The sequence below is a fragment of the Drosophila ficusphila genome, unplaced genomic scaffold, assembly GCF_018152265.1.
Source record: "Drosophila ficusphila isolate 14025-0441.05 unplaced genomic scaffold, ASM1815226v1 contig_607, whole genome shotgun sequence".
Lineage (NCBI taxonomy): Eukaryota > Metazoa > Arthropoda > Insecta > Diptera > Drosophilidae > Drosophila > Drosophila ficusphila.
In genome coordinates, this window is record NW_025064537.1 from 516359 (window position 1) to 656334 (window position 139976).

At 39.8% G+C, this 139976-nt stretch overlaps 18 protein-coding genes and 1 pseudogene across 43 annotated transcripts; 12 read left to right on the plus strand and 7 right to left on the minus strand.

Moving 5' to 3' along the window:
• Positions 1-10713: 10713 nt before the first annotated feature.
• On the minus strand, positions 10714-28649 carry LOC108092260 (multidrug resistance-associated protein 1). 19 transcript variants are annotated; one of them, XM_017191776.2, is made up of 13 exons: positions 27844-28649; positions 24749-24873; positions 23161-24675; positions 22872-23009; positions 22300-22446; positions 21351-21435; positions 20472-21291; positions 19944-20314; positions 15448-15671; positions 12907-13124; positions 12337-12843; positions 11659-12040; positions 10714-11597 (listed from the first exon to the last, which is right to left on the minus strand). In XM_017191776.2, exons 2-13 carry the CDS (start codon positions 24800-24802, stop codon positions 11406-11408), a joined length of 4653 nt encoding a protein of 1550 aa, XP_017047265.1. In that variant the 5' UTR covers positions 24803-24873; positions 27844-28649; the 3' UTR covers positions 10714-11405. The 19 variants fall into 19 exon arrangements, with proteins under 19 accessions (XP_017047265.1, XP_017047264.1, XP_017047267.1 ...); XM_017191775.2 differs by lacking the exon at positions 27844-28649 and having other exon boundaries at positions 24749-25011; XM_017191778.2 differs by lacking the exons at positions 15448-15671; positions 27844-28649 and adding an exon at positions 13467-13687 and having other exon boundaries at positions 24749-25010.
• LOC108092263 (PIH1 domain-containing protein 1) lies at positions 25286-34145 on the plus strand. 2 transcript variants are annotated; one of them, XM_017191795.2, is made up of 5 exons: positions 25286-25492; positions 25569-25677; positions 29118-31502; positions 31817-32667; positions 32860-33022. In XM_017191795.2, the coding sequence occupies exons 1-5, from the start codon at positions 25424-25426 to the stop codon at positions 32917-32919; spliced, it is 3474 nt and encodes a 1157-aa protein (XP_017047284.2). In that variant the 5' UTR covers positions 25286-25423; the 3' UTR covers positions 32920-33022. The 2 variants fall into 2 exon arrangements, with proteins under 2 accessions (XP_017047284.2, XP_017047285.1); XM_017191796.2 differs by lacking the exons at positions 29118-31502; positions 31817-32667; positions 32860-33022 and adding exons at positions 33109-33749; positions 33809-33952; positions 34016-34145 and having other exon boundaries at positions 25295-25492.
• A 504-nt stretch (positions 34146-34649) lies between these two features.
• Positions 34650-37618, plus strand: LOC108092265 (uncharacterized protein DDB_G0292186-like). The gene is given in 4 exon segments (XM_017191797.2): positions 34650-34862; positions 34864-36176; positions 36277-37235; positions 37453-37618. Coding segments are annotated over 4 exon segments (2397 nt in total). The 5' UTR covers positions 34650-34797; the 3' UTR covers positions 37513-37618.
• On the plus strand, positions 37585-38355 carry LOC108102186 (annotated as a pseudogene).
• Positions 38356-41063: 2708 nt separating this feature from the next.
• LOC122320511 lies at positions 41064-41893 on the plus strand. The gene is made up of 3 exons (XM_043208649.1): positions 41064-41142; positions 41343-41483; positions 41583-41893. Exons 1-3 carry the CDS (start codon positions 41064-41066, stop codon positions 41876-41878), a joined length of 516 nt encoding a protein of 171 aa, XP_043064584.1. The 3' UTR covers positions 41879-41893.
• A 979-nt stretch (positions 41894-42872) lies between these two features.
• Positions 42873-46244, plus strand: LOC108092266 (uncharacterized transmembrane protein DDB_G0289901). Its single transcript, XM_017191798.2, has 3 exons — positions 42873-44723; positions 44824-45674; positions 45740-46244. The coding sequence occupies exons 1-3, from the start codon at positions 43031-43033 to the stop codon at positions 45794-45796; spliced, it is 2601 nt and encodes an 866-aa protein (XP_017047287.1). The 5' UTR covers positions 42873-43030; the 3' UTR covers positions 45797-46244.
• A 373-nt stretch (positions 46245-46617) lies between these two features.
• On the minus strand, positions 46618-47585 carry LOC108092267 (phosphatidylethanolamine-binding protein homolog F40A3.3). Its single transcript, XM_017191800.2, has one exon. The coding sequence runs from the start codon at positions 47578-47580 to the stop codon at positions 46804-46806; it is 777 nt and encodes a 258-aa protein (XP_017047289.1). The 5' UTR covers positions 47581-47585; the 3' UTR covers positions 46618-46803.
• Positions 47586-47775: 190 nt separating this feature from the next.
• LOC108092268 lies at positions 47776-49151 on the plus strand. The gene has a single exon (XM_017191801.2). It carries the CDS (start codon positions 47843-47845, stop codon positions 48542-48544), a length of 702 nt encoding a protein of 233 aa, XP_017047290.2. The 5' UTR covers positions 47776-47842; the 3' UTR covers positions 48545-49151.
• Positions 49152-50117: 966 nt separating this feature from the next.
• On the minus strand, positions 50118-52378 carry LOC108092276 (magnesium transporter NIPA2). Its single transcript, XM_017191811.2, is given in 3 exon segments — positions 50118-51199; positions 51969-52218; positions 52221-52378. Coding segments are annotated over 3 exon segments (1185 nt in total). The 5' UTR covers positions 52275-52378; the 3' UTR covers positions 50118-50318.
• Positions 52379-52681: 303 nt separating this feature from the next.
• LOC108092277 (ATPase family protein 2 homolog) lies at positions 52682-55793 on the plus strand. Its single transcript, XM_017191812.1, has 3 exons — positions 52682-53144; positions 53213-53704; positions 53757-55793. Exons 1-3 carry the CDS (start codon positions 52739-52741, stop codon positions 55256-55258), a joined length of 2400 nt encoding a protein of 799 aa, XP_017047301.1. The 5' UTR covers positions 52682-52738; the 3' UTR covers positions 55259-55793.
• A 1938-nt stretch (positions 55794-57731) lies between these two features.
• LOC108092271 (thiamine transporter 1) lies at positions 57732-59835 on the plus strand. The gene is made up of 2 exons (XM_017191805.2): positions 57732-58607; positions 59010-59835. Exons 1-2 carry the CDS (start codon positions 57864-57866, stop codon positions 59559-59561), a joined length of 1296 nt encoding a protein of 431 aa, XP_017047294.1. The 5' UTR covers positions 57732-57863; the 3' UTR covers positions 59562-59835.
• Positions 59836-59921: 86 nt separating this feature from the next.
• Positions 59922-64102, minus strand: LOC108092270 (PRKCA-binding protein). Of its 2 annotated transcripts, none has more exons than XM_017191804.2 (3): positions 63954-64102; positions 62652-62763; positions 59922-61354 (listed from the first exon to the last, which is right to left on the minus strand). In XM_017191804.2, the coding sequence occupies exons 1-3, from the start codon at positions 63998-64000 to the stop codon at positions 60002-60004; spliced, it is 1512 nt and encodes a 503-aa protein (XP_017047293.1). In that variant the 5' UTR covers positions 64001-64102; the 3' UTR covers positions 59922-60001. The 2 variants fall into 2 exon arrangements, with proteins under 2 accessions (XP_017047293.1, XP_017047292.1); XM_017191803.2 differs by lacking the exon at positions 63954-64102 and adding an exon at positions 63605-63923.
• On the plus strand, positions 61551-62494 carry LOC108092272. The gene has a single exon (XM_017191806.1). It carries the CDS (start codon positions 61618-61620, stop codon positions 62395-62397), a length of 780 nt encoding a protein of 259 aa, XP_017047295.1. The 5' UTR covers positions 61551-61617; the 3' UTR covers positions 62398-62494.
• Positions 64103-64125: 23 nt separating the features above from the next.
• On the plus strand, positions 64126-65465 carry LOC108092273 (intraflagellar transport protein 43 homolog). Its single transcript, XM_017191807.1, has 5 exons — positions 64126-64243; positions 64302-64543; positions 64600-64623; positions 64903-65025; positions 65086-65465. Exons 1-5 carry the CDS (start codon positions 64154-64156, stop codon positions 65345-65347), a joined length of 741 nt encoding a protein of 246 aa, XP_017047296.1. The 5' UTR covers positions 64126-64153; the 3' UTR covers positions 65348-65465.
• LOC108092274 (PITH domain-containing protein CG6153) lies at positions 65450-66743 on the minus strand. 2 transcript variants are annotated; one of them, XM_017191808.2, is made up of 4 exons: positions 66633-66743; positions 65990-66271; positions 65692-65882; positions 65450-65635 (listed from the first exon to the last, which is right to left on the minus strand). In XM_017191808.2, exons 1-4 carry the CDS (start codon positions 66686-66688, stop codon positions 65511-65513), a joined length of 654 nt encoding a protein of 217 aa, XP_017047297.1. In that variant the 5' UTR covers positions 66689-66743; the 3' UTR covers positions 65450-65510. The 2 variants fall into 2 exon arrangements, with proteins under 2 accessions (XP_017047297.1, XP_017047298.1); XM_017191809.2 differs by lacking the exon at positions 66633-66743 and having other exon boundaries at positions 65990-66390.
• LOC108092269 (T-complex protein 1 subunit delta) lies at positions 66647-69341 on the plus strand. The gene is made up of 5 exons (XM_017191802.2): positions 66647-66856; positions 67447-68099; positions 68160-68299; positions 68362-69046; positions 69115-69341. The coding sequence occupies exons 1-5, from the start codon at positions 66751-66753 to the stop codon at positions 69130-69132; spliced, it is 1602 nt and encodes a 533-aa protein (XP_017047291.1). The 5' UTR covers positions 66647-66750; the 3' UTR covers positions 69133-69341.
• A 5613-nt stretch (positions 69342-74954) lies between these two features.
• LOC108094496 (POU domain protein 2) lies at positions 74955-107057 on the minus strand. 5 transcript variants are annotated; one of them, XM_043208694.1, is made up of 5 exons: positions 106823-107057; positions 103862-104545; positions 88959-89864; positions 80908-80964; positions 74955-76745 (listed from the first exon to the last, which is right to left on the minus strand). In XM_043208694.1, the coding sequence occupies exons 2-5, from the start codon at positions 104325-104327 to the stop codon at positions 75439-75441; spliced, it is 2736 nt and encodes a 911-aa protein (XP_043064629.1). In that variant the 5' UTR covers positions 104328-104545; positions 106823-107057; the 3' UTR covers positions 74955-75438. The 5 variants fall into 5 exon arrangements, with proteins under 5 accessions (XP_043064629.1, XP_043064630.1, XP_043064631.1 ...); XM_043208695.1 differs by lacking the exon at positions 80908-80964 and having other exon boundaries at positions 74956-76745; XM_043208696.1 differs by lacking the exons at positions 88959-89864; positions 103862-104545; positions 106823-107057 and adding an exon at positions 82897-83226 and having other exon boundaries at positions 74964-76745.
• On the plus strand, positions 93789-95818 carry LOC108095093 (neprilysin). Its single transcript, XM_017196032.2, has one exon. The coding sequence runs from the start codon at positions 93809-93811 to the stop codon at positions 95816-95818; it is 2010 nt and encodes a 669-aa protein (XP_017051521.1). The 5' UTR covers positions 93789-93808.
• A 6154-nt stretch (positions 107058-113211) lies between the features above and the next one.
• Positions 113212-113984, minus strand: LOC108094491 (membrane-associated progesterone receptor component 1-like). Its single transcript, XM_017195080.2, has one exon. The coding sequence runs from the start codon at positions 113862-113864 to the stop codon at positions 113274-113276; it is 591 nt and encodes a 196-aa protein (XP_017050569.1). The 5' UTR covers positions 113865-113984; the 3' UTR covers positions 113212-113273.
• Positions 113985-139976: the final 25992 nt, after the last annotated feature.

A 139976-nucleotide genomic window follows, 5' to 3' on the forward strand; every position in this document is an offset into this window, starting at 1 on the left:
AAGTTAAACACTGATTGATTTTAAAGATTTGTCATTCATTTCACATGCAATTAGAACTGCAATTCAACATTTACAGTCCATTTTTTGTACACTTTAAAATGGCTTTAATTTATCGCAAAAACGTGAGATAAATCGAACTCAACGTTTACTCATTAATCCATTTTAATTGGACCAATTAAACTGTATTTCCCTTTCAAAAATGACTCCGGATATTACATAAAATGATGTCACAACTCAGCCTCAAACGGCAACGATTTTCAAGCATTCTGATTTAATCTTGTTCACTTAACTCCGGACTCCCAGTTTAAGTTATTCCATGGCCGCCGGCACGCTCGATTTTAACATGGCATATGTTGATTTTAATGTGTATATTTATTAACACTCTGGCAGCTCAACAACTGATGGGAAAGCACACTTAATAACCATGGCTCGAAGCGTGTTTGAAGCCTGCTGGTCATTTCAAGTATTTGCACTAAAAACAGACATTTTTTCAATGACCTGTGTGCTTAACGAAAAAGCGTACTTTTCTTGAATTAATTTTTAATTGCAGCTCGCCTGCAGTCAGCAGTGAAAAACAAAATTTTTTTTGTGTGCGTTGCTTGTGGAAAAATGGAATGTTTTTAGCCACCTGAATTTTTGGTGAGCAACAGGTGGAAAATGACTTTCTAGTTTTCCATTTCATTTCCTCCTTTTCGCATACTTAAGAGCAAAAATCAAACTCAATGCGCTTGTCAAATAAATTTCACACATACACACAAAACACCACATTCGCTTAGTCACACACAAGCACTCGCACACACAGACACAAACACATACTCAGAAGCGGAAGCTAAATGCTATAAAAGCGCACTCCCACTTCCGTTTCCTCTCTCCCCCCGCATATTTCTCACTCCTCGCCACTGTTTGCGCTACGTTTTCAGTTGAAAGGCAAAATTAACAATATGCAAAATTCATGTTAAAATATCGGAAAAATATATATTTCTTTCCTGCGCGCAGGCAAGCAATCCCTTTTTCCTTTCGCCCCCCACTCCCCCTCCCTCGTTCCCCTTTTTTCTGCCGCCTTTGCGCTCTTTTCGTTTGGGTTGGCAGCAAAAATAAAACAGCAGAAAAAAACCAAACAAGCAGGAACCGGCAGTCCAGGATAATATGGCCAAATCGAATTGTTAATATCCTTCCGAGTTCGATTTTAAACATGTATTAATATTACATTAAAATACATACAAATTTTCCATAATTCGAAATAGATATCTAAATCATTTTTAAAATCTTCACAATTACAAAAAGTATTTGGTGTTCCATAGAACTAACAAACGAGAGTGATTTTTCTAGATTTTAGTCTAAAAATATTAGAAACACTTCACTTAAAATTTAGGAACATTATTTATTTAGCTTACTTAGTTTATAATTTTGAAATGGATTTGTTCTCTCAAATTGTGAAGATAAAAGATCCATTTTAAGTGGACTGTATATCTGATTTCTGATAATTCCTCAATAAATAAGTACCCTATTCTCATATAGAGTATTCCGCACAAAAAAGGCATTAAAGGGTTGTGGGTGTGTTTTTCTGGCGTTGGAATGGGTTCGTTCGAGCGGCTTTCATATGCTCCATGCCAAGCAATAAAAATGTAACTCCTCTTGTTGTTGCTCATGTAGATATTGCTACTGTTTTTGTTGTTGTTGTTGTTCTTGTTGTTGTTCTTGTTGTTGTTGCTACCAATGCGATGCCATTGAATGAATGAATGAATGAATGAAAGCGTCGACCCATCGACGACTCAACTTCCACGAGATGCGGAATCGAATCGAATCTCGAAATACTTTTGGCCCAGCAAAGTGAGCTCCAATATATATACAAGAATATATATATATAAATGTTAAGAGGACGATGTGTGTGATGAGAACTTGAGTGTGTGCATATAAGAATACAGTTATCTGTTCTATTTGAGCATTTATAAATATTTGCTTGCCTCAGTTCCCGACATGCACATTAAACCAAAGAAGGCAAACCGAACCAAACCAAACCAAAACGAACTGAAGCCAACCTCCTGCAGGATCTGAGACTCCTTTCTGTCTGAGTTATTGAATTGGGCTTTAGTCGAGAGCGGGTTGCCGACCTTTTGCCCCCGTAACCAATCCAATTCCCCCGGATCCCCACCCCCGATTCACCCCTTCAACCCAGGGGATCCCGCTGACACCCAAAAGAAACGGGGCGAAATCTCTCCGCAACCTTTCCCACTGCTCTTTTGTTCGGCTTCGGTCTTTATTTGAATTGTTTGGGCATAAGTATGTCAAATTTCAAACCATTTACTGGCTCCGGCCAGTGCATAAAACGGGGAAAATCGGGGAAAAACGGGAGAAAAAAAGCTGGAAAAACGTATTGTGAGCTGATGGTTTTAAAGCGTCTTTTGGGGTTTCATTGGGCCAAGGTCAGGGGTTCAGTGCTCAGCGCTTGCAAAATTTAATAAATATTATATTTATGAAGAGATTATGTTGCAGAGCGGGATATTGTTATAAAATGGTTGTAATTTAAATATTCAAAGGGTCAGTCATCACATTTCACATACGCTCTTGCAGACGTGGAGTGTAATTTAAATTACATATTTAATAATCGCATTAGGGTATTTTAATTGTGAGTCGTGAGGTTTTTGCTTTATTTCAAAGAGAAATCTCTCACATGACTTTTAGTTATTTAAGTAATTGCAGCTTAAATAAAAAGTTACCATTTTCAATACAATATATATTAATTATTGAAAAAACATGTGATACTACAATACCATAAGTTTCGTTTGAAAATCTAAACCATATACGTATATATTGAAATAAATTTCCAAATTTAAGGCGATCCCTCTTCGGGGAACAGTTTGTTATAGATTGCGAAAAACTTCCACTTTCTCTACGCTTATTGGAAAAAATCAAATTAACTTACTCTGCATACACACGAAAAGTTGTGGAAGTTGAGAAACTATCTCCGACAAGGACACACGCACACCCCACTACCCCCTCTGTGACCCCAGCCCCCACCTCCTCAAGGTCATCTGGCAGCAGAGCGTTACAGAAACGCAATGGAAAGAAATAAAAAAAAAAGATGGAACACAAAAAATACGTAAAATTTCATTTTCAAATTGCACCCCAGTGACACATTTAGCCGAACTCCTAACCTTTCGCTCGCCTGAAAAACCCAGACTCTGTGTACCCCCATCTTCGAATGAGACACTCTCCCAAGACAATCGAAAAACTTTCAGCCGAGTTTTCCGCTTCTCGTTCTCGTTTCTGGGAGTTTTTCATTGTTTTTCTTACGACTCATTTCACGTTTTAATTTCTAGGCGTTGCGACGACTTTCTGCGTCATTTGACACCGACGACAAAAATTTGTCGAGCAGTTGGACAGAGTGAAGTGGATAAGTGCATTGTGAGAAAAAAACTATAAATTATTAAACATGAATTTAAGCTTTAGTTTTGTACAGTATAATAAAATTTGTAACTTTAATTTCAATTATATAAGCATAAACTTGATGTTATAAAGATATTACTTATCCCTTTTCAAAATTTTTTCATTAAATAAAACTTATGTGCTTAATGATCATTTCAATGTTCTTTGGTAGTTGTTTTAATATTTTCTTTTTTAAAGAAATCACTATTTAATATATAATTTGTTTCTCTGTATCGGGGATTTTAAATATTTGTCTTTGCTGGTACTTGCACTAAAAACTCAAATTGCTTGGCTCACTAAGGGTTCAATTACGAGCAGCTCGTGGGGGATATTATTAGAGTGGGATAATGATTGAGATTGGGATGATGGGCCAGATGATGGCCCACATTGATAGCAGCTGCGATTGATGAGTCGCGGTTGGGGGTCTTTTTTGGCGGAAATGATCTAGGAGGTCTAGGTCCCGCAAGTCCGGCAATTGGTTTAAATTTTATTTATGAGCTGCCATCAAATCAGCATAAGTAGGTTAAACGCAAATGTCAATCGTAAATTCGCTGACTTCCAGCCACGCCCATCACTCCTCTTCTCCATCCCCAACCCATCGAATCCAGCTCGCCAGTAAAGCGGCCAAATAAATTAAATTGTCGCCCTGTCGCCGCAGCTGAGCTGAAATGCTAACCGAAGTACGTGCCACCATCGATGTGCAGCATCTCTTCTTTGGGAAGCGGAGCGGACAACTCCCCCACCATCCTGTCACTCGGAATGCGAAAAAAGTGTTCCGCAATATTTCATAAAGTGAAGACGAAACGACGGGGATCGGGCAGCCTTATAGAATTAGCTAATGCTGACATAGATACCCCGGAAAGGAACCTAATCCCGGGGCATCGTTTGTTTAGCCTAAATAAGGGAAAACCACGGCAATTGTATCTAGCAAGGGGGAGGGGATTGAAATTCATAAGAAGGTAAGGTAAGTGGGCTAGATAAGAGGATACCAACTCCAGATGGACTCACTAATTGGCATTTAGGCCCCGACCAAAGTAGAACTAATTTTATTATTTTTCAGCCATAATTGCCTTTGATGTAAATCTACAAAACAGGATTTAAATACGGAGAAAAAAGTGGGCACAATATAAGCAATAATTTTATTATTTATAAATTCACACTTAATACCAATTAAAAAACGAATTCGTATTCTGATCCATTTAAATTGGATTGCTCAATGCTAAAAAGCTAGATATATTTTTTATAGGAAGTTTTTGCTGCATTATTATCCACTGGATTTCAAATCGTAATAGAAATTAATATAATTATAAATTAAAAAATTTCATCTTATCACTTAACCAAACAGAATGCGTTTACTTCGGTTGTAAAGAATTTAATGAGCTTATGAGGTTTGTTAAACAACTCAGCTGGAAAGTATTTAAACCAGCAGGAATAACAATAAGATAAAGCCTTTTGGGCCATGAAAACCCATTCCTGCTGGCAAACTCCACTTGAGCACCGTTCTATAAAACAAAAGCGAAGGGATATCTGATGTGCTAAACATTTTGTTACAATGCTGTTCGCATTAAAGTGAAGCTCTTTAGTACTTGGTTGAAAAACAGGGGCGTAGTCAGAGCGTTGGGTGAAGTTTTGGTAGAGTTGGACAAAGGCGGGGAGAAATATCATTTAGATAATTCTTATTCAAAAGATTTAAGAAGTTGAAAGTGTTGAGCTTTAAATAGGATTTTAATTGCTTAGCGAAAATACACCTTTATTTATAATTTTGATTAATACGATTTTAATGACTGAATGCCAGGATTCTTATTTTTGGTAAACCCTTTGCGTTAAATTGATAATTAACCAAATTTATTTTATGCAATGTGTCAGATAACACTTGAATATTTTATCCCCCTTAACTACACCCTTGATGACCACCATAAACACACACACACGTTCGCTGTGGGACACGTGTTCATCTAAATCTTTCAGTTAAAACTCAAGCATTTCTCACTAATGATGAGGGTGCCCCATCATCATCATCCACACCACATTTGTGAGGCCCACGTTCCCGCTTTTCCACTGTCTCCACACTTGTCCTTAGCCTGGTTAAACCTGTTAACGTTAACTTTTGCTTCGTCCCCTTTGGGTCGCCGGTCTCCGGTCGCCGTTTGCCACACCTCCAGCAGTCCAACAATCCTCCATCTGGGGACAAATTGATGGAGCCTCCTTTGGGGCTCCTCGGCTCAGTCGTGCGCACTTGACCACACATTGGCGCATTGTCACGCGCCGGGCTTTCCACTCCCCCCCTCCTCCCCCTTCCCCCCGCTCGGCACCCCTCCTCCCCCGCCGCCCCTGTCACATGTGAGTGACCCACCAGCATATTCATCAATAGAGTAGCAAATGCTCCTATACCAATCCAACCTCCCGTTCGCTCCTTTTGGGTTAACAAAAAATCTGTTAAAATAAATCACAACAATTTGTACATTTTCGCCTCGTTGGAGACTCACCCATGTCAGGGACGGAGGGGGTGTAGGGTTTTTCCGGGGCTTTCGGGGGTTCCGCAGAGTTAGTTTCCCACAGCGGCAAAGATGATGGCGAAGGCGACACATGGCAGCCAGCAGGAATCCTTGAGTTCGAGAGGACAATGTCTTCGCCTGGCTTCATTTTTTGGGCGATTAAGCTGTCATTTGTCTGCGGGTAGGTGTTGCCAAGGGCGTCGTTAAAGGGGGTTCCAAACAGCGGAACTATTTGGGAATGAGATTGCAAAAATATTGTATTGGGATATTTAAAGTAGAAAAAACAACAAACTCCAAGTGAGAAACTACAAAAAGATTTTTTAATTTTTAAATTAAAATTGACAGTTGTTTCTATAGAAATTAATATTTTCACAGAGTCAAATTAAAAATGTAGTAGCATTACTATAACTAAATGTTTTACATTTATGAAAAGGGATCTTTTTCATTTGCATATATTAATTGTAAACATTTCAAAAAAAAATTTCATTTATTCAACCAATGATTTTATACTAAAATCTACCCCCTACGAATCCCTTTGAGCCCCTGCCTCTGCCCCACCCCCCATACGTGACCTCAGCTATCTGTCCTACGTCCTAGGCAACGTGGGCGTTGTCCTGCTCAACTTATGACAGCTTTGATTGCAGTCAATTTATTAGCAGCTTGCCGCCAAGGAAATCTGTTTGCCGAAGGTGAGGCAAGTGCTTGGTTTTGGGTTTTGGGTTGGGGGTAAGGTGCGATTATGTGTGTTGTACAAATGTCAGTCATAATTGCTTAATCCCGCTTTTTAATTAGCTGCCACCTGTGGCCGCCGCAACCAAAAATAAACAAAGCAAAACAAACCAACCGAAACCAAAACCGAATACGAAGCCCGGCGAGCCAAAAAAATGTCTCACGCAAAAAAAGCTGTGAATGTTTGCCAGGATATGCTTAAAACCCTATTACCATGGTAATCCTTTTGACAAATGAATTTTAGCATGGCCTCACACACTCGAATGCACAGAAAAAAATCTAAATTGGAGGAGATGTGCAGCATGTTTAGTTGTTGGTTAAGTAAATACGTAAGTCCGTTGTAATATAAATTTACTTTTGTTCATATAAATATAACTAACAACATTTTTAAAAGCGACCACAAATCTTAAAGAAATAATTTAAAGAAAGTAAACTAAACAAAAATGACAATTCTCATCAAGTTTTGACATACATTGAAGTTTGAGAATAACCAATGAACAATGGTAAAATTACCCAAGATTTCTTTAAGTGCACACACTCGCGAACTCACACCAACACAGACTCGCACCTAGACAGCTAGCTGTCACATGGATGGGATGAGAAATAGACAGACACCAAAAAGGAAGGAGGCGCGAAAAAGTATGCTATAAAATCCGTATGCTGAGTGTCACCTCTGCGGGAGTGTGCGTTCCATTTTCATATGCCTTGCATCATAGACAGGACATGAAAACCAAATGAGACCATTTGGGAGTTGGCGTCCAACAGTGATTCGGTTTTTGGATAATTTGCGGTTTTCCCTTGGCCATCCATCGCCCGCCAGTTCGAGTTTTTGGTAAACGTTTTAAATCTGCTGTGGTGAGTTATTTTGGAAAAAAAAAGGTTCGTAAATAAACGAGAAATTTACACCTTCTGATTGATAAATTCTTTAAAAAGGAATTATAGCAGTTGACTTAAAGTATTCCTATATGAATAAGGATTTACTCAGTAAAAAATACAGATATACAAATATTTAACTTTCATATACAGAAAATAATATAAAATAAAAACAGTCATAAAATAAACTTTAAACCAAATTCGTTTTCCACACGTACCATGCATTTATTTTTAATAATTTTAATCCCTTTTAATTGCATCTGTCTGAAACCGTTTTAAGCGAAACATATATTTTAATTAAAACTGCTTGAAAAAAAACTTAATAAAATAGGAATAAGCTTCCTTTAGTGAAGGGCACGCACTTTCACTCGCTTGACTTTCGCTCGCTTCCCAGAAAAATATCCCCCCTACTTACTCACACTTTCAATTACGAAAAATGAAATAAAAAAATATTTATATACGAGTTTATTTTGGTACAACATTTTGATGCAGCCAGCAACTTGAGAGCCATAGAAAATGAAGCGCCGCATGACATCCACCATGGAGCTTATGGCACATCCGAAATGGCTCCTTTGATGCGTGAGCAAAGCGATCTGCCGAAGGAGCTGCCCCCCAGGAGCAGGAACACGAGCAGAAGCAGAGTCCTCGAAACATATTTTTGTTTAGTTGCGTGGCACGCACAATCCCACAGCGGCCATAGAAGATTCTCCTGCCTATGTAACAGCTTTCTTCTCTTCCAAACAGAGGGACTAAAAACGGTGTATTGTAAATTGTATAACTTACAATATATGATAGATTTTTAAATATATTAATTTGTTTTATGTTAATAAGCTTTAATAAAAAACAATTAAAAAATTTGACACATAGTCTTGTAAATCTCATAAACTTTTAATAAAATCAATCAATGTAATTGTCGAGTTTTGAACATTTTCTATGATCAAATATAATAAAAATAATCGGAACAGAGACAAAAATTATGACGATATTATTTAACAGTAAAAAAATTTTTGCTTTGACCAAATTTAATAAAAATAATTACAACAGAGGCAAAGATAATGACAATATTATTTGATTGTAAAAAAAACAGTTATGATTAGCTCAACCAAAAACAAACCATCTAAATCCTACATTTCGAAAAATAATATATTATATGTATGTACTTTTAATTTTTTTTCTGAAAAATCGAAAAATTTGGAAAAATGTCTAGTAGGCTTAGGATTTATTATTTCTTCCACTGTCCTCGGAGCCTCGAGGACCTTCTATGCCTGCTGCTGCACGGCGGGTGGCCAATTCCTGGCAAGCAACTTGCCATACATCAAAAATCTTTCACTCACTTTCGGCTGACGCTGATGCGCGGGCAATAAAATATTCATTTGGCTCCTTTTCTGGGGGCGATGCAACTTTCAAAGGAGTTCGAGGAGGGGCGGAACCGGGCCACGCCTTCCCATTCATGTCCTGGGATCGGGGATTGACACTCCAGCCAGGAGCCGGGCACCCCTCATAAAAAATGTAATTTGCAAACAGAGCAAGAACAAAAAAATATATGCATTGATGTTTGGAGGGAAGCATGGCAAAAAAAAGGCTCGAAAATAAGAAAAACATTTGAAAATTTCAAATTGAATTTGCCGCACGCTTGAAGTTTTGGATTCCCCGGATTCCCAGCTCCCTGCTCCCGGTTCCCGATTCCCAGTTCCCAGCTCCCAATTTCCCAGCCTGCGACAGAATGTATGCAAAAGGCGTTGCCAAGATTACCGAGCGAAAGACCAGCCGGCAACACATAAAAGCCAACGAAGGGGCTGGCTAAAAGGGCCTTTGAAACATGGCCAAAAGTGTAAGTGACATGAAAGCGGGCACACAAAGCGCACACAAAACCTTTAATAACTTTACGCTTTTTGTTTTCAAGTGCACTCCGCAGCCACGCCCCCCCATCCGCCCACCCAAAAAAGAAAAAAACAATGGCCTTGCAACTTCCACTTTGAAGTTCGTTTTTCTCTGCTAAAAACAAAGTAAAACTTAGCCGATGGCTTTTCCCTTTTCCTTCTATTCTGTTGTTCGCTGTTTTTTAGAAAATTTGGTAACATCATCAGCCTATTCTCAAACCATTCAATTCGTAATTTATGACCTGTTTATTGTCAATAAATGCAGCCTCCAAGCAACCATTTTGTGTGCGCGCCTAAATAAAGACAAATGGAATGCTCATTTTCAGTGGGTGGCCACCAGCAAATATATAAAATAAATACATATATCTCAAGGTGGATGGGTAATAAGTGGCTGGAAATTGTCTCCAAACAGTTTCGACTGCTTTTCGGGGCTTATAAATATAATTTATGGCCCGTCCACTGCCACATTAGTCAGGCAAAATTTGAGAGTAAAGCTTAAAGTTGTCAAAAGCAAAACCGTAAAGTTGCAAGGATTTTTGAGATGAAGACACTATGGCCTGTATTTAATTTTTAATCATCTGCGTCGAAGGTTGAAATTCATGCAGTTTTCAATTTATAATATTTATGGAATGTGCAGTATAAAAGTACCTCAGATCAACAGGTCGGTGTCTAATTGTGTGGAAACTATATTTTAAAGCAAGTAATTATGTTTTCAAAAAGCTAGTAGTAAAGTACTAAGAAAAGATTATAACCGATAAGATATAAAACAATCAAATTAAATATTAATATTAAACTCAACTTACGTTAAACTTCAACCTACTTTTTATTTATTCCGAACACCGAAGGCGAATAACAAAATAAATGTCGTCCAATAAAATTTCATTATGTATATTTGCTTGCCTATAAAAAATGTTCAAAATAAAAGTAAAATTCCCGCTAAGTGAAAAGTAAAAAATATTGTTTTAATCTAGATACTTTTATTGCGCCTGCGTAAGCAACTAGTCATAGCAAAAACAATAATAATAGAAACAAAATGTAAAGGAAGCTTTTTCGCAAAGCTTAAAATTAAGGCGCAAACCAAAGGACTTTTGAAAAGGAAATTCTACGAAAGCTTGTTTTCCTGCAATGAAAATGTCCAAGATTTTATCGTATATTATTACTGATAAACGATGCACAGCATTAATAACAAACTTGAATAAAAATTATAAACTAATAGAAATTATAACTATTAATAATTACGAAATAATATTCGTAATTTGTTCTATTGTCAGTCAATGCGTTTTTATCTCCCACAAAAGAAAAATAGTTCATTTAGATTTGGGTGGGGGTTATTCATTCCCTAAGTTTATTAGTTATTATAACTTTATTTAAGTATACATTTTACAAAAGTTTCAATATATTGGTTTAACTACGTCGACCCTTTATTTTACTGATCTTATCAGTTGAAGGCAAAAAATTCTTGAGTGAGTTCTGGGTATCATTCTCATTTTTCAATTTCGTTAAGTTAAGTACATAAATACATATGTGGCATACTTAGGAGTTCTCTTATTTCTGAACTTTTGCTCTTTTCCGCTCATTTGCATCGGTTTCTTGTTCCATAAAAAACTAAGTACAATAGACAATAGAAAAATACACACGATTTTGTAAGTACAAATACATATTAAAAACGAAAATCGAGTAACCGATGAGGCGCAACTGGCTTGAATAATTTCGCTTAGGCTAATGAACATTGAGTTGGTATTTGCTAATTTCTTCCGGTTGTTGTTTCCTTTTTTTGTTTTTGTTTGCTCGCTTTGATTCGTAGTTGCTTGTCCTATCCATGAGGTAGAGCATTTTCCGACTGCCAGTTGTCACTGCCAAATGGCTTAAAGCTACCTTTCTATGATTTTCATTTCGTACGTCTATATTCCTAGGGTTTGTTGTTTGTTTGTTTGTTTGTTGTTGGGGCACACACTCTCTTCCGTTTGAGTTTCGTGGAGTTTCAGGTTGACATTCGTGGATCTTAAACTAGGTTGGCGTCCTTGGCCATGCTGTAGAAGGCCGACTTGGGATTGGCCAGCAGTTCCGTTGGCGAGGCGAACTCTGTGATCTGTCCTTTGTCCAGCACGATCACCTTGTCAGAGTCCATAATGGTATTCAAACGATGGGCGATTGTCAGGACAGTGCACTCCTTGAACTCAGTGCGAATGGTTTTCTAAGAGGAATACGTTTTTATTAATATTTAGCAATTAAATAGATATGTTTTGGGTACTCACCTGAATCAGATCATCTGTTTCCAGATCCACAGCAGCGGTGGCTTCATCAAGAACCAGCACCTTGGTTTTACGGAGCAGAGCACGCGCCAAACAAACCAACTGGCGCTGACCCACCGACAGATTCTCACCGCCCTCGGAAATCTCGTGGTTCAGACCAGCTGCCAAGCTCTTCACAAACGACTTCAGATGGGACAGCTCCAAGGCCTTCCAGATCTCGTCGTCGGTCTTCACTTCGAAGGGATCTAGGTTCACGCGCAGAGATCCAGAGAAGAGCACTGGATCCTGTGGGATGATGGTCAAGCGGGAGCGCAGCATGTGCAGACCCATTGTGGCAATGTCCACACCATCGATCGAGATGCGACCACCGGCAGATTCAATGATTCTAAAAAGAAAAACATGAGGTTTTAAGATAAGATAAAATTAATCAAATGTGTTTCCAAGTCATATAAACAGTGTTTTTTCAAGAAAATTGTTATCTTCTACTAAAATAAATCTTAACTCAACTCTTAATAATTTACTTTTAAAATTTGTAATTGGTTTCTGAGCTCTTTTTCATGTATTTTATTACACACAAAACAGACTTTACTTAAAACATTCTAAAGTTCTTAATTTGAATATCGAGTATTTGCGAATTTTTACTAAATTGTTATTAAATTTAACTATAAATGAATGGCTTACCTGAACAATGCCAACGTGAGACTGGATTTGCCAGCACCCGTGCGTCCCACGATGCCGACCTTCTCGCCTCCCCTGATGTCGAAGCTAACTCCGCGCAGGACCAAGTCCAATCCCTCGCGGTAGCGCACCTGGAAGTTCTGGAACTCGACGCGGCCCTCCTGCGGCCAGTTCTTGGGCTTAGTCTTGTCCTGCTCCAGTTCCCAGGGAGCCTCCTGCTTGGTCTCGCCGTACTCCTTGATGCGCTCCACGGAGACGATGTTCGTCTCGATGTCGGATGACATGCGCACCAGCCAGTTGAGGGTTTGGGTCACCTGCAAGGCGTAGCTCACCGACAGACCCACCAAACCGGGATTGGTTTGACCTCCCAGAACGGCGAAGAGCGAGGCAAACAGAATGATTAGGTTGCCCACCATCTCAAGACGAATGGCCAGCCAACGATTGGCGATCACCGAGGGATACTTGCACACCTGGTTCTTGTCCACCTTGGCATCGGACTCCTCAATGAAGCTGGGATTTAAGGAAAATATAATTATAACATATGTATTACTATTTAATAATACAATAACTAACCGATCTCCCACGTTGTAGGCACGAATGGTTGAAGCTCCAGTGACAGTTTCGCTGAAGTGCGAGTAGATGGGAGATCGGGATACGGACTCCAGACGCATCAGCTGCCGGGAAGTGGCCACGTAGAATCGCTGGGCGAAGTAGTATAGGAAGGCGATGGGCACGATCACGGCCAAGAAAATTGGCGTGGACAAACTAATAACCACAATGGTAGCCAGGACCTAACCAATATTAAAATAGCAATGTAAGTAAACGCAATTCTGGTTAAAGATGAAGCTAAAGTGCGACGGGATGCTGGGGGTTAATAGGAAAATTTTGATGAAAGGAAATTTGTAACGAATCTGCCTTTTCTTGGATCGAACGCTTTTACTTGGTGAAGGGAAAATTAGGGGGGGAATATGGAGAAGTCACGGAGCGCCGCCAATTAATGGTTAATCTGTTCATGTTAGTTATTCGAAATGTACAAGGTTAATGTCACTGGGGTTACTTTCGATGTGGATTCACTGTTTGGTTTGTAGCAATTTGAAGACGGTTCCTAGTGCCTGGTGCTATGGAAAAATTACCTCGTAAGCACACCAAATGCAATCATTAATGACCTGCGGCATTTTCTGGTCAACCGATTCAACGTCTTTGGAGAATCGGGACAGGATGCGACCCACCGGCGTCGTATCGAACATGGTCATTGGCGATCTTAGCACATTTTCGAGGAGCATCGAGTGCAGGACTCTGGCGGCATGCAAACTGCCCAGTGCAGGAGCCAAATCCGAAAAGAATGACGTGAAACCTGCGATTAGGCAATTCAGGATGGAAGGGGTATTAAATCTCACATCGACTGGCATTACAACGTCCAATCCGCAACGTTCGATGCTCGAAAAGCGCTCTTCGAGTAGGAAAACCGATCAGAGGTTGCCCAGCCAAATCCCTTAGAGGATACAGGGTTGGCTTACTCGCCAAACAAAATATTAACTGATATAATGTTTAAGCTTTTATAATTTAACATTTGTTATACTTCTAATTTGAAATATATATTTGCTTTACTTTAAAAATAGATTTTTAGACTTGTATATGAAAAGATTGTATATTTTAACACACTTTGTAAACCAGTTTGATATTGTTTTGCTATTGATATTGATTTGGTGTTTATATTAATAATTTTGTAAATTTTAAAAAGTTTTTAAATATCAGTAAGCTCTTTTGTTTTTCAAGCTTTAAGGCTCTCCAGATGCGATTCTCAAGAAAGGAAAGACAACCACAGGAAAGGAATCTTAAGTTAAGAGATTAGAAGTGAATGAGAATACAACATGCTCCCGCCCCGTAAAACCAGCTATATATTTACAGACTACGCCTGGGGATGTGAAGTGCCGGAGGAAGCCTCAAATTGCTACGGGCAAAGAATTTGTACAATGAAGATCATACAAATATTAGTTAGTCGGATTAGTTATTGCATACTTCATTTAATGGTGGTTAGTCACAGCGAACGTACCCGAAAAACTTGCGAGTTAAATACGCGTATTAGTTCTGGCAATACCACATCCAACTTGTATATATCGTTCGCACAACGATCGAGGATTCGTGCCCGGGGTTTAATGTCGAAAAAGGTTTGCGGAGCATGCAAAATGTTCCCGAACAGCTGCACAAATATTTTCCTGGTACCAATCAGGGCACCCAAATAAACGATAACCACACTGCCTATATAGCTGATGACTATCAAAATCGAAGGAATTATTTACTCATGAGTTCTGGACGTAACTTAAACATATTTCGACTGACTAAAAACAGGATTTAGGACAAGGGTTAGGAGACAGGTCAACTTTAGGGTTAGTTATTGGCGATATAAGAACATTGTTCTTTCATAATAGAACATATATATTACAAAACAATTAACAAAATACCAATGGAATGTTTATAGATTTTTAAAACTACTACAAACTTAACAAATTTAAGATTTGGCGTCCGAAATAGTAAAGATTATTATAAATTGACGCAAATAATTTGTAAAAATTTTTAAAAATTTTGAAACTTTGAAAAACTAAACTGCTTTCCTTGGGTTTTTACTGACAAAGGATTACCTGAAACGCCGTGCTCATGACCATTCTTATGTTAATCGGCATTACCAAGTCCAAACAGTTGATATCGCTCGAACAGCGATCCAATATCCGACCCTTCGGCGTGATATCGAAAAACTCAGAGGGACAATGCATAATGTGGTTAAAGAGTCGATGGAAAACTCTGGATGAGGCGTGCAAGGTGGCTGTGAAAAGGGATATGGCGGCGCCGTAATTGCAAAGGCCTAACTTGATTCGATGGGCGTTAGAAAAAGAGATAGAGAGATATCAAATGGGATAAAGAGATATTTCGAATGTTAGAGATATGTATGAGAATCTGGGCAAAATCTTTCTACAACGAAAGATATGCGAGTACAAACCGTAACTCTTTAAAGGCTACAAATCAAAAGTTATCATAATAATAACAATAACAATAACAATAAGAGAAAGAGAAATAAAATACTGAAAAAAGTTGGGGGGAAATCAATTATGCAAATACCATAAAGATAAAGGTCATAAAGGAGTCCATGGTGGCGGGCAACTCTTCGTCGACCACTTCCATGTCGCCGCTGAAACTGTTCAAGAGTCGCCCGATCGGAGTAATGTCGAAGAATCGGCAGACGGAACCTCGGATAATGATGGCCAGCAGTTGGTTGTGGATGGTCTTGGCCGCCTGGAATCCACCCAGGTAGACGATGACCACCGCAAAGTAGGCTAGCACACCTGGTTCGATCGGAAATGGGGAAGAGCGGAACGTGGATGATTCGAGGAGAGGATTCGATTGGATGGATTGGCTGACTGAATGAGGCGCTCTCCTACATTATCTTCTATCGCAAACTGTTCAACCGAAGCGTAATGGCAGCTCCCAACTTAACTTTAAGGGCTCTGGAATCACTATATCTCCAGAGTGTTTTGTTACCATAGCCCCCGATTAAAACTGGGCTTAAACTAAAATGGTTTCAGTTCCCCTTTCGGGCTTTCGCACACACAACTCGCACAAAAAGTAAATGTGGTGTTTCTAATTAAAATGGGCAGGCTACTAATGAATCTTAAATCAAGTAAAGGCGTTATTCGATCCAAAATAAAAGGCAATAAACGTCATAGGCCAAAGTTAAATGATGAGTGGTAGGGGAATATTTTTAGCTGATTGGTAAGAGGTTAAATTGTGATACTATAGGAGTTAAAAGGGGAATGTTGCAGATTTGTTTGTTAAGTGAAAGTAAAGAAGGTTAAATTATTATATAAAGTGCTCTGTTTTGGTTAGTAGGATGCATTTCTTGGTTAGATTTACAACCGGGGATCTAAGCTTTCCCAATTCCATCGGGCAGTGGGAGAGGTTGAAAACTTAAGACACAATCTTTACCCCGAAACACGTGTTCAACAACTGTGCGGCTATAGATGGCAGGACACTGTCAACCGTGTCAATATCCTTGGAGTAGCGACTCAAAATACGACCTATTGGCGTCGTATCGAATAGTTCCATTGGCCAACTGAGACCAGTTCTCAGCAGTTTGGTGAATACATTCATTGAGCAATGAAGTCCTCCGATGGCTAAAGCCAGGCCCGATAAATATTTCGACAGCACTGCATGTAACATAAATCGGTTTAGGTGCTTGGCATAACATTTGGCGGTTAAAAAAAACTTTCTTTCTAAAAAAACTAAAGATTCAACTGATCATGCGTCCATTTTGTAAGCCCCCAGAAGGTTAGTGATCGTATTTACATAGATTTACACAACATAGAACGTTGGAGTTAGTGCCAAAATAGGATTACGTTTTTCTTTTACGTGCAGCTTCAAGGGAATACTAAGTTTAGGGGATTGTGCCAATTAAAATTAGGGAAATTGGTAAGCTTAAAACTTAAAATAGTTGAACAATTTCTAACCGAATCTGCGGAAAAGCTGCTGAATGCTGTTACATTCGATATAAGATCACCTAATTTGTAGTTTGGAGTCTTTCAAGAACAGTGATGGATGAGTTTCAAAAATAGATGCAGTTTCAATTGCTGGATAAATTTCAAATTCGAAAACCAATTTGTTTTTATGTAACTTAATACACCTTTCTCTTTGAATTTTATACCCCACATTAAAGTTTGAAACGCATTTCTTAGTTGATTGGACATTTACCGCAAACGCTTGACTGATAACAACGCGCCAAAGCATCGGAAGGACATTGTCGATTGTATCGACGTCCTTTGCGAATCGATTGACAACTCGACCGATAGGTGTTGTGTCAAAGAGTTCCATGGGCCAGCGGAAGACGAATTTCAGGAGCCCCTCGTGGAGGATTTTGGAGCAGTAAATGCAACCAAGGGCCAATGTGAGCGAGCACAAGAAGTATGAGAAAACTGCAATTCAGATTACTATTTGTAAGTGTCTTGTTTTTATGGTGATGCAATACTGCTACATTAGGAAGCGGGGACGAAACATTCTTTATCGCTTTGACAACAAACAAAGAATAATTTATCTACTCAATTAAAGATGGTAATGCCAATTTGAAATGACGTTTGATCAATTTATAAAATCCCTAAACCATTTTCTAGCACCGAGGTCGAGGTAAAGCTTTGAGATTCTGATTCTTTGGGGACAGGATGTGTGCAATGTAAAAAGCGTTTCACAGCCATAAGTCATCAGAAAGATAAATTTTGATCAAATTTAAAAAAATTGGTAAAAATAGTTAAAAATATTTAGTTCAGATCTTTGTTCTTTCTAGTTGCTGACTTATAAGTTGGAAACCCTCTTCCTAGTTTAATGAACAATTACCGCAAAGGCTTGACTTATGACCATGCGCCAAAGCATCGGCAGGACATTGTCGATGGTATCGACGTCCTTTGAGAATCGATTGACGATTCGGCCGAGGGGCGTGGTATCGAACAGCTCCATGGGCCAACGGAAGACGTACTTCAGCAGCCCCTCGTGGAGAATTTTGGAGCAGTAGATGCACCCAAGGGCCAGAGTGAGCGAACAAAAGAAGTACGAGGAAACTGAAAAGTTAAATTATATCTTATAATCTATTCTATCTAGTATTTAACTGAATTACTAGGCGAAAGCGTAGACAATAACTTTGACAACCCAAGAGAAGAACTGACTCAGCTTATGATTTGGGGACTTTGGTTTTTAAATATACCATCCTGCGATATTTACCACAAACAATTGCAGGATGCCGAACCGCAAATTTAGTGGCAGGGTATTGTCAATTGTGTCAATGTCCTTGGAAAACCGATTCACAATGCGGCCCAGAGGCGTGATATCAAACATTTCCATTGGCCAATGCATTGTGGCTTGGAGCAGGACGTTGTGCATGTAGCGGGCACTGTAAACGCAGCCCAGCGAAAGGATCAGGGTGGAGAGGTATCCTCCAATGACTTCGAAGAGATACGGGTATTTCAATTAGTGACCAAATACCGCCACAAAACCTCTTGCCCACCGACGATTGATATAAATTAATCCGTGCTCCTACTTTACTTTGCATTTGCCCATAATTTTCGGGTTGAATCATTAAAAAAATTTGAATTTAGCGAACTAAACGAATAAGAATGTATATAAAGCTATTAATTGAAAATAACCTTTTTCAAAGATCAAAAAATAAATTAACTTTTTAAGATACAAATTATCATTGCGTCCTTTTTCTAACTTTTTTCATTTTGTAAATTAAATTGTTAGTACTTCAAAAATATTTTAAAATATACACAATAAAATAAGGAGCACGGATTAGTGTTATTATGGGTATCATTAATATTGTGAGTGGTGATGATAATGATGAGCCAGGCCGAACCATGATATAGAGTGATCCAATTCCTGATCGATTATAGAGTGCCGTGCACGGGTTAATATTTTACAGGCATATGCCGAGGCATCTGCACCGAATCCAATCAATTACCATGAATGCCTGAAGAAGGACGACACGAATGTTGAGTGGCAGGACAATGTCGATCGTATCGATATCTTTTGAAAACCGATTGACAACCCGTCCCAGCGGCGTGGTATCGAAGAGCTCCATCGGCCAGCGGAGATTGTAGTGTAGTAGGGTTTCATGTAATACCCGTGAGCACTTGAGACAACCCAATGAGATGGCGAGGGATTGGAAGAAGTTCGTCGCGACTAGAATTTGCGATTGTACCGTTTCGATTTATTTGATTATTGGTCGATTATTGCTTTTGGTTTTCGAGCATTAGGTGGGGTCAGAAATTATTTACAAAGTATAATATTGCAAAGGAAATTAATCAAATTAACTATGCAACACATTTACGCACACAAACATACACACACAAAAGGAGAACCGTAAGTTAGGTGAACTAAACTTAATGTTCTGATTACGAAAACAATCGATCACAAACTATCGATTAACAAAACTGTCTTTCGATGTTCAGAACATTGTTGTATGGGATACAGTTAAAATTCATAGTTCTTATTATTCAGAAAGCCTTTTGTGTTAAGTTTTCTAAGCGTGCAGCAATATCGAAACTACTTAGTTTGAGGTGTTAGTGTTTTTAGCTTTGTGTGCTGTTCAAGCGTTTTTTTTTTTTTGTGGTAAGCCCAAGTTAAGATTAAGATCGGGTCTAAGACTAATAAAAGCCGCCTACTGGTAGCTGAGCAGCATGTATTCTCTTGGCGCCAAAGTTATAAGCAGTCAAAAATGCAATACAAAAATGAAAACCCCAAACCAAACATAAAAAAAAAGATATTTACATAAATGGTATCAAATGGGTGAAACATTTTAAAGCGCAGTATATAATAATGTTACACAACATATTTTCAGAATATGAAACCTAATGTAAAGCTATACATAATTTATTTTCACCATGTGATACCATCTTTGTACATATTTAAATAGTAAAAACATAAATACAAAAATCAAACGAATAAAAGAAAGCAAAAACATGCAATTAAAGTAAACACAACTTAATTTAAAACAACATAATGGACAAAACGAACATGAAACAAGGATAACTTCAAACGAAGAATAATCCAAATAAATCGAATCACAGTGGACTTACCTTGACCGAATCCGAATGCACCGTAAACACCGAGATACATGTCCCTGAGTCCAGTGTCATTGGCAACATTTTGATCGTTGGCCCATTGAGTGAGCCACAGATTCGAGCCGATTTGGAATGCTTGGAATACAAAGTTGAGCACCAATGTGGCCACCGAAAGGAAGATGCCAACACTCTTGATGTAATGCTTGTACACGGCGAAGTCCACACCACCAGTCTGCGATTTCTCAGTTTCAATCAGCTTGCCCTCGACCTCCTGCTTCTTTTTCAGGGAAGCCGCCGAGGCGACGGAATCGTGGGAGTTCTGGCGTTTGGTCCGCCGGCGGAGACTTCCACCTCCTCCCATCAAACTATCAGCGGAGGTAACAGAGCTGGGAAAAAGAAATTCAATAAGTTAGTTGGGAGTTTAAATAATTAAATAATAAGAAAGTTCTGTAATTATTGAAGTTGATATTATACAAATTTAATTTTATGTATAATACATACAATAATTACAACACAATTAATATATTATTTTAAATTACTCACATAGAATCCGACAAGCTTTCGGTGCGCGCCAACTTAATGGCCTTCTCGACACTGCCTAGCAACTCAGGGACGTCTCCGGTGCTGGAGATCTGGCGCTTGATCTGGTTAAGCTCCTCCTCCTCCTCATTGCCATCCTGCAGATGCTGGATGATGAAGTCGGCGAAGGCGCCCTTGTTCTTAACCAACTGATCGAATGTGCCGCTCTCGCTGATCTCGCCCATTTTCATCACGTAGATGCTGTCGACTTGGGGCAGGAAGGTGACGCCATGCGTGACCAAGATGCGTGACTTGCGACCGAGTATGCCCTTGGGTCCGATCACCTCCTCGAAGATGTGCTTGCCGACGTGGGCGTCCACGGCGCTCAACGGATCGTCCAGCAGATAGAGATCCGCATCGCTGTACACGGCGCGGGCCAACGAGATGCGCTGCTTCTGGCCACCTGATAAGTTAATGCCTTTCTCACCGATTTCCGTGAGGTCTCCCGCCGACAGGATGTCGATATCGGCACGCAGGGCACAGGCGTCGATCACCTTGTTGTAACGCTTCCGGTCGTAGGTCTGCCCGAAGAGGATGTTGTCCCTCACCGTCGCGTTCTGGATCCACGCCTGCTGCGGCACATAGGCCAACTTGCCCACTGTGTTGACAACGCCAGCAAGTTTCTCCATCTCGCCGAGGAAGGCCTGCACCACGGACGACTTGCCGGAACCCACGGTGCCCACCAGGGCCACCAGGCTGCTCTTGTGCACCTCGATGTTGATGTTGCGCAGGGTGATCTCATCGCCCCAGGAGAACTCGCCATTCTCAATGCTCATGGGATGAGCTGTAAATATAAAAATAATATTAGTTTAAAGTATCTAAAAGTAAGAAGTATAAACTTACGCTTGGAAGAATCGTGGAGAACGCTGTTGGGGTCCAGTTCCTCACTGTTCAGGAACTTGTTTATACGATTCACAGAAACTTGCGTCTATTCGTTCGCACATGGAAAATGGGATATCGGTTAGAACAGTTTGCACAACATACTTTATTTTGATACACAGAATATGTTAGTAAAGGGTTTGGGCAAGGAAAAATATGATGGGGAGATGGGAGAAATCCAAAACTGAATGAAAGGGGAAGATCCTCGAAGTCGGCCGAGGGTTTTATACACCCCTGCAGAACAAAAGGGCTGAGGATATGAGATAGGTGCATCCTATAAATAAAAGGAAAGGGTTCAAAGGAATTTGATAGTAGATGGGTTTTACTATTAAACAAATACTTCAAATGGTGTAGCAAAACATTCAAATTAAACCAATTTCAAGCCAATGATTTGCATATTTAAAGCAATCATTTATAGTTATAAATTCCATATTTCCTTCTCGACAAACAGACAAATATGCATGACTCAATTAAACCTATCATTAATTTCCCATCAAATGCCCTCTGCAAGGGCATATTTTAAAACCCAAACAAATGGTTGCTATTGAAACGGATGGAAAGGGAACCCCACCACCAGATATGTGGCAAATGGAAACTGGTTTGGTTCGGACAACTTTAAAACCCAAATGAGTTAGATAATGTGACTTTAAATTTGGTAAAAATGAATCCAAGGAATCAATGAAAAGGAGGGGAACTTTGGTTAGGGGACGTTTTCTCTGTAAATTGGGGTTGGCTAAAAAAGAATTCAAATTGAGTAAATAAACATAAATCACAATCACAAAACGGCACAAAATCGCCGATCACAGTGGGGCCGGGGATCACCGAGAGTTAATATATATATTATATAATCCCTCAGCCCCACTGTGATCGACTCAAGTCGTAGGATTTGGTATTGCAATCGAGCGTAACTTACTTGCACCAGGTTGGTGATCAGCATGGGCAACATTGTTAGCGGAAAACGGAGAATGTTGAATAATGATAATGAGACAAAGGTTTTGGTGGCATCAAGCACGTTGTTTTCATCGATTAGAACGTAAGTGGCGAATGTGACTAATGAAACCTAAAAGATAATACACAATATCGTTTAAGGCTTTGCTAAAAATGGCAGTTCTTGATCCACGCTTTTTGGGTTGGATGGATAGAGGAGAGGCGGAGATGCACCATAGCCGAGAAGGTTGAGACTCCATCGTCATCGCGATCGCCGTACCTCGGCTATGTCAACACTCAGCATGGGCAGGATGGTCAGCGGGAGTTTCATGAGGTCGAAGAGGGCGATTGAGACTAACACCTTCTCGACGCTCAGCTGATTCGCCTCGCTGGTCAGCACGTAAGTGGCGAACGTGACCAGGGAAACCTTTGATTGTTCGGACACGAAGTACATATATTTGCCAGATTAGTCCAATGCTAAACGTCTCGTCACGTCTCTCGGCCAGCTGTAAAGAAATCTCGGAGGACTCAGAGCCCTGCGGGGCTGGCATAGCTTACCAGGAAGGGGGCGCATGACCACAGGAACGATGTTCCCGCGTTCAGGTACGCCGTGGATCGCAGCGTCGCGATCTCCTTGTCACGGATGTCCAGCACTTGCTTCTCGAAACTCGGCTCCCAGGCGTACAACTTGAGGACCTATGGGGATTACAAACGTAATGAGTACATAGGGTTCAGATTAACGTACAAAAAAACAAAGAAATTTAGATTTAAAACTAATTGAAGTGAGCATGACCGTACATAATTACTTTACTTTAGATTGTAGAATCTTAATCCCAAGATGACTCACCTTAATGCCACTCAGCACTTCGTTCATCAGCTTAACACGCTCGTCCTTGTACTTCATCTGCCTGATCTGATAGGTCTTAATCCTACTGGCAATCACACCGTTCACGGGGATCAGGATAATCATCACAGCCAAACCGGCCAGGACAGACGGTCCCAGCTGCTGCCAGAGGAAGTAGAGGGCCAGACCAATCTGCAGTGGCGCCGACCAGATCATGTTGAGGTAGGTAGTCAGCTCCATGAAACGCTGGGCATCCACGGCCATCAAATTGACGATCTCGCCCACGGTGGACTCTTTCTTGGTGGAGTTGGAAATGCGCAGGGCCTTGCGGTAGATGGCGTTGATCAAGGCAGTCCTGATGCGCAGGCCCACGATGAACATGCGGTGGAAGTACTGGCCCAGAATGAAGGTCTGGGCAGCAGCCAAAACGAAGAGCAGGACGGCGTACATAATGCCCTTCCACTCGGGCTCCGCTTCCGTTGCTGAGGCCTCAACGAAGTTGATGATCAAACTGAGGACTTGAGGCTGGGCAAAGGTCAGGGTATCGGTGAACAGTTTCATCAGCGCGCCGAAGAGGAAGACGCCGCCGAAGGACTTGTAGATGGGCGGCATAATGCTGGCCATGCCCTTCTTGCCGTTCTTCTCGGTGTGCGGGTTCTCGAAGGTCACATGGCCGTTGCTGAACTGCGCTTTGGGTTCCACGCGGGCCTTGCTCTTGTAGTTCTTGCGCACATTATTGTTCCAATGTTTGGCAAAGATGGGCATCACCTCGGAACAACTGTCCTGGGGCCTCAGATCCCACAAGTCCTTCTCCTCCAGCGGATTGCGGTAGCCCTTGAGGGCCATTCTGTCGAACCACTGGTACGTGATCCTCGAGAGGAAACTGGCCGAGAGCTCGGGAATCTCGTTCTCGCCCCTCTGGTACTTGGTCTGCTTGGGCAAGCCGTCCGCAAAGCAGTTGAGGATCAGCATGATGCAGGAGAAGGTGAAGAAGACGAAGAAGCTGGCGAACTGGTACTCTTCCCACGAGAAGTCCTGCTCCGACTGCTGCTGCGAGTCGATGATCTTCTGACGATCCGCATCCAACCGAACTTCTGTGCGGCAGCGGGGAATCGCCAGCACGACGAGAAGGAACCAGAAGATAAACTGACAGCCCGTGGTCTGCACACCATACTTCCGGTTCAGCGGGATGAAGATGAAGAGCAGCAGGAAGGTGGCAAACTTGATGATGGGACCCCAAACATCAAGGTCGTAGAGCGGCAACTCCGAGTCGCCGCCCTTCTTGATCAGGGCCATAATCAAGTCCAGGGCAGTGATGACCAGCAGACCCAGATTCACCAGGGCCTTGGTAACGTTCAGCTTGTTCCAGGGTATATTCCTGTCCAAACTGGCTTTCAGGTAGTAGAAGTCAAAAATCACAAACAGCCAGTAGAAGGCGCAGGGCGTCCAGACCAGCGCCGTTTGCTCGAAGCAGGGCGTGAAGTCCGGGTTGTTGGTATACCATGTTTCCGTTGAATTCTGTCCGGTGTGTGAAACAAAAACCATAAGGTTCTGACCCACATACAAGCCGAAAGCTAATTGATTCACTCACCCAAAAGGTGGACCCGCAAAATCTGTCCATCGGCGAACTAGTGTCCTCCGCCATGGTCACTCGTCTTCCTCCACGTGAAATCGGGTTATGTACGTGCTATATAGCTATATCGGGCGATGTGGTAACTGTAATGCGGCAAGGAAACAACGGGTCTATATTTTCGGGCGAACAGCTGTTTATTCCCAAGCCGCGGCACAGTGGGAGTTGGATATGAAAAAGTGCTTTAAAGGGGCAGCGGAATATATCTACTTTGGCGTTAATGCCTTCTTCACGGGTCACCCGATATTTTTTGAGCTCATCAGTTACATTAAGAGTTTGGGAAAATAAACATAAATAATTACTGAGGTTGCACATTAGACTTATTATTGTCTTATATTATGTCCAATATCTTCTGTCATTTTACGGGATTTGATTACAAAATATATTATTTTTAATTACTTGACCTTACGTGCTAGCAGTAAACTTAATCGATAGTATCACGAAACCATCGATGTTGCCAACTACACAAAAACATCGTTAAAAACAATTATTTGTCTCTGGTCCATCACTATTATCTGACTTTCAACCAAGTTGACAGCACCTTTCTTTATAAATTGTGTTTTTTTCAGTCGCAAACGTAAAAACCGCTCTCAATTTGTTTGATTCGTGACAAACTGCTAAATAAAACAATCTAAAATGTCTCGTCGCTCCAATTTCATTGAGGGCAACGACAATTTTCGCGAGCAGAACTTGCGTTTTGTGCGGGTAAGATAAACACGCAAAGAACGGGGTGCGAAAAATTCGCGTTTTAATTTGTACTTAATATTATTTGTTAATGCAGAACGAGTTTGAAGACAACATCAACCAGTTCTTTGGAGGTGCAAATCCTGGCGGCAATGGACAGCAGAAGCCTCCGCCGAGGGACTCGCTAATTGTTCAGCCGACCGCAGGTGAGTGCCGTTCGTAGGAAAAACCGGAATTTCACAGGCCACTGAAATCGCAGCTGGTTCAGCGAAGAATCCCGGGGATTCTAGCCGTCTGAGCATGATACCAACTTTATGAGCTAACACTTTTGTCTACACAACACTCAGCGGACTGTAATCTCTGCGAGTGCGGAACCATGTCAACCAGATAAACATCTCACGTCGCAATCGATTGCGCTTGAGGACGGTACAGTGAACCCGCGATAAGCCCAACGAACAGCAGGCGTGCGCAGCAGTTATCGCGCTATTAAACTGATAGTAAAAAATATACTTATTTAAACACACGAATCGCAACAATCTAATCTCAATTGCAGCGATGGAAATCCAAATGACGAAGTGTGTCCTTAACAACTTTTAACCCTTAAAAGCCAAGTTATAAAGCATTTTTTAAAAAGTAAAGAAAACCTATTCATGTTTAATAGTTATTTAATTTTGTATGAATCTGTGTTTTTTTAAAAATAGAACATCTCATTTAAATACTGCAATAATTTAACTTAATCTTATGATTTGCAATCCAAAGTTATTTTGTACATTTCTTTTTCTGACATCGAAAAAAGTTCAATCTTTGATAAAAAAAAAAACTAATTATTCATAATTTAAATTTTACCGAGCAAACAAAGAACACGGCTTTTGAGGGTTTGGAGGGTTAGGTATTTTACTTTGTAATCTATCCTATCCGCTCGTAATCGTGTGCTATTCGCAGATAAGTGTTTACACGCCCAGGGCCACTTTGTGGAAGGTCTCACTGCGCCCACTTGAAATCATAGTTTATTGTCCGACGAATCATTGCCAATGACAAATATGCAACAAAACGAGTTTTCCCGCCTCGAAGAACTAAATTAGACACCGAAAAGAAAGACAAACTCAGAGCTAATCTTTACCGGAGCCGCAAACTTTGTTAAAGGCGTTGGACTAGTCACATTTTATGGGCGCTAAAAACTTGTTTGCCCGTTCACGCATATGTTTTAAGCATGCGGCTTAAGATAAAATTCTAGCACAGCAGAAACGGGTATTTTAAGTTCGAAATATAATTAATGGCGGAACCTGTTCCCGCAGCGATTATATAAACACAACAATCGGAAGACGAAAACCCCCAGCAAACGTAATCTTCAATTGCACACAACTAGAGTTGTTTTGTCTTATGAGAAATTTCTCTTCACCAGCAAAAAAAAAAACAAAAAATGCCGACTCATGATGAGATGCTTGGCGAAATGGAATGGAAGATCTCTTGACTCTCCAACAAAGTCAAGGGAAAAAAGCACGCCGGATTTTCTCTGACTAACACAATTATGAACTTTTCTCTTCAGTTGACGCCTTATTTGTTTGCTTTGGATTCTACCAGCCGGTATAAATTGTTTACACGTTTTTCTTTGCACCGTTCAAACAATCTTGATTTATTTACGGAATATTAACGACACTTGACAGGGGTTGTCTTTATTAACACAGCGCGATAATGTTCCTAAAAAGGAACTTCCCTGTAGCGAAAATGGCTTTTACTAGCTCTCCAGCTGAACGTTATCGGCACCATATACTAGATTCTTCCATTGTGTTTGTCGTTACTCTAGTTGTGAATTGCAGTCCGTAATCCTTATATTATCGCTTATCGCACACTGGTTTGCTCTAGTTGCTGCTTCAATGCTCGCAAAGCCTCAGGGTTCTTATTATTCACGCTTATCATCGAGCAGAAGCTGTCGAAACTACAGAATCACCTTCTTTCAAGGCCTCTGACGTCAGCACATTGGGTACCTTTAGAAGCCACGAGACAATTATATTCTATCGCCATGTAATTTCATTTGAATGAACGTTAGAAAAAACAGCCTTGTGCACTCCAATTATACATTTTTATCAATTAAATAATCGCGCAACAAGCATGACAAAACACTATAGGTTATTATCAAACAATTGTAATAGTGAATCACCCATTTTTTTGAGGAATGTTTGCGCGGGATTCTCTGGAGCCGTACGAAAATTTCACAATTTCGGGCAAAAAAACGTTCGGCACCCTCCACAAAATACAGATACATATCACACAGATACAAACGCACACTGGCACACTTGTTCCGCTTTGGCGGAGTCCAACTACTGTACAACGGACGGGGTATCGATGCGACTGAAAATGTCACTTATAATTACCTCTACGTAGGAAAAAAATCGCTGCGATTCGAACGGATCGGGTCGAATAGAAACGAATCGGATCGTTTTTGAGGATGGAGGGTAGCGACAGAGCAAAAAATAACGACGGACAACCGGCTCGCAACGAGCTAAAAAGGCAACTGAATTCGAGCCAAGTGCGGCGAACAAACTTATTTGTTTTGCCATTGGGTTCTCAAAACAAAAATGAGATAATAGCCGCCGCAGAGAGGGGCAAAATCGTAAAAAAAAAAGAAAAAACAAGAGCGATGTATACAATAGAAAACGGTTTGACTTCGCTCTTTTTTTCGGACCGATCAATTAAAACTCAGACAACCAAGGCCCGACTCTCTCACAATAGGGCCATAGTTGGTCACGTTTGGCCAGAAAAAACAAAAACCTTCCAGCAGATACGGAGAGATAACGCCGCTCTCATTCAAAGCTCCAAGTGGCATACAAACTTTACGGGGGCTTTCCGTCTCTGGTGAAATTATTTCGACCGCGTGTATAGCAAGCTGAGATACAAAAAGCCCAAGAGTGGCGCACTCTTAAACACTTTGTTGTGCCAAGAGCAACAGAAGCCCCCAATGATAACGATATCAATATCAGACCCCGATTGGGGGGATTTTAATGGGTGTTTGCCTGCGGATTCTCCGAGTTATTGGCATAAGCATGACCATAACTATTCGGGTAGCTTGTACGTGTGGATCAAGGTTCTATAGTTGCTGATCAAAATTTTCTTTTTTGCTATCATATTTATATTTTATACATATTTCAATGCTGTGATCGCTCGGAAATTGGATAACAAAAGCGTTTAGAACTCTCTAGAAACAAAAAGGAATCGCTCCGAATATTCGGAATTCTAAAAATAAATTTGTAGGCAATGCTAATCTAATCAATTTGATTAATTTTTTTATTGCAGTAATAAATAGAGGCAGTGATTGCTTTACTGACAAAAATCTACAAACATCAACCTTAGTCAGCAGTTTAATTACATTTTTAAAGGCATTAATGGATTTTAAAAACAAAAATCGGATTTTTAATTCGGTCATTAAATTTTGGATTATTTTTGTGTACTACCAAAAGAATATTAATTAAATTAAAGTCAAATCGGTAATCGATAAATTAAATGTTTTCTAGCGATCACTACATAAATTACCAATATTGTTATAAGATATTAGACTGGAATTGGTCTGCAAGACGTGAAATATGTAGCTCTAACCAGAAATGTGTCTGCTTTTTTAAATCTCTAATTTTATGTGGTACAATGAAATTAGGAAACAGCGAGCTGGACAATCGCCGCCAGTTCCTCCGGGATCTGGGCGCCAGTCGGATGTTGGCCAACGCCCTGGCGAATCGTACCATGAAGTTGCCCAACTTCAATCTGCGCAACTTCCAACGGCAGCGATATCGTCTAAGCGTCGAACTGGGCGACAGTCGTCAGGACGTCGTGGACAAGGAGGTACTTCGAGCCATCGAAGAAGTGCTGGAGAACCAGGACGATGCCGATTCACGTCCACGCACTCCATCGCCGCCACGGAACATCGATTGGCACAGCATCAGTCGTGATAATTCGCCGATGAAGAATGATCGATCGCGTCCGAGGAATCGTCAAAATGAGGACAACTTTCAAGGTCAGAGAAAACCAATACAGGAACAAATCAATAGGAGTTCTGGGCCCATAAATGCTCCGGTCTATAGAAACCATAATATGAATCGAAATCATCCTAACTCGAATCCTGGGGAGTTCAATCGAAATGCAAATTCTCAAGAATTTAGTCACAATAACAGGAATGGTGAATTCAATCGCAACAACCGTAATGGAAACCAGCAGGATTTTAATCGCAACAATCGCACTCCGCAGGAGTTTAATCGAAATAATCGTAATCAAAACAATGAAGAATTCAACCGAAACAAACGTAATGTAAATCCTCCAGAATTTGATCGAAACCATCGAAATATCGATGAGTTTAATCGGAATTCGAATCGTCAGGAGTTCAATCGCTCCAACGGAAATCCACATCAGCAGGAGTTTAATCGCCCTAATAGAAATTCCAATGCACAAGAATTTAATCGTCCTAATAGAAATACGAACCCCCCGAATTTAATCGCAACAATCGTAATGTTCACAATGCTGAGTTCTAATCGCAATGTCAACGATGAAGGGTTTAATCAAAATAATCGCTATGCTAACAATGATAAATTCAATCCAAATAAGCGTAATGTGAATCAGCAAGCACTCAACCGCAGTAATCGGAATTCGGATGAATTCAATCAAAATAGTTCACAAGGGCCCAATCGTAACAATCGTTATGGAAATCCACAACATTTTAATCGCAACCAGGAACAAAATCTCAATAACCAAAATACGAATAACAACAATCGTGGTCAGCCACCAAACATGAGATATAATCCCTCAAATTCAAATACTCACCGCATAGACAACAACCGAGGACCTGGTAATCAGGACTTTGTGCCCAATCAACAAACCAACTTTAATCGAAATGCGGTAAATAACCAACGGGGCAACATCGATGACAGCGTTCAAATGTCTAGAAAGCGATTCCACTCGCCTGAGAACTATCTAGAAGAACAGCAGGACTATATTGACGAGGACGTTCCTGAGGAGGATGAGGAGTTTGTCAGAAACCCTGAACCACAAATCGGTCGCAATTATCAACGGATTGTCAACAACAATCAAATAACTCTTTGTCGCACTGATTTGATCGAAGTCGATGAACTAAATGAACGCAACTTTGATGACAACTTCCAAGATGATGATGATGATAGAAACCGTGCTGTTATAAGCGATGACCATTTCCGAGGACCTGACCAGGATAATTTTAGAGGACGCGGTTTTAATCGCAATAATTCAGACAATTTTGATCGAAACCCTAGGGGCAACCAACCTATCCCCAGAGATCATATCAACAATGATCGTAATTCTTATGGACGCGGTCGCAACGATCGCAACTTTGACGACACTGGACGCCAGTTTGATCACGAACTCGATAATGAAGACGTAAACGACGATTTCAATCAGCGAAACAACTATTCGCGTGGCACCGACACCCGACGCCTTCCCCCAAGGGAATCGGACACATTCCGAGGCTCAAACAAATCCCACTTTCCTCCGAATCAGTATCAACACACTGGTCGCGGATCGGGTTCCGGAGATGGTTACCGTGATAATTCGCAATCCAACCGACCGAATTTGCCACCTAGGAATGCCAAGCCTGGTGGTCCAAATCAAAGAAGAACTAATGCAAGTCTAGATCGAAATGTGACCAGGAACTATAGTCCAGGTAGATCACAGCAGCGCAACTCGAGTCTAGATCGAAACCCAAGGTCTAACATCAATCCTGGCGGGGCAAATCAGCATAGATCCAATTCCCTTACAACTCAGAAGCGCATCACATCCAAGAACCCAGATCGACAAAATACAATTCAAGATCGTCCCAATGAATCCAAACCGAAACCAAACCAAGTTCGTGATGGCAAACCAATCATTCCAAGCGAAAAAAACAAGAAGACAGGTGTTACACCCAACAATCGTGGATCGATACAAAGCAAATCCAATCAGTCGGCCATCCAAGCTAAGAACACCACTCCTGGTGCACAGAAACCTGGTCAACAGTTAAACAAAGTCAAACCACGTGCTGGTAAGGGATACATTTATTACTTAAACCCAAACTTAAGGAACCAATCAAATGTTACTATATTTTGATATTATATTTTAACACTACGTTCAAACGTAAAGTACATATTAGCTTTTCGAATGTGATCCTCAACGGGTCTATTGAATCTCATGTTTGAATCTTTTAAGATTTTTCTTTCTTGAGAGCATTATTTCCATTGCTTCCCTGAATCGGGATTTGAAATAAAACATGCCAAACTATGTTTACATCCCAGTTAAAAACCTTTGAACCAACCAAAAACACAAAGAAAACATAAAAATCCAAGTTACATTTTGCAGGCCAGAAAAGAGAAGCGGAGACTGCAGGAATAACTGCTCCGAATAAGGCTAAGAAAGCAAACCCGAAACGCCAAAAGGTGGTATCAGGTCGGAGCTTTATTATAGCCGGAATTCGCCTGCCCTATATCAACAATCATCACAGGGAACTGCCGCAACCGGAGGAGGAGTCCTTAGCGGTGACTTTCTTCGAGCAGACACCCATCTACAATACAAACATTTTTGCCAACAACGATGGCGATGTGGATGAGGTGGAGGACGAAGACGACGCATCTGATACCGAATCTCTTGACTCGAATTCAAATTCAATTGTACAGAAGAGTATGTTGCGCATCCAGATGCGCAGGGAGTGGGTTAAAATCTACAAGAACAATAACTACAAGGATTGGCACAACTGGTGGAGGGACTACAAGTGGTGCGGCAGCGAGATCAACAAGAAGCTTGAAAAGTTCGGCGACCGCAATTTGCGCCACTGCTTCGTTCTAAAATCCAAACCCTCCACAGAAGATGTGGTCAGTGAGGTATTCAAACAGGGGCACATGGGCCTCGCAAAGAATACGTTTAGTCACTACCGCAACATGCGTTCGATTTACCTCTTGATGAACGAAACATTCCTTGACAACTTGTCCGAAGAGCAAATCGAACGATTGCAGGACTTGATCCGTTGCATTCCAAACCACCTGTGGCTGTACAAGATCCGCAGCATGATCTATCTTTGGGACAGATACCATGGCATTCTGAAGAGTCCGGCGCCGAAAAATGCGCAGAAGGCGAAGGAAATTGAATCCATTGCGCGGGAATGGAAGAATCCCGTCTTTCACTGGCTGGCCAAACAGGCTTTTGATGAGCTCAAGGTGGGATTAAGGACCAAAAAGCACCTGATAACAAGCAGTAAAAAAATACGAATATTTTGATAGAGGTCTGAAAAGTCCTTTCTTCGAATCGAGTACTAACATTCATTCGAGTTTAAAATAAATTCCTGTTGTCAGGTGCTTCTTATCTTTTCATCTTCCCGACTAACAATGGCAATTAATTCTACTTTTCAGGCAATCAGCGAGATCAACTGGCCGGATCACAAAAAAATTTATCCTGGCCTAAAATCATAATTTAAAGCGGAACACAATACCCGAACAACTTTTAACTTTATGTACACTAGATTGTATACGGAATTAAAGCCAAATAAATCATGTGTTTAGCTTCTGAAACGGACCACTACGCTTCATCACCATTGATTAGTTACATTTAATATTGCTGAAATCAGATTAATAATACTCCTATTTCTGCCTTTTCTACAGGTATCTGCGTAAAGAGCTTTAAACTGAACAGCGATGAGAAGTTCTTTATCAACATTTGCCAGGCTCCGGAAGTTCCGGCTCCCGAAGATGCCACCGAGGAGGAGCTGATTGCCATCTTGGAATCCACAACTCCTGGTTCTTTTCGAGTGCCCATGAGCATTTCAGAGCCAAGACAAACGAAGGATCGCTCCGACAAAACCGTCGATGTGTGCGACATCGCCATCAATCCAAAGTTCCTGGTGAAGATCCAGAAATCGCAGCTGTTCAAAAACTTCTTTCTGCAAATTGTGGCCGAGGCTATGAGCGAAAAATACAATGTGCAGATCAACATGGACAAGACCATAATATTAAACAATCGCAAGTTCATCGGCACCTTAGTCTCTCATCGGGTGCGCAATGATGACGTCAAAAGAGCTCAACCCGTGTCTGGAGGTCCTGCTGCTATTACCGGTCAGACTGAGCCTGTTCCAACAGATAATTCCGGAAAGTTAGTGCAGGAGATAAACGAAAAGGATGCAGCCGCCATCAAGAATAGTCGTCAATTGGCAAGCGGAAGTCCGGAGTTGCAGTATAAACTTCGCGCTAGAGTTCGTGACGATACCGTTGATGAAATCCACGCCGAGATTTACCTACCAAATTGCGTATGTTTAAGCTACTTGTTTCGAAAATGATAGAAGTGAAATACTATCTTACCCCGCAGGTTTCTTCGCAGGAAGTTAGTCTAGACATTGGCGAGGATCGCATCCTAGTGGAATCTTACAGACATGGCTATGTATTTGACAAATTTGTGAATTATCGTTTGCAGCAGGATCGTGCCCAGGCCTTATTTGATAAAACTAGCAAGGTGAGAAACTGGAAATACCGAGTTAAAGTGTCATTTTTCTAAACTGCCATTTTTATTTTGTAGATGCTCCAGATTCGCATCCCTGTGTTCAGTAACTAAGAACGTAAATATTACGCAAAATGTATGTTCCCCTTATGTAATGAATCATTACCAGTGTGATAAACTATGTTAATAAACGCAAATTAAATCAGAAGTTGAAAAGTTTTTTCTTTTTAAAAGTTAGTATGTACAATTTAGAATTAACAATTATTATTTCCGAAATATTGTAATATGAATAATAAAAATGAAAATTTTACAATTTGTGACTGTCGTCGAAATTTCTGCTACGTTTGACTTTAAAAAGTGTAATCGTCAAAGATCGTGGGTATTATGCTCACGATTCGTGACTAACGAAGGCATAGTTGACCAATAAGTAACGGTTGTTACTGAGGTATGCTGTAATAAATTTAAGTATTAAATGTTTCCTGTTCTGTATAAAATCAGATCTCAGACTTAAACTTTTTTGTGTTCGTATTGTTATAATACAATGTTTCCCCTGAAATATAAAATTGGTAGGTTCTTAAAATTTTTTGATTATTATTTGTGTGTTTAAACAAGCAAACAAAAATGTAGAACAGCCATCGGAAACAACTTATTTCGATATTCATATAAGCTATCGATATAATGATATATTTTTTCAATGCCCTACTAACCGGCTTTCCCTACTTTGCAACCCTGGTTGACAGACTGCGAAAAATTCTGAGGGCATTTTTTAGTCCGCATTAATTTGGTTTGAAAAAAAGTTCTTTTAATAAGTAGCTTAGAGGGTCCATCGACTTGGTGACTCCGGGTAAGCAAAAGTCAAAATGGACTACCGCCAACTGAAGAATGACGCCTACGGAATTGGCCAGCGTCGCGGAATGGGGAACTCCGAGTGGAAAAGGAGGAGCATATTCCCAAAACTTTGGTGGTGGCGGCAATTACGGCAGCAGAGGGAATCCTGGAGGTGGAGGCTACGGCGCTAATCGGAATTCCAGTCCGGATGGCGGTAACTTCAATCGCGGTGGCTACAACAACAACTATTCACGTTCCGGAGACTCCGGCTTTAATCCAAAAAATCAGCGCTTTGGCGGCAATTCTGGCGATGATTTCCAAGGCAACTTTCGTGGTCAGTCCTCAAATTTTGATGAACCCAAAATTCAGGCTTCCTTCGACAATGGACCATCTTTTGGGGGCAATAATGGCCCTGCATATGGAGGAAACAATGGTCCTTCCTTTGGAGGAAACGATGGCCGTTCCTTTGCAGAAAAAAATCCACGCAACCAGGGAAACTTCAACAATGACAACTTTCCCCAAGGAGGATCAAACTTCGATGACCGGCGCTCTGGTTTCAATGATTCCTACGGACGCGGGGGAAACCAAAGCAATTTCGGCCAGAACTCTGGGAACTTCGACAACAACCGCGATGTGGGAAACTTTAACAATCGCGGACCAGGAGATCAAGGATTCAACCAAAATTCGGGAGGCAATTACACGAACAACAATTCAGGAGGCGGCTTCAGCAACAATATCAGTCGCTCATTCAACGAGTCTCGCAACAACAGCAGCTGGAACAACTCGGCATCGCAGTCTTCTTCGTTCCAAAGCTCTGGATATCAGTCCTCGGGTGGTGGAGGAGGTGGCGGCGTAGGAGCTGGTGGTGGAGGCTGGGAGGCCAGTCAGCGCGCCTTCAACTCTAAGCGCAATCAGCTGCAGAAGATGAACCTGAACAATGGCGGCTCCGTTCGTAAGCCAGGACCACAGCCCTCTGCGAAGGCAGTCCAGAATTTGCGCAAAAATCCCCGAGCTGCTGCCGCAATTGTCAACGCTGCGGGCAGAAACAATGTCGCAAACACAAGGAACATTCAGCCAAACAAACCGGGCAACGTGCGTCCGGAAATCACAGGCGGAGTCCAAAAGAAACTGCCCATTGCGGCACCCAATCAGTATAAGGTGAACAACCTGGCTCCCAAGCCGAAAACTGCCGTGGTGGCCAACAAGAAACCACCGGTCGCTGGACAAGTTGTAAGAAATGGACCACCGGCAGTAAAAACACAGGGACAGAGGACTGGACCGCAAACAATTACAACTGGGCCACAGACAGGTAGACCTGGCCAGCAGCCAGAGCGAAGTGGTCAACACGATGGCAAACCAGCCGTAGTGGCCCAAAAGCCACCGATTGCTCCAGGACTACCTCCACAAGTCGGTGAGTTTTAGTTCTTCAATTGCAGATCTCCTATTTGTTTTACAAAAACAATTTATCCTTAAAAGTTCATGTATTCAAACAAATCTTTTAAATGTTTTAGGCCAGAAGCTGGTTGCACCCGCTCCACAAAACAAATCCAATCAGCCGGCAATCCAAGCTAAGAAGACCACTCCTGGTGCACAGGAACCTGGTCAACAGATAAACAAAGTCAAATCACGTGCTGGTAGGGGTAAGGCTAAGAAAGCAAACCCCAATCGCCAAAGGGTGGTGTCAGGCCAGAGCTTTATTATAGCCGGAATTCGCCTGCCCTACATCAACAATCATCACAGGGAACTGCCGCAACCAGAGGAGGAATCCTTTGCAGTGACTTTCTTTAAGCAGAGACCCATCTACAATACAAACGTTTATGCCAACAACGATGGCGATGTGGATGAGGTGGAGGACGAAGAATCTGATACCGAATCTCTGGACTCGAACCGATCTGATGTTCAGTCGAATAAAAATTCACTTGGAAGCAAGAGGAAGGTGCGCGTCCAGATGCGCAAGGAGTGGGTTAAAATTTATAAGGACAATAACTACAAGGATTGGCACAACTGGTGGAGGGACTACAAGTGGTGCGGCAGCGAAATCAACAAGAAGCTGGAGAAGTTTGGCAATCGCAGTTTGCTCCACCGCTTCATTCCCGCCTATTCAAAAAAAGCTTCCACCGAAGATGTGATCAATCAGGTATTTAAACATGCGCACATGGGCATCGAAAAGAATACGTTTAGTCACTACCGCAACATGCGTTCGATTTTCCTATTGATGAACGAAACATTCCTTGAAAATTTGTCCGAAGAGCATATTGAACAATTGCAAGACATGGTCCTTGGCATTCCAAATCATCTGTGGCTGTACAAGATGCGCAGCATGATTTATCTTTGGGACAGATACCATGGCACTCTGAAGAGTCCGGGGCCGAAAAATGCGCATACGGTAAAGCAAATTCAATCTATTGCGCGGGAATGGAAGAATCCCGTCTTTCACTGGCTGGCCAAACAGGCTTTTGATGAGCTCAAGGTGAGGTTAAAGACCAATAAGCATCTGATAACAAGCACCAACTAAAATTGTAAAAAAAAAATGGTTTAAAAATCGAATATTTTGATAAAGGATTGACAAGTCCTTCAATCGAATCAAGTAACAACATTCATTCGAATTTCAAATCAATTCCTGTTGTCAGGTGTTTTTTATCTTTTCATCTTCCTGACTAACAATCACAATTACTTTTTCTTTACAGGCAATCAGCGAGATCGACTGGCCGGACCACAATAAAATTTATCCTGGCTTAAAATCATAAATTAAATCGTAACACGATACCCGAACAATTTTTAACTTTATGCGCACTAGATTGTATACGGAATAAAAGCCAAATAAATCATGTGTTAAGCTTCTAAAAGGGAAAACTACGTTCAAAAACTTCTTTCTGGCCGAGGCTATGAGCGAAAAATACAATGTGCACTGAACAATCAGCAAGTTTATTGGCACCTTAGTCTTTCATCGGGTGCGCAATGATGACGTCAAAAGAGCCCAACCCGTGTCTGGAGGTCCTTCTCCTATTACCGGTCAGACTGAGTCTGTGCCAGCAGACAATTCCGGAAAGTTAGTGCAGGAGATCAACGAAAAGGATGCAGCCGCCATCAAGAATAGTCGTCAATTGGCAAGCAATCCGAAGTTGCAGTATAAACTTCGCGCTAGAGTTCGTGACGATACTGTTGATGAAATTCACGCCGAGATTTACCTACCGAATTGTGTATGTTTAAGTTACTTGATTCTTAAATGATAGAAGCTAAAATTTATTTTACCCCGCAGGTTTCTTTGCAGGAAGTTAGTCTAGACATTGGCGAGGATCGCATCCTAGTGGAATCTTACAGACATGGCTATGTATTTGACAAATTTGTGAATTATCGTTTGCAGCAAGATCGTGCCCAGGCCTTATTTGATTAAACTAGCAAGGTGAGGAACTGAAATACCGAGTTAAAATGCCATTTCTCTAAAGTGCAATTTTTATTTTGTAGATGCTCCAGATTCACATCCCTGTGTTCAGTAATTAGGGACGTAAATTTTACACAGAATTTATGTTCCCCTTATGTAATGAATCATTACCAGTGTGATAAACTATGTTAATAAATGCCAATTAAATATGAAGTTGAAAAGTTGTTTCTTTACTTATTTTTGGCCCAAAAACTCAAAAGCTACTAAGTGCCTAAAAATAAAAAAAGGCCTATGAATAAAAACCTACTTTTGGAGACTTCAGTGTTAAAAGCGTAGAGTTCTTGTTATCTAGTTTATAATATTTCCTTCGATATATGTGTAATAGTGTTTTTAAAGAATACCTTAATTTGGTTTTGATATTTTTTCAAAAAGTTGATAGGTACAATTTGGAATCAACAATCACAATTTCTGATAAAATTTAGAAAAAATTCGAAAAGCGTTTGAAGAATTTGTGACTACTGTCTAAATTTATGCTACGTTTGACTTTAAAAAATTGTAATCGGCGAAGATTTTGGAAATTATGCTCAAAATTCGTGGCTAATGAAGACATAGTTAACCACTAGTAACGGTTGTTATTTAGGTAAGCTGTATTAAAACTTAAGTATTCATTGTTTCATGTTCTGTATAAAAATTGAACTCAGACTGAATCCTTTTTGGGTTGGTATCGTCAAAATGCAATGTCTGCCCAGAAATATAAAATAGGTGCGTTTTTAAAATTTTTGTTATTAATTTTTGTGTGTTTAAAAATTTTTTTTTTTAATTTGTGTGTTAAACAAGCAAAAAAAAAATTTAGAACAGCTATCGGAAAAAACTTAGTTATATATTCAAATAAGCTATCGATATATTAATATGTTTTTTCACTGCCCTACTAACCGGCTTTCACTAAGTTGCAACCCTGGTTGACAGACTGCGAAAAATTCGGGGAGCATTTTTCAGTCCGCATAAATTGGGTTTGAAAAAGAGCGTCAACTAGCTTCTTTTAGTAAGTAGCTTAGAGTTTCCATCGGCTTGGTGACTCCGGGTAAGCAAAAGTCGAAATGGACTACCGCCAACTAAAGAACGACGCATACGGCATTGGCCAGCGTCGCGGAATGGGAAACTCTGGTGGAGGAGGAGGAGCATATTCCCAAAACTTTGGTGGTGGCGGCAATTACGGCAGCGGCGGAAATCTTGGAGGTGGAGGCTACGGCGCTAATCGGAATTCCAGTCCGGATGGCGGTCACTTCAATCGCGGTGGCTACAACAACAACTATTCACGTTCTGGAGACTCTGGGTTTAATCCAAACAATCAGCGCTTTGGCGGCAATTCTGGCGATGATTTCCAAGGAAACTTTCGCGGTCAGTCCTCAAATTTTGATCAATCCAACTTGGGCAACTTGGCCCGTTTGCTGGAACTGGAGGCACCTCAGAACTTTGGCAACCGCAATGCAGACAATTTCAACACAAACCAACGCAACTCAGACTTGAATTATCGTGGCCAGCAGCCACAGAGAAACAACTATAGATTGTTTAACAATGAGCCCAGGAATCAGGGTTCCTTTGGCAATGGACCATCATTTGGCGGCAATAATGGACCTGTATTTTGGGGCAACAAACCGCAGGACATCCCTGCCTCGAGTGTCGCAAGACATTTCGAAAACCAATTCCTCAACGGAGAGCGACCCCAGGTGGGACCAGCCCCACCCAGGAGCGCAGCCACCGCCAGGAGTGCGTCACGGACGCTGAATGTGGGACAGACCCCACAATGGTCAACTGTCCCAGTCCGGGAACGTACGCGTCCAGCAGGACCATCCCGGCTGGTCTGCCCACCTCCCGTGGCTGGACAGAAGACCAGGCCTACCGCAAAGCAAGATGTCCTCCCAGCCAGAGGACAACCGGGAGGCCTAGACGACCCCAACAGGAGAGGACTGTCGGGGTCCAAGGTCAAGTGGTACCTCAGATACCTCCAGCAGGGCATGACCCCTGACGAGGCACTGAGAAAGGCAAAGGAGCCACGACCAGTGGCCGAAAGTAGTGCACCTGCCAGTAAGCGGGGAAACTGCAACCTCACCCCTCCGACGGACACCCCAAAAAAGTTGAAATCAGAGGGCAATAAAGAGGCAAAGGCACCTCCCTCCCGTCCAAGGCCTGAGGAGCCTTGCACTTCGAAGGCGGCGGCGACAAGGAGATCCCCCCCTAAGGCACCTGCTGGCATACTCAGCGTGCCGAAGGCGGGTGAAAGGAGTGTGAAGCAGCCATCCTCCATCTCCACAGCCCCTCTCACTGGCACACACACCTCCAATGCGGAGACCGCCAAGGGAGTCAGAGTGGCGGTGTTACCTGAGGATTACCCACAGATGCACTTGAGCCGTGAAGAGCTGTCGGAGTTGGAGGAGGCCATCATGGACGACGTGGTCACGTCGGAATGGGATACAGCAGTCGCATTCAGAGGTATCCACTTCAGGGTCGGATACCTCCTTATCGACTGCCTGGACCAGGACTCAGCGAACTGGCTGAGGGCCGTTGTGCCCCAGTTAAGAACGTGGAAGGGCGTACCCCTAGGAACTAGGGTAGGAGAGGACAGCCCCGCGACATTCAATGTCACGGTCTTCTGCCCCAGAAGCGCGGAAAGAAGTAACGAGGAACTCCTCATGATGCTTGGGCGCCAGAACAGGCTGGAGACGGATGCCTGGAAAGTGGTCTCCCGGAAGAACGATGGAGGCGGGGCACTCCTAGTCATCAGGATTGACCAGCTCACCCGAGACGAGATCGTATCTAAGGGGCACCAGCTCAGTTACAGATTCGGAACCGTCTCGGTGAGTGGTCTCAGGAAGGCGGCAAAGATGGCCGCAGCAGAAGGAGGACCCTAGCGCCGATATGGACGTGAGCAGTGAGGATGAGGAGCATCCTACGCCCTCCCAGGAGGTGGCACAGGAGCCTCTCCTGGACGATAACGGTGAGATGGAGGCCGACGTCCCTCTGACGGAAGGCAGTGAAGGGGAATACCCGCCCCCTTCACCAACTTTGGAGCATCCGCTCCAATGATGGCTGCATACAGCAGCACGAAGCTAGCCCAGGTGAACTTACAACGGGCCAAGGGGGCATCTGCCCATTGCAGCGCCCAATCAGTATAAGGTGAACAACCTGGCTCCCAAGCCGAAAACTGCCGTGGTGGCCAACAAGAAACTACCGGTCACTGCAGCAGCCAGCAGCCAGTGCAAAGTGGCCCACAGGTTGGCAAACCAGCCGTAGTGGCCCAAAAGCCACCAAATGCTCCTGGACTACCTCCACAAGTCGGTGAGTTTTAGTTCTTCAATTGAAGACCTCCCCTTTCCTTTACAAAAACAATTTATCCTTAAAATCCGTGAATTTAAACAAATATTTTAAATGTTTTAGGTCAGAAACGTGTTGCACCCGCTCCACCTGTGGAAACCGAGGCTGCCTCCAAGTCGGTGAAGAAGTGGCGGCGAGTGGCTCGCAAACGCGGATTCCTCATGGGCGGATTCAAGATCCCGTATCTCAACGATCAGCCGAAGAAGCTGCCGCAACCGGAGGCGGACTCGTATGCTCTAACCTTCTTCGAGCAGAACTTTAACTACAGTACAAACCAGGACGCCACAGAGGAGGACTTCTTGGATACGGCCATAGTGCTCAACGAAGACTCGGAGGATGATCGAAAAATAATTAAATAAATAATGAGAAAAAAATTATAACGTCGTTGTTTTTAATTCCACCAGCATGATTTTCAAAATATGGAGTTTTTTAATAACCCTTGAATCGAGAAAAAATTTCATTAAATACGACAACGTTATCATATAGCTGCCATAGAAAATATCGAAAAATCTAAATAGAAATAACATCGTTGTTTTTCATCAGACAATCATCATTTTTGCAATATAAAGTTTTCTAACGACTCTTGAATATCATATTAAATTTCATCAAAATCGGACAACTATATCGAAAATTATTAGAAAAATCGTCAAAGCTTCGATGTTGTTTAGCCTTTATGTATTTTGTTCGACATATTTGATGACTGCAAGGGTATATAAGCTTCAGCTTGCCGAAGCTAGTTTCCTTTCTTGTTTATTTTGTAGATGCTCCAGATTCGCATCTCTGTGTTCAGTAATTAAGGACTCAAATTTCACACAGAATTTATGTTCCCCTTATGTAAGAATCATTACCAGTGTGATAAGCTATTGTAATAAATGCAAATTAAATCAGAAGTTGAAAAATGGTTTCCTTACTTATTTTTGCCCAAAATCTCAAAAGCTACTAAATGCCTAAAGGAAGTGTTATGAATAAAAACTGTCTGTCTAATTTTGGAGACTTTAGTGTTTAAAGGGTAGATTTCTTGTTATCTAGTTTGTAATATTTCCTTCGATATATTTGTAATGGGTTTTTTATGAATACCTTATTTTGGTTCTGATGTTTTTTCAGAAAGTTGATAGGTACAATTTGGAATCAGCAATCACGATTTCTGATAAAATTTAGAAAAAATCGAAATAGCTTTGTACAATTTGTGACTACCGTCCCAATTTCAGCTACGTTTGACTTTAAAAATTGTAATCAGCGAAGATTTTTGAAATTATGCTCAAGATTTGAATCAGCTATCGGAAAAACTTATTCGATATTCAAATAAGCTATCGATATATTAATATGTTTTTTCACTGCCCTACTAACCGGCTTTCACTACTTTGCAACCCTGGTTGACAGACTGCGAAAAATTCGGGGAGCATTTTTCAGTCCGCATTAATTGGGTTTCAAAAAAAGCGTCAACTAGCTTCTTTTAGTAAGTAGCTTAGAGTGTCCATCGGCTTGGTGACTCCGGGTAAGCAAAAGTCGAAATGGATTACCGCCAACTGAAGAACGACGCCTACGGCATTGGCCAGCGTCGCGGAACGGGGAGCTCCGGTGGAGGAGGAGGAGGAGCATATTCCCAAAACTTTGGTGGTGGCGGCAATTACGGCAGCGGCGGAAATCCTGGAGGTGGAGGCTACGGCGCTAATCGGAATTCCAGTCCGGATGGCGGTAACTTCAATCGCGGTGGTTACAACAACAACAGTGGCAACAACAACTATTCACGTTCCGGAGACTCCGGCTTTTATCCAAACAATCAGCGCTTTGGCGGCAATTCCGGCGATGATTTCCAGGGCAATTTTCGTGGTCAGTCCTCAAATTTTGATCAATCCAACAGAGGACAATCCAATTTTGGCAACTTGGCTCGTTTGCTGGAACTGGAGGCACCTCAGAACTTTGGCAACCGCAATGCAGACAGTTTCAACACAAACCAACGCAATTCAGACTTAAATTATCGTGGCCAGCAGTCACAGGGAAACAGCGAGGGATTCTTTAACAATGAGCCCAGGAATCAGGGTTCCTTCGGCAATGGACCATCTTTTGGCGGCAATAATGGACCCGCATATGGGGGCAACAATGGTCCTTCTTATGGAGGAAACGATGGACCTTCCTTTGGAGGAAACAGTGGACCTTCCTTTGGAGGAAACAATGGACCTTCCTTTGGAGGAAATAATGGTCCTTCATTTGGAGGAAACAACGGTTCTTCCTTTGGGGGAAACGATGGCCGTTCCTTTGCAGAAAACAATCCACGCAACCAGGGAAACTTCAACAATGACAACTTCCCTCAAGGAGGATCAAACTTCGATGACCGGCGCTCTGGTTTCAATGATTCCTACGGACGCGGGGGAAACCAAAGCAATTTCGGCCAGAAATCTGGGAACTTCGACAACAATCGCGATGTGGGAAACTTTATCAATCGCGGACCAGGAGATCAAGGATTCAACCAAAATTCGGGAGGCAATTACAGTAACAACAATTCAGGAGGCGGCTTCAGCAATAATATCAGTCGCTCATTCAACGAGTCTCGCAACAACAGCAGCTGGAACAACTCGGCATCGCTGTCTTCTTCGTTCCAAAGCTCTGGATATCAGTCCTCCGGTGGTGGAGGAGGTGGCGGCGGAGGAGCTGGTGGTGGAGGCTGGGAGGCCAGTCAGCGCGCCTTTAACTCTAAGCGCAATCAGCTGCAGAAGATGAACCTGAACAATGGCGGCTCCGTTCGTAAGCCAGGACCACAGCCCGCTGCGAAGGCAGTCCAGAATTTGCGCAACAATCCCCGAGCTGCTGCCGCAATTGTCAACGCTGCAGGCAGAAACAATGTCGCAAACACAAGGAACATTCAGCCAAACAAACCGGGCAACGTGCGTCCGGGAATCACAGGCGGAGTCCAAAAGAAACTGCCCATTGCGGCACCCAATCAGTATAAGGTGAACAACCTGGCTCCCAAGCCGAAAACTGCCGTGGTGGCCAGCAAGAAACCACCTGTCTCTGGACAAGTTGCAAGAAGTGGACCACCGGCAGTAAAAGCTTTCCCACAGGGGCAGAGAACTGGACCACAAGCAAATAGAACCGGACCACAGACAGTTAGGCCTGGTCAGCAGCCAGTGCGTGGTCCACAGGTTGGCAAACCAGCCGTAGTGGCCCAAAAGCCACCGAATGCTCCTGGACTACCTCCACAAGTCGGTGAGTTTTAGTTCTTAAACTGCAGATCTCCTATTTGTTTTACAAAAACAATTTATCCTTAAAACTCCATGAATTCAAACAAATCTTTTACATATTTTAGGCCAGAAACGTGTTGCACCCGCTCCACCGGTGGAAACCGAGGCTGCCTCCAAGTCGGTGAAGAAGTGGCGCCGAGTGGCTCGCAAACGCGGATTTCTCATGGGCGGATTCAAGATCCCGTATCTCAACGATCAGCCGAAGAAGCTGCCGCAACCGGAGGCGGACTCGTATGCTCTAACCTTCTTCGAGCAGAACTTTAACTACAGTACAAACCAGGACGCCACAGAGGAGGACTTCTTGGAGGCGGCCATAGTGCTCAACGAAGACTCGGAGGATGAGTCGGTGGCCGACGACGCCAAGACGGCTCGCAAGGTCGCCAAGCGCAACAGGAAGCGTCTGAGGAGCGAATGGGCACCGCTGCACGAGTCGAAGAAGTACAACGAGTGGGGCAACTGGTGGAAGGACTACAAGAACGTGGGCGAGGAGATCAACAAGCAGCTGCTGGAGTGCGGCAACCTTAATCTGGAGCACTGCTTCCTGCCCAATCTGCCCAAGCTCACCACGGAGCAGGTGGTGTTTGCCATTATCAAGTCCGCTCACTTCGGACTCGAGAAGAATGCGGACGTGCCGTACGACACCCTTAAGACGATCTTTACGTTGATGAACCGCACGTTCCTGGAAAACATTACGGAGGTGAACATGGTGGAGATCCAGGATATTATCCGCGGCATACCCAACGACCTGTGGGTATACAAGATGCGCAGCATGGTCTTCCTGTGGGCCAAGTACAAGAGCGTCGCCAATTCCAAGTCCACCGCCGAGGAGGACGTCAAGGATCAGCAGGCCATTGCCCGCGAGTGGAAGAGTCCCTGCTTCCACTGGTTGGCCAAGCAGGCCTTCGATGAGCTAGTGGTGAGTTAATACTAAAAATTACATGTTCTTAGCGACCGATACTAATTTGGAACTTTTATTTTCAGGCAATCAGTGAGACCGAATGGAAGGACCACCGCACCGTTTTTTCGGCTAAAGAGTAAAACAAATCGGATACTCTCCAAATCACACGTCCTTTCTCTACTAAGCATCTAAGCCTACCCAATCCCATCACCGAGCGAAACGTAGATTCTTCTTCAGGATTATTTTATGGATTATATGATTACGTATCTAGATTGTACTAAAGACCTTTATTATACATTTTATGAAGAACCTTCCTGACTATAAGAAGTAGTCTGTAATTAGATCAGAATGCATAAACGAATAAAACACTATCCCACAAGGGTGTATCTTGCTCTGTGGGAAAACAAAACACTAATGATCAAAATGGTCAAAAGCAATTATATCAAGTATCTCCAAAACTAATGAGTGTAACATTTGGTAAGAATTTACCTCGAGATCATAAAATTTTATAAGACGCTAGAAGAATCGTATTTATAAAAGAGTAGATTGTAATTGGTATGATAAATAAATAAATAACCGGGCCAAACATTTGATGTTCTTTTAAGTGGGGTTCTATAAAACATACGGATTAAATTTGTTAAAAAGAAAATCATTTCTAGCAGTTAAAAAAAAATCTTTTCAACGTGATAATAATCGTACTTTAAATTAATTTTTAGAAATCAAACTAAATTGAGCTTGACGATTAAAACTCAATCCCATAAAAAAAGTAAAGTGGAAAAAATAATGGATCTAGATAGCCACTAAAACTATTTACAAGGAATTATTTAAATGTAGATCAGATAAGATAAGGTAGGTAAAGACATTGCGGACCATCAAATGATATCTTTTTAAAAGAAGTGCAGTGAAAAAGTGGTACGTGTTTACAGAAAATAAGTTATACAAATTAAGAAATTCCTTGGAGTTTATGCAGTCGATGTCTTTAACAATTTTATTGCCAGCAACAATGTTTCACAGATGTTTGATGGGGTCTTTTTTCAGGCTTTAGTTTACAATAGATTTGCAAGTTATGATTCCAATTCCAACTGCCATTATATAAGAATAACTCTGCCGAATGGTTTGTCATTACTTGTCTTAAACTGTGTGAAAATTAGGCACCCAGCTGCTTGTAGAGGATGGGAACATAATCGTCGTATTCCGCCTGGTACAGGTTACCGGCAATGGGATCACCCAGATCGTACTTCTTGGCGAATTCCGCAATTTTGAAGCCTCCGCGTCCATCGCCGCTGTTGTTGGGCAGCCGCTTCTCGTCGAAGGTGAGCTTGCACTTCTGCTCGTAGATAAGAAACACGTAGCGATGGAGGCCGGTGTCTGGTGGAGGACCAGATCCCACGTAGGCGGAGAGGACCTCGCCCTTGGCGATATCACCGCCGGGAATGTTGCCCACAAGCCAATGGTGCCACTCGCGGAACGTTGGCTCCTTGCGACTCGGGGCATCCGGATCGGTCATGCAGAGGGTGTACAGCTTGCTGGCATCCGCATCCCACTTCACGCAAGGCTGATCCTTCACCTGGGTGGGGGTCAAAACCTGACCCGGCTTCACGACAATGTCGCAGGGATACTCCACCACGGCCGTTGCAGCCGGAGCCTTGGAAATCACATCCGGAACCACACAGTTTTCCTCCATGGTTTTACCAACGTTTTCGCAAGAATACTTTCGTTGAAAATGATTAAATGCAGAGATTGGTTCTTTGGTTAGAATGGTTTTCTGCACTTTGTTAAAAGTTTTCAGCGTTCTAATGGCGGCCGGAAAGTTGACAGCTGAGGAATTGACATTCACTGCGGTCGTACGGGATAAATCTTTCCAAAATCCATTAAGGTTGTTGCGGGGAAGATTACGCAACCCCATCAAGCGCACAAAACTCATCTTGTTAGTCAAATGGACTAATTTACAATAATTAATTAACTGTTTATAGGCAATTCTTTAGTTGTCAATTTACAAGCGGCAACTCTGCAATTCACTCGGAAGCTACTTGTTCTGGTTATCGTTATCGATAAAGTTATGTTTTGAAATTTTGTAAGTTCTTGGAGCGTAAATGAAAAGCACGTTTGTTTTATCATAAAACGTTTATGATTCTAAAACACCGGGGAAAACGAATTTAGAAAGTTTGTCTTTATAACAAACTGTAATGGCTTGGGTTCCCAAATCGCGGTTCGAACACGATTTTGTGGACATGGAACCGGGCTTTAATCTAATCCATGGCCAGTTAGCCTACGAGGAAAAGAGAAAATCGGAGTTCAGGACAATGCCAAAGAATACCCATGAATACCTAATGGCGCGGGATGAACTACAAGGCTCAACAGTTGGAAAAGGTCGAGAAATCCGCGAAAGTCTGCAAATGATGGAGAAGATCCAGAAAATAGCGGGCACAAATCCATTGGGCGAACTTGCCACCATGGAAGATTGGGAGGACACTAAAACGGTGGAGAGGGAAGCTGTAGCCATGATGCGCTACTTCGGTACGATTTCCATGAGGGAGGAGTCACTGCCGGAAATCAGTATCCCCCTCATCAACCAAGAGGGCAGCCAGCGAGTCATCGCAGATCCCCAGATCTTCACACCACGCAAGACCCGAAAGTCGAAGAGTCCACCGGACAACAGTGCCAACTCGTCGGATGACTCCTTCCATACAGCCGAAGGTCCGAGCAGTTGCATCTTGCTTTATGGATCGGGCAGCAAGCCAAATAAAAGCAACAAGAAAGTGATTCGAGGAAAAGGAACTTCTTTTACGGATCTCATGGTAATCCCAGTAAATATGAGACAAGTTAAGGGAAAAAGAAAGATTTCGCGCCCAAGTCAAAAGGACAGACTTCGCCTTCAATTCGAATGAAACCATTGAAAATATAACATAATATTTTTAAAGAACTATAGATCTTTTAAGATACATTTTTACTTTTATACGCAGGAGTCGTCATTATTTAGTTTGAACTTTTTTGAGCACGCGTTCAACTCTTTTTTAAATTTATTTGTATTAACTAGTACTCACCTAATATGGTCGATGTGTTGGCTAAAAAAAAGAGATAATTTGTTTTAAGAATAAAAAAAAATTTTATAATTTCTTAATGAAATAACAAAAGCGCGAGACATTCTTATGAAAAGCCTATGTACAAAAAATCTTACTATCGTTGCCTATATATTATATAATATGTGTTTTCGAAATCTTATTTTATTAATATTATTTTTAATGAGGTCATATTTTCAATATTGGAATATTTCGTAAACTGATTTCCATGCAGCATTTAGAAAGCACAAACTGTTTAAGTGACTGCATAAACATTATACAACTGCTTAACCCTTATGTTAGTAACCGGGTACCCGGGTACCCCCCGCGGTATATCTGTGTGAAAAGCTTAAAGCAAGTTCAATATTTCATTTTAAGCTCTCAAATCGTCGTTTTTTAACTTAAAAGAAAGCTAGTTGCGAGTTCATTTAATTTATATTATTTTTTTTATTATTTTTTTTATGCTTAAACTTCAGCCATCGCCTCATTAGCAACCGGGTACCCGGGTACCCACAGTGGAAAGCATAGGAAATAAAGTGAATAAAATTTTTATAAATGCATGCAATATAATTAATTACATTGAACACACTGGACACGATTTACTGAATGTTCGTCTCATACAGGTTGGCGACAATTGGCACAAGACTTGCGTGTCTTTCGCCGTCTTCTTATTGGCAAAGCATTGCAGACATAGCAAGATCCTATAACCATTTTTCTTCCGGTTTTATCTTTTGGAATCTCTGGACCAGGATTTACCATGACTGTTTCTGTCAATGCATGGCCTAAAATACTTTGAATGACAATCTTTGTTGAAAAGTGACGCATTATTTGTGGATTCGCGGTACGATTTTCAATCATCGGCAATTCTAATTCCTCACTTAGCTTACGCATAAATTGACGACGTTCTGTCGTTTTTTTTTTTATCATTTTATTATTTTTATAATAAATTATATATGTCGCAAGTGAAGAAATGTCTAACATATTGAAAAACATTGCCATTGGCCATCTCGAGGATCGTCGTTGACTGGTGTATCTCCGCACCATTTGGTCCATTGTGTCGACTCCAGTTTTATATTTATTATAGAAATTTATTATTTCTGGTTTCTTTTAGCGTCATCACTATTTTTTTCCTTATATTGTCACTTACTATTAATATTTTAAGAAAAAATAATTTGGAAAAATTTTTTTAATAAAATAAACAAAATTTTTGATATTCAGAATTATGGGTACCCGGGTACCCGGTTGCTAAAAGACGTCGGTAAAGTTGGTTACTAACATAAGGGTTAAACATCACTCGTATTTCAAATGAACCATAATGAAGCAATAAATTCCGGGTTTATATTGATATAAATATTCTTTGAAATTTTATACAATTAAAGGCCAATAAAAATTACAAATCGTGTTTGTTAAGTAAATCGTTTTTAATATAGTTTCAGCCTAAACCTAAAGCTCTTAGCCTAGCGAATGTGTGGATAACAAGATCGAAGGAACAATAGATGGGGATGAGATGTGTGTGGCAAGTGATATGCACAGATATTTGGACCAATGCTTCGTTTGCGGAGTAAACTCCATGTCTTCAGGTCGTCCGCTGCAGGGGATGCAACTAGACCTGGTAGCGCTGCTTGTGTCAGGCCTTCCGGAACATATCGCCCGATCCGTAGGACAGGCGGCGTTCCTTGGAGTTGCTGGTGACCAGCACCTCCTCGTCGAACTGCGACACGCGCTGCATTTTCGGTCGCATCAGCCCTCTCACATCATTCAGCGAAATGTCGATATCCCTGAAGGCGTTCAGCAGGAAGACAGCTGTGATAACGATGAGGAAGCCGCACACATCACCAAGAATGTCGTCGAACCGCATGTGGGTGAACTCCTTGAACAGGATGGCAGATGCAGCTATCACCAAAGTTGTAAACATCACATAGTAAACAGGCGTTACTATACTCGTATTGAATATGTCTAGCGCCTTGTTCAGATAGTTCATCTGTATGGCGATAAACGTGACGGTGACCAGGATCAAGAACCAGGGCATCCAGGTGAGAAACACATTGCCTCCGTTATTCAGCGTCTGCCGGATGGCCAATCCCAATGCCTTGCAGGACATCACCGTCAGCGAACCAATGCCGGAGCACATGAAGATGTAGACCACCACATTGGTGTGTCCATGGCGCGGGGCAACAAAACAGCCCACGAACACCGTGGAGCCAATGATGCAGATCACATACAAAATGAACACAGGATCCAGGAGCATGTCAAACAGCAGCTGCAGATCCTCAATCTCCTTCTCCTTGGGCGAGTGTATCACAATTATCGTGGAGCCCAATATGCACAAAAAGCAGCCAATCTTTCCCAGCAAATTCAGTTTCTCGTTAAGAAATCTGGAGGCCATCACGGCTGAGATGATCACACTCAGGGCACCCAATGGGGTTACCAACGAGGCGGGCGCGAAGGCATAAGCCGCAAAGTTGGCCGCTTCACCCACACCCACTGTAAGAAAAAAAACAGACACATTGAGTCAATGAGTCAGTCGAAGATAAGGGGGTTTTGTTTGTCTGTCGATAATACCCTTGCAGGTTCTCTTTTACTTTATGGGGAATGTGGACAAAACATCAAGTGTTTAACCATATGCAATCTATTCCACATGTAATTACAATCTCCCTTTCTAAAGGATTGTACGTAACATGTTTACAAATGACTTAATCTTTGTTTTGCACTGCGCAAATAAATAGCAATTGGACTTTAACGTGAATATCTATTTGAAAATAATCATCAATCCTACTCAGATTATTTTTTTTGGTATTTTGGAGATAATTGATAAAAATATTGTCATTAACTGAGGTTTGCGAATAAAAAAGCTTAAAAAAGTATCGTACATGTGAGGAACACATCCGGAAGTTAGCAAATTAATTACAAATATATTCCCAGGCTGAGTTCAATTAAAAAAAATATTTGTAAAGCTTTTTTAAGTGTTAGGCACTATTTAGTTTCAGTAAGTTTACCTGTAAAACTGGTTGTTATTTAGAAGAGTATCTTTTATATTAAATTGTTGCATTAAAGTGGGATTTCGTTGGAATAATTTCTAAGGTTCAGAGTTTGTTTGTTTGGAATATATGTATATACATACACTATTTGTCACTTGTAGATTTTAGTTTAATAACAGTTAAGCAGCTGTAAAATCTTTACTCTAATTAGAATAATACACTGCAAAGGTACATATTTCACAAACAAGTCACTTTGTCGTCACATTTCCACTTACTTGTTAGCAGACCCGCCCACCAAATCCATTCCCTGAGATACCCGAATCCTCCGGCTGAAGCGCGGACTTCGCCATACCTGCTTAGACGGATGAGGGCCTTTTTCTTGATGATGAAGCTGGAACCGATGAAGAAGCAGGAGGAGATGGCCAAGCCCACTCCGATGTAGAAGTCCGTGTTGGACACCGCCTCAGCCACCGTGAGGGGGGCGGGGCCGGGCGATTGGCTGGCTTCCCCCGCGAGGATGCCCCCGCCCCCACCGTCATCTGGGGCATCTGCAGTGATGAGGCTTCGCCGTCGCTGTTCATGGGTATTCGTAATCCGCTCGGTGATCCGCACCTGATTTCCGTCTTCCGCCTTTTTGCTTTTGGAAGTCTGAGTCACAAGCCAACAATGAATCGCAGGAGTGGCCGCATTCCCGGTAGCGAAAAAATGCCCAATTCACCAACACTGCCAGTAATGGCAGTACTGATTGCTAAAAATTTTGAAGCTAAATTTAATTATTTTAAACATTGTAAAACCAAATAAAATGTATTTGTTTTTAACTATAATAATTAAATACAATGAAAATGAAATCTCCAAGATATTTCAAGAATATATTTTTTTGCATTAAATCATTTACTGTGATAACTTCTAGCTGACTAGCTATATTTTTATAAAGCTATTTTTCGCTATGGTCTAACAGAACTGAACAATGACATTCACAATGGACGATTTCACTAAGAGAACAATAAGAGAAGAATAAAAACAAAACGTGCAACCGGCTAACGAAATGCCGCCAAAGTCAAGCAGCAAGAAAAATCAGGCCAGTTGGTTCCACTGCGAGTCCTGTGGGGTGCACATTCCTTCCAAGGCAAGGGACAACCATGAGGGCTCTTGTTCCGCCATCAGCCAGGATGATTTGAGCCAAGATAATGAGGCGGAGTTTGTGCGAAGTGGGACGATCTTTACGAGAAGCCTCCAACAGAAGAACTTTGAGGTGGAATCACTAAAGGATCTGCCTGCCAAGTATGCCAATATGCTGGTCTTTGTTTCAGAGGGCGCGATACAGTTGGCTCAATTGCACATTGGCCAACATGTGGTGCTGGAGGCTCCTTCCACCGAGGAACAGCCCCTTGTGAGGATTTTGTGGCCGATATCGGAAAATTTCCTCACCACAGTGTTCGTGAGCGAAAAGGGTAATTTGGAGCAACTATAATAAGGAATTATCTTGCTATCAGAATATCTTATTTCAAAATTTTTATAGATTTCAAGTTGCATTGCACGCAGTTCCGTGGAAAGCTCCTAAAAATATCTGCCTTGGATCCTAATCGCCTCACAGCGGCTGCCAGCGTTTCCCTAAAGCATCTTAACAGCCAAGAGGTCCCTTTAAACACAGGACAGCTACAGGAGGCCATTGCCCTTCTTAAAAGAGACATGGTCAATGGAGTCTTTTGCAGAAACCAGCAAATCCACATGAATTTCTTTAACAAATCTCTGACCTTTCGCTTGGAACGATGGCAGGGCACCGTAGAAGATGCTCTGGCCGGTCTGAGCTTGGATCCCACACCACTGCAGTTTGTGCAGGTTACCAACGTAACAAAGCTTCAACTGTTACCCGAAAACTCAAACGAGCAACAGAAGCAGCAGAAGATTAGTTATAAGATAACCAAATCCCAAATTGGAGGATTGGATAGGCAATTGCAGCTTGTGGAGGAGACTATGGAATATGCTTTGGGCTTTCGGCCACTACCTGCAGGTAATTTTATCTGACAATGTATTCTTCAACTAAACTTTCTTGCATCTTTTAGGCCTCCGGGTATCTCGTGGAATGCTTTTATACGGCGCCACTGGCTGTGGCAAGTCCATGATCCTGGAAGCTATGTCTGCAGTGGCGGAGGAACGCAGTCAAGAAAATGTCCAACTAATCCGCATCAACAGTGGCGAGGTCTACAGCAAATTCTTGGGTGAAACGGAACAAAAACTAGCGGCAATTTTCGAAAAAGCCTATAATCACTATCCTCATCCCACTCTGCTGCTGATCGAGGATGTTCACAACTTGTGTCCCAAACAGGAGGGTGGCGATCTGGTCAAACGCGTCACGTTGGCCTTTCTCTCGCTGCTGGATCAGCTGAGTAATCCCAGCCAGCTAAAGGGAAGCAGAACCTTTCTGCTAGCCACTAGTTCACAAATTGAGGCACTGCATCCGAGCATTCGAAGAGCTGGTCGGTTGGACAGTGAACTGGAATTGGGTGCACCAAGTCCGCAGGCAAGGCGAGATATCATTCGCTGCCTTGTTCAGTCCTTGGAGCACCAGTTAACTGATGAGGAAGTGGAGCAAATAGCATCTATTACTCATGGCTATGTGGGAGCAGATCTGGCAACTCTTGTGTATGCTGCCATGCTACAAGCTCAGCCTAATCCTCTGAAGCTTCTGCATCTCCAGTCTGCCCTTACCCGCATCAAACCCTCGGCAATGCGAGAAGTGCTCATCGAGTGTCCCAACGTTCAGTGGTCCGATATTGGCGGTCAATCCGAGCTTCGACTGGCAATGCAGCAGGCCATCGAATGGCCGCTGCTTCATGCAGAAAAGTTCAAACGACTGGGGATCAAGCCTCCAAGGGGAATCCTCATGTTCGGACCGCCTGGCTGCTCCAAAACAATGATTGCCAAAGCTCTGGCCACGGAAAGCAAGCTAAACTTCTTGTCCATCAAGGGACCCGAGCTCTTCTCCATGTGGGTGGGTGAATCGGAGCGAGCGGTGCGTGAAGTGTTCCGAAAGGCTCGACAGGTGGCACCCGCCATAGTTTTCTTTGACGAAATCGATGCCATCGGCGGAGAGCGAGCGGAGGGCGAAGGATCCAGCTCCGGTTCCTCCGTCAAGGAACGCGTTCTAACCCAACTGCTCACCGAACTGGATGGAGTCGAAGCTTTGCATAATGTCACCATTGTAGCGGCCACCAATCGTCCAGATATGATTGATAAGGCTCTGCTTCGTCCGGGCAGAATCGATCGTATTCTCTACGTGGGATTGCCGAAGAGTGAAGCACGTCGGGAAATCTTGAAGATTAAACTGCGTGCAATGCCTGTTTCAGAGGAAGTGGACATGGAGAAGTTGGTGCAGATGACGGAGGGATACTCCGGTGCAGAAATCCAAGCCGTGTGCCATGAGGCTGCAATGCGGGCCTTGGAGCAAAGCTTCGAAGCGGAGCAAGTCATGTGGAAGGACTTCGAACATGCTTTAAATTCGGTGCCTCCGCGGACTAGCCCGGAACTTCTTAAACTCTATGAAGACTATCTTAAACGAAAGTAAAAGAAAATCATGACGAAATGATAATTGTGTTTTGGGTTAAATCCAACCATCGAAACTATTATAACCAACTTAAAAAATCTGGACCCAGATTAGTTTTTTGATTGTATATATCAACGTTTTTAAAAAGCAAGTCATATTTTTATAAAAAAGAAGAATATGTTGAGTTCCTAGATAACTAATCGATGTAAAATAGCGATACTTTTGTTATTACCAATCTTAATTAAAATCTAAACAGCCTTAAACTCCAAAAAATCATTATAAATCAAATCAGATGTGAGATATACTGTCCCGTTCCGCATTTAGACAGTACTGAAAATCTAATTTAGGGTGCACAGATTAGGCTAAAAAGATAAGATGGCAATGCAGAGTTATCAGTAAACCCAAGTGCTGTATTTTTACCCCTTCGAAATCGAGAATAGCACTCTCTTGTTTATGAATATTGAGAGTCAAGGCATTTAAACGCTGAGCGTTAAGCAAATTTCCAATTGGTGTGTCACTCAATTGACAATAAATCTATATGGAACAACCACTTCAATGTTTCGAAATTGATTTTATTTTATATTGGTTAAGCAACTGCTACTTTGCAAACAGTGCAATTCCAGCAAAATTACACTCACAAGAGTACCATTTATATGATTTTTATTTTTTTAAGGGAAATGTGTTTTTATTTTTAATGATTTATGGCAAAACCGAAAAACAATGACTAGAGCAAATGCAAAAAACTCAGAGTTGATGAAATATAAAGAATTCAAATTCAATTTGTTTCACGGTCTTTTAAGGTCAAACAGTTGATGCCAAAAATATTTGGGAGCAAGAAAAAACGAATAAAGTACATATATATATGGGTGATTCCATATCAGATTTACAGTCGATATTGAGAAATTCGATGAGATATTTTTTCTTGCTCTTTATCGAAAATAAATCGACACGTATTTTTTATATGGCTCAGAAAATTTTTTTGACAAAGTTATGATTTTTGAACTTTTGATGAACTGCCCTTTTTTTGATGACAGTCGCGTTTTCCAGCCCCAATAACTCGAAAACCGTACGTCGCAGGAAAAAATGTATAGGAAGTAAAAATTTCATCCTTCCTTCTTCTTTGCAAAACTTTCGTGAAAAATTTTTTAAACAATTTTTCACCACAAAAAGTTCAAATGTTTATAACAAATTATTTTTTCCAACTTGGACCATTTTGATTTTTTTTTTCACAGTAAATCCTTTAAATTCTTCTGATGAACATACTAAAGTTTCAGAATGGTATCAAAATTAGTTTTTGAGTTACAGAATTTTAAAGATTATCATGCACGGTCCGCGCGCTCGGTCTCAGGGCGTGCGCCGACCAACGACTCTAACGAGCGTCAATTCGCTTCGCGCGCATAGTAAGGGTCAATAAAATGAATTTTTAATGCTATTTAATTCTATAACTCAAAAACTAATTTTGATACCATTCTGAAATTTTAGTATGTTCATCAGAAGAATTTGAAGGATTTACTGTGAAAAAAAAAAAAATCAAAATGGTCCAAGTTGGAGAAAAATGAATTTGTTATAAACATTTGAACTTTTTGTGGTGAAAAATTGTTTAAAAAAATTTTTTCACGAAAGTTTTGCAAAGAAGAAGGAAGGATGAAATTTTTACTTCCTATACATTTTTTCCTGCGACGTACGGTTTTCGAGTTATTGGGGCTGGAAAACGCGACTGTCATCAAAAAAAGGGCAGTTCATCAAAAGTTCAAAAAATCATAACTTTGTCAAAAAAATTTTCTGAGCCATATAAAAAATACGTGTCGATTTATTTTCGATAAAGAGCAAGAAAAAATATCTCATCGAATTTCTCAATATCGACTGTAAATCTGATATGGAATCACCCATATGTACCCATATATTTTTTTGTTAAATCAATCAATAAATTTGTTTATTTGTAGATATTTTTTCCATTTACCTAACGAAAATTTAAAGCTGTTTTTAAAAAACTTTTGTCAATTAACGACTTTTGGCTTAGTGTATCGGCTGTCAGTGAACTTAGGCAAATTAAAAACACATATGTTTACATATAGTATGTATAGTTTGGCAATCAACAATTTTGGGGTCAACAGTAAGTATAAAAAATATTTTTGATGATGCGGAATTTTTAAGAATTATTTGCGGGAAAATACAATTTGTTATAATTTTTTTTTTTAAGTTGTACGATATAGTGATTTATTTTATTTATATAAAAATATTGATTATATTATTACTCATGTAGTATCAAAAAATATAATAAAAACTTAAAGGGTAAGTTTAAGGTATAAATTAAAATAATAGGATATTTCTAAAAGTAAGGTTCTGTTAACTAAGTTCTCTCTCTGCACTGAAAACCACAATTGGAATTATAAGGTAAACCGGCTTCTGATTTTCGGTTGTTGTGTATGAGTACTTTTGGACAGGACTGTAGTCGGTTTATCAGAGAGTGATCCGGAGAGTCTCCGCTCGCGAATGCCGCGTTCAGTTGCCGGTTGGCGTTCGTCGCGTTGCGTGGTTACGACACCATTCACCATTCGATTCGCACAACATCTGTCGACGGAGCGGACTCGATTCCATTGGCGCACTTGGTATCGCAATTTACGACATGAAAAACTGGCTAAAGATCTCACTACTGCTGTGCACGTTTGGGTTCTTCCGGGAACTTCGACCCTCGGAACCCTACGTCACGGAGTACTTGTCCACTGACTACGGCAACCTGACCATCGAGGAGGTCTACCAGGATGTGTACCCCTTCGGCACCTACTTCGTGCTGGCCCAGCTGGTCATTGTGTTCCTGATCACGGATCTCGTGAGGTACAAACCGGTTATCATTCTGTCGGCGCTGGCGGGGATCACGCTGTTCTCGCTGCTTATCTGGTCGGGAACCGTGCGGATGTTGCAGGTGGCACAGTTCTTCTTCGGAACCTTCACCGCTGCGGAGGTCGCCTACTATACGTACATGTACGCCAAGGTGGACAAGGAGCAGTATCAGATTGTCACGGGTCACACGAGAGCTGCCATTCTGAGCGGGAAGTTCCTGGGTGGACTTTTGGCCCAGATTTTGGTGTCCACCGACAGCATGAACTACAAGGAGCTGCACTACATATCGCTGAGCACCCAGGTCATTTCCCTGGCTGTGTCCTTTCTATTGCCCAGTGTTCCAAGGAGTCTTTACTTCTATGCGGCATCGAATAAGAATCTGGAACTAGGAGGTGAAGTAACTGCACCCAAGTTCTCCTTTATCAACGCGTGTCGCCTGTTGTGGTACCACTTGGTCTCATCCTACTCCAATCCCGTTGTGCTCCAGTGGAGCCTTTGGTGGGCACTGGCCACATGTGGGCAAATTCAGGTGAGTTGAGATTAACACGTTTCTAGAGTTGCGATGTTTTTCTAAGAGTATTATCAATAAGTGTTGTAAATGTTTATAATTAGTCATGGAAACTTTTCTAAAAATATATAACTTTTTTACGATCACAACTATAAATGTTTTTGTATATATTAATAAACTATAAAGTATTGATGTACTTTAAAAATATCTCATTTTAATTTAATTATCCTAATATTTAAATCTGAGACGTTTCTAAATAGTTAATAAGTGTGTAAAGTTCAATAAACGTGTAAAATTAAGTAGGTACTGTAAAGTTCTTAATAAGATTTTAATCTCCCAAAAACCCCTTGAAAAAAGAATCATAATTTCAAGAATATCCTCCTACGAATCATAACAATAATAAAATAATACTTTTTTTCCTAGGTAATCTCCTACATCCAATTTCTCTGGAAAGAGGTGGCTCCGGATCACCTGAGCGTGTATAATGGCGGAGTGGAGGCCGTTGCCACTCTACTAGGAGCCATTGGAGCGATTTTGGCAGGCTTCCTAAACTCCAACAAACGGCGTGGATCCTACATGTTGGGCATATCCATATGTGCCGCTGTTCTGGGAGCCCTGCTCATCTACGCAGCAAGGACGCAGGAAATCTGGGTGGCCTACGTGAACTATGTGCTCTTCTGCGCCACGTTCTTCTTTATCATCACGGTGGCGGGTGCAGTGGTGGCCGAGAATCTGGTGGAGGACAGCTTTGGACTGATCTTTGGCATCAACACATTGGTGGGCTTGGTGCTACAGACCATCCTGACCATCGTGGTGGTGGAGAGAGTCGGGTTTGCTCTAGGACCACGGGATCAGTACGTGGTCTACGGCAGCTACTTTATAGTTTTGGCGGGAATCTATATAATAAGTTCTATAATGGCCAAATTATTCTGTAGGGATAAGACATCAAGTGAAGGGAATGCGGTAGTACAATGATAAAGAATTGAATGAATTTTATAACATTTGTAAATAGTTTAAAACTAATAACAAAACAACTTTGAAAAAAGTTCTGTGCAATTTTGTAAATACAAGAAAAATTTTATATAGTACTTTATAAACTAAATCATTACAAGTACTTCCATCCTTTAGTGCTTAAAAACGTAAGCTTTTTTATAAAGATAATATAATACAGCACATGTTTAATATATCGAATATTACACAAAATATAAAAGTGTAGTCATAATAATAACTTCAAATACCAACAATTAAACACACTTGATTTTTAAAAAATTAAAACAATATAAAAAAGGAAAATGTTTTTATGAAAACTTTCTCCGAATTCAAAGACCTTAAGCATTTTGATATAATACTTTTACCAAATATTGGAACATTTAATATTTATCTAACACATTTGTTTGTATTTGTACTAAAAAATTCTATTGCAAGAGCAAATCCATTTCCTCCGCGTTGGAGGACATTAGATCCCGCTCCAAACTGGTGGTGGCCGCAGTCGCCTGATTCAGGAAAAGATCAAAGTCGTAACCATCGTTCTGTGCCGCAATGGAGTCCTTCTGATTGCTGATGGTCTGAGGATTGGATAGCAGGTCTACATCGTAAAGACCGAGTTCCTTGAGCAGCGTTTCGTTTTCGCTGGTGGATTGAGAAGCGGATGATTCTACGGATGCCTTTACATCTACATTGATGATTGCCGCCGGTTGCTCGACAGCCTCAAAGCCACAATCGACTCGGGATGGAGGTGCATTTGGATTCCTGTTGGCCTCGATTTCATCGTCGTCCAGCTCCTGCGGCTTCAGAGTGCTCGACTTGTACTGGAAGTCCGTCTCCTTGAAGTCCACTTCGATGGGGAAGAGCGGCGGCAGGGAGTCCAGACGCTGCACCAAACTTCTGTGAAGTTCCGCCAAACTCTCCAGCAGACTTCTTAGCTGCTTATTCAGATCCATGGCGTGTTTGCACTCCAGTAGCTCCATCTTCTCGAGCACATCCGTTCGGAGTTTGGCGAATTTGCTGCGTGCATCCTGTCGACATCTCAGGATCAATCGATACTCGTAGTTGCCTGTTTCCACGCGATATAGTGGCTCCTGGAGGGCAGCAAAGCCGTGCTCCTCATCATCCATTTCCTTGACTTTCAGGCAGTACGAGAGATATGTAAACTTGGCATCCGCATAACGACGTACTGTAAGCTTTGTGTCCGGAATGGCTTTGTTTAGATAGGTTCCCAGATCGGCCAGAACTGGCTTTATCTGCTTGATGATGCCCAAGCCATCCTTCTCCAAGGTGCGATGGAATTCTCCGAAGGTTCTAAAAGCCTCAGAGGCACGTTGTTGTGGTTCATGAACGGAAATTTGTGTGAAACAATCCCCAAACGACTTGTACGTCTGCAGGAGATCATAGTAGGCTTTGAGCATCCGGCGGGCGTGCTCCACCAGACCCTTGTACATCAACTCAGTGCCCTCCAGCTCCTCCAGCCGCTTCACCAGCGAATCATTGCAGAGTATCGCCCGGGAAAGACCCAAAGTATCCGCCGTGTTGCTCGACAAATTGTCCACAATTCGGTGCTTTAGCTTCTTAAGGATTATGTCCAGTGTTTTTCCCTGTTCCGGATCAGCGTGTAATTTGTTGTAGTGAATGACCACCTCGTCGGTTGCCGTCTGGATCATTTTGGCCACCTCCACCTTTGTCTTGCCCTTCACGCTGACCGAGTTTACTGCTAGCAGCTCGTCTCCGGATTGCAGGGATCCTTCTCTTGCAGCGGGGGTTCCATCGAAGATCTGCAGTTTAAAAATATAAAAGTGGGTATTCAATTACTTAAGAATATTGGGAATATGCGAATCTGAATATATATTATATATTTTTTAAACTTTCATTAATTTTAAAACTACAATAGGTAAAAGTGGACCAAATCACCGAATAAAAATATTATAATATCTCTTCATTTTTTTTGTTGATTTTCAATCAAGTAAACCATTGCCCTATACTCCCAGTTTCAAAATTATTTTTCAACAACTGTTTCAGCCTCTCCTAAAACCAAATTATGGCCAACACCAACTGGTGTAAGTGGTCCGTAAGAGATTACAGGAACGAGCCTCCGATGAGGGCGAAGTTGATTCCGGGATTTGATCGGTTGGATGACAGGTTGAGGGCCGTGCTTCGGGAGCAGGATGCCCAAAGGGACTTTCTGAAGCGAAAACAGGCGGGCGGTGGCCAAAAGAAGGGAAGGCCTAAGAAGCTCAAGAGGGCCAAGGATCAGGCACCCAGGGTTTGTGAGTTCCAAAAAGTTTATACTGACAAGCGAAAGGAACTCAAGCGTTTGGCCAAAAACGAAAGGATGCAACACCAATTCCGGAGCAGCCCAATGCCTGATTTCCAGCGATCCCATCAGCGTTTGGAGAGGCGCAGGGTACAACTGAACTCTCTGCAAAAGGTGACAAAACCCCGGTGTCCTGGCACCCTGGCTACGTCCATGGAGGCGCTCCACAGACGCGAAAAGGAGCAAAAGCAGCGCAAGAAACTGAACAACTTCAGTCCCAGGATCAACCCAGCATCATCCATGGACTATCTGCACCGCCTTCCCTTCGTGCCGCAGATCGAATCTTCGTACACCCGTCCGAAACCTTTTCATCTCCTTACTTCCGAACGAGCTCTATACCGTCGATTGTATGACGAGCGGAAAAGGACTCGGATGGATCAGCAGATGAGACAGAAGTACTTCGACTGGTTCAAGCGGGAAAGAACCGAGTTCCTCAAGCTGCGCCGGATGACAAATTTTAAAGCTACACCGATCTTATGGCGGCGGAAAGGTTCAGCTCCTTAGTTGGATCCCAAGGATACAAAATATCCATACTGGAAGATATTCTTAAAATTTGGGAGACAGTGTACATAATATATAACTAATTGGACTATTCGGTAAAGTTACATTTTAACTTATTTATATTCAATATAATATTGGAGAACGTTAAAATTTAATTGGAAATTGATACAGGTTCAAAATATATATAGAAAAAAATAACAATTTTAAACAAAATACAATACAATACTTTTTAAAATTTGTTGTATTCTTGAACTCACCTGCACAATATATAGACATGGACACATTGGCGCTCCACCTCCAATACTTATTCCAATCAAGTTGCTCTGGTCTTTGGTTATGACGACAGCATTTGTGGTGACAGTCATGCCCCTATTTATTAAGGTTATAAAAAGCATAATCATATTAGCTTTATCTAATTACTATCTAGATTAGAGCGTGATCTACGCGTGCTATATGATTTTAAGTATGTATATATTATATAATATATGTAAGTGTGGGTGATTTATTATCAATTTGCCATATGTACTCACATCGATCGGTGCAATTTTCTAATTAGCCATGTTACCAGTTCTAGCAAGGCCATTGGACTATAACTAGTTTACCTACTACTTTTCGGGGGAAAACTGTTGATCGGGGCAGTTTGAGCTAAGGCGGCTTTGTGATACTATCAATTTGAATTGATAGGATTCCGAATGCCAAAGGACACCTCGAATTCTGTATTTTAATTATTTTTTTGTTAAATACTAGCTAGCCTAGCTATAAGTACGATATTGTTGAGTATAAGCATCTAGATGTCTACACACAAATAAAAATAATGTTTATCCTTTTATTTCGGTGGTACCATAAAATAAATTAAAGAATATACCGTTAGTTCTAGTCTTGTTGGTTTTTTTTTTTTTTTACAAATTACGGTACAACTACAGTGGTCGCTCGGAAAGAATGCAAAAAAAATTTAAAAGTTAAGAAACAAAAATAAGTCAAACAAAATTACGAGCAAAATTTTTTTTTTAAATAAATAAAATAGAATTTGTATTTTAAATTTGTTGAACTGAGACAAAGAAAACGTATTGGGAGTCCACACAAATATGTATGTATTTTTTAGATGGAAATTTTTCCAAAGTAAAAATATTCCAAAGTAAACTTTTCTATAAAACGAGCGGCCACAGTGAAATAATATTCAAACGATTCTGGGTCAACGGAGTTGACTTACAAACGGTCTAACTCATATTTCTGCCTATTGGCGGACTCGATGCCGAAGCGATCCGATCCGGAATCGGAGGAAAAGCCCGCCGGAGAGCAGAGCATAACGGTGGTCTCAAGGGGAGCGGGGGAGAGTTTCTCCGGCTCCTCGGGAAGATCCTTGTGGTGGCGGACAACCTGACCATTATCGCCATCCAATTGGATGAGCAGCGGTTCTGGCCTGATTTCAACAGTATGTTTTCAGTTGGGAAAATTATTGATTTTTAACAGATACTTTGGCACATCGCAACAGATTGTTGGGCTCAAAAAAAGCTAGGCGAAGAGTTTTTCGTTATTAAAGGGTTTAAATGAATACTTACATCTTATCCTCCTCGAAAAAGAAGTCATCCTCGGTGTCCGTCAGCATTTTCCGTGATTATTCAAAATATTTTCTTGTTTATTTTGGCAACTTGAAGCTCCTCGAACTGTCATCGGCGAACAATAACTGATTTAAAAACTATCGCATCGCGATGTGAATGGCAAACTCCAGGAGAAAATCAGGCATTCTCACGGAGTAACCATGACCACTTGTTGCCTTGGAAACGCTGAAGAAAAACATAAACAAAAGATGATGGACTGGGCCGAGGAACTCAAAATGACCATAAGAAAGGTGAAAAATAATATTTTAATAGGTGTAAACTAAAAGTTTGTCATATTTCTACTCCTAGACGACGGCCAGAAAGGGTCGGCGCTCCAAGAGTCGCGATGTCTTGAAGGAGGAGTCTTCGCAGGCAGCTGAAGGATCTAAGGATATCAGGCTCGATATCACTCTGAATGTCCAGGCAGGAACTCCGCCCACAACTTCGGACACGGCTACTTCGTCCACATATAACAATGAGTTCGATTCGCATCGCCCACCTATCCGGAGAATTTCGGGGGGTTGGGCGGACTCTGGACTCAAAGGATTAAAGTGCGTATGATAAACTTCTGATTAGGCTTGACACTAAGTACACTATATCTTTACAGGTCTAAAAAGAATTCATTCGACGAGTAAGCTTATTTTTATTTTACTGAAAATTAGAGCTACTTTCACTTGTTACTGTTAATTGTTTGTCTTATGTTGTCACGAACCTTAATATTATTTTGTTTTATTTTCTCCGAACGGATTATATATATTATTTTAATCCTCAAATAATTTTTTTAAATAGTTGAGATACTTTTAAAAATTGTATGCCTTCTAAAGAAAATCAGTTTTTAGTTTGACAATGTTACTCAATTTTCTAGAGTCCTGCACAAATTGTATTTAAATATTTTGTTTGTAATTTTCAGTGAGCGCTTTAAGCAAACCAAATCTGCTACAAATTCTATACCAACGGATGATATTCCCGTTATCCCAGATATGGATGATGTCAAAGATGAAATTATGCTAAACGAAATAGTAGAACCACCCACGTAAGAAAAATCTATTCTAAACTTCGTTCAGTTCAGTAAACACACATTTATAATTTCCAGAGTCGGTACCACACGTTCAGCAGTTTTGAAGGAGGCCAATTCTGATTTGCTTTCTCAGTATGCCTTTTCGGCCGTTGATGGCTTTGATCTATCAATCCTTACCGATTGCTTGGTCCCCCAAGAGAGTCTCAATGAGAAGGACGATCTATGGCAGTGGGACAAACTCTTCACCGAAGTTACGGCTGAAATCCATTCGGATAAGGCGCCCAATATGGGCGTGAAGATAGGACCCGACGTCGTGCCTCCTACACAATATTCTTAAAAGATTTCACTCTACAATAACAGTGCAATACAAACACTCAATTTTTTAGATATTAAGGAAGTACAAACACATTTCTTGCCTTAAATCATCACAAAATATACATTACAGAGATACTCAATTAAATTGTGAATTTACTCTACCATATAAATAGGCTTTTTATGATTTACTGGATAGCCCTTCCCACTCCATCGAAGGCCTTATCCTTGTGATCTGCGGCATTGGCACGAGCTTCGTAATTGCAAATGGTTACACCATGATAATGAGCTTCAGTGAACTCTCCACGAAGTCCTTTAAATAAAATTTTTTTTTAAAGCAACTTAAGGTGATATTCTTTAAACACCTACCTATATAGTAAATGCGCGTAGTTTCATCTCCGAAATTGCTGGGGAAATATAGTGAGAGATGATGCACGGAGGAGAAGGTTACCACTTTGGGTGAGTATTCGATATCTCCACGGGCGTCGCGGGTTAGATGAAATTCCTGATCGGGATTAGCTTTGGCATCGTCGAAAGTCATCCTAGGTCGATTTTTAAAGCTGCAGGAGACATATATATTTGTATTTAAAAGATAAATTTAAGAAAAATGGGTAACTAAAGTTTGAATACAAAAATAAATCGAATGTTTTTATAAAATCGTTCTTACATTTTGACCCTATTTGGATGAGAATCATCGTTGGCACCGCTGATGATGATTCCCTTGAGCTTGACATTGCCGGTAAAGGGAATATTGAACAGGAGCTCTTCATCTGCGTCGCTTTGAACGTATTTCGAGAGGTCCCGGCGTTTCTCGTACGGTTTAAAGACGCTTTTTCCTTGGCCATCAGTTTCCTCGTTTAAACACTCCGTATTCTCCAGATCAATTTTCGTGTACAGACTGTACTCGATGCCCATCTCTAGGGCATGATCCACATCCGTGGCCTCATGACTGCATCCCCCATGATCGTGAGAGTGTCCGTGCGGCATTATTTCAATTTAAATGTAACAAAAGCAAAATGTAAATAAAGCAGCCGAGTCACCTTAAAGAAAACGGTCACCCGGAAATGACATTCACACCGCCGGAATATACGGGTACACTAATTTTTATCCAACAAAGGTAAATCGTAGAATTTCAGACATTGTTAAACAAAAAAATTTGACGGTTTTTTGTAATCATGTAAGCCTGTTTTAAAAAGAGATCCAATCTCTACCGAGCCCCAAAAATATCTCTAGGGAGTGAAACTACCGAAGTCGTGATGCAGCACGATACGATATTTACAGTGGCGAAACGAGGCGAAAAGCGGTCTTACCATTTTTTGCCCATCTCTAGGTAATCTGCTTCTTTCCTTCGCTTCCTCGTGTTCATCGCCGTGAATTTGGTGTGGAATTATTGTATTTTTTTGCCGAAAAACTAAAACTTAAAGTTCAATGGCTCCCAAGGCAAAATCAGTCGGTATCAAGCCAACAGCGAAGGCCTTCAAGGACAAGTCCAAGCCCACAGATGTCCGCTTGTCCAACATCCAGGCGGCAAAAGGTTAGAAAATGTGTAAAATTTAAACAACATTTTAGGATAATCCGGCCAAAACGCATGTCCAGAGCCTATTTGTAGTGCTACAAGTCTGGTAAATCGGTTTTATGACAACGTTATGCCAGAATTGCTGGCCAAATGGCCAATGAAAATCGCAGTTGGATGCCGGCTGTCTGGAACCTTCTTGGTTGGAAGAAGAAGAGCGTGCATTACTCATGTGATGGATGAAGCGCAGAAAATGTTAAATTTTCAGATTATATTTGTAGGCTATTTATGAATATATGAAGCTAAATCTGTCTAAAACAACAGTTTTTTTTATGATCTGTAAAACGCATTGTAAACAGATTGGACATTATAAAGCCAACGCCATTTGTTTAGGCGCAGATTAGTCATGCGGTTAACTACAATATCTGTGTGAAACTGAATGCCATGCTGACTTTTACAAGCAACAAACAAAAATCACAATAATTCATTAGATATATTTTAAAATCCGCATCTGCGCAGATATAGTTGTGGCCATTGTTGTCTTTATTGTTATAATAACCTCTAAGTAGGTAATCCCACCAGTCTAATTAATAATCTATCATCTTTTTTAGCCGTTTCCGATGCCATCCGCACCAGTTTGGGCCCCCGTGGCATGGACAAGATGATCCAGGCTGGCAACGGCGAGGTGTCCATCACTAACGACGGAGCCACCATTCTGAAGCAGATGAACGTGCTGCACCCGGCTGCCAAGATGTTGGTGGAGCTGTCGCGTGCCCAGGATGTGGCCGCTGGTGACGGCACCACCTCCGTAGTGGTCATTGCCGGTGCTCTGCTGGAGGCCTGCGAGAAGCTGCTGCAGAAGGGTCTGCACCCCACCGCCATCTCGGACTCGTTCCAGCGTTGCTCCAACAAGGCCGTGGAAATCCTTAAACAGATGTCTACGCCCATTGAGCTGAACGACCGCGATACTCTGATTAAGAGCGCCTCGACCTCTCTGAACTCCAAGGTGGTGTCCCAGCAGAGCAGCCTGCTGGCTCCCATTGCCGTGGATGCCGTGCTGAAGGTCACCGATCCCGACAAGGAGACCTCCGTGGATCTCAAGAACATCAAGGTTATCTCCAGCCTGGGTGGCACCGTTGAGGACACCGAGCTGGTCGATGGTCTGGTCTTCACCTGCCGTTCTGCCGGTTCCAACGCTCCCAAACGCATCGAGAAGGCCAAGATTGGTCTCATCCAGTTCTGCATCTCGGCTCCCAAGACCGATGTAAGTTGTTAGATTCCTGATTAACCGATTTATATACTCATACTGTTGCTGATTTAACAGATGGATCACAGCGTGATTGTGTCGGACTACGCTGCCATGGATCGTGTGCTGAAGGAGGAGCGTTCCTACATCCTCAACATTGTCAAGCAGATCAAGAAGTCTGGCTGCAACGTCCTGCTGGTTCAGAAGTCCATCCTGCGGTAGGTTTAACTCGACTATTTCTTATCCACTTTGTACTCAAAATTTCCCATTTCTCTCACAGCGATGCTGTTTCTGACTTGGCCCAGCACTTCCTGGACAAGATCAAGTGCTTGGTGGTCAAGGATGTGGAGCGCGAGGACATTGAGTTCGTGTGCAAGACTCTGCACTGCCGTCCGATCGCCTCGCTGGATCATTTCACAGCCGAGAACCTGTCCAGCGCCGAGTTGGTCGAGGAGGTGGCCAGTGGCACCAACAAGTTTGTCAAGATCACCGGCATCCAGAACATGGGACGCACCGTGTCGATCATCTGCCGCGGATCCAACAAGCTGGTGCTTGAGGAGGCTGCTCGCTCCCTGCACGACGCCCTCTGTGTGGTGCGTTGCCTGGTGAAGATGCGCGCCCAGATTGTCGGCGGTGGTGCGCCGGAGATCGAGATGGCGCTGCAGTTGGCTGCATTGGCTCAAACGGTGGAGGGAGTGGATGCCTACTGCTTCCGTGCTTTCGCCGATGCCCTGGAAGTCATTCCCTCGACTCTGGCCGAGAACGCTGGCTTGAACCCCATTGCTACGGTGACGGAGCTGCGTAACCGCCACGCCCAGGGCGAGAAAACCGCTGGTATTAATGTGCGCAAGGGCGCCATCACAGATATTTACGCGGAGAACGTGGTGCAACCGCTGCTGGTCAGTATTTCGTCGATCACCCTGGCCACGGAGACGATTCGCTCGATCTTGAAGATCGACGATATTGTAAGTGTTATATTACCCACATCAACGCATTTTATCGGTTATTAATCACCCTTTTACTTTCCTTCCAGGTCAACACCTTCAGTTAAGCATTGTGACCCGTCTACTTCGGTTGTCTGTCTCTGATCAAGATCAATCTAAAAGCATTTTCATCTAATCCCTCACATCTTATACCCATTATGCGGTTGCGCATTTAATTTGAATAAAATTCACGTTATATACACCACGCCTTACCAGCTTAATATGTATTTAAAAATAAAAACAAAAGATTAAATACTTCGCTAACACAACCCAAAAACAAACATGTTTTAAATTATGGAGACCTTCAAAAAATGTTGCTTTGTGGTTAGGCTATCTTAAAAACTACGCTCTCAAAAACTACGATTTAAAGTTTATGTGGGCTTATAAGACGCATCACTTGATTTTCAGACTGGAAAAAAACGACTTTTAGAAAAATAGTTGTGCTTAACGCTTAAGCTGTCAAAATATTTTAAATAAAAAACAGAGTTCCTTTTGTTAATAAAGTTTGAATTGAAGAATATAAAATCGGTTTAGTTCGATTACATTTACAATACTTCAAAAAGAACTCTTGGTTACACAGACTTTAAAAAATGTACTTAAAATTAGCTAATGCCGTAAAATATCATTTTTTGGATTGGTTTTTTTTTATTATTTTTATAAAAGCGAAATTGTATTCAGAAATTTTCGTCTTTTTATGTTTCTCATTAAGAATCTGTAAGAGACTCCTTCGATTTCAGCGCAACCTAAATGATTACCAACTAACCGTATCCTTATCTAATGTGCGAACTCATTTTCCCTGCTTTTAGCAACCACCTTGGGTTTCAAAGGGTTCGCCCAACCCCGCCCACTTGACACCTCCGCCCCAAATATCCACCCCCGCCCCAAATATCCACCCCCGTTCGTTTTGGGGCTCCTTTTTGTCCTGGGCGTGTAAATAAAAATCACTTGATGCGATTTTTATGATGTGCGTTAAATGATTAAACCACTTGAACTGGTTTCAAATTGTCAAAGAAAGGATGGCCAAGGGTCTTTATCCTTTTGTTTTCTTAGCCCCATTTTGGAACTTTGTGCGGGTTGGGTTCTCACTTGGGTGTGATTAGATGGGGGTTATCTGTCGTGTCCGGAAACTTTCGGCGCGTGTAAGTTAATTAAATGTGTAAACATGTCAAAGGGATCAAGTTTTCCAGTCCACTATCTCCCACCACCCTTTTGGCCAAGATGGTGTTGATTTCCAATCACGCCCTTGATTGGCTTTGATTTTCGAGCCTCAAAAAGCTATTCCGCTAATTGGCTAAAGGAAAATTCTGGGGGAGGTTTTCCATCGGCTGTCGGGGGTCGCATGCAAATTTCCATTTTAAAGTTTTTTATAAAGCGGCCATTGATTTGAGTTTTCCATTTTGGTCTCAAGAGGGTGGAAAAATCAGGACTTAGAAGTTTCCTTGATTTATGTTAGACCAATTTGAACATTTTTTGAAGTGGTTAGGTATTTTGGATTTTAAACAATATAACACAATTTTTTCGGAAAAGAAAGCAGCTTTTTTATAAGAAAATACTTTCATTGTAAGTTCAAAAATATGTATACTGAAGGGTATTGAAAACCTTTATTTATGCGACCCCTCTCTGGATATTTCTTTTATTTTTTGCTACTTTTTTTTAGCTATTTGCTCGACTGTCTTGGGGCATTGTCGTTCACGTCCTCGTTCCCATTTGTTTCTTGTGCAAATATTGAATTTGCGCTTTTTTCCCGAGCTATTTGCCAGAGCCAGTGGCCCACACTTTTGAAACTTTTCATTTCGGGGGTTTTTCCTTTGTTTCGCCTGTTTGCTTAATTTTTGTATGCGATTTTCTTCATCTACTTTTTGCTCATTTCATATTTTCATTGTAATTCAATTGTGTTTCCCCCGCTGCTGTTGTTTTTGGCCAAATGTTTGCACAAGTCTTATGTTCTCTCCAGTCGGGCGAAAAGGGGTGTGTCCCCGGTGTCCTTGTTCCTTTTCCTTCGCTAAACGAATTGAAATTCAAAGCACCAAATTGTCAGTCAATCACGCAGAAATTTAACATATGTTCGCTATATAATTTGCGAGCACTTTTTATTTCAGCGAACTCATCGGAAATTACTAACGTCTGCTATCTCACATCTCGAGTATCTTATAGTTCGAAAAAGAACAAAAAAGCTAGGCAAAAACAAATAGATTTAAGATAAGTTTTCTATTTCTTATGCAATAGAAAAATTTTTAAATAATGAAAAGATAACATAAAAAGCCTGTTACCAAACATAAAAATAAAATATATTGATTTTAATTTTTGGAAGTAAAGAATTTTTATTCTTATAATAATTCCACTTAAGGGGTTATATACCTTTTTGAGCGAAAAAAATGAGGGAACTTTGGATTTTTTTTCAGGTGTGTAGCAATTATTTTATGATACTGAGGTTATTATTTATTGATAGTACATGTTTTTATAGACACAACAAACGTTTGTTCTTAAAAAATATAAATAACTTTCGAAGTTATGGCAATTCTCTCATAACCCTTTTTTTGTTATAGCGGCTTGCGGTGACCACGATGGAAGTCCAGCGGGTCAACTAAAATCAATAAACCAAAAAATTTTTATTAGTTTAGTATTATTTCTAGTTCGTCATTGAATTACTTCAAGAATATTTGGTTTTTTCTGCATACAGTAACAATTTTTTCAAAAAATTAATTTTTCGAGCTCTAAAAATTTTATTAAAAATTTCTTATCTGCAAAATCGAAATTGCCGCATAAAAACTGATTCAATGACGAACTCGGCACAATCATTACGAATATTTAAAAAAAAATTGAAGAAGATCGATCAAATAGTTCTTGTGCAATCGCGGTCACAGCAAAGGCACTTTTGGAAAAAAACGACTTTGAGATAATCGCATTCAAAGTTTTACGTTGCGGTACAAAGAGTGACGTACCGCGCCTCAAAACGCTGTTTTCCTATCGAACTATTATTCGGATCTCTTCAAAAATTTGGGAAAATGTTCTCTAGGGGATATACTTTAGGATTCAGCTTAAAAAAATTTTTCGTTTTTTTGAAAAAAAAAGGTATATAACCCCTTAAGCTGAAATTATTTTATGAAATTTAAATGGTTAAAGAGTGTTGAAAATATACATTTTTATTGTGTCTTGGGTTCAATAACAATAGTTTAAGAAAATGAATAACTTATTTAACAAAAGACTTTAATCTAGCTTAAGCCACTTTAAGCAGAAAAACTAGAAAAAACATAAAGAATAGAAATGTTGGAGCTAAAGCATAAAGGAAACTTAATTTTCGTTAGTCCTGCCAAGTGGCAAGTGATTAATGATGCTGGGGCCACGACAATATTATGAAAACGCATTCGAAAATTTCATTAAATTGTTATAAATGAGCGGGCGAAAGGAAAATGAAACATTTTCCGGCGAGGAAATTCAATTTGCAAATGCAGCAAATGTTTGCCTGTCCGCCAAAGGAAATCTATCAAACGAAACCTGAATGAAATCTCGTTCGGACGATCTCCAACCACCGGGAAAAGCCATGAATGAATGAATGGCCTACGGGGCTTATCAACCCATTTTGACCAGCTCAGGCTTTCAGGCACTTTGAATATGACCAATGCAATTGAAGTTTTCCCCCATTGAAAACCCAAATTGCTCAAAGCCATTTTGCGTCCGTTTCCATTCTGGTTTCCTTCTTTTTCCAATTTTTTTTTTGGTTATTTGGAATGGACATACGTCGTCTGCACAGGACTGATAACATTCAAAGAGTCCCAGGCCCAAAGTCCAGATTCGAGTGCTCGCCAATTAAGTGTGAGTGCCGGCATCGATGGGCTTTTTCTCCTTTTGGCCTCCGTTTGATGTGTGCTCGAGTGTGTGGGCGAATGGCCTGCAAATTAAATAGGGTAAGCAGCCTGGTCGAGATTTCACTGCTCCACAGATTAAAAATTTATTCGCAACTCTGGACAGCTGCGGGCAAGCAAATCGTCAAGTTTCAAACGGGTGACGTGATATTTCGGGGGTTTAATTGCCTTTTGGGTAAAGTAAACATAGTAACCGTTTTTTGCATGAGTAACTATTGAAGTATTATTTTATCTAAGTGGGAATTAAATAAAATCTAGTTTAATAATCGTTATAACTGATAAAATAATTTTAATAAAAATAATTGGGTTTTAATTTTAGCTTCCTAGCCTAAAATCGAAAGCTCTTATTTATAATTGATAATTGCATAAAGAATATATAATATATAATTCAATAAAAAAAATTGATGACGTCAGTAAACATAACTTACTAGGTTAAATTAACTAGTGAGTTATAAAAGAACGTACCTAATTATCATATTTTTCTTATTGCTATATTTTTTGTTTATCGACATCGAAGCATTATTATAAAACTAAAATCGTTATTATATCATATTATTTCTTACCGAGATAAGTTATTCAACACCTAAATATGCAGATAATCCATTCAATTAAGCTGCTTAAAATACATAGTTCTTACAAAGTTTTGAGTTTCTTACCTTTAAAGTAAATCCTTTAGTAAACTTTACCCTCTTTTAGCATATGTGCCATTCGTTTGCACCATCATTTACCTAATTTATTGGCACACTTCCATTAAGATATCTCCATCGAGGACTTGACTTGCTTAAGCGATTTCAAAAGGACACAACTGGGACAACATAAAACACTTGGACTGCCCACATCGGAGACAGAAAACCCAGAACAGAAAACAGCAAACAGGAGAAGAATCCAGAACCAGAACAAGAACAACCGAAATCAACCACCGGAGCGGGGACCATATGACATAACTATGTGTGAATTGATGGCCCGAACCCTTTCCCTTTCCCTTCCCCAACTCTTATAATTTTTTAGAGATTCGAGCCCTAAACGAATCAGAGCTCGGCAAAGTTTGTGAGGGCAGGATGTTCGGGATGAGGGATCGGAGTTGGGGGTTGCTAAAAAAAAGGATTTACACGCTTGCTTCGATATACAAATAAGGGTTTCTGTCTGGGCTGCCATATTGACTGTCGCCGGGCCCAAAAAGATGAAGTGATTTCTTATCCAACAAATCCACACTCGACAAGCAAAAAAAAAATACAAAATAGAAGGGAAAAAGGGGTTGCTGGTGTGGGTCCTTCGCATCCTTTCTTCCTTGGCCCGCGTTTGCCAGGAAGTTTATTAAAAAATGGTCGTGTTTGCCTTTGTCGCGTGGCTGGCAAACGCTTTTTGGAACGGGCCAAGGAAATTCAATATTTCAATATTTATTTAGGCAGTGCCTAATGAGATTCGAGTGGGTTTGCGGAGGGCACGCGACTGGCAGTTAAACCAAAGCGTTGGCTAATTGAATAATAAGCTAAGAGATTTTGATAAATATTGATCTTAAAAAATATTAATAATGGTAGAAACCCACCTTGAAATGGTTAAATGTTTCAGAAGTGCCAAATAGTATTAGTATTCTATTTTACATATAAAATAAAAAATGAATAATATAAAAATTATAAAATATATAATTCATTCATTTCAAAAGTAAAATTCGTAAAAATGAGAAGACCTGTTTCAAATTTTTTTGTATACGTTTAAAATTTAATATTATGCCATCTTTATAGTAAAGATGTATGTATACTATATAGCTCTTTGGCTAAAATATCATTCTTGTTTGTTATGTGGAGATCAGTTTTCCAATTTCAGAGAAGTTATTATATCTATTTTATGATATTCTTCAGTTTTTATTGTCAGTCACATAATACAAATAATCAAATATCTAATGATTGATTAAAGGCATTCCGGGTTAATTTATATCCTGTATGCCCTGACTTTAGAACATAATATAACTTCATATTATATATTACTTACTTGTTCAAATCGCACCAAAATAAATAATCGTTTTTTTTTTTATAAATTATTTATCGGAATAATTTTATTGAAATTTTTGGATGTAAGATCTAAGTGCGTTCAAGATCAATTTACAATTGGACATCGTACAACAACATCGTTACACATACACATCTAGGTCAATACACGATAAATACAACTAGGGGGAATCGAATCGAGTCGAATGGAATCGAATCCTATAGCGTAGTGGATATAGGGACACAACAGATACACATATGGCATTCGGGGGACAGTTAGAACTAGGAACTAGGATTCTATATGCATACAGATACGAATAGGTAGTGTGGAACTATACTATATGTACTCATAAATTCGTAATGGATTTTCTCTGATACGACTGGCTATCACCTAGTTACTAAACACATCCATGGCATTGTTGCTTTTGATATGGAGAGAGTGGCTTGTGGAATGTCGTGGAAGATTTTGGAGTATAAGCTGACTATTTACAGGGTTCAAGTTGCAGGAGGATGGCTCCGGATGATCCTATTCCCCGGAACTGATGGAGCTGCCGCAGAAGGAACCCGAACCAGCTTCCATTTGCATGTGCGACATGTTGAGAGCTTGGGGAGGATATCCGAAGGCGTGACTACTCAAAGGAGTTCCCGTGGGACTGTCGAGATCCAGCGAGGGATTGATGCGCTTCTCCTTCTGGCGGCGATTGCAGAACCACACGCGGATCACCTCCTTGTCCATGTTGAGGCGCTCCGACAGCTGGCTGATCTCCTCCGAGGTGGGCTTGCAGTTCATCAGGAAGGCCTTCTCCAGAGTGGTGCGCACTGTGGTCTCAATGGAGGTGCGCTTCTTGCGTCTGCGCCCCAAAATACTCTCCGGTGTGCTGCTCAAGCTGCTCGTCATCGTGTTGATGTTGAATACCCCGCCACCCGACTTGGCCACACTCGTGTCCGCATCCTCCAGCCATTTCTGCAGCAGCGGCTTCAGCTTGCACATGTTCTTGAAGCTCAGATTCAGAGCCTCGAAGCGGGAGATTGTGGTTTGCGAGAAGTCGTTGCCGTAGAGTTTACCCATGGCCAGACCCACATCTCCTTGAGTGAATCCCAGCTTGATCCTGCGCTGCTTGAAGGTCTTGGCGAACTGCTCCAGCTCCTCCAAGTCGGTGGTCTCCTCCGGCGACTGCTCCAGTTTTGCCATGGCGGAGGCCACTGTGATTCCACTCGTTGGCTTTGGAGTACTCTGCTGGAGCTGTTGCTGCTGCATGCTGGGAGTATTTGGAGTCATCACAGCACTGCTCAATCCCAAGGAGTTGGCACTCATGGTGTTGGGTGGAGTTCGCTGCTGGGATTTGCTGTGCCGGGGAACGGGACTCAAGGAGGGACTCCTCAGCGGTGACTTCGCCAGCGGAGTGGAGTAGTTGGGCAGGGGATCCTCCCTTTGCTGCTGCTTCATCTGCTGCAGAGCTTGAAATTGCGCCAGTGCTTGGAGTGAGTTCTGCAGCAGGAACTGGGTGGCCAGGTTGGGATTGGGAAAGGCCTCCGGTGCCAGTTGGCGCACCATTTCGATGTAACTATGAAGTTGGAGTTGCAGCGCTTGATGCATTTCCTCGGGAGCAAAACCCATGGGTTGTGGTGGAATGGCATTGGCTACCGGCTCCTCCTCCCTTTCCTCCTTTAGCTGAACCTCTGCTAATCTCTTGGGTGGCGGTGCCAAGTCCAGAACCTCGTTCTCCAGCTCCGAATCCAGTTCCCTGGCCTGCCGCTTGCTGCTCAGGTTCTGCGGCATCTCGCTGTTCTCGCCCAGCTCCAGTTCCTCCTCCTCGAAGCTCTTTCCACAATCTGCAAGGAAAGGAGAAGACATTTTTATATAGCTGATGATTTTGGGTAGTTTGCTTTTCAATTTTCCAACTCAATGAAGTTCAAGTAGCCGGACTGGCCAACGCACGCGTCGCATAATTTGATTTTAACCAAAAGACTGTGCAGGTTTTTCAATATTTCTACAGCTATTTTTGAGGGTATAAAGGGAATTTAAATGATTCGTTTTGAAGTTTGAAAAAGAGGAAATAACTATAACAATCTAAGAATAATGGTGTTTAGTATTAATTGATTTTCAGGTAATATTTAATAAGCAAACATTACAAAATATAGTTCAATATTTCATTTTCATTTATTTAATTACCTATTCTTTAGATACAAAAAACAAAATTAAATGTATTAATTCTCCTAATGCATTTTCCCTTCATTTACCAAGTGTATTAATTTTCCGACTTTCTCTAAACCATTTTCTTCAGTCTTCGTTCAGTCTTTTTAAGGCAAATTTTATTCAATCTTCCAATTGAATGCTCATCCTTTTTCACCATCCTGTCCAAAGTCTGCGTCCTGCGGTTAGCTTCGATAGACGCTCAAGCGGAAGGGTTTGCCTTTGTGGCCTCCACTCCTCATTCCCCCCTTTAACCACCAGCCTCCCCCAACATCCTTGTTGAAAACCCAATCATGCATAATAATTGAAAAATAGCCATACATCAGAGGCCACGGCGGAGTCAAACAGGAAGCCAGCTCCTTTGTCTCCGATAAATGCGCATTACATCGCCGAAAGGAGCTCGGATTTCATAATTTTCAAAAGGAAAATTATTGATTTTGATGAGGAATAAAATAATGAGTTAGAAACTTCCGACAGGAGAAATATGAACAAAAGGTCTTTGTAATAACCAAAACTATAATATTTACATAAGTAAGTAAAATAAATTAGAAATGAAAAGTATTTCTCACTATGATTTTAAAATACTCTCCCCTGCTTTCGACTTCCTATCTAAAATCAACTTAAAACATTTGTAAAAAATGTAAAAAACTAAGCGCTTTAAACCGATTTAGAAGTAAAGAGAATTGATAGTTTTAAGCGGATTCAACCCCATGTAAAACTCGATTCGAGGGATTAGGAACTGTATCAAAAAATAAAATTTCCAATGCGGGCGTTCGAACTTTGCAAATAAATTGCATGTGGGCAGCTGTTTTTATGACTCCCTTTATGTAGAACGGCGAAAGTTGAATACGCAGTAATAAAATTAGCCATTGGAAACGCATTGGGAACCAGTCAGAATCGAAAATCATCCAAGGGTTAGCCATAGTCAAAAATTTGTCACCCTTTTTGGAAAATTTTTCATCCCTCTTTACAGCGGGTTTTCGAATTTAAAATTCGTTACAATTTCGAATGCACGAGTCGCGGATTAGAGCAGAATGCAACTTGCGATTGGGTGGAGATTTGAACCAGCAAAAAAAAAAGGGTTCCAAGTTGCATTGTAAGGTTTACAAAAAAAAAACAAAATAAAGGAGGAAAGTCAAGAAGCCTTCGGAGCAAGTTCATGCCAAGGAAAGAAACATTGTTGTGATCCTTTGTGAGTGGAATGCGCCTGCAGCGAGCGATCCACGATCCTCGATCCTCGGAGCCTCGATTTTTAGTAGAAACCCAAAACCAGGTGATGCCGCTTTGTCTGTTCACGGGGCAGATGTGTTATCCTGCTGACGAGGACTACATGGTGAATGCAAGTTCCTCGTCCTGCCACAATGGCAATGTGTGAATGTTTCCACTGACAAATGAAGTGTTGCCTCTATTCGAAAACTCCGAATTCTGTGTACTCCTTTTCCCTGCAATTTTTAGGGGTTGGTTTTCCCTATCCGAACAGGGAGTGTAAAGTGCGTTTCGATTTATGGGAAAGATAAAACCAGAAATATATAGAGAGTGCATGGAGAGGTTGCCAGATTCTGACAATCCAATTACCCTTGCAAATCTAATGCAGTTTATCTACATATGAGTTTGATCAAGAACCATTTTCAAAACTGAAAATAAATCTGTAGAGGTTTTGAGTTTACAAATATTGCATATTCCTTAAAAATTTAATATAGTATCAATAAGTTTTTAAATCCAAGAAATGTAATAAGTTTCGAAACTTTAGCATCTAAAAATCAATTTTATTACTAGAATCTTTAGTGAGTTTGAACAATTCCAGCTCTTCTATATTCGAAATATAGTTTAGAATAGCCTTTCTTCTTAATTTAAATCGCTTATTTTAAAGGTCTAAATTTCTTTACTAATTTCAATTTAAAATCATTGCAACATAAGTGATAAGTGATAAGTTCGAGCCTTTCCACTTTCATTACCTCCACTTAACCCTTCATTAAAAACTCGTCACGCCCATCGAATCCTTCCTACTTGTTTGCATGCCACACAAAACGCCCTCGAAACGCCCCAGAGTAAAGTTTTTTGAACTACACCAAAAAAACAAGGAGCACCCAATCAGAACCGCTGATTATAATATCCTTTTCGCGCTTCCTCTTTCGAATTACCCCTTAAACATCCAGAGAACCTCAATTAACTTCACGCAACCAAATCCTTTCAATTTGAATAACGAGACGAGGGGAGATCTCTTTCAACAAGTGGGAATTTAAAAAATGAGGTGGCAAGGGTAACCCTTCGCTTAGGGTTGCCCCCTCAATTGGTTTCACACCTCAGCGCTATTCAAATGATATGTTAAACAGGGTTGAGCAGGATCAACAGTTTGCCTTTTTTGTGTGTAATGCTAATGTTATGCCACTTGAGTTTTTTAGCGGTTGAAGCAACCCTTTTTTATAAAACCCTTTTGGATGAGATCCCTTCCCCCCCGTTTTGTATTTTGACAACATTTGAATATGCATAATAGTTTGAAGAGGGGTGTGAGAGGGGTTAGGCACCCTTGGCTCGATTGACTCGCCTAATTTGTGTAAACCAATAAAAATGCAAGTTTAATTGTCAACTACTATCGGATGGCATTGGCAACCCTGTTAATGCGCCGCATTTATTCAAATGGGGTGGATTTTCGTGCATGTTTTTGCATAGATTAGTTGCACTTCGTTAGGGGTTGGTGTCCTTTGCTCGGGGTCCTTACATAATTGCTTCGCCTATCATTTAAATACGCCAAAGCAGAAATTTACATTTTGACAAATTGTTATTTCTGTTTGTTTGCGAAACAGAAGAGGGTCGTGTTAGGGTCATCGGGTGAGGGGGGTGGAGGTCAAAAGAGCATTTAGGGGTCTCGGCAGGATCATCTTTGGTTTAAGCTTGTTTCCCTGTGGGGGTTGTTTTCGGGGGAGGATGGTTGTGGGTGTGGAAAAAGAGATTTTGGGTGGCATTCCATGGAAATGGTTGAAAAGGGATTTAAAGTTTGAATGAACTTGAACAATGAAACATAATGGAAGTATGGTTTCTCGAAATAATTGCAATGCTGGGATACAGAAATATTTAAATCGGTTTTTTATACATACCAAACGGATATTATTTAGATAATAACGAGTCGTTTAATAATTTGCTTATCAAATTTGTATGCTTTTATAGCAGATTTTATTATTGATATTAAAAATGTTTCACCTATTGAAGTTTTTCAAATTATTAGCTGGTCTTTGATTTTTGTAAGCCTTTTTATGTTAAGTAATACTTTTCTATGCTGTAATACACTTTAAAGTAAAGTATTTACTCATATATCCATTTACTATATCATCTTCTCGACCCTTTAAACTCCTCAAATTTCTTACGGCTAACCCAAGGACTTCTGCCCCGATCTCAGTCACACTTTGGTCACGTGCTGGTTCCTCAACAGCACCTATAAAAATTATAGGTGCCCTAACCTAATGCCTCATTACCAATAACAGAGCCAGGAACTCCAGTCCTCAACGGAAATTCTGAGTTACTACCTAAGCCAAACCCTAAAATAAACCAAAATGCGGATAGGGGATGTGGAAAAGGGGATGCAGTGGAGAAGAGGGGTGCGTGGCTTATTGCATATTGCAAAAAAAAAAAAAAATAAGAGAAGAACTGAAAACTATAAAAGTTGTCTGTCGTGTGAGTAATCAATTTAGCCACAAAGTAGCCACGTTCCGACACGAGCCAGAAGCAGGATAAAAAAGGACATGTTTCCTCAATGCTGGCCAAGGATTAGCCATTATGTTATATAGATATGTATGATGTATTTACCTGATAGCGATCGAAGCGGCGAGGGCGGTGTAGGTGAGTTGGACATGTGCCGCATAACTGCAAACAAATAAAAAAAATATTTTTGAATTTTTAATAATGTCTCAGCCAAGCACACTTAAATGCAAATGACACGTACTTCTGGTGAAGGACAGAAATGGTCAAGGCAAACATTTTTCAAACAAGGAGTGGACAGGAGGTTTTCTTTTCATGTCTGGCTCGTAAAAAGTCCATTAGGAGTTCGGACATAAGACATTTCTTATGGCGAATATAACATGCAAAAATGTTTTCAGCTTTGCTCTGAGTGCCCGCTGTTGTAAAGTTTTTTAAGGATCCATTTCCGCGTGTGAATGGTCTGCATAATGCTTAAAATAGTTTGCACACAATAGATACGTTAAAAAAAGCACTGTAAAACAATTTGGTGCCTTAAAAATAAGATTCATTTCAAGAGAAAATCTTTTAAAACCATTTACTTCATCCTTTATTACATTTTAAACAAGCTTAAATTTATTCTAAATGAAATCTGGTAAAATCTGTTTTCAATTTAAATAAATGTCCCCTACTTAATCCCGAAAATCCCAAAGTGTCCGCAGAACTCAGCCCAAAATCCTCACCATCTTTCATTCATTTCCCACCGTCCATTCTCATCCTCCCTCAGCTTTTCCTTTTTTTGTGCCATTTGGTTTTTTGTTTTGCAAAGTAGATATTAAATTTATAGCTCCCCCGGGGCGTAAGCAAAGTAGTATCCTTGCTGGCGAGAAGGACAACGGGCAGCAGGAGAAAGTAACATATTTTTACGACAATATATTGTTGCGAGAACGCTCCGACTTGGGGAATCCTTGTGCATAATGTCCAGTGCAGGACAATATAAATATACAGATTACCCATTGGCCATTGCGATGGCGTTGTCCTTGTGGTTGGGTAATGGTCCTGCCCGATGGGATTGGGGCCGGCTTAAGGAGTGGGCGGTGGTTGACCTCACACCTCACTTGTTGGCAGGATAACAAGTGGCATTAGTCAAAGGATCTCTGGGATTTTCGGTGTGCACATGATCTGCATGTTAGAATTTCTCTACCTTTTTTTCCATACGCCACACCTTCGGCTTAAATGTAATTACACAAAATTTGCCTTTTGTGGCTAATTTGGTTTCTTTCTCTTTGTTGCCTACGTTTTAGCCTGCAAATAGTTATTCCCCAAAAAACGAAGGAAATGCCAAGGATGCGGAGAAAAAAAATAAACGTTTCCTTTCTCCTTTGTTTCCATGCAAAATACCCTCAGAAAAAAGACAACGTCTTGGACACAGGTAAAAAAAGGACACTGCAGGATGCAAATGCAAACAGAAAAAAAATCTAAGGACTCCGATCACACGCTCGCACAGTGGGATGCCCAAGGACAGCTGCTGGCCAAAAAGGACACCGGCAGCAGCAGGACATCGCATCAAATCTATTGCAAAACGCCATGAAATCGTTTATCTGATAGGGAAATTGTGTGTGCCTTTGCATATTCTACTATATACTCCATCTGATCTGAACCCTCTGCTAAGGATAATGTGTGGGCGTGTAATCATCATCGGTGACCTTTGTCTGCACTGGTTTCTTTCTTTAGTCCTTTTTTGGGTACAATTTATTGCTCGAGAAAGTGAAAAGTTTGGGTAACAGGTACAAGGTCCCATAAATCAGGTCGGGATTTGTGTTTAATTCGGTAAATTTCTCAGTAACAAGTCGGTTGATAAAAGAAAATACGTACTATGTTTTAAAAGAAATAATTTAAAAACTTTCAAAGATATTATACGTTGTTTTTTTTAACACTTTTACAGTGCTTTTTAAAACCTTTTTAGGACCTTAGAAACTCCTATTTAAATAAAAAAACAAAATAAACATAATAATAATTCCCAGTTCTGTGCTTAAATCCTTTTTGTATGCGACAACCCTAGCCAAACTTTATGAAAAGCCATTCTGGCGGGTTGTGGCATGGCAATCCTGAAAAACTCACATGTGTGTCCCGCTGTTGTTGCATTTTCCTGGTTGCAAACTTTTTTCGGTGAGTTTTCCACACTCGCCGATTGTTGTGTTGTTGTGTTTGTGTTATTTGTTGTTGTTGCATCCCAGAGACGCTGTTGTTGTTGCTGTAGCACCATCATTTTAGCAGTTGTATTATTTATAAGTGTTTATAAATTAAAATATTTAACTATGCACTCGAAACATTCACAAGGAAGAGAGTCAGCGTTCGGTTTCCTATATTTCCGTATCGTTCGCTTCGGTTTTGTATTTTTTTTGTTTTTGCTAGTTGAGAGAACCCGACCGTCTAGCTTCAACTTCGTTTGTCGAATGCAACTGAAAAACTGAGAAATCGGAGGAATCTTATTTTGCTGCATTCTCTGTGGGACCCGTTATGTGCACTCTGCCTCTCGCTCACACTCACTGCCTCTCCCATTCTGTCAGCCTTTGCTGTGCTTGTGTGTGTGATATGCTTTATGATTTGCAGCGGTAGTTTTCCCCGTTTCCTCTCCGCTCTCCTTTTCCACTCAAGCCTCTCACTCACTCGCTCATTTCCACTCACAATTCAACCCTGCACCGTTAGCCGGAGTTCAGTGTGTGCGTGTGGAACGTATTCTTTGTCGCCTGCATTCCGATCAGAATTTCCCTGCACTCCATTGTTGCCTTCCCCTGCACTTTCACATTTCCACATTTTCCTGCATTAGCATAGGCCACAAGTTGACTTCTCCTGCGAAATGGGTGTGGCCTATGTATTATGCATTTTCCTCCCGACTTTCTGCGCAGTATGCAGCATTTCTTTGCATATCTCGATTCTCCCCCGTTGCAAGTAAATCATAATTAAGTGGGGGCTTTATGTGCTCCTGCGAAGGTGTCGTCTGGCTTATATGTATATATATACAGTTGGGATATAATGTTATGTATGAGCCAGATTGAATGGGATTGTTTTTGGGGGTCTGGTTACAATCCCAACAGTAATTTATATTTTGGCACCTTGAAAGGAACATATAATGATTATGATATAATGATTCTGTTTAAAGAAATATTTTTTTTTTTCTCTGTGATTTAACCCTGCAATATTCCATACTTTTAATAACAATCGTTTGATATCTTTAAAAAAGTTGCAATTATAATGATTCAATATTATTTAAATATCCATAAATTTTAGAACACGCTAACATCGTAGGTTTTTTCGAATATCCCTAAGGGAATATCAATTCTGTACAAGCAGGAACTTTAAAAATAGTTGTTATAACTATATTAAAATACATTTCAAAATTGTTTCAAAAAGTAACAATCGTCTATACCAATTTATAGTCTTAAAATGCTTACAAAATCAACATCCTGACTGCGTAATTTTTTTCCATTTCACGGTAGATCTGAGAATTATATGGCTGCGTTTTGTGAATCCTGCCATCCGGCCATCCAATCCTCATCCACCCACATCAAGTTGAGCATTTCGGTGTGATTATATAAACACAAAACTCATTCATATAAACATCAGCGCAGCCATTGAACCGAGACTTGGTCGAGTAATTACAACAAGTGTTGTTGCGCTCTCTCGCTTTTCCCTTTTTCCTTCTTCCACCTCCCACCCACACAACAACACGTCCTGCGATTTTCCTCTTCTTTTTTGTTTTGAGAGGGAAAAGCGATGGGAAAAGGAACTTTGCAGCCCTGGTGACAGCGCATACATTTTATGATTATGACTGTGACTGCACTTCCTTTGCTTTCCTTCGCTTTTCTCTAAAGTTTGTGGGAGTCGCACGAGAAAATAATATGGGAATTCTTTCTCCTTTCCTTTCGCTGACTTGGGCCCATTTCCCGTTTCGCCTCAAGCATTTTAATTAAAACTGCAAAATTAATGTTTTTGCCTTCAGGACTCGATTTCCTCTTCGCTCCGAGGACCAAAACAATTAAAGAACGTAGAAGGACCAATAAAATTAAATAACTGTTAAGGAAGATGTCTTCTTTATGAATATAAAACTTTTCTATTCAATAACACATTATTTAAGCAATAAAATATGTTTTCTTAAGTTGTTATTGTTTTACTGCATTAATAACTAAGTAAGTAAATGACTTACAATCTTAGCTAATAATGTATTTTGATTCAGCAAAGTAGAAATACACGGGATATTTTACTTGTAGTAATTAAAAAAAAACATAATTCTTCATTTAAGAATTAAAATAAATAATTTTGAAAGCTTATATTATGGGATATAGTATCCTTTTTCCCACGATAAATTCTTGATTTACTGGTAAATAACAGCCTTTCACTATCACTATTTACACATTACTTTATATTAAAGTGCCAAAATGATTTAAGGGAGAAAGGAAAAACGGGAAAATCAATAGCAATCGTTCGATTCTCCCCCAAACTAATTTCAATAGTTATCCTTTTTGGTCCTGGCGCTTCGGCTGTTCTGCTGCTGATTAAACTTGTCACTGGGAGACAAAAGATAAACAGTTCCTCACTGCGAATAGTTTTCCCTGTCGGTTATTTTGCGTTTTTCCTGGGCGGTGTCTAGGCAATTTGATTATTTGCCAGGAGCAGACGGCTCAGACAGCCAGGACATCGCTGGACACACCAGACAGGACACAAAAAGGGGGAGACACACTCAAATACACACCAATACACACACTTGTGCATAGCAACATAGAAGTTTTTGGGCATTGAAATTAATCAAGAAAATAAACGCTTGGCAGCATCACCGGAAAATCGAGAGGAAAAGGGGCTGCGATGGGTGGAAACCACACACACTTTGCATGACGAAAACAGACGGGACAAGGGCAAGGACATCGCCAGGATCGGCAGTATGGAAGTGGGAAGTGGGAGCACTAACCCGGAACCAAACAATGTCGGGTGGTTGTGAAAACTCCGACGTTTCCCTGTCGCTGTTCGTCCTGCCATTGCTGTTGTTGCAACGCATTAAAATGACATACCAATTTGCGTTAAGCAAATAAGACGAGACTAGCATTCGGTCCTCAAGTTAGTTGTGTTTTTTGGGGCGGGGAAAATGGGAGGTTAAGTGGTTGGGGCCAGTAGTTTTGCTTGGGGAGTACTTTTCTCGGCTGTTGGGTGGATTCTGCATGGGTTTTATGGATTTTCGTTTGCGTTATAGTGCAAAATCATGACGCAGTTTGCTTCAGGGAAATTTTGTCAAAATTTACTCATTTAAAATACATTTTTAAACTTAAATTATGAATACATATTTCAAAAATGTATAGTTCTTCAAAAAAATTACCTAAAAAAAAAAAAAAACGTAGTAAACTAAAAACCAAATGGAACAGTTTAAAATATCCTATTAATTAAAAATTTTTTTGCATTCCATGTGAAAACTATACCGTCAAAATACAGTTTTTCTTTAAAGAAATGTAACGGTTTTTTCCTCATATTACATATATTTTTCTATACCCGAAATGGGTTAAAAAACAGGCACATAAATCAATAGTTCTTCACCCAAAAAACTTGTGAGAAAATTTTGCGAAAATTCCGTTAGATATCCCGTACTTAATCAGAGTCCTGGCACCCAAAAAACCCAAAAAAAAGTAGGCAAAAAGGAACCGCAATTTTTTGTGCCTTTTTCTCACCCTAACCGAAGACGAAAATCGCACAAAAAATCACCCAAAAAATTGGCCTTTGTTCAATTTGAATTTCCTTCAATTTCGAGATATTTTTACCTTAAAAAATTACGCATTATTGGGGTACATTCACCCTTAGGTAGCTGCCGCCAAGGGGTTGCTACCCCTCGTGAGTTTGCCGAAGAGCTAAGCTGTGGAAGATCTCGGGTAATCCTTGACAGTGATCCTCAATTTTTACCCTTGAGTCTATCTCGTTTTCTTCGTTTTTCTGGGCCAAAAAACGGCGCGCAATTTTCTTCGGCATTGTTCGGCGAAAAAAGTGGAGAAAATTCATTATTTTTTGTCGAAATATCTGAGTTTCGGTCTTCTGCGAAGGGTTGCACTGCCGATTGACAGCGATTTTCTGTGGCAGATTGCCGCTGGGCAAGTCGAAATCAATAAACGTTAATAAATAATCGAAGAAGGGAAGATGCGGCGCTACAAATGCGGAAGTAAAGGGACATTTAGAGGCGGCTTTGTCCTCTATTTCTTTCCTCTATTGATTTCCGTTTCTGGGGTTTCCTCATCGATTCGCACTCGCTTTAATCGGGTTCCTTTTTACCATTTTGGCGCGCTATTTTTTGTGGGTTTTTTGTACAAGATTTTTGGGTCAGCAGATGGAAAGAGTTGAAAAGTTTTGGAGGGAACGTCGTCGCTTCGAGAGGGTTCTTCTTTTGTAACGGTTGACAGTTTTGAGAACTTTCTATAGCTTTAAAAGTACAAAACCCTTGAAACCCTTTTTCCATCAATTTTAAGATAGCTTAGGTAATTTTAAAATATTTCCCAATATGTTAAATATTTATTATTTATTGTCACAGTGGATTAATAAAGTTCAATGTATTGGAGGTATTAAAATAAAAATTTAAAAATAAATGGTTCTATTGTAGAACTTTAGTTTTAAAGACCATCATTATATATTTATTAGTTGCATTAACAGTTTTTTAATAACATTCAGTTATTGAATAAAATCCATAATATATGGGACAAGAGATTTTCTTTATTCTTTTCTTTTAAAAACCATTTTCTTTCGAAACCCATTTCATTCATTCAGAAATCAATCTATGCAAATGTAACCCTTATGCTACTGCGCAACCATTTTAGAGTCGGCGAAGGAATGTAAATCGCATTTAAATCGAGGTGGTGGGTAAAAAACAAAAATGGATTTATGATCTTTGCTTTACAGCTTGTAAAGCGTTTTTATTGGATTTACGGCCACCCTCGGCGGACTTTTTACCCCGAGGCGGGGCTCAATTGGCCATAAGCTGCTCAGAGTACCGGGTCACAGTTGGTAGTGACACCAGTTTGCGTCAGAGCTTTCCTTTCTGGATTTTCCCGTCTGCTTTTCTCGGGGCGGGGTGGTTGCTTTTCTTCGCTTTTTGTTGTGACCCTGTCAAAGGTTACCTCATGCAATTGTGGTTCGGTTTTTTTTTGAGCGCCGCAAGCAACCTTTTTGAACAACGCGACAACCACCCACCAAATGACCCACCCACCCACTGAGCACTGGGCGCACAAAGTGGTTTTAAATTCCATTAAATAAAGTTGTAAAGGTTGAGCTGGTGCACTTGAGAATTTTCACGCATATTTTGTTCGCACTTTTGTAAAATGTATTAATATTTTAGTGATTTTAAATGGAGTTTGTATGTTGGTAATTCTGAGGGGGGACCATTCTCCATTTCTTTTCTTTTCTAAGGTCCTTTTTTTGGGTGGGTTGATTATAGGTGGAAAGGTATTGTATTAGATTGAGAGCTTGTAATTGAGTTGGATTACGTTTTATTATTTTTTTACTTTGGAGTGCTTGGTGTTGGGTTAGCTTAAATTTGATTTGGAAATGCGGTGGCAATGTGGCTTTATTAGATAAAATTTCCTTTTTTTTAATTTGGGATGCCCTAATAAACATTTAAAAAGGAATTCTCTAAATTTTCAACTGATAAGAGAGGAATTACAAACTTACTTCTTTTTTTTTTTGTCAAATACGATTCCACAACGTTGAAAAAATAACAAAATAACAAAAATAGAAACTGTATAAATGAATTAATATTCCAATTAATAAGCAAAAGGATAATTGTAGGAAAACACTATTCAAATATTCATAAAAATTATTAAGCTTTCATCCGAATAAAATAGAATTAAAATTGCTCGATTCGATATATTTTTAATACTATCAAAGAGAGTAAAGCTAAAGAGGGTAAAATTGTTCTATTTATAAACTGGATTTCCCTGTATAAACTGTTAATTATTCCTTCAAAAATTGCTAGAAATGTTAAGAACTTCGATAAAAAGCAAAAACTTAGTTCAAAATCAAATGGTTTTCTCCAATCTGATTCTCTGGTAAACACTCCAATATTTATATTAATTATGATTTACCCATTTTCCTGACTAACTAACCCATTCCCCTGATTTTCTTCCCCTCTGAACAATTAATTTGAGCATAAAACTTACCTTTGTTGGCAGGACGACAATGTCGACCATTTGAAGCTGGCTGCTCGTAAATGCCTGGCTCGTTGGGTGGTGCCACCACCACCGTGGTGGAGCAGGAAGTGGAGTTCGGTGGCAGGACATCCCCGGCTGGCGGTTGCTGCGGTGGCACGACTGCCAGTTTCGGTGGGGCAAGGTGGAGCTGCTTGGTGGCATGGCCATTGACAGAGCAAACGACGCCATGCCAATGATGGTTATGCTCCAGCTCAGAGGAAGCCACCCGGGGCTTCCCCGGCTCCACCACCAGACACTCCTGCTCCTCCTGCTGCTCCTGCTCCTGCTGCTGCTGCTCCTGAAGGACTTCCTCCTCCTCGTCACGCAACTGCTGCTGCTTCAGTTGGTGCTCCCGAATGAGGCGATCCCGTTCGTGGAAATGCCGGACGAACGAGTGGTCGCCAGTGTGATTTTGGTGATGCTGGTGGTTTTGGTGGCTCTGATGGTTCGGGTGGTTTTGGTGGAGCTGTGCTGCCTTCGGCGGGGTTAACGACTTGAACGTCTCTGCTTTGGCCGGTGGATACACCCCCACCAATCCCGGTGGCAGACTATTAATTAATGTGCCCATTGTCCTTTGCTGGTAATGATGTTGTTGGAACATAATTTCGTGCAGCGGTATTAGAAAGTCTGGCAGGGATTTCTGCCGCTGTTTGACAGATGCCAGCGTATCCATGCCAAAATACGAGGCGAGTGGCAGACATGTCTGGCCATCGCCACATGAGGAAGTCATCTGCTGGATGGCGACATCCTTGTTGATTTCCCCTTCTCCTCCTGCATCTCCACTCCTGCCATTGTAATTATGATATCCAATGCCATCGGCGGGCCTTAGATACCAGGGATTTAATATTGTTTTGCCACGACAGCTTGTAGCCAGCGCTATAAATCACGGGGAAATAAGTGAAAGCGGAAAAAAGGGTTAAACAATTGCATTTTCATAGACTAACCCAAGTGAAGTGAGAATTTGCCCGAAAAAGTGCCGATAAAATGGGCTAAAAAAGGGTAAAAAAAGGGGTTTCGATATCATTATCAACACTTGCCGGCTTTTCACCCCTCGAATAGTAAACATCCCTCGAACCCCTTTCTTCCGTAAGCATATTGCCAATGGAAACCGTTTATGTCACTATCAATTACTCATCATTATGGAACTTTGATACGCCCTTCCACCTCGTAACCCCCCTACCCCTACCCCCTTTCTCCTCTACACCTCTGCACCCTTGCAACATTTGGTTACGCCGCTTTTTTAGTGCGGGGTTGTACGCCATATTCGCCGTATTCACTTTTCAATCAGCTTTTTGTTCTTCGTCGATCTGTTCATTTATGACTTTGATTGATTATGAAATCTGTACATAATTTTGATTTTATAGTCTTCAGATAAGCAACGGAGGGAGTGAAATCCGAACATTTGTTCATCGATGTGTGGGCGTTGTACGTCATCAGGCTGAATGACACGCCCTTTCCTGAACGATGGAGTAACTCTATTAGGTTGGTTTTAAGACTACTAATGGAGGAAAAGCGGATGGGAGGGGAATTCATTCTAGAAAGGATGCTCATGAATTTTGAACGTCTACTATATGATGTTGATTACTAAGATATAGGAAACAAGAAAAGTAACACCAGTACATAATCACATAATATAGTAATTCCCCTTAGTTTAAATTAAACAGTTAAGTTTAAAGCCTACTAATAATGGAATAAATAATGTAATATATATAAGTGCAAGTCTTTGAATTCTTCAAAATTTTTGAATTAGAAAAAATTATCCATACATTAATGTAAGCGCCACGTTAGCCGCAAAGCTAATTTACAAAATTCTTTTTAAATTTTCCGACCCAGCATTTATTTTCTCGCCGACAACTGCTACTGTATGGAAAATGATCACTTCATTGTCGATCATTTATGGGCCAGCACTCAACATAAAAATACAGAACACTTTATGAATGAAACTCTGACCTGCGGCTAATGATGCACAAAAATAAAAAGCATCAGATACAATTGCCACCGCTCGAAGTCGAAGCAAGGCAACCACAAAATGTTCATTAGAGCGCCAAAAACTGTCTGAATAATGAGAATCACGAGCCCGAGATAATTGTGATTGAAGCCAGTAGTCAGATCGGATCAGGCCGATGTTATGGGTATTAATTTGATTTATGGCCGGGGGTCAGGTAGAACAAAGCCGGCAAAGCCGCAGGAAAGTCATTTCCCCTCTATTTCGCCGGCACAGATTGAACCGGATTCTTTTTATAGAGCAGAGCCATAGTGGGAATATTAGTTAACATTTAACCCTCTGTCACCCCTTCGGCTTGTGCTGGCCACGCGACATCTTAAAGATGCAAAAAAGGGTTGACAGACCGGAAATGGTGCAGGAACATATGATGCGAGCTGTGTTGGCAACTAAGCTGCTTTCGAGCCAAACAATACAGTTCTAGCTAATATGTGATAAATATTATTTTTACACAAATGTGGACTAAAATTGTATTTTTCTTTTAAATTATCATATGTTTATTTTTACAACAGAAATAAGAATAAATAATGCAAAATCTTCTAAGCATCATACCAAACTTTACTACTTTCAGATTCTAACAATTTAAATAAATAAATAGTATTCTAACTCAGGTTATAGATAAATATTAATAATGAAATTAAAGATTTAATATTTATTATTTAGTGTTTGATATTACAAAATCTGGCATATTTATAAATATCATAAAAAGCTTTAATGATTATTCTCTTTCGAAAAAATAAAATCGTCTGTCAACTTTTTACGCCTGAAATTTAAATATAGTAATTATAATTTTTTTAGGTTTTTTGGCTTTTAATTAAACAAAAAATGTCACCTCTAAATGAGAAGCGTGCCATGGATTATGAAAATGAAATGAGGGCGGTTCGGGATGGAAAGCTGACTTTCAATTATTGGAAAGGCTTCCTGTTTTTTGCTAAACGATTCCTTTGCCGCTGCTGTCAATCTGCCTGAATGCTCGTGCCAGTCAAGGTCCTTTTACAGAATGCAATCTGGCGAAGGGGGAAACTCTCGCTGAAAGATGAAGATCCAAAGGTGAAAGTTTCAATCAAATGAAGGGACCGAAAAAAGAGGAGTCGTTGCTTGCACAGTTGCCATCGAAGGAGCAGCTGGTTAAGCCGCACAAGCCGCAATTGTTAAAAAACTGAACATTAAATCCTTTTTTCAGGCTCAATTTGCTACTGATGCCGCGCATCCTTTGGCCAAAGGATCCTAAGCCCCGCAAGCTGTTTCAACCGAATCGAAGGCGCTCCAAAGGATTCCCCGCTTTTTTTCTTCGTTTTTTTTGGCATTGGGCATTGTTGCCTTGTGCGATTATATTTACCTGCAACATGGCGATTAACGCGCATCCTGCTCTACCTGGCTTCTCTTTATTGCTATCCTATGCGCTTTGATTTCCATTGCGGCAATATCCTTTATCCTTTGTGCCCCTTTGTTGCATGCACCGGCTGGCAAACACATTAGAAAAAGTGAAAAGCGGGGGAAGGGAAAGGGGAGGGGCAGCCACGGAAAAATGTGACAGGAGCGCAATGCATTGGCAGTTGGCTTTTCCCCTTTTCCACTTCTTCCACTTCTTCCCTTCGATCCTTTGAGCATTTTCAATTACGCAATGCCTGCGAAGGAAATTCGCTGAATATCTCTTTTTCGGTTGATCGAAATGAGTTTGTTTTTTTATGATTTTTCTTTGGAAATATTTTTAATTGAGAAATTGGACCACACAGCAGGCGATGAAATCTAGTTGGGTGATTGTGTGAAGTCTTAAAGGTTATTAAAATATTCAGCTGGCAGCTGATGTAATAAAAAGTAGTCGTAAAATGGTAGATTTTTCTTGGTACTGAATTAAAGTGATCTCCTTGAAATTTATAAAGATGTATGATGCATCAATAAAATATTGCACTTTGTTTTCGGGTGTAACTTTTTATTTTAAAAGTTTGATTACACGTGCCGGTGAAAAGTTTCCGTAAAAACGGTGTCAATTGCCTCGCCGATGTTAAATTGAAATCTAAAACTATTTCGGAGCCTAAAATCTGTCTGGTTATTTTTAAAATTGGTACAATTCCGAGAGCCATTACCACTATCTCCTCCCCGCGAATTTCTCCCGCCCAAGTGACTGATGTAACGAGTCTATTCCCAGACAGATACGTAACACATAAAAAGCGATATAAAAAACCATATTAAAAACGTATGAAAAAAATTAAACCAGCAGATGAGAGAGTTAAAAACCATTTAGAAATGTTTGCAATATAATTGCGGTGATTATTTCGGATCGGGGTCATTAACATGTGACATTCACAAACAGAAAAAAAAAAAAAACAAAAACAAACAATTCCGAAAAGAGTCGAAAGAGTAACACTTTTTTGGGATGCGATCTCCGGAGAGCGATAAAATAGTTAAATCGGCATTTGGGGCACCGGGAGCTTTCTAGAGTGATAAGGGCTCTTTTGGAGAATTGCGGTTAATTGAAGAATGCCAAGATTTGTGCGGAAGATTCGCTCGCTTAGCGCTAGAACCATAAATTGTTCCACTAATGTGAATTCTGTGGTGAATCCGAGTGTGTTGAGTGTGTGTTGTATTACTTGAGCCACTGAAGCGTGTGTTTCTGCCCCCTTTTCGACCCGATTGCCCCCTTTTTGGGTTTTGGTTCTGGCCAGATCGTGATTGTATAAATTGCCAAAGCGCGTTGCCAAAAAAGTTTAGAACTTTTCTGTCAGCTGCCGGGCGCGCAACTCAAATTTAATTATTGCTCTCGGCTCTCGAATCGCTTGAGTGTGTGTGTTTGTGTGTTTACTCAAATGTTTGGACCATGGTCAACGCTCTGTGGACCACGTTAATATCGCTTATTTTGGTCGGAAGTGTAGCGGCCAACGATCTGTTCTCCCTGCCACCTGCCACGAATCACAGGGAGGAACTTCTCGAGGATTATGGCCGATTTCTGCTGGCCACCATGAACAGGAGCATCGATCCCTGCGAGAACTTCTACGAATTCAGCTGCGGCGGTTGGAAAAAGGCGGAATTGGTTCCGGAACAGGCCAGGAATACCAGCTTCCTCCACGCAATCCAGCAGAAGATCGACGAACAGGTCCTGGGATTCCTGCAGAATGCCACTAAACGGGAACTGGAGGATCTGGGTGTTAATGGCACCAGATCGGCGGAGGTTAAAGCCAAGCAATTCTTCGCCAGTTGTGTGGAAGTGAAAGCCAACTTGTCATTGGGCTATCAGTATTTTCTGGACCTCGAAGAGGATCGTTTGAAGGACAGCAATGCCACTTATGATTGGATGTACATAAACTTTATGTCAAAGTACGATATATATCCTCTGCTGCCTTTAAAAGTGCATTATAGTACTTCCTCGCGAAAGTTTGATTTACTTTTGACAATTCCCACTAAAGTTTTAGCCTCTATAAATGAAGAGCAGCTAAAAAACATGACCAGAGATTTTGGTTTGGATACGAGTACAGACAAAGCTAAGCAGTTTTCGGAGAACTTTGCCAACCTCACAGCATTCGAGAGGAATTTGATTTCTTTGGCAAAAGCGCGAAACGAAACAGAGCAATTAAATTTTAGGGATTTCCTGGCGAAACACAAACACGATCGCTTGAATTGGACTCGCTTTTTTGAACTGGCCTTCAATGGCAGTCAAGAATCACACTGGCCAGTGCTCAATCAAGTGGATAACGTCAACGATTTGGTTTACTTTCTGGAGCAAACGAACCTCGATACATTGAGAAGTTATGTGAAAATGAGGGAGTTGCTCAAGTTTTATGGTTTGTGGAAAACTCTAACTAAAATCGGGGGAGTTCAAAGTGAATGTCGCTCATTGTCGGAGACCTATTTTAATTTTGCTCTGCTGCCCTGGTTTATTGGTAAGGTTTTCGATAAGGAAAGACGTGCTGATATCCTGAGGGTTGCCAAGGACATCAAGGATACGTTCTATGAGCTCTTGGATCATCATACTTGGCTGGATGACGAAACTCGTTCGCAGGCAAAAACCAAGTTGGCTTCAATGGATATTTTAGTTGGCTACACCGATGATTTGCAACATCGCGAGGTGATTGATGGAGTCTATAATGATATCAATATGACTGGAAATTGGTTCGAAAACCTTTGCATAATGGAGGGAAGTCGAGCTAGAGTTCGTTTGCGATCGGTGGATAAAGCCCTGATTCCACTTTTAATGCCAACGAGAACCGTGAATGCATATTATGCAGATTTTCTGAACCTGGCTTTTATCACAATTGGAATGGCCCAGTGGCCCTTTTACCATTACGACTTCCCAGATGTTCTAAAGTATGCCGGAGTTGGTAATATCATTGGTCATGAAATGGCCCATGGTTTCGATTCCTATTGCTATCAGTACAATTATGATGGCAAGAAGTCCAACTGGTGGTCTTCAGCTTCCTTGAGGAACTTCAAAGAAAGATATCGCTGCTTGGAGTCGCAGTACAATAAATTCATATTGATGGGAGTCCAAACCAATGGCACTTTAACATCCGGCGATAATATAGCCGATAATGTTGGCACCCGAATGGCATATTACGCTTTCAAGCGGAAAACTGGCGACAAGGCTTGGTTGGAAAAACCCCTCAGAGGTGTGAACTTCAACAACAAACAGCTGTTCTTCGTGAAGTTCGCCCAAACCTGGTGCAATGGAAAGGATAATGGCGAGAAGATCCGGAGACTGAAGACTGATGTCCACGCCTACGACGAGTTTCGGGTTCAGGGAACCCTCAGCAACATGCCCGAGTTCAGCGAGGCCTTCAACTGCAAGCTGGGCACCGAGATGAATCCCCTCAAAAAGTGCGTGGTCTGGTGAAATAAAGTTCAAGGTGTACAAAAAGAAAAAAAGTTGGTTGTATTTATTGGGTCTGGGGTGGCGAAATTTAGGAAATGGCAAATAATATAAAGTTAATTGATCTAGTAAAGTTTAAAGTTCGTTTTGTTTATATTATCGTATTTAAATACACATTATCACATCAAAAATATTGGAAAACATTTTGCTTTTCAATGGTTATAATTGATTTTTAATTTTTTCAGTCTTTAACTTTTTATGCTTACTAAACTTTATTATTGAAAATAGCTTAGAATTGTTTTGTGTTTTCAACTGTTCAAAACAACTTTAGCAACAAATAAATGCAAGCTTAATCTTTTTTAAAATCAAATTTATGGAAAGGCAAAAACGTAAAATTAAATAGGAAGAAAAAAATTATGAAGCTTTCAAAATCATAACAATATTTACACTTTTTTGAGCCATAATTGTTAAAACGCTTTTTATAAGTGATTAATTGGAAGGAAGGTGATTTATTTTCTGTTTATTATTCCGTTTTAAATATAGTGGGGAATTGAAAAAAAAAACATTTATTAGCCTGCCCCAATAATGACTTTATTAACTCAGGCAGCCAGTACTGGAAATAAATTATTAACTCAGTTAAAGTACTAGCTTCTTGAGGGCAATCAGCGATTTCGTGGTTCTTCTGCTAGCATAAAATCGATATTTCATGGACTAAACTAACAACGCCCCCCACTTGGAACAGCTGATGGCGATCGAATAGAATAACATAGAATATAATAGAATAGAATAGAACAGAGTGGAAAGTACTAATTGATTTGAAGCAGAACCTGCCGGAGGAACCTCCCACCGGGGATGGGATCTCGAAATAGTAGGCGGGTCCTGGCAATATTTGTCTTTTGACTTTGCAACGATGACACCTTTCTCATTACGAATTAATGGCATTTTCGACCGGCCAACAAAAGGTGCAACAAAAGGCCGAGAAGAAAGTCAGCGGCCGAAAAGAAAAGGTGCAGAAAGTGAGGCTTCGGCCGAAAAACCGTTGGCATGTTCTGTTTTTCCCAAAAAGAAAAACAGTTTTTACTATCATTAGTCGTCACTTGAGAGTCAGATACGGAGAACAAAACCAACGAGATCCTCGGCCAGAAGTCAGAAAGGAAGCCAAACCGTTGGATCGAAGGTGCAGTCTGCATACGAAATAAGGATGTGTATTTGCTTAAGGATATTCGGGCTTATCTTTATACCCTCGGAGCGGCGGCCTAACGGATTTTCGTGCATTTGTTATGGATTTTCGGCGCCAGGTCTCTTATTAGCCGGCCAGGTAAATGATCCCGGTGCCTTTTGCATCCTCGCAGCGGGAGTCCTGACTCCTGGCAGGTCGTAAAAATCCAACACTGCAGATAGATCATTAATTTAATGGCTTTTGTGCACTGGGCAAATGCAAAGTGCAATCCTCTACTTTACGTAGTATACCCACATCACACAAATGATCGTGGAGGTGGTCTTCCTGGGCAAATCAAATTGCGAAATCTCCCGGGCTGGGAAACTCTAGACTGCACTGCTCTTCTATCTCATAATTGCATTTGCCCTGCACAATGGACCAGTCAAATTAGCCTTCATTTGTAATCTTCTGGCTCAGGTCCTCTGGTCTCCGCCCCCTCCCGCTTTTCTGGAACCACCTCGATTCCCTTTTTTAAGTCGCATTAATTCCGTTTATGTAAACCATGGCCAAGAAGAGGGCTTGTCGCTGGTAATTCGAAAGGCGTAGACGGCGTAATAAAAAATCAACTTGCTTGGGGAGCTCCTTGGGAGCAAAGGGGGTGGCGGGGGCACTCCGGGCTGGGTGGGTGATGTACGGGACTGGAGCAATAGCGGAAAATATGGCCAAGCTTAAGGGTTGTCAGGCAACCTTAAGGAAATTGATTAAATTAAAGTCCTTTAAATAAAATGGTACCTTTAAAAAGGGTTCATCATGAAAACTAATCCTAGAAACTTTTAAAATCAAATTATTTGTTTTTATAAATAAAATATTGATAACCATATAGTAAATGTTGATTGAAAATTATACTCAATATTTTATTACGAGTATAAAGAAAGTAAAAAAAATAAATAAATGAATTTTCAAATTCATTCAATTATATTCAATTATTTTAAAAGATGTTTTATGTTTTGGGTGGATTTTTTGGTAACTGAATAGTTTGATACTAAAAAATTAAATGTTTTACTATTTTTCAAGCTTACATTTCTTTTAAAGCAAACAATTTAAAATTTCAGTTTGCCGTTGCTTTATAATTTTATCATTTGTTCTTATTCTTCTTCGACGTTTATAAATTTCCGTTTCAATCTTATTATAACTTTCCTTGCTGCACCAATTTTCTTCGTGTTGACCTGACAACCCTGTGACTTTGCGCACTGTGCAAACAACTTGCCAAAACCATGTTTCCATAATTACATGCAGAATGGCCTTTATGCCGCGGCAACCTGCTTCCGCCGCTTAGCCAATAATGCCAGATCCACCTCGGTTCGGGCCTCGTCCTCAACCTTCACCCATCACCCCTTTCCGCGGCAACCCAGCTGGCTGACCCACCGTCCTCATCATCATCATTGCAGCTCCGTCATCATCTTCGAGTGCCTCCACCATCGCAGCAGAAATTGAACAAAAGGGGCGTCGTCGCCGGCCAGGCTAAAAGTTTAAAAGCTTAGCCCGTCCAACAGCCAGGTAGGAACTGAAAACCGAACTACCAAACTACCAAAACCAAAACCAAAACAGTTGCACTGGCCAGGGATCCAGGCAGGAATCCATCGGTGCACTAGCTGCCAAGTCGGGTGTTCATGGTGAATTATGAAAATCGTTGCGAAATTAAGTTAAGAACTTTTTTCAGCTTAGCAGGAAGCAAAATGGGCAGCCGAAGTGGAAGTTGCAAATGGATATGACCACGTGAGAGGAACGTGAGTGACTGGATGAAAATCAAAAAAATCTTTTCAAATTATTTTTGAAAACATCAAGATTCATTATGGCAGCGCAACAACTCATTTTTATAAGAAACTTCCATACAACACTCTATCTTGAATTTAGTTTTAAATGTGTTATGCATATTTTATATGTCTTCGAAAATATTTACATAAAATATATCTATAATAATGAATAATAAGATATAATAATTATAATATCAAAATACGAATTATAATCAATACACAATATAATTTTCCTTTACAAAAATGTTATATATTAAAATGGTAAGAATTCCTTTTTAATATTTAATGGTCTATATTGCAGCAAAGTTGATAAAAAATAGTTTATAAAGCGTAGTTTTTTTTTTTTTTTAATTTTAACCTTCAAGTTGTAGTTTTTGTTTTGAGACCAAATTGATCTGCGATGGTTAATAGAAATATAATAATCTTTAGGTATTTATTTATTGTAGGTTTAGTTGTGCTTCCCCGAAATGTAATAGTCACGCAGCCACCTCTGTTTTTTCGCAACCGTTGAACCTTTGGCTTTATTAAATGGAGATGATCAATTTAAATATTTTGCAATTGTTGTTGCCGGTGGTGCGTGAGCGTTCTGACCCTCAGCTGCGGTGGCTCCTTGTGGCAGAGCTCCTTGTGGCAGAGCACCACCGCAGCTGGTGGAGCAGGAGCAGGAGCAGAATCACTGGAGCGGGGCAAGTGCATGCGGATCTTGATGCAACCTGCTGCGGATGCTGCTGCTGCTGCTGCCGATGCTGCCGCCTCCTCTCGATTTGTATAAAAAATGTGCTTCATTTTATTTGGCCGCGACCGGCGTCCGCCTCCATGGGTAAACGCCCCAACTCTCAAGCTCCGAAAGTTTGAGTCCCCAACCCAAAAAAAAAAAAAAACGCAGGCCAACCGAAAATGCAGCCAAACAAATCGCATATGGATCGAATGGATCGCTGGGATGCTGGCTGCCCATGGCTTCTGCTGGATTTTCTTTTTTTTTTCGCCAACGATTATCTAAATTGCATATGAAATTATTTTAATTAAAAATCTAATTTTCTTAGCTGCCTTACGCGATCCGAAAGAACCTCTTCTTCATTCTGTTTTTGTGGAGCAATAATTTCCCCTTCCTAATACAATTTTTGTTTACCATATATTGATCTTAAAATGATGGGAATTTTCGATGTTGCCGACTTGTTTGTTCATTGAACCTTTAATTTGACGCGATTAAAATGATATTAGTGGTGCAGCTCACATCTGTTGCAAAGGTTTTTCCTTCGGCAATTCCTTTATCATTCAACATTCCCTGTGGAAGGTGTGAAGATGTGACGGCGTCAGCTGGGGCATCATTCCACCAAACGTGACCATTTATTGATTAATGATGCATAATTTGGTGGGGAATATTAGTCGGCTCTTCTTTAATTGACGCCTTTCCGGTTCGGTTTCTTTAAAATTGGTTCAGCAAGGGTTGAAGAAGTCAGAGAATGCCAGAATTGCATAATGTAATATTTTTCGGGGGAGCAGAAAATGTTCTTAGAATTAACGAATTGGACAAATTGTAAATTTTAGTTACCAAAAATGACTTTGACCTAATCAAAAGATGTTAACAATGATATTCTGTATTAAAGAAAATATCTCCAGTTTCTTTCAATTTAAAGAATATAATTAAAATGCACCTATGTTGCCAAATATAGCAATGTAATTATTATTTCATTCGTTAGGTAGATTAAATTATAACATTTATAATGACAAATATATTTAGTTTTTATTTTATAAGGAGTCAAATAATAGTTGTGCATTTTTTTTTTTTATAATTTTTTTTTCGAATTCGCGTATTTTAAATATTTGTTCGGTAACAACTATCCGAATCAATAATAAAATATCAAAAGTACTTGTTTTTATAAATTTTCTATTAGGATTAAAGCAAACACCAACCATCTCGAATCGCTGCCATCTTCAGTAGCTGAGAAAATCCGAGTTCAATGCAATTCAATCAACCACCAACCGGTGCATAAAATTTAAATAAATGTTTGATTTGAATTTAATTGCTGCGCAGTGCAGAGAAGAGCAGAACCTGTCTGAGTTCCGTCAGAGAACCTCGATTGAATATAAATCAAATGCAACCGACAGCCGCTCATCATTGCAGATCAAAGGGACGCGCTAATCACACGCTGGGCCAAATAGGATCTAATTTCCACACAAGAAAACCCCAATGTTTTATATTAATATACGAGTATATATAAAGGGGAGATGTACAATAGATCATATGGAGATGCGTTTATAGAGAGATCAGGTGCAGTCGTTGAGCATTCAAATTTCGCGCATCTCGGGAAGATAAATGATGATGGAGCAGGTAAAAAAAAAATAAAGTATAGACGCTGGCAGGTAACCCAACGAAACCATTTCAATTTGAATTTCGACAATAATTAAGCGCAACAATGGATTTATTGAGTTTTCCTACTCCGCAGCCAACGATTTGCTTCTGCGGTTGCCAGCGAGCCTACAATTAGTTGGGAACTCAAAACCCTATACCTATACCAATACCAATTCGTAGACTATCCCATCCGATCTCGTGGCAGTTGCAATTATCATAATTATTTTCATTCATGCGGCGATGCATTGAGCATCTCCGACTGACATTTCGTCGGCTCTCCGCCGGTGTAGATTGGCGAGATAAATCCAAGTCGGCGGTGAATGAAATGTCTGAGTTCTTAACGCCGTTTCCCTTTTTGTTATCCCGATCTTATGTTCCCATAGATTCCCAGTAGCAGAAGTTGGGGAAAGAGGATGCGGCCCAGTGTTTTGTTTTTCCTTGCATTTCCGGCACTTGCTGCGTGAGCTGCACCTATTTTGAATACCCTTATGTGGAAAATGGGGTTATAACGATGTTACTTCCCCAAATCTTGATTTGAATTGACCGAAATGTAAACAAAACATTTTAATAGGTTCTCTTTTCGATGGCATGTTTATAGAATTATTGAGTTGCAACGAAAAAATACGATTTGTCATTTTCTATTCAGAGCATACCTGTGATTAATAAATAAAATATATGAAATTTTCATTAATAAAAAAAAATGTTTCATATTTAAAAACACTAATTTCAGTATGTCCAGTAGGTTTTGGCATTAAAAAAATTTTTCGAGCTTTAAGATACAAATTAAAATTGAAGAAGTCGAAATTCAACATAAATGAATAAGCACACTTTTTTTATTACCTATTTAACCAATTATATAAATTAAATTATTTTTTTTATTATATTTTCTTATTTATTGTAGAAAACTACTGAAAAATATATACAACTTAATTTGTTTAATATTATATTAATGGTTCTCATCTATTTGCTTGTCTATCTCTACTTAAAGAATGCATCCACTTTGTATTTGCTAGACCATTTCCCATAAGTTTCTATGCCATTGTATCATTGTATGAGGCTGCCTCATTTATGGCAAATTATTGTTCAAATCGTAATGGGAAGCTTGCCTCAGACTCGGGTGATGGATCGCCTCAGATGCTAACGATCTTGAGTCTAGATGAATATCACGAATATCTAACAGAAAATCTAATCAAAGAAACCAGCTTCGGTGGGTTACATTTGCCTAAATCGACTTTAATTTCCGGTCGCGTGTTGGTTAAGATTATTCGTTTTTAGCCCTCATCCCATTGTTTTACTTTAAATTTTTGATAATTGCGCACTTAAAGAGGTTTGGTTTTTTGTGGGTTTTGCATGTCATGAGGGCATTTCCGAGCTGGAGCATAGGAAATGGATTTACATATGAAGATGAATGGTAATGAGTGCGATTTAAATATGGGTAAATTGGGGTTTTTTTTTCTTCAAGCACAATTGAGGTCACGGAAGGTGTTTTTCAAGTCCCTCGAGTGAGATCATCAAACGGCAAAATGGCAATTTCAATAATCGAAAGAAAACAAGATGTTGCAACCCCCTTTTTTGCGTTCAGAAGGAGCAACAGGATGTGTGGCAGCAACTTTAACCCCTTGTGGTCTTCTTGTCCTTGTCCCTTAAGACGGATGAAGTGTTTGACAACCCTTTCAATCTTCATAAATGTTCGCACTCGTGGCACAAGGCGTCCTTGCTCCTGTTGCAATATTAGCTTGGGTCTCGGGTCTCTGAGTCCCTTGTGTCGCATCCTTTTTTTCTGTTCAACTCTATCAAGATGAGTGCCACCCCTTGCCAATAAAAAATGAAATCTGTTTCGATGCATAAAAAATTGAAAATCCCATAAGCATGCGTTTGGCACGAGTTTTTTCTTTGGCAAAAGGGTTCCCCCATTTCTTGAGGCTTGTTTCTTGGGCAGAAGGCCATGAAAAATGGCTGTGCTCTTGTTAACACGTTGTAAATACCTCATTTTTCACTTAACGGGTTTTTAAATACACATATGCAATTGAGGGGAGGCTTTGGGGCAGGGAAAAATGGGAGGTTGTTGGGGAAAAAGGGTTAAACCTTTTTCTGGGAGTAGTGAGAGTGAAAGTTTTTGAGAATGTTTTGCAAAGTGTAACCTGTACACTTAGCTGGTGAAATAAGCATCTATATAAAAATATTTTTTTTATAAATTGCAACTTAGGCTAATTTTGTGAACAAGTGATTTCATTATTCACCTTAAGTTTCTTCGTTGTAAATAAAAAAATAGCTTTTGTCATGCTAAATGATTCTTCATTACATTCTTAATACTTGTTAATTATTGACATTCAAAGATTAATTGTTATATAATTGTTTAATTGTTATATAAAATTTCCTTAAAATACTTTTTTTTTGTTATCTCAAGGTTTTGGAAATTTTAATTTAATGGTTTTGTTACTTCAAAAAAGCTTTAAGGCTTACTAAAGTATTGATGGGCAAATGTATTATTATTATTAAAATACTGCAAAATGTTTTCTTCGGCGATGTATTTTTATTTAATATAATAGATTATTGAATTCTTATTTAAAGTTCTTTGTATCAAATGATTTATTTCTATTTCAAACTATTCATCTACTATTATTGATTTCTTCTTAAGATCCCCTTACCATTATAAATAATATAATTATTTTACCCAAGTTTTCGAACACCTTTCTTTCTTTGTGATATTAAACCCACGACATTTCTCGATTCCCACTCACCTGATGGTGCGACTGCCGCCTGCTGCTGGTGGAGCATGGGGCTGCAGCTGGGCCCCTCCGAGGGAGACTCCATGAATTCCTGCTTGACTTGGATGTGCGGCAGGCGGAGCAATCCCTCAAATGCCGCCTTGGTGGGTGGAACTGGTGGGCAGTTGTCTTTAGGGTTAAAGCCATTCAAATGGCCAACGTTAGCGGCATAATTAGCCGCCGATGTTGCCATTGCCGGCAGTTGCAGTTGATCGTTGACTAGAGTGGCTGAAACGCCTTGGCCGGTAATTTGAACATTAACACCTGCCGCCGATGTTGCCGTTGCAAGGCAATGAGTTGCTGCTGTCTGCGACGTCAGCAACATGGTTGCTGCTGCTGCTGCTGTTGCTGCTTCTACTGCTTCTACTGCTGCTGAAGTTGAGCTCAAGTGTTGATGATGGGAATTGTTGGCGAGTGTTGTTGCCAGCAGTAATGGCATAGTTGTTGCTACCACCGATGTTGCTGTTGTTGCTCTTGTTGCCGTTGATGTTGCTGCTGTTGCGTTGCAGTTCGTCAGCAGCAAATTGCGTCGCTTTGATTTATGGCTGCCCCAACTGCTCCTTGTTGCCTGTGGCGACTTGTCTGCCGCTCCGGTTGCCGTCTCAGATTATGATATTGACCCATGGACCGCTGGCGATATATATTCCTGCCTCCTGCCTGCAAACGGTCGATAATTAAAAGTGTCTTCTTCTGCTGAAAGCTTAATTTGCTGTAAAGTGCATTTTAAAAAGTGGTTATTAAATGCACAACACTACGATTTTTGAGTTTCGATAGAGGAAGTAATTGAATTTCCCCTAAGAAACTTTTGGAAATTGGATCACGTTTCAGGTGAAAACAGTGAATTGGTTTGAATTTGAGTTTATATTTGCCCGCAAGTTTATTACTTAGATTACCTAGTTCTGTTTAATAAGTGCTTCATGAGTAAGCCGCTCTGTCTGGGCTTTTTGCGATTATCAAGTTTGTATTTTGATAGGAAATTGTGGGAATATGGGTCACTAAATAGGATAGGTCTTTATTTTTTAATCTAAGAAACTTATTAGGGACATCACCCTAATTTAAATAAAATCAAATTAGTTAAGTGCTAAGTATATAAAAACTCGAATCACTCTTCAAAAAGTTCATTTTGTACCCTTCAATTCAATTCAAACAATTTCCTTAAACTTTCCCATGGCCTGTGAAATCAGCTCCCACAACTCTAAAGTGGTTGTATAAAACTTTACAGCAGTAGACACCATAAAAGGCACTAAAACCTAAACTTTGTATTATTATGCAAACAAAAAAAAAAAAAAAGTAAAAAGTGACAGACATATTTACCAAATGTGGTTTGATGGTTTGAAACGAAATTGTTGTAAATTGAAAACAAATTGAAGTCAAATGTGATAAGAATTGGGTGGGAGTAAAAAAATCAGAGTTTTGCTGTGGCGATGAAATCAAAGGAAATAGAAATGGGAAATTAAAGTTCATAGAGGCGGAGAAAAATAACAACGACGACGATCAAATGCCCCGAACAACAAGTCACCTCGCCGATAAGATACGGCGCTGAAAAGTGCATCGAGTTTATGGAAATGGTTATTTACATACATAACCATATATATGGTAGAGGCAAAAGGCGGCATGGGTAACTAACATTAATGGCACTTGTAAACAAATCAATTGAGTTGTCAGTATCGACGGCAAATTGGCCAGAGCCAAAGTGCCACACGAAGATTGTTTATCAATTTTGCCAGTCGGTAAATTATGTTCTTTGCATGTCAGCAACCAATTGCCAAGAATCGATATACCGGCCACATCAAAGTGAACGCCGACTAAATGCTGTCACTTTTCCCCACTGCTACTTTCAATAATTCCCAATCGAGTCGGTAATTTCATAGTCGACCGATATCGGGGCTTTCGCTATTTTTGTTTAACTTTATCTTGTTTTAAAATTAAACACAATTGCTTACCCAACTTGGGATCGTATCGCCTGTCGTATAATACCGAACATTGCGATTGTTTGTCTCCAATTTGGAATGTGTGTTTTCATAATTTTCTATTGGCAGTACATAGTTCGGTTGTAAAGATAGGCGCTAACGAAGTACGGTGATGTGATTTGCCCGACTTTCGGTTGAGGAATTGTGTTTGTCGTGATTATCGAATCATTGCCAGGAGTGGAGCAGTTAAAACACCATAAAAATATATGCGGGATATCAAAGATGAAGTAAGCATGTGGTTTAATGCTTATACTTCATGTTTAGGCAATTAGAAAGGAATTCCTTATGAACAGCTTTCAACGAAAAATACTTGGTTAAAAGTTAATTTGGTAATAACTAATTTGCTCGATAAATGAAATAGTAATAAATTCTAGGAGATATATATATAAAGATTACTTAGCTTTCAGTTCACTTGAAAAAAATATTTAATTAACCCTCTTTGGGATTATTTGCTATCCAGGACGAAATTCGAAAGCACATTGATTAGTCACCAATTAATTATTGAATAAATTGTGGTATTGTTAAACTTGTATTGAAATATTAAAAATTTCAATGGTGATATTTATCTTGATTAGTACCTAATTATACTTTGTTTTTTATTTATAAATGATACAAATGAAAATTAAACATAAATATGGGTATATTTAGTGAGAATTATTCCTTTGTTATTTTAGTAATAGTAAATAAAAGTGTGGTTTAGGAAAGTTCTCTTGTCTTACTGCAATAGTCAGCTAAATCGGGACACTTGTTGGCCCCCAAACACATATGGCCAATTAAGGACGCAAAGGCACACTCATGGGAAAGCTCATTAAGAATCTGACAAGCCACTAAAAACAATTTCCCCTCCCTTGGCTCTTTCATCTGGCTGATCCATCTTGCAGATCCATCGATCCAGTTGAGTGTGGGCGTTACAAGACAAGCTCCTTGACACACTCAAAATGGTCCTAAAAAGAGGTAAACTTACTTGGACTGGATGATGATGGCGCACCTCCTTACTGGTTTTCCCTTTATTGTTTTAAACGTTTTTTCTCCTGTCACGAATTATAATTTAATTGTTTATTTTGCCACACTTTTATAGGTTGTAATTGCCAACGAGAATCGCGACAGCTTCACGCCCCTTCTGCGTTTTCTGAAGGGGGAGGTGAGGTGCGGTGATCTCTGCCTTTTGGGACAATTCTCCGAGACACGCTTTTTGATTGACTTCCGACAAACGACTGACTTAAAAAAACGCGCAAGGAGATATGGGCAAAAAGTATAAAAAAAAACACACGGAGTGAAGAAAAGAGAAAGAGCAAAAAGAAGCCAAGTTCGCGACGACTTCCGACGACGACCGACGTATCCACAAAATGTCAAGCGAGTACAAAAAAATACTTTTTTTTATAGAAGATGTTAGTGAGAGTGAGTGAGTGTGCGAGTGTATTGGTCTGCCTGCGATTGTGTGTGTGTGTGTGTGTAAGGGAAGGGGGGACTATAAAACAGGTGGAGGGGGCGTTTTGTGGGTGTTTTGGGGCGTTTGACTTCGTTTTTCTTTCTTCTTCCTCTCGCTGTTTTTTTTTTTGCAGGAGGTTTTAAAATCAAAAGCGTGTATTGTGTGGGTGGGATATCGTTGCCAGTGTGTGCGAGTCCTATATGTATATGTATATAGGTGGGTGGCTCTTATCGGATTTCGAATTATGTATGTATTGACTGCTGCCGCTTCTGTTCGCTCAGGGGAGAAATAATATGGGGACTCCTAAGTTGATTTGTAGTTTAGAGCGGCATAAAAATTTCCTTTGCATAAGACACAAAACGATAAAAAGAGAGGGAACGATACGGAAGACAGAGATGGCTGCTGAGGCATACAAATTGTTGGATTTATAAAATATAAACTTTCTTGTGTACAGGCTCAAAATACAAAAGAGAATTGCTTATATACAAATTTCAAGTAGTTGTTGTTAATAACGCAAGCAAACTTAAAAAACTAATTCGTTGAACAATAAATACATTTATGTCCATTAAATAGTTTTTTGGGTTGGAGATTGTGTGCTTATACGATTTAATTAAAATATATAACTTTAGTTCTGTCTAAATAAAAATATAGTGCCTGGGAACGATAAGATAAGGATAAAATGATATTCCAGTATTTAGAGCTTTATCAGCTTAAGACAATGTTAGTGCTATTTCGAAAATTAAGAAATAAAAAAAATATATTAAACAAACACTTTGTTTCGCTTAAAAATGTTTCTAAAAATGTTTTTCCAATTTCAAATACGACATGTTTTTGTAATGAGAGTGAAGAAGGATTAAAATCCAAATCAGTATTTTCCGACGGCATTGCACTTGTCCGAAATCACAGCACTGTTCACATTACGTATACGCCCCGTGGAGCAACCCGCAAAAATCAGCGAAGTACAAAAATATCGGCAATGCTATGATGGCAGAACCGAGAATTATTCGCTGCTCTGTCAAAATGCGAATGTCAAGGCAAAAAAAAGCAAATGCAGTAGGATAACCAACAGAAACCGATGAAGCGGCCACAAAACGGCGGCAAAAGGCAAAAAGCGATAAACGCATAAATTAAAATAATTACAAGAGGCGTCCTCAGAAGGTTGTTGTTGCTGTCACGCACACACAGCTAGTTGAAGAGCCGGGGAAAAAAACAAGAAAAAATCGCGAGGACGACAACCGACAAACGGCCAACGGAGTGGCAACTGAAAAACTGCAATTGAATGCAACTTGACCAGGCCAAAGCAGCTAGAAGAAGAGCAGTACTAGCTGAATAAATGGAAGAAGAAGCAGGAACAGAAGCTAGTAAACATACACTAAAAAAAACGGACTTAGTTTACTACTTGGCTGCAATAACAGGCGTTGCAATAAAAAAGGTAAAAGTAATATAAAAGATAAAAGAATATTTAAATCTAAATACATATATTAAATTAAACTAATAACATTTTTTTTGACAATGATGATCATAAAATAGGTATTGTTTAAGATTTGGCAATATAGAATAGTTCTTAAAAAAAGTTCCTATAGTAGGTACATAAAACAAGTTTTTTCATTTATTTTTATATATTTGCATTGCAATTTATATGTAAATTTAAATGAAAACATTTTCAACCAGCCAACATAAGTCATAAAAATAATATAAAAAACATTTGTTTTATATTCTTGAATATTCATATATTTTCTGAGTGTAGAATCACCATCAGCAGATTTTTCTCGCTCGGCAACTTGGAATCCACATTGTTGCAACAATGTTGTTGTTGCTGTTGCCGCTGCTGTTGATTTTATTCAAAATGGTTTGTTTATGCCTGAATAGCGAGAGAGTGAGAGAGGGAGAGGAGGTAAAAATCTTGTTGGGGAAATATCCCACTCACCCACACATTCTCAAAGTGGGCAGCCGGCAGCCAATCGTCTTGGAGCTTTGGCGCTCTCCGTGGCGCATGCTCGCTCTTCTTCACAAACACGCTCTTTCGCCGCTTCATTTCGAGTGTGTGTGCGAATTCGCCGCGGCGTACAGATGCTGAAAAAAAGAGAGAACGAGAGGGCTTTTACCTTTTGACTTTTCTTTTGGAAACAGCGACTGCTAATTTCCGTTCATTAAAGTTGGCAGCGTCTCGCTCACTATTCTATATGTGCCACTCCCCCTTTTGCTTTTCGCCCCCTCTGTGGTGAGTCCTTAAAGATATTTCGCCTTGGCCGCAACTTTAATTTCATTGATTAGCGCCGAGGAAATTCCCTCCTTGGCCCTTTTATTTTTGGTTTGTCACTTATATTCAACTTGTCTGCCTGTCTGCTTGTGTTTTGGTTTCTTGTACATCTCCCTTTACTTCCTCTTCTCCACTATTTTTTCTTATTTTCTGTTTTCTAAGCATTTAAGATGTGGCTGTGTCGGGATGGTTAAGTCCAACTAATCGATGGGCTGAAAATGGGATAGTTGTGGGGATAGGTTCTGGGAAGTATTCTTAAACTATTTATGTGATAACTATAAATATGCCTTCAAAAGGTACCAGGATAATATTTGTAAATGTGGTTAAGATGGATAATTGAAAAATATTAAAACTAAATTTTATTTTGCATTGTTTCTTGTGTGTAAACTATGTATTTTCTTGACATATTCAAAAAGTCTTAATTTCATATGAAATAGTTTTTTGGCCTTGAAATCTATTTTTCTTTTTTGTCTACTATAACCAATAAAATTGAGTTTTTTTAAATGTTAAACTACCTCTCAACTTACTGAATAAAAGTTAGTTAAATTAGAAAAGCCTTCGCTTTTATGTCTTAGCACCCACCCCATGAATATTGGCTCTAATTTTTTACTCTACGCATACCGTATACGCCCCATAAAACTTGAAAGTATACGCCCATCCCCCATTTTCAATTTTTTTTCTTGACTCATTTTTCATATTGAAGGGCGAGCACCTAAGGACCAACCTACAAAGCTAAGCTGACGGCTCCCTAAGTTATGGTTCCTGCCATATCATCCACTCTCCCCACATTCTGTGAAAACTTTTAGAATTTTGCACTTTTCCTTTTTTTTGGGTACTCATACATATCGCAAACATTTCCTGTCTCTTTTTATTTACATTACCCACAGAGGACGAGGCGACATAAAAGTTGAAAGTTTCCCATAATGTTTATGTGTATATAAGTATTTGCGGGTGGAATATGTTGTATATAGGGAAACAAAGAGGAGAAATATTTTTTTTCCTAACCTAAGGCTGTGTTTCAGCGATATTCTTTTCTTATTTTCCGTTTCGCAGTTGTGACTTTTCATTTTTCATATGCTGACTGACTCGCACACACACACACTTACACACACTTAAGATGTCCTTTTCTCTTTCTTTCTCAGGTTCTTCATTTTCCATCTCCCTTGGCTTTTCTTCGTTGCCCAAGTAAATGGCTTTTGCATTGTAAAATGTTGCATACATTTTCCTCTACTTTGCCTTCGATGTATATATGTTTGTATGTGTATATATAGCCATGTATGGCTGCCATTTACCGTTATACACAGATGAAGCAGGACAAAAGAAGCACACAAGTTACGCTTTCTCTCTCTCGCTTGCACAGTTTTGCCCCTGGTATATTTTAAAATTTATGAAAAATAATATTTTTCCATCTCTCCACGCTCCTGCATACACACACACATATATACTCACATGTAGGAGCCCTGAAGGAGTCCTGGGCCGTAAGGCGCACAATCAGAATACAATGGCTGCCTAGGGCTTCCAAGTGGAGTGGGGTGAAGTACATATGTGTGTGTCGGGGGAGGCAGGGGTTGGGGGGAGTGTGGCACAGTTGGCTTCGCATGCATTTACGTACAGAGTTGCAAGATAGAGGTGCTTACAAAAGTGTTGCCGCCATATTCAATGTCCCGATGTTTAGAATACCATACTCCTATAGCTAAAATATCTTAGAACTTTATCTCCTGACAAAAAATTTTAAATTTTTTTTGCAAAATATTTGTTATAATATAATAATAATTGGTTCAAGGTATGTAGTTATTTTCACGCAAACTATAAGCTTGAATTTATCCTTATAAGCTTCCCAGATATTAAAATGAAAATTTTTTTCAAATAAAGGGTTTTGTTTAGAAGCTACAAAATAAAACAAAATTTTTCAGGTCCACTTACATTAAAAAAAAATTAAACGATACAATAAAAAAAGTTTTTTTTAAGTATTTAAATTAAGATTTAAAGGTATACCTGGTATGTATTTTATAGTGTTGGGTAGTACGAATAATTGAAACAATTTCAATTGAAAAAAGTTTGTATGTTTTTTTTATTTTATAATAAATTATTCAAATAAACTTTCTCGATTACTTAGACAACCCTGGTCACTCAAGTCAAAAGCATTTCCATTATGATAATGTAAGTGCACAATTTTCCCAACTTGAATGCGCACACAGATGCACTCAGTCTGTCTCGCTTCCGCTCGCCGTGCCTCTCTTTCGCACACGCTCTCGCATACACTGAGCCAGTCTGCAGGACTCGTTCCTTGCGCTTGGGAAATTTTCATATCCTGGCTGGTGCACATGAGAGTATGGAACATGAAAAACTGCACAAATGTGCAGAAAATGTTGCAAAACTACATGACCTGAGGGGGTGGTAAAAACGGGTGGTGGGGAAAGGGGAGGGTGTGTGCATGGCAGCCCGAAAAAGAGGACCTGCGACCAGGACAACGAAGCACTTGCACATAAAATACGATAACTGTGGAGCAAAGTGCTACATATGAAAGGTATTTCTTGGGAGTTCTCCATCTGAACCCACTCTACATACAAAATCTATTGCCGATGCATGTGTGCAAGTTTTAGAATATAAAAGGCGTTTCCCTGTCCTGAAGTGGGAGGTCGTATATAATTACGATGGCCGCCAGTTTTGCACCTTTGAGAACCCCCTTACATACACACGAACCCTTGTGGAGCTCTGAAATATGATGGCAGCTTATATAAGCCAAATATTTCCTCCTTTTCCTACTTCACCCAACTGAAACCCTGGCATTTATGCCATAAAATTAAGTATGAAATTGAAAAATCGCTCACAGACCAGTACACCCACACCGCCTCAACATATTGGGAAATTAATTTTTAAATATTTATGAGCCCGTACCAAACTGTACCAAAAGGCAGCTCCGAAAACGTACAAACTTTTCTATATTTGTTTACGTTGGTAAGAGAGGGCCAGAAATTCGAGGGAGGTCAAAGCGATTGCCCGTTTTCAATTTTGATCAATTTCTTCGTTTCTTTTTTTTATTGAATTTTCAAGTGGAGTGTGTAGTACAGTTCATTTTGTAGTTGCTTCTCGATTCTTTACATGAAATATGAGAGAGAAATTTCATTTTGCTAAACAGAAGGCCGCCACAGGGCGTATGAGTAATGTGCTTTTCGTGTTTTAGGTTGGCAAGCTACTCAAAATATGTGTGGGCTGTTGCAAGGGATAAGTGGGCTTGCATTTAATAAGAAATGTTCCTGACTTCCTACGAAAGAATAAATGGATGTATAAGGAAACAAAACTCATAAGAAATTTGTACTTAAGAAGTTGAATCTTTTTTAGAAGTGGTTAGAAAAAACTATTACAGAAAAGTACACTAAATTTTGGCTTTTCAAAAAAGGATTTCTAATTTACATAAATTGCAATACGGCATTAATTATTTAATAAAGATTATCTGTGGTAAATTAAATAACTAGTTTTTTGTAAGTACATGAAACCCCCTCTCGTTCGATTTTTCCCAGGCTCATTCTCCTGATCTTAGCATTAAATGCTTGGGTGTCTGTAAAAATACATTTCAGCAATTTTAAAGAGCTCGCTTCCTGCCAAAAGACGTCACACGAGTGCCATTTGTGCAATAATAAGATAAAGGAAACTAATTAACAAATAATTGAGTGAATACAGCTATATTTTTTTTAGAATGCATTGACTATAAAAAATCGTTGACATTTATATGGAAACAACAGTTTCCGAAGGAATTTCGCTGACTTCTGCTTCTTGCACAACATCCATCTGATCTTCTTCGACTTCTTCGACTTCTTTTGTATTTTGAAAATTATTACTTCCCAAATCCTCATCTGATTTGATAAGCGGACTGCCAAGCTCATCAATAACTATGCCCACACATGAATAATTTTTCTGCAGAATTATTTCCCACCGATCAATATAGTTAATTTCGGTTTCATGAAGGTCCATAATCATTTTGAGGTACTGGGTGAAATCCCTGCCGGCCACATGAGACAAGGTTCCATCCAACCCGAAATCTAGCAAATCGTTCGATACATCGTAAATCTTTCCCTTTAGGGCCACCAAAATTCTTCCATCGCATCGAGTTCCATCGAATTTAAGCAACTGCTCCAAGGTTAGCTTAATTGGTGGCAAGTCCGGAAGTTCGGCTGCGTACAGCTTTCTCATATCGAGAAGACTGGCTCCACCACTATGTAGTTGATTTTGATAGATGTACAAGTACGCCAAGGCGGCCATAACAATGGTCAGCAAGATACTAATCGCGCAACCTAACTTTCCTAGTTCCTCATCCATTTTTATTTATCTTGTTGTCTGTTTTTTGATTTTGCCGAAACGATTCCTATGGAATTCCGAATTTATTTTTCAAAACGGTTTTAAATTTTTCCATTAGAAAAGTAAAGTTAAGTAAGTCAAGGCTAACTTGTAAAGTCGCACATTATCATTTAAATAAAACATTCATCTTAAGTTTGCTTTTAAATATTTTAATGTTTCGACATTCTAAAAAACCATCAATTCAAAAAATGGTTGCCTATATAAAAAAAAAAGTATGTATTACCTTTTTTACTAAATATGTTTATTTAACTGTCATTACGTTTTAAAAAAATCCGTTCAGAAGGTGATATTTAGTTTTCTATAATTTTCAAACACAATGTGCATCAGAGATTAAAATCTTTTCACTGTGCAAGTTTGATAGCGATAATGATAATGATGCCCCGAGTGCAACTCCGCCTTGTCCAAACTGATTATGATAATAATGCGTGATCGAGTTAAGCGCGGAAATTGCTACCTTTTTATAAGCCATTCTCTTCGCTCTTTTTTCTGCTTTGCTTAATAAGCCCCAAGATCTGAGCTCTAAGAGGTCCACAAGCCAAAAGTCGGGCACACAATGTGGGACCTTGTTGTTGCCTTTGTTCTTGTTGTTGTTGTTTGAGGCACAAGTGCTTAACAAGCTGTTTTGCATGGGGCCACATCTCTCAGGTGCCCTACGAACCACCGAACCACCGAGCCACTGAACCACCGAGCCAGCGAACCACATTCAAGCCCGGTAGCTTCGAAACAATGCACTTAATGTGGGAAAAAACGTCAAGAATTTGCACGCCAGCCCAAAGACCACAAGAGAATTCGCCAATTTCCCTCGGTGCCTCGTTTCTTCGGCCTCAGTTTTTTCGTATGCAAAAAGCCTGCAGTGAGGCAGCTGCAAGTTGAGCCAAATCCTTATACCCTTTTAGACGGCTATAATGAAATGTGTGCCTGAAGCTTCAAACAAATATAGATAAAGAAAACGATCAACCAATTTAATATTATATATTTAAAGTATTTTAAAAGTATTAACAAGTATGTATGAACTGAATAATTAGATAATATCCATTTTGAAAAATATATAAATAAGATTTTAAATCAAAACTTATAATATATTTACCATAATAAATTTCTATGAGACCTGAACTTAAATTTAAATATGTTTTTTGTAATGGAATTAGAGCCAGGAAACATAACTTTTCTTTATGAGCTTTTTGCCTATATAATTTTGAAGCATACAAATATATTCCAAAAAAGTAAAATAAATAAATGTAAATAATAAAATGAGGAGCGTATGTTGCAACAACATTTCTTTGTTTATTTTTTCAGGAAACAACCGAAATAAAATTGTTAAAAATGGTATTGATAAGTAATGAAAAAAGTGTAAAAGAGTATTAGAATAGGTGTTTTTAAAAAAAGTTTTTGTTGGCCTTACCTGCAACTTATCTGGCCAACTCTGCTCTGGGCACGAAACAATTCACACTTGGCCGAGGAGCCGCAATGAGGGTGAGGATGAGGGGGGAGGAGGAGGAGGAGGAGAAGGAGGAGGAGGAGGGGAAAGACTGCCGCGTTGCGTGTTGGCAGCTCGCTCTGTGGCTGCTGATCATTTGCTTAAATAGCCCAAAGGGGACAACGGCCGATCCGGATCCGATTCATTGCGGAATATGGGTGGTTTGGCTCAAGTCTCCTTTGGCCATTCGCACAAGGACCTGAAACCAGAACAAAAAGGTGTCGAGTGTGTGGAGCGGATTTTGCGTGTTTATCGCGATGCACAAACCAGAGAAAATTATTAAGGTTTTAATGGTTCTAAGGAGTGAGGAAGAAGGACCATAATGGTAATGGGGTCGTTTGGGTTAATTTTGTGAGATTAAAAAAAGCTCGAAAGTAAGAGTCTTACAATACGTACTAGAAATTTGGTATTTGTATTTAAATATACTTTCTAAAGATTGTAAAATGTATTTACAAATGTATTAACTTAGAGAATGCTCCTCAATTCCTCATTAAAAAATCTAAAAAAACTTTTTTCCCAACTTTTTAGACCTTAAACTATATTCCCCAAGAAAACTCGTCCTTGATATCGCAGCAGAGATATTGAAAATCAAGCTCACAAAGATCGCCATCTGGGAGAAAGACAAACACAGAGTTGTGCCAGCCAAATGATTATGAGAATCCAAGCTGGCAGCATGACACGTTACCTGTACTTGCCCCATCCCTATCCCCCCACTCCCCCCTTTTTCAGGTTTCTTAGCCACCCACATAAAAAGCTGGCTCTGGTTCGGCTTGCCAGCTGGATGCTCACTTTAAGGCTAATAGACATTTTGCCTATTTTAATAAGTGGCAAAAAGGCGTGAAATAGTGACTGCCTTCGGGATGTTTGGGAAATACCTTCAGTGGGCTCTATCGCAGCCTATCAATAGCAGGAGCTGCTGCATTTGCCACCTCGGTGGCCCAACTGCAAGTTAAAGTTGTTGCCTTGCCCGCCTGCTAAATATGATTTTTTCTGCAGCTGTTTTTTGTCTCTACCTTTCCCCATACCTGACTGCCAGTCTAAAATACTTGGAGAAAAAAGGTTTATTGATATAAAATGAGAAAAAAATGCCTTAAGTAAAAAACACTTTAAATATTTAATATATATTTGGGTACTAAAATATTTTTAAGAAGAGGTACAAACTTGTTGTTTAGTTCCCGAACAAAAAAAAAAAAAAAACACAACGTGTGAACAACAATAGTAAAATTATTATTATATTGTGAAGTGTTAATTATTTGTATCATTAGTTTGGATAAATACAGACTATAAATTATTTTAAATACAATCTAATCAATTTAGGGCTGAAAGCTTTATAACTTTTTATTTAGGAATTAATAAATATAGAATGCTTAATATTTTTTGGAGTGCAGTACCTCGAAATGGAAGTCACAGTCTTAGCTTTAGCTGCAGCTTGAGCTTGAGCCCAACTCCAATTTGAGCTGCAGTCGAAACGGACCACAAGGTGAGAAATGAGATTTTAATCGGACGTGTCTGATTTCAAATGAGCCTTAATGGGGAAGCCATTTAGCCCGGCACTTACCACTATCCGTGGTGTGGCAGTAACCTCCGCCGGAGGGAGGCCTTCCTCCTTGGACTCCTCCACCGTCAAGTTCCTCCTTTAAGTTCACTTCACTTTACTTTATTTTTATATTTACTTCGTTTTTGTTGTCTTGTTATCGTTTTTTTTTGCGCCTTTAAGGCCATGTGCTCTGGGTCGCGTCCGTTTTACTTATAGAAGAGAAAATAAAGTAGACATAATGCAATGGGAGCAGCGGTATCAATGGTTTGAGATAAGGTTTGATGGTAATATGAAGGAAACGATTTTAATTGAGTTCGATTCGGGCTCATTAAATTTATGAACAATTTATAACCAACTCCCATTTCTTTCATGCAGTACAGAATTTGAACTACATTTTAAATACTTTGTTTATTTTGGCCCAAAACTTGGTTTCAATTGATTACATCGTTAACTTAAAGCTCTCAAACTTTTCGAGCTAAAATTCTTAAGTACCTAAAACAAATGAGATTTAATTAATTTTAAAGCTTTAATTTTACTACACCGCTTTTAAATTTCTTAAATTTTTTGTTAAATAATTCTTTTCTATATCTTGTTTGAATCAATATTGGAAATAAATTCAAATAATATTGGAAATATAAAATGGGCTGTTTTCTAAAGATGATATCAACTAAATGCTTTGTCATTTAATGAATTTTCCTTTTTTTAAACACAGCCAAAAAATATAAATGAACAGCTTCAATCTGGTATCCGCTAACCTTTTCTCCAGTTGCCTTTCTTATCACTATCATTTATCCCATGCACACGCAACAAAAAAGCGAAACCGAACCAAATGAAATCCAGCCACAATTTTTCGCAATTAACTTTTTTCGATTTTAAATATTAGGGAACACGCACCACGAAGCAAGCAAAGCGGAGGATGCACACGTGTAAATGGCCACGTAGCAGCTCCCACACACCGAGATCCCAAAACCCCCTCCGAAACCCACCATCCCCTCGGATCGGGAGCACTTGCCAGCACATCTGGGACTCGATTCGGGCAGCCTCCCAGCGATCTGATAAGACTCCAAAAACCGAACTCAGTCCGGCAATTTACCAAGGAGACCGAGGAGATGGAGCTGATCCTAACCTTGCCCAATCCGCTGGCTGCTGTGCGGTCCAATACTCGCTGGCTTCCGCTACCAGAGCTTAGTGTGCACTGAAACAAAAAAGAAGCAGAAGTATTGTACTACAATATGTATTCAAATTGTCCAACTTTCAATGTGTATTACAAATTTATTTATGTATATACTAAACTTATATAATTATAAATACAAATTTAATAAATTAGAGCACTTTTAAAAAGATTGAATACTTATTTTTGTTGTTTAAAATTTTTAAAATATCTTGAATACATATATGATATGCTGTCTGCGGAAGTTGTTTTTTAAGATCTTTCACTCGACTACTTGAAGCTACGTTTGTTTAATAAATTAGTCAAGGCATAGTAATTTATTTACTCTGAAACACCCTTATTGGAAATTTTATTATTATTTTTTATACAATACATTGTTTTCAGTGCATCCCAAAAGATCAGTACTGAGTTTGCTTGTGGCTACAATTTTATTTACGAGTCATGCGCGCGACCGTCGCCTCCAAGACGCGAAAAATGCTCAACTCCCCCAACTCTGAAGCAAAAGCCTCTCCTCCTCCTTTGCGTGTCTGCAGTATCTGTTTTTTCTTTCTTTTTTTATTCATACTCATTCATTCATGGTCTTTCTCTCGACACGCACCTAATAATTTTTGATTAGAATGCGTCTTGGATTGGTTTTGGTCGGGGGTGGGTTAATTAAAACTGAACTAACTAAAAATCTAAAACTGAGGGAAGTCAAGCTTATTGATCAGAAAAGCAAATTCAAAAACGATCGATTTTTTATGAAAACTACAGCTATTTCGCCCAGATAAATGAAATGTTTTTGTATTTCTTTGCGTTGATAATAACTTTAGTTTAGCTTAGCAAAAAGGTTACTTTCTTTTTACAATTTAGGTTGACTTGTTTATTTATGTTCTGTAATAAGTTTGACATTGATTGTTCTTTTTAATTTAATGTTTTGAATGGAGTTCAAATGTACATACAATGCTAATTTAGTTTTTTTTAATAACGAGATATCATTTAAGGGAGATTTCTCGAAGCCTTTGTCCAATTTTTAAAAGAACTTGTTGAAATTCCGTCGGCAAATCGTTTGAGGCCCTTTGTGATGTTACCAAAAATGAAAGATATTTACCAAAACAAGCGCGAACTGTTGACTTCGATAACGTGCTGCCTCTTTTAGTGACCTCTCCCGCCCCCTTTCCGCGCCCCCTCTGACCAACACTTATTTATCACACTTTCGCTGCAAAACTTGATTATTTTTTTCGCGCGATTTTCTCACTTGCACTCTGGCTTCTTCCATTGACCTTCGTCGGCACCTCACCCTGACCCCCCATCCCCTTTCCCCCTTTTCTCTAACCGATTGTCTGCCCGGATTTGTGGCATGTCCTTGACTCCTGCGTCTTGGCCACCGACTGTGTCCAATTGTATTGTGTTTCCTTCCTCGCAGCCAGTTTTCACTTTTTCGCTGGCTCATAAAACTGCAAGTACGAGTATTTAGCAGCGGGCACTTTCTCACTCCCCGCGCATCTGTAACTTGTATCTGTATCTGTATCTGTATCTTTGTATCTGGGCATCCATTCTGCGGGGTTCATCGACTGCACTCGATTTGGCAAATGTCCTGAGTTATGTAAACCGTCTGGTTACATTTCACTCGTTTGTCGCGTTCGGAGATATACACAAACTCGTCAGATTTTTTCGTTAGGTCAATCACTTCTAAGGTGCTAAGCGGTTGCCAGTTTTCATAATCGGTTGAATATCTATGAAAAAAAAATAGCTATATAACTGCCTGCGTTATGAAATCCAAAAATGCATTATTTGTCAGACAAGGTAAAATATTACGTCCTTAGGTGAACTGTTTAATGGACAAGCTCTTTAGATTAAAAGCTAAAAGTAAACTATGATTAAAAAGATATTTACAAAATTTCTTCGACTAAAGTTTCATGCTTCTTGGGTTTCTTGTCTGCCATAGATTCGGCATGTGCCCTGGGTTATGAAAGTCATCTGGTTATATTCCATTATCCTGTCACAATTTGTATTTTGTCCAACAGATAAGAATAAATCAAAAGTTAATTTATGCAAGAGGGTAAGTTGTTATTAAAATTATATATAATATCAATTATTAGTGTTCATTGCAGCTCATTGACTGCAACAGATTTCGTTATGTAAAGCGTCTGGTTTTGTTTTATTATCCCACACACAAAGCTTTTCTCATAAAAAGCTAAAATAATTTTCTTTTCGGAGAAGTGGTGACAACGTTTCTTCCTTTCATAATTGGTTATATTCAAATGAAATCAATACCCTTAAGCTGGTGTGAGGTTCCCTTTCTTAATTATTCGGAGGACAACGGCAAGACGATAGGTTAAGCGGTTTCTTTATTGGATTCTAATTCGTGTTGCAAGCAAAAATATTTCTTTTAAAACGAGTTAAGAAATTTAAGTTGAAATCTAAATTAAAAATAATTAAACATAAGAACATTTCATATTACGAAAAAATATTTAAAAATAAGTAGGGTAAGATGGGGTAAAACCGCCAAAAATGTATATTTGACGATGTCAAGCTTTCATTTATAAAATGATCAATGATCCAAATCATATTTCTGAAAGTTTAATCCCTTGGCTACATAATTCATTTAGAAAGTTTTTATGTAGCTTTTTATTTTAAAAGAATTGTGATCGTTCAGAAGAAAAGTTTAAAACGGCGGTTTTACCCCACCTAGTGGGGTAAAAACGCCATTCTGGTTTTAGTGTAGTTAAGTACCCAAATAATGTCAATAACTTCTGAGAAAAATTTTTATTCAATTCAAATGGATATTACATGTTACAACGAATATATTATATAAAAGTAAAAATAAGAAATTGAAGCGAAGTCATAAGCAAGTCGTCGAACTGCTGTCCGAGAGAAACCATGAAATATAGCTGATGCTTTTATTAGATATTTCTCAAGCGATGCCTCTTGGTCGTCAGTAAAAATCTGTAAAATAAGAATTACGTGGTTAAAATAGTTTTAAACTAAGAAGAAATGTCGCATTAACAAAGGTTTGAAACTGAAAATTAAAATATTCTTATTTAAAAGATAAAATCATTTTATACAAAACTGTTTGCAATTATCTGTTCAAAAGAAAGGCTGTTATTTTTAAATTGAATTGAATTCAAAATCATGACATTACATATTGTTTCAATTGACAAAAATTGTGAATATTTGACACTTTACCTGGGGATGATGGCCATAATAAGCGTTGTGCGCTTTGTTGACTCGGTCTCGCAAAGTCTCTCGGGGAATCCCATATTTTTCGGCAACAACTGCCACCTTGCTGCCCTCCTGAACTTCCTCGATTGCCCGTTGAAATATATTTTCATCAATTTTTGATTTTTTCTTGCGTAATTGCGAGGCATGATGCTGAAAGACATTCATTCTCGATTAAAACGAGTTTTTCCGTTATCAAATTGTGTGGCGTTTTTACCCCACCTTTTCGCGGCGTTTTTACCCCACGCGCCAATTTTTTTCGAGGTCACTTAGTTTGTACAATTTTGGAAATATTGACTAACTTGATACATGTACATCAGTATCAAGGTTCGTACTATAAGCGGACACTTACCTCTTTTTTTTAAGCCGTTCACTTACACTTGATTGAGCAATCTTTATAACAAAAATTTTTGGCGCCGTCGAGTGAAACAAAAATGGCGCTATAGAAATTGTCACGATAAAGCTGCAGTATTCCGACCGACTTCAAAAACCGCGCATTATCAATCAGAATCTACATTATCAACGGTTAATCGTTTCGGCGCTTCATTTGAATTTGAAATCCAAATGGCGGTTTTACCCACCGGCGGTTTTACCCCATCTTACCCTACTTATTAAATGTACTTATTTCTTGAAAATAAGTGGCTGTTAATTGTTGTTTAATGTATAGGTAATAATATTTTTCAGTCCTAAACTTTTATTTTGGTGCAACCATTGGTGATAGGAACGCTTTTCTTTGGTTATTCTCAGTGGAATTTCTTGGACGAATCAGAGCTGCAGCATTCATCACCGCCAGTCAGAGGCGTTACCCAAATAAACCTAAAACCGAATTGGGGGATGCACAAAGGGTGATCGGGATACTGAGGGGATCCAGAAGGAGTCGAGCTGGGGAGTTTCGCTGTGGTTGGACTCCATCCACAATTGCCGCCTTTCATTGTTCCGCGCTGTCTACTTTGATATGCATCCAATCACTGCGCGCCATTTGCCCGATGTTCCGATGTCCTGGTGTCCAAGTGTCCAAGTGTCCGAATGTCCAAATGTCCGAATGTCCAGGAGCCCGGAGTCCTGAGTTGGGCCTGTCAAAGTCTTCAGCTGTCTTGGTCGTCATCGTATGGGGATCGTCGGCATCTTGCTGAAGAGGCTCTCCACCGTCCAGCAGTCCGGCGTCCACTTATATAGAGTTTTATGCCACCATAACAATTGTACTTTTTCACATACTCAGGCGTTCCCAGCCAGATTCCACCATCTTCTTCTTTCGGCCTTTCTGCTCTTCTCTCCAGCGTCCTTTGCTCCTCTTTTTTGCCAGCTTGTTGTTGTTTGTACATTTTTATTGCATTTTTCAAGCAATTACTTTGAATATCACCAGTCGCTCGGAGGATAGAGAGAGACGATCCAAGTCCAGTCGGGATGTCAACGTCGCAGGCTGTCAGTGAAGAAGTTAGCGAGGAGATCGTGACTCACGACAGGACAATACCGATATATTAACTCCTAATTTACAGTTTATTAAAAAAATGGTTTGTCTTTTACTTCAAAAACCTTTAAAAATGATAAATCAATGCAAGCAAAAATAGTTTTTCGAAGAAAATATAAATATGCTTTTTAAAACATTTATAATAATAATGCACATCTAACTTGGTTTGGTTGGAGTTTCTTTAAGATTTCTTTAAAGTTCAATAAATAACTGCAAATTGCTAGAGCTTTGTCAATTGTCTTTTATGTCGTTAAAAATTTTAGTTTTTTTAATTTAACATTTCATAAAAACTGAGTTTTCTAGAACATAAATGTAATTTATTATTTGCCTTATACTTTAATATAATAACATTCATTTTAAAGCTTATCACATTTATTAATTAACTTGGTATATTTAAATATTTTTAAAATATCATAAATAACAAAGTTTTCTGCAACTTTTAGTTATATTTAATCCTCCCCAATCACGCACTCATCTCTAGGAGTTGGCAGTACAAAAAGCAGTCGTAAGTCTGATTTAAATCTGCAGCTCTGCCCCATCCCAGTGTCCATCTTCAGGTCCATCTCCGTCGAGGCGACTGCAACTCGAACTCAAACTCGAACTCGGACTCATGGTAATTGCCCCTGGAGCTCCTCTTTGCATTATGGCTGCCGGCGATGCCGCCTCTGACTTGAAAGTGGCACCGACTTGGTCGTCCTCGTCTGGCGTCAGTTGGTGGCGACATCGACATGTCCTCGGATCCTCCGCTCCATCCTCCTTTTCCCCAGTTCCTGGGCAATGGCTTTCGGGCAATTAATGGATGAATACTTTAAGTGAGTGATGGAATGACACTTTTGTGTACTTGTAAAGCATTTTTATACTCGTACTTTGTCTGCGCCTTCTCTTTTCGGCTGAGGTTCTGCTTCAGGTAAGAATCCTCCGTTTCTGAATTGATTCAATTCTATGGAGACAGGAGAGGATGGAGAGGGGACTGCGCCAATTAGTTGTCAACTCAAAATGCTAGACGATTGCCATAGAATTTATGAAAATTATCAGAGATATGCAGTGAATCATTTGGGATAATTAACTAAAAGTTATTTTCATGGCTTGGCTTTAGGGATTCCTTGGAAAGCGTTAAAGGGTTTAAGATTAATGAGACAGGGAAGCATAAATATATCTAATTACGGATTACAGATAATTATCAAGGGAAAAAAGTAGTGAAATTCATTCAATAAATGTTGTGTACGAAAGAACTCCTTAGTTTTTGATTTAATAAAATAGTTTTATTCAAATACAATTTATTTACCTAATAAAAATTTCACAGAAATTTTACTAAGTTAAAAAAATATGCTGTGTTCAGATATTGAACATCAGATAATAAACAGAGAAATATTTTTGTAATGGCTTAAGAATGATTAAATTTAATTTTATTCAGCTTAAAGGAATAAAAACTTGTTTTGTCTGAAAATGTATATAAATATACCTTTAAACACCGTCGAATATTCAAAGGTACACAGATTTCAGCTCCCTCCAAGAAGCCGCATTCCTTGCACCACTTTTTACACCCGGGCAGGAAAAACACAATGAGCGAGTCATAATCATAATGAGTGCACGATGGTGAAAAAGTTTCGGATCGAGTTTGGGCCATTTGACAGCTCGTGCACGCGTTTCGCGTACTCCTTCCAGATAGCGATCTCTGATCCGATGGAGGAGCCCAGGATGATCTTAGGAGGAGGCCATCGGATCCTGCTCTGCATAGACGGGCAAGTGCAGCACTCAGTTTTGAGTGCTTACCATATCGAGGGGACCATCTCGAGTCGCTCCTGCTGCCACTTCCACCTCCACTTCCAATCCCGCTACCACCTCCACTCCCACTCCACTCAGATCTTGTATCTCTGCTATCTTTGGCCTCATTACGGGCCAAGTTTGGCCTGTTAATGGCCTAGACCAGTGCAGAAAGATGCTGGCGATAAATATGCGACGATCACGTATCGGAAATGATTTTTTTTCGTACCCACTTTTTGCACTTATCAAGCTGCCTTTACTTTTTTTTTTTGGTTTTTGTTTCACTCTCTTCTGATTAGCCAGAATTAACATGCGTAAGAAGCCTTTAACAAATTAACCGCATTCCATTGCGGTTTATCACCGTTTAATTTACTGATAACCTTCAGCTGGAAGCACAAAGACTGTCTGAGTGCTTTGTTACTAATGAATTTATGTTCCCTGATCGTTGGCAGCATTTACCAATCACTGTTTGCCTACAGTTTTAACAATTCTAATTTCACAAAATCAAATCACTCCCCCAAAATGATGTACCACGTAATTGAATTAAAAGGAAATAATTATGGCTGCTTTTGACAATGGTTATCAGTATAAGGTTTTTAGTTAGAGAGGAAAACGTTGCAACGTAAAGTGAAAGGGTGATCTGAAATAAATGCTCAAAATCTTGCTTATGGTATATTAAAGTTTGAAAACACTAAATGTTAACTTAGTTATATTTGACTATTTCACAATTATGAATTATTTTTCTTTGTTTATTCCCTTAATAAAATGTTCGGTAATATTTTGTATGAAAGTATAATATTATGCTCTCAAAAACTTTTTACCAATTAAAATTACGATTTCATATAATAAGTTTTAAAAATGTTGCCAAATTTTCAAAATTATATTAAGTAACGAAGAAAATTTTGAACAATGCTTACTTGATTATTTTTTTTTCCCCAAAAGAGCTTTTAATCATTTATTTTCATGGTGCCACCTCTAACACCCAAATTCATTCCCAAATTTCTATTCTCGTGTTATCATATTGTGCTGACATCTTTTTCATTTGCCCATATCGTTCTGTTTTCGGCGGGTGACGACGATATCTCTGAGCCAGTTTAAGTCTTTTTTCGTTGGCTTTTAATACGCTTTTAGTTATTGTACGCATTATTGTAAATTTAATGACTTCACCTCATACCGACACATGTGAATGGCGGGGAAGTTGGGGGGAAAACTAGAGGGAGACAAGAGACACTTAAGATACAATGAAATCGCTTCTTCTATTAAATTTTGTGTCATGTTGTGTGGCCGTGTTACGGTTTTTGCCCCATTGCCACTTGACGGGATGGCGGTTGTCATTGCTGACACATTTGTGTCGATCGTAAATACATTAGTAATACATAGTAATAATACAAGGCGTCTAGTGCATATATATATATGCTTAATTGTCGTGGTCCAACTGACTGACCGGCCGAACAGTCGACCAATAACGAATTAATATCGAAAACATTTACGATTTGACTCCGGCTTTCATTGTCACTGCGAATGGGAGCGGGCATTTAATTAATTTATGCGTAATGTTGTCGCTCATTAAAATGATTCGTTAATTGCTACTCCGAATAGCAATCGAGTGCATAAGGTTATATGGCATAGAATGGCGTTCGCATATGTTATAAAACATGGTACATTGAACGCAGTTTTATATTTGTATTTACTAAATAAGATTATGATAAATTTAGGTTTCAGTAAATAAAAAAACAATAATGACAGGCTATATTTTGTGTTTTTTTTTAAAGATCTTCCTCCGTTGCAAAGCATTGAGGTTGTAAAGTTTTTCCCATAAAAATCGTAGACAATTGAATTAAACTCCAGTTTTCGCAATTACATTTCCGCTTGGTTTTAATCAAATTTAAATTTGCTGTCTTAATTTATTGCTTTTGAAGTGGGCGACATCTTTGTGTTAATGTCGCTTTGAAGCGCCAGGCAGGGGCGTAGAAAAGAGGGTTTGTATTTGTAATACCATGAAAAAAATTTATGAATTTAAAAGAAAAACGAAACAAAAAGAAAAGTTATAATAATTATTTTTTTCTGATAAAAATTATATATCGTAAACATATGTTTTATTTGGCAATAATTCTTTCCTAAAAGCAAAAGTTTGATGAACGTTAAGTTTGACTAATTCATATGTTTTAGATTTTAAAGTATTATATTTGATAAACTATTATGTATAAAACATTTATTTCGTATGCCCCTGCATTCCCCCTTTCGCTTTCTATTTCACCAATTAAACCTTAAATTAATTTGCTTGACTTTCGTGGGAGCCTCATCTGGCCTTCTGCTCTGTAGCTCAACTCCTTCCTTTATAATCCCCCGACTCAGATGGCCTTTTCCTCCCACCAGATGCTCCTCCTCGTTTCCATCTGGTCCGACTTGTTCGCGGCGATCGTTCAATTCGATTATATTGAAATAAATTAAACGTTCTTCAATTGAATAATTAGCAAAACAACAGCCGAGTGGTTCCGTATCGATTTCGAGTGAGCTCGTTCTGCTCCCCGAGCAGTTTTTCCCCAGGAAAATGTCGTTGGGCCTCCTTTGGGCGTCAGTTACAATTAACCATTTCGGTTGGCCTGAGAACTTAAATATATGTGAAGCGGGGTCGCCTATTGATTTGCTTTGACAAATTTCGTTGACAACATCGACTTCTCAGGGGCCATAAATTCTCATTGCATTTTGTTTTATGTAAAAAAAGTAACCATTCAATGAAAAGAGGGGAAGATCCAAACTGCGTGGGCTGATCATCGGTTTAATTAATTAATTGGCTTCGGATACTTGCCTCGGCCTTTAATTGAATGCATAATTGTTATGGGGGTCATTTAAATAAAATTGTATTCCATCAATATGTTGAAAGTGAAATTGCAGGAAAATAAATTAATTTAATCAACCAACTTTTAGCGGCATTGAAAAAACTATTGGTGATTCGAAATTGTTATTTCTTAAAATTAAATAAAAATTGTTTAAGTTTTTAAAGATTGATATAGCTTCAATAAAAATAAAAATTTTACAAATATTATAATCAAATAATAAATAATCAAATGAATGTAAGATATTATTTATAAATGCGCAGTATGAAATAATTTTGTGAATGCCATACTGCGCATTCTTTATTTTCCTATTTGTTGGTTTGTTTAGCAAAAGCTATAAATGAATAAAATAATTTCAGAACTGTTCATAAAAGTTTATGGAGAAGTTAGCGTTTTATGACCCCTGTCTATCAATGGAAATTAACCCCATTATCAATGATAAATATTCGAAAAATATGAAAAACCCAATACGATAAGCAAAGTAGGAATTAACCATTCTTTAAAGTCAATAAACGCGGCGGTGTTGTGCACAGTAAGGTGTTCTTATCTCAAGGCGAATGAACATTTGAAGAATTTAAATTTCATGCACTGAAGAATATTCGAGGGGGAAGACCGATAGATACAACCCAGAATGACCGATTATATGTGAACGACAAGCGAACGATTGATATGGCAGGGAGTAGTATCTCAAGGCTCGGGACACGATTTCATTAAAGAACGCCACCTCTTTGGTGGACAAACCTGTCATGGCCTAAATCAATACGGGTATATAGAGTATCTGGCGAACTGATAATGCACACAATAATCGGGTGCGTAATTCAATTCAAATTGTATCGGAGGGGAAAGCGGGGGAACAAGCAATTAATAAATTTCCGGAACGAAACGGAGTGATTGTAATTGCTATCGATGTATAAACAAATTTCGGGTGTTGTTGTTCTTCTTGTTGAATTTATTCTTTCTTATTTGTTTATGATATTTACGCTGAGCACCTTTCCACAGGTGACGATGCGGCGACCGCTTATCTCGTTCTTTCTGACTGATATAAATAACAAATATTGAAATTCTAGGAAATGCAGCGGCGATTTCCCGTAGGAAATTAAGAATCGATAGGAATATACATTACATGTGCTAGAACAAGTCAACTCAAAGTCGAAGTGCATTTTGATACTGGTTACAGGCGGAAATGCCAGCGGAAAGTTCCACTTCAAGTTTGCACTTGAGACAGCCATTTTATACGGAGATCCCCAAGATTTTTGCATTCTTCTTTTTTGTTTCTTTTAACCCGCAACCTCCATCTGTTGCCTTTGGCAGGCCAATCAATCAAGTTTTTTGTCTCGTCGCCTTTTGCATGCACCGCCAAGATACAAGATGGAGTCGGGTTTAGTTTAGGCTCCTCCATCCATCGGATCCAACCTTCCATCGCAGCGGACATAAATATGCAAGGCCCTCGTGGTGCCAGAAAAAACGAACTTAACTTCCAGAGTTGCACACACACACATACACACAAACCGAAGGGAAAATTTACATTGCAGGTGCTGCACAGCAGGAAAAGAAGAACAACCTTTAAATACTCTTTGAAATGAACATCGAACAACCCATTTTTTAAATATTATATAAAATTGACAGATTATTATACATTCAGCAGAAATTATAAACATTGCTGACACAACAGAAAAAAAGAAAAATAACTATAATATTTCCATTAAAGAAGTTATTGGGGATAAAGTAAATTTTGTAATAGAATACAAATTTTTAACGATTGTGATAAATAAACTACTATACATATAATTATAAGCCTAAGATACTTACATTTTACTTAAATTAACAGAAAAATCAGAAGTAGTATAGTAAAATCTATAAGTGAGAGTCAACTATTTGTTGAGCAATTGTTAATCAAAAACAATTGATTGTATGATTTGTATAACTTAATGTCCAAGTAATCATTTTGATAACTTTATAGTTATTAAGCTGCAATAATTTAAGATTCACAGAAATAGCTTTTGTTGTTATAATTTCTTGAAGATCACTTTTAAATGCAGAACTTCTAATGGTTTTTAGTGTATTTTGAGTAGCGAATGAGCTTCTGTACCTAACAAATGGAAGTCTTGTAGTCGAAGTCACAATGACAAACTGCTCTCTGGGCGCAGTCAGCCAGAAGTCAGGCAGCAGTCCATCCTTGAGTTCCGTCCATCCGCCACCGAGATCCACGGAGATCCACCGAGATGACGATGGACATCGTCGGCTGCTGTATCTTGTATCTGCATTCTGCTTGGTTTTGCCACTTTTTGCCCGACTGGGGACTGGTCGGATCTTAATTTATGCGCTTCAATCGCTCGATATGCAATTTTGCTCCTGCTGCTGCCTCCGATGTCTTTTCCTTCTAATGACGCGCCTTGTGGCAAGTTGGCAATACTTGGTCGTATTCCTGTTTGGTCCTTGGTCGCTTGTTGGCTTGTTTGCCGCTCGCTTGTCGCTCTTTATCTTGTAATGTTTGTTCAACTTAATGAAAGACAAATAATTACATAAATTGCATTGAGAATGCAATAATTATTATATTATGTGCAGATTGATAAGCGCCTCGAACATGGGAACATGAAAATGAATAATTAATTAATATTGATTTGAAAGATAATGCTGTGCTAATTAGTTTTTATTACAAGAGATATACTGATTTAAGGATAGTGAAGCTAATTAATGTAAATAACAGCCATTTTGGCTTTTTAAATGGGTTCTAAAGTGGAAGAAATAATTTTCCGGTTTTTTTATTGCTTACTTTTCTTATTTTTTCTCATTTTTAGCTGGTCAGTTCTGTTGATTTTATGAAATTCACATCTAAGTTTACTTATTTTTCCCCATAGAATTAATTTCACATAACAATAACTATAAATGGCCATAAAAAACCAAAATATGATTTGCATTTTGAACATGCGTAACCAAAAAGCGAAATTCCCAAGGGGTGAACTATTTTTTGACAAATTTCTTCATCATCATCTTGGGAACTTGCATGCAAAATGCTTATAAATCCGATCGGGGATGACTATTCCTATCAAGCTATTGCGATTCGGATTCGGAATAAGAGCAACCCTGTTCGGGTGCCCTATCAAAAAACAGAGACACACCAAAAAACAGAAAAGGGTGGCGCTAGTCGGTAAAAAATAGAATAAAACAAAATCCACGACAATCATTGAATCCTTATTACAGTCATTATCGATGCGTTCTTGTGGTCGTCGTGCGGTTTTGCCCACCCCATCTTAATTTTTTTTTTCTGCTGTCCCGCGTTAAGTTTCGTTTTTATCTGTTTTTTATCAGAGGGTGGAGTCGCATCATTTACCAACTAATTTCAGTTTAGTTGCGCAAACGAGCGTGGCGCGTGTCCTGCGGCAATTTTCAGCCTGCCGGCGTTCTCCTTTCCCCCGGCCATTATTATTTTTTTTTAACTATACCCCGACTAGTCCGGTGAGAACTGTCGTCCTTGCCGACGTATTCCGTCCATCGTTTAGCGTATTAATTGTCACAGAGTATCGCATGGCCAGAACCTGCTGGTAAAAATAGTGGAGAGGGTTCGTCAGGGGTGTGGTTTTCCCCCATTTCTCCACCTTTGATTGCAACGTTTATCGCATTCCAATTTATTTGTATTCGCATCGTATTTGCTTCGCTCATCATATTGAATTTCAATTTCTGATCTCCCACTCCGTCGGCGGAGAACTCGTTTATTCCATTTGCTTTTTAGTTAATTTGCTAAGTAAATATGTGGGTTCGAATGCATAGGTTGTATAAGTCGAAGGTGATATGTGTCATCTGGGTGTGTTCGATATCGATGACTGAATGACACGGGAAACTGAAAGACTGGCTCTTTACAGAGTTTATTGACCAATGAAAGGGCACATAAATATAGATCTAGCTAAGGTATTAAGATTAAAAATCTAAAAATAATTTGTGATTATCTGTAGTATGGTAGAAGGAAAGAAATTAAATATAAAACCATTTAAAGTAATTTTTACACACTTTGAGAGCAGACAAGTTATGATTTACTAATTTACTCGCTAATGAAAACCTCATTATTAACCTTCCCAAGCATGTATATTCAAATTAAGACAAAAGTAAAAGTCTCATAATAAGACCTACTTAAATTTTAGTTTAATCAAAGTAATTGTGGCTCATATTCAAATGAAAAAATACTCCAAAGAAAGTCACCCAATTGTGAATCTCATTAGACACAGACAGTTGAACTCGTCGTTTCGCAACTCACACCAAAAAAAATAAACACTTCAGCGTGACTCTCAAATATTTTCTCTTCCATCATATGTGCAATTAATCAAATAGAAATTTGTGTATTCAAAAGCTGACATTTAAATGCTGAAATTCGGGATTCAATTGGCCATTTAATAGTGGATAATGCGGAATCGTTGGGGAGTAAGGGAAATGAATTGCATTTTTGGGCACAAATAAAGGAGGAACAAGTTCCTGGGGGAATGATACAAAAAGAGGATACGACTGGGAAATGGAAATTTGGAAATCATTCATGGAATTCCAGAAAAAGGAATTTCATTCCAAACGTGCAGTAAACATAATCTGTATTTAGTATTTATCTATTTTCCGAGTACTATCATGAATCAATCAATGGTTTTTAAGTCCTTCTAGATTTGTAAATTATTCACAATTCCTTGTCGTCAATTTTCAACAAATTTTCACAGCACTTTGCGTGACTATAAGTAACGGATATATCCGCTAACGATTAGTTGGAAATCGAGAAGGAAAAGTTTCCCATTACGACCACCCTCAAACCGCGACAGCTGACGGCTTTTTGTTTCGATTCATTGGAACAATATGAATAATTGGCCATGGCCAATAGGAGTAGTTACTGTTACACCCGAAAATGATTGACAGTTGTGTGTACTGGCTGTTGTCATTTCAAACGTCAACACGTCCCCGTAATGACCAGCGAACCCCCAATGAATGAATCGACTGAACAGACGGAACTTGGCCAGTAAATTAATTTCTTTCGAGTGGAAATATGTTTATGAATTATTACTCAATTGCCGTGGGTTCTACACCTGATCGATTACGTTTGCTATAGGGGAACTCGCTCTACGGCGAGGGGAACTTCCGATCGAAAAACAATAAATATAATGACATATTGCATGTTTGTACATTTCTGTGGTCACCAGGAGGCGAGCCAGTAAGACAACCATCGGATGATTAACCCATATGTACTGCGAACAGATCCTTGGTTGTTTATTTCCTAATTTGATTGTTAATGAATGGTATCTAATTAATTTTTTAATATTGAGCAATGCATATTAATTGTATCAAAGTGGGACTTTTGGAATTTTTTATGATTTTTTAATAAAAAAACAAAAAATTACTTTATTATAAAAAGTAAAATTTTTATTTATATTTTTCCTTTTGGTATAACTAAAATTTGTTCAGTGTTTTTATAATCTAATTATAGGTATACAAATATTAAAATTTTTTAAATTATTATAGTCAAAACCCTTTTCTTTTTAAAGGAAATAGCAACCTCTGGTTATTTTAGTTTCTTTAACATAAATATTTATAAATATGCTGATCCCTGACCACAATGGGTTAATCATAACCATTTTTCCTGTTCTTTGGCCAGGGATTAACCAAATGCCAATTGGTAATTCGCAAACCAGTTCGGGGCGCCACTTTATCCAATTGAAATGCCAAACGACTGCCACGCCCCCCGTTCCTCTGCCGGCCCCTCCCTTCCCTTCCCCAAGACCCCCTCCCCCTCTTTCCACCGAACTTTTGCGCCCTGGGTTGTCTTAGTCGCAATACGAAATTAATTCTTTGCATATTGGCAGGGTATTGTATAAATTAAATTTGCTTACACTGTCCACGCCCCTTGCATGTTGTTTAGCATATGCCACGCCCCCAATTGGAGCTCGCAGCGTTCCGCATCCTTTTCGGTCGCTTAATTATAGCTTATCACATTTCCATAGCCGCGGATCGAGCTCGTTTTTCATCTTTGTCATTCTGCGGCTCTGTAATTGCGGGTCTCCAACATTTTCACAGTCGCATAAATCAAAACGGGGAGTTAACAAACTTCGACTCTTTTTTTTTAGTTTCTTTCTCTTCCCCTTCTGACCTTGACATTTCGAGTTTATTATAATAAAATCGCAAGTTGGGTATTTGCTGTACCGTTAGGCGCTGTTGGCCACAAAAACTAATTGCAGAACAAAAGCATTCGCCAACAAATTCCAAAACAAAGCAAAGCCCCCGAAATAAAAGGGGGAAAACTTTGGGGCAGTCGAACAAAAAAATGTCGCAGACATCAGGGAATGCAGCGTTTTTTCCGCCCCTCCTTCATTGTTTGCTATTTAAATTTTGATGGCATTGTGAACACCAACAACAATCGGCCTTCAAAGCGGAGCCGAAAGTCCTTTTACTGTCGAAAGGGGGGAACGGGGATCGAAATCCGGTGCGGAATACAGTAGCAATAGAATACAGCCAACATTAGCATCGACCTGCCTTTGATGTATCTTTGTATCTGCTTTTGGCATTCCGTCATCGCCAAAGATTCGCGGATGGTAGCGGTAATTTTCAGGGTTGACAAGGCAAACAAACAATAAACCATTTTGCTTTAAGTTTAAATGTCGATGTTCAACATGGGAAAATATCTAACTTAGAGAATATCTATTGTAAAAAGTACTGTAATAATTGTGTATATATTTTAAAGTATATTGTAAACACAAAATAAAGATCAAAATTCCCCAAGACTTACAAATTCCTTAAAATTTCTAATTTAAACATTTAATTGACTAAATTAATATATGATTTTTTGATTTTTAGAGAAGAGTAATTAGTCACTTATCCAAAAATAATTGTGGACAAAATCACCAAAATTTACAATTATTAAGCAAGTAAATTATGAAATAAAAAATTTTCTTAATGAATAATAAATTAAAATATATATGGGCGTAAATATTTATGTATTGATTTATAGTAAATTTACAAATATACCAATGGTATTTATATTTATTTGGTTAAAGATTGGTTCACTTATTGGTTTGGCAACTCTGGTTCGTATTTTCTGCTGCTCCAGCAGACAGAATGTTGGCGATTTAAATTTTTGGCCGCGGCTGCGATTGCAAAGGCCAAAAGCGAAGCCAAACAATCGACAACAATCAACTACCAATTCAATCTATAACCCAAAAACCGAAAGCCGAAAATATTTATGCATTTTGATGCGGCAAAATGAATGATTTGACTTTGACGAAAAGATGTCAATGCCATGAGGAGCAGTCGCAAAAAGTAAGCCGCTCCGAAGACAAAAGCTGCAAACAGAAAGAATGCATTGGGGACAAGGACTGGCTGGCTTTTGGTGGATATTAGTGCAAAACGCTTGGATCCTGCCGACAATTTAAATGCGCGAATGGAGCAGAAGGAACCGGAGGAGCAGAAGGAGGAGCGGCTATGGAACCTGATCCGGTCCGCAGTGGCAACAATAATCAGAACATGGCCCCAACTCGCAGCTCGCAGCTCCTTTGCTTTGTGGCAAATGTCGTCGCCGCTTGATGAAAGCGTCAGAAATTGATGGATGTGAATGCTGGCTGAATGTTGTGAACGCTTCTGACGGTTTCGAGGGTTCTGAGGGGTTTGGAATCGCTTCTGACCAGGGACTTTGGCTCCCGGTCGCAACGCAAATCTTTTAGGCTACTGTTGGGAGACTCCAACTCTGAGTTCGACTCCATCGGCTTTGGGCCTTTGAAGTAGCTCGTTGCGGTAGCAATTTGTGCTTTAATTTGAGTTTAAAAACTATGCACAACTCTTGGCCTAAAGCCCCATTGTTAAGGCGTAGCGAAAATTGACTGACGGACCGGGTCTATCTGGATGTCGTTTGGGGGCGTCACTGCCTACATTTGTTGTCAGGTTCAATTCAATTAACCAAATTGTATTTTAATGGAATGAAAAGTAATTTGATTAGTTTGTAGTTCAGTTAAAAAATGCAAAATATTAAAGAAGTGTTTATTAAATTTATTTATAAGCTTGCTTATTATTTTATTCATTCGTTATCTAGTTGGTACTTGCCAGATAGCCATGTTCTTAAAAAAAAAAAACATTATGAAGGACATCCTACTTTTAAATTTGAAAAAAAAAATAAAACTTCAACTGCCGAAAGCACAAAAATGAATACAATCAATGGGGCATGCGTTTTATTTTCCATCTGCATGTTTAGTAAAAAAAAGAAACGCAAGAGAGAAACACCATAAAAATGCCGAACACAAGGCAAAGACATTTAAATTTGTTGTAATAAATTGTGCGATCTACAAGCAGCCATCGAAAATAACAACTGCAACAACAAAGCGTAACCGACCATCAAGATCAAAAGTGCGACAGGGAGGGGAAATGTGCGAGAGGGAAGGAAGGCAGATCGAGAGACATTGCGGCTGAAATGATTGCAGTTCATAAGACCGACTTGCCTCCTGAATATATGCGTGTAATGGCTTCCTTAAGGCCAAAACCAAGACAATAACAACGGGGGAAACAGGAGGTGAACGGATCTTCAGCATGATCAAAAATCATACGGCCGACAGTGGAAGTCAAGAAAGGCAAAAGCCGCTCTCCGATGGCCAACATCATCATGATGACGATGAGGTTGTCAACGTGGCCATAACCGAGGATCATCGCGAGTCGCAAACGGATTTATCGGACAGTGTCAAGAACGGAGAAGCGCTTAACAAGGGAGTTTTGCCTAAAAATATATAATTTAATCAAGGATTAACTATTTATAGAATTAATTAATATTGTTAATATTTATTTAAATAAGAAAAAAAGCATTTTATTTTGTTTATTGTAGACTTACTTTCATCAATAAATCTAATTTAAAATGCTGTAGTTTTAACATCAAGTACAATATATTAATATATTTTATTATTAATATTTAAAAAAAAATGTATAAAACATGATTTTCACACCATTTGTGTTATTACTTATCATGAATGCTACCATTGATCAATATTTTCAAGATAAAAAATTATTAATTGCCTCGCCTTATACTTCCCAGAACTTCTCAAGTGTAAAAAGTCATACCTTTATTTGGCAGTGGCTAACGCCAATTAGACGGATGCAACTTAATCCAACGCCTAAGAGCTGCAAATTCCATCTGCCGTAATAATTTCCCAGAAGCCAGCTTCACCCTTCAAACCATCTTTGAGTATAGGGTATAGAGTTGGCAAGACCTGAGCTGCCTCGCAAATTGTTTGTCACTCGAAGAAGTTAGCTTTTTCCTGGGCTATCATTAAAATGATGAAATGCTTTGGCTTACACTTAGGCATAGCCAAGTAGGACCAGAAGTTGCTGCGATAAAGACGAGGTGGATGGGATGGAGGTGCCCGGGACAAACAAAGTAATCCAATAGTTTTTAATTAAAACTCAACACTCGGGGCAAACAATTTTTTCCAGATAAACTGTCATTATGCGCCGTCAATTAATTTTTACCCCCACCTCCTGCCTCCATTTAATGATCATCATCAAACAGGCGGAGCAGCAGCAACAAAAACAATGGGGGAACGAAAAGAACAAGTTGACGACGACACTAAATGAATATTGATAAATGGGGCGGTGCTCCAGAAAAGTGGGCGTCGGTGTGTGAAGTCGAAAAAAAGTACAATAAAATAAAGGGAACGTGAAGCGTAGAAGTTGGCAAGTGGAAACCAATTGCAAGTTAGACAACTTCACTTGCCGTTGGCTTAAAGGTTTGCTTTGACAATTAATAATTTTCTCGGCCATGGGAAGATCTTTTCGGAAGATACTCGCACAATTTGGAAAAAGCGTTTGTTATTAAAAGTTCTCAATGTAGATCAATTAGTGATTTCTTGGGAAAATATAGCGTTTATAAATCAGTGAAACAATTGATTTTAAAGGAATGGGTTTAATTTTGGTTTTGAGTTTTGTAATAAATGTTTGCAAAATTATCAAAAATTATTCCGACTGAGATATAAACCAATTAAAACTATTTATATCATTTTTAATATAGTGCTTTTAAAGTTTATGCAATATTTCATAATGTATAACTTTTTTGGGTCGATAAATAATAATTAAATAAATAAATACCGAAAAATAGTATTCGGGTAGTAATATCAATTTATGAAAACTTCTCTATTTGAATGTAATATTAACTTATTTATGTATTAATCTGTTTTTATTGAGTAGTTCATAAATACTAAAATAATTTAACAATAATATTTTATTTAAGGCATTGCAAAGTTATGAAATCTTTTAAAATACCCCTTCCAAAAACATTTAGGAGTAAACAATGAGATGTTTTAACAATAATATTTGATTTTGGGACAGTAGCATTAAATTATGGTAGTGATGTGAAACCTAAATTGATCCTCGCTCGCCGCACCGCATGGTCACACTCGAGATCCCCCGCATTAAAACCTTTCAACACGCGCCAAATGTCATAATAAATTGTGGCGAACAAAGCGAAGGGATACCATACCTTCAGAATAGTGAGAGTGCAACACGAAGAAATACGTAATCGAGGGGCCAGAAACACCCCCGCACGCGGATCCGTTCGTCGCTCCCTCTTGGATCTCCCGCGGGAATGACAAAGCACTTTCGATCGAGGTTACACAATGACCGACAATAAAGGCAATCGCGATAAGGATCGGACCGAGTCAAGGTTAATGCCACGCCACTCGAGAAATTAAGGGCGGCCTAAACGGAGCATTTAGTCGGTATCAGAATTTCGGGGAGTGGGAGTACTATATCGAGTAGGTAACAAAAGGACTTTTGGGTAGGGTTATATATGTGGATAGTGATGGTATAGGGGCTGGGAAGCGTGCCAAAAGTGCGTTGGTAAAAACAGGATGCATTGTGTCCGCGAAATGGGGGATGATATCTCGGGATGCTAGAGAGATGACCACAGAAAGCGGATGATTCGGGATTCCCGACATCGAGTGCTGTTTGGACGCCTACACAAAGTCGGGCAGTTGGTTTTCAAACGGAATTTTTCCCCAGAATGCGAGACAAAAACGCACCATAAATCAACGGGCGAGATAGATACAAACTGCCATCAGTAGATTTGCACCTGGAAGCGTTTTGTGGGCGACCCACACACTCTGCACTCTGCAGGTCATAGGTCATCCGTTCGCTGGACTGCCGCCTCGGTTCAACTAAATTACTCAACAGTCTCCTCCGTTTCGATGGCTGCTGTTCTGCTGTTCTTTGATTTCCTCGCTCGTCCTGCACGCTCCATTTGACAATGGCTTTTTGTCCCGCGCTGAATGAAACAATTTCGAAAAATTGTAAATAGACTTGATGACTTTATTTAATTTTTATTGCATTCAGCGAGCGCATTTCGAACGGTCTTTGTTCAATTTCGAGTATTGTCCGGTGAGGATGGTTAAACAAAATCTTCTGATTTTGGTAGCTCTTCGAACGCCTGCAATTTTAAAGGGCCAAAAGTGATGGGGAATGGATAGAAAGGATATTCTATTCGATGGTTTCATTGTGAGGTTGGAGATATTTTTCATGGTGGTGAACTCTATTGATGTTTTTCAATAAAAAAGTCTTAGTTTAAATATACTGAAAGTGTAATAACTGATCCGCAAAAGTCAAGAAGAAACCATGAAATAATTTATTATGACCTTTTTAGTTCTTAATGAAAACGCGGGTGTATATTCCTTTAATATTTCTTTGCATTGTAAATATGAAAATGTATCCTAGATTTTGTATGTTTTCATTATACTTTTCTTAGATGTTATCTACAGGAAACAAAGCAACATAAGATCCACAAGAAAAATCGTTACTTTCTCAGCGTTTGTAGTAAAATTTATAACAGCTTCGAACGCCGGTCGCACTTGACAATTAAAAACGCAAATTTTTTGCCATTGTCTTAATTTAAATAAATTAAATTTTATGACACTTGCAGTTGCAAGTGCGGCTGCAGTTGCGGCTTTAATTGGCTTCATGTTGGCCGACACGAGATGAGAACGATTCCCCCGCTGCAAATAAGTAATTAAGTGGCTTTCTGTGAGAGAATCCCCTGATCGGACTCGGTTGACAGGCAAAACACCCACAAATGGCGATTTGCATGGAGTTCGCAGTACAGGGAAATACAATTAACATCGGGTTTAATGTGCATTTAATGAGAAATAAAAATGCTATCCGTTGCGATTGCGTGTGAGTTCTTCTTCTGAGCTCTTCATTATTGTAAGATTGTACAAAGATTGTAGATTTTAGAACGATTTTATGTCTTTGTACATTTGTACGCGATTCCGCGCACAGCAAATGATATTTACTAATTAGTTATATGTATTATAATTTTCCATCTGGCCACTGACCATGGCCAAACGTTCCTTTCTTTGTTTGTGTCTCTGTTGATTATCGCAATCATAAAATGTATATTTTCTCGCTTTGATGATGTTTCCTATTAACGCGATCCGCTGGGCCCCAGGGGATTGGCTTTTATATTGTTACTTAATAAGACTTTGATAGTTCTTGGCATAATGCAGCATTGCGATTTGAACAGTGTTTAATAATAACAGGATGGTGAGGTAATAAAAATTGCTGTGGGTAATCGATTTGTAAAAGAAATAAAGAAATCTTAGTCGTCATATGTAAAATAGGTTAAGCATATTTATA

Coding starts and splice junctions, on each gene's coding strand:
- LOC108092260 (XM_017191776.2), bottom strand. CDS start 24,802: ATGGCGGAGGACACTAGTTCGCCGATGGACAGATTTTGCGGGTCCACC. Junction 13,125..15,447: donor TTATGACCTTTATCTTTATG/GTATTTGCATAA, acceptor AATATTGGTTAG/GTCCTGGCTACCATTGTGGT. Junction 11,598..11,658: donor AAACAGATGATCTGATTCAG/GTGAGTACCCAA, acceptor TATTCCTCTTAG/AAAACCATTCGCACTGAGTT.
- LOC108092263 (XM_017191795.2), top strand. CDS start 25,424: ATGTCTCGTCGCTCCAATTTCATTGAGGGCAACGACAATTTTCGCGAG. Junction 25,678..29,117: donor AATTGTTCAGCCGACCGCAG/GTGAGTGCCGTT, acceptor CAATGAAATTAG/GAAACAGCGAGCTGGACAAT. Junction 31,503..31,816: donor CAAAGTCAAACCACGTGCTG/GTAAGGGATACA, acceptor TACATTTTGCAG/GCCAGAAAAGAGAAGCGGAG.
- LOC122320511 (XM_043208649.1), top strand. CDS start 41,064: ATGGACGTGAGCAGTGAGGATGAGGAGCATCCTACGCCCTCCCAGGAG. Junction 41,143..41,342: donor GCCTCTCCTGGACGATAACG/GTGAGATGGAGG, acceptor CTGGCTCCCAAG/CCGAAAACTGCCGTGGTGGC. Junction 41,484..41,582: donor TGGACTACCTCCACAAGTCG/GTGAGTTTTAGT, acceptor TAAATGTTTTAG/GTCAGAAACGTGTTGCACCC.
- LOC108092266 (XM_017191798.2), top strand. CDS start 43,031: ATGGATTACCGCCAACTGAAGAACGACGCCTACGGCATTGGCCAGCGT. Junction 44,724..44,823: donor TGGACTACCTCCACAAGTCG/GTGAGTTTTAGT, acceptor TACATATTTTAG/GCCAGAAACGTGTTGCACCC. Junction 45,675..45,739: donor AGGCCTTCGATGAGCTAGTG/GTGAGTTAATAC, acceptor TTTTATTTTCAG/GCAATCAGTGAGACCGAATG.
- LOC108092267 (XM_017191800.2), bottom strand. CDS start 47,580: ATGAGTTTTGTGCGCTTGATGGGGTTGCGTAATCTTCCCCGCAACAAC.
- LOC108092268 (XM_017191801.2), top strand. CDS start 47,843: ATGGCTTGGGTTCCCAAATCGCGGTTCGAACACGATTTTGTGGACATG.
- LOC108092277 (XM_017191812.1), top strand. CDS start 52,739: ATGCCGCCAAAGTCAAGCAGCAAGAAAAATCAGGCCAGTTGGTTCCAC. Junction 53,145..53,212: donor AGTGTTCGTGAGCGAAAAGG/GTAATTTGGAGC, acceptor AAATTTTTATAG/ATTTCAAGTTGCATTGCACG. Junction 53,705..53,756: donor CTTTCGGCCACTACCTGCAG/GTAATTTTATCT, acceptor TGCATCTTTTAG/GCCTCCGGGTATCTCGTGGA.
- LOC108092271 (XM_017191805.2), top strand. CDS start 57,864: ATGAAAAACTGGCTAAAGATCTCACTACTGCTGTGCACGTTTGGGTTC. Junction 58,608..59,009: donor CCACATGTGGGCAAATTCAG/GTGAGTTGAGAT, acceptor TTTTTTTCCTAG/GTAATCTCCTACATCCAATT.
- LOC108092272 (XM_017191806.1), top strand. CDS start 61,618: ATGGCCAACACCAACTGGTGTAAGTGGTCCGTAAGAGATTACAGGAAC.
- LOC108092270 (XM_017191803.2), bottom strand. CDS start 63,699: ATGCTCTGCTCTCCGGCGGGCTTTTCCTCCGATTCCGGATCGGATCGC. Junction 62,764..63,604: donor AAATATGAGTTAGACCGTTT/GTAAGTCAACTC, acceptor CTTAATAAATAG/GGGCATGACTGTCACCACAA. Junction 61,355..62,651: donor CATGTCTATATATTGTGCAG/GTGAGTTCAAGA, acceptor TTTAAACTGCAG/ATCTTCGATGGAACCCCCGC.
- LOC108092273 (XM_017191807.1), top strand. CDS start 64,154: ATGACCACTTGTTGCCTTGGAAACGCTGAAGAAAAACATAAACAAAAG. Junction 64,244..64,301: donor TCAAAATGACCATAAGAAAG/GTGAAAAATAAT, acceptor TTCTACTCCTAG/ACGACGGCCAGAAAGGGTCG. Junction 64,624..64,902: donor AAAAAGAATTCATTCGACGA/GTAAGCTTATTT, acceptor TGTAATTTTCAG/TGAGCGCTTTAAGCAAACCA.
- LOC108092274 (XM_017191808.2), bottom strand. CDS start 66,688: ATGAACACGAGGAAGCGAAGGAAAGAAGCAGATTACCTAGAGATGGGC. Junction 65,883..65,989: donor CATCCAAATAGGGTCAAAAT/GTAAGAACGATT, acceptor TGTCTCCTGCAG/CTTTAAAAATCGACCTAGGA. Junction 65,636..65,691: donor TACGCGCATTTACTATATAG/GTAGGTGTTTAA, acceptor TTTTATTTAAAG/GACTTCGTGGAGAGTTCACT.
- LOC108092269 (XM_017191802.2), top strand. CDS start 66,751: ATGGCTCCCAAGGCAAAATCAGTCGGTATCAAGCCAACAGCGAAGGCC. Junction 66,857..67,446: donor CAACATCCAGGCGGCAAAAG/GTTAGAAAATGT, acceptor CATCTTTTTTAG/CCGTTTCCGATGCCATCCGC. Junction 68,100..68,159: donor TCTCGGCTCCCAAGACCGAT/GTAAGTTGTTAG, acceptor CTGATTTAACAG/ATGGATCACAGCGTGATTGT.
- LOC108095093 (XM_017196032.2), top strand. CDS start 93,809: ATGGTCAACGCTCTGTGGACCACGTTAATATCGCTTATTTTGGTCGGA.
- LOC108094496 (XM_043208694.1), bottom strand. CDS start 104,327: ATGCCATTACTGCTGGCAACAACACTCGCCAACAATTCCCATCATCAA. Junction 89,865..103,861: donor GGCGGCAGTCGCACCATCAG/GTGAGTGGGAAT, acceptor CGTGATTTATAG/CGCTGGCTACAAGCTGTCGT. Junction 80,965..88,958: donor TTGTCGTCCTGCCAACAAAG/GTAAGTTTTATG, acceptor ATTTGTTTGCAG/TTATGCGGCACATGTCCAAC.
- LOC108094491 (XM_017195080.2), bottom strand. CDS start 113,864: ATGGATGAGGAACTAGGAAAGTTAGGTTGCGCGATTAGTATCTTGCTG.